Raw genomic sequence first — 119337 nt, forward strand, 5'->3', positions numbered from 1 at the left:
GCAGTAGGACATGGAATAATATGATGATTGCGTCGACATTGGACACCAAACTGTTGGAAAGATTTTAAATTAGCACAAGGTTCGGACACCCTCCCCTTGCCAAAATATCGTAAACAAACAGACACAAGCGTGGACACAGTAAAATGATTATTTTCCTCAGGAACAGATCTCCCACTCCACAGGTGAAGACTGCAGCAAAGGAGACGAGGGAGCGACAGATACTGCAGGAACATCACCATCACACCAGAATTGTACAAATACTTACCTCCCGAATGTACCCAACCTTTCTCCGACACATTTTCTTCCTTATCTTTTCCTCCCTCTAGCTTTTATCTGACTCGGTTTTTGAGGAAAGGTGCGTGCGGCTTCCTCAGTAATGTGACATTTAGACAAATTCACTCGGCACACTGGCGGGACGCTGCCTCCACTGTGCACGACGGTGAGAAAGTCCTCAAATACGCCTCTGTGAGAGTGTGTGTGTGTGTGTTTTTCATATGCATACGTGCGTGTGCTTAAAAAAGGGTTGACAATCTGTCTGGCTGTGAGCAGTGCGGGTTCTGCTATAGGTGCACACACACACACACACACACACACACATGCTCACACACATGCACACGAGCACAGATGCGGCTTTAGCGTTTGGCAGACAAGCCGCAGCCTCTTTAATGTTTGTGTTCCCGGTGTTGCTCCACAGTCATAAGGCAGAGCAGGAGGCCTCTGATATTGTTGAAACAGAACATCTCCCTCTGAAAACCTACAGGACACAGCTGTGTTACCGGACCTGCAGCCATTATCTCCCTTTTTTGATGCTTTTGCCTCCATCTTACTTCCACTTCCATGTGTCTTCCTCTCCGCGTCTCGCCCATCACTTCCCGCTGTCACCACCAAACTCCATCATCAGATCTGACTGGCTGTGAACGCTGAGACAGACAGTCATGGGGAAACGGTTCCATGAGTCACAGCTGAGAACATGGAAACATGACAGCCAGGTTTTTTTTCCCATGCAGTTCAAGAATTTTTTTTTTTTTTTTTTCAAAGATGTAAGAATAGACACAAGCTGTTTTCAGACATGCACCGACATTTTCCTGAGATTTTAAGGAGGGGCTAAGTGTGAAAGCAACTGTGCGAGTCCAGGAACTGAAAAAATAGTTCAAATATCTCAGAATGATGAAAAAGGAGGCGACGGAGATGCAGACTTGGAAAGACACAAGATCTGAGAGCTTTTGGTGCTATGAACAAAAAAATTGGGATTTCTGCCTGCTGCAGGACCCAATTTCCCTCACATTTCCCAGAGCAGCACCACAGAAAGTCACACACAGATACACAATGAAAGCCAACCACAATGCAGTGTTTAGATTGTGTGGACGTGGGAAGACGCTGAGCAAAGGAACAAAATTCTGATATTTGGACACAAGAAAGAGGTAATGCAATGAAATTGCTATCGAGAGACAACTAAAGAGGGCAACTTAACCCCAGAGAGAGGAGGGAGAAACTGAAAAAGGGAAAATTTAGTGGAAATGAGTGTGTGTGTGTCTGTGTGTGTGAGGGGTGGCCGCGCATGCAAAATCAAGGTGCTCGCACCTCAATCAGTGTGAGTTCAGATGGAGGGTGACGGAGTGTAGCACAGGGGCCGATAATGAGAACCGTTTAAAAGGGAGGAAGGAAATTAGACGAATCATTGGAGGCGTCTCTCAGGTTATTTTTCAGTTTTTGGGTGTCAGTTCGATTCCATTACAGTTCTTCCTCAATCTCTCCGTTTTTTAACATCTTTCCAAGCTGAACAAAAGAGGGAAGAAAATGATTATGGCAAATTTAATTTCTCAACCTCCAAATTGATTTAGTGGAACCTGGCGGCGGCTACGGGCTGACCCCTGGATTCAGCTTATCGTGCTTCTGCTGTGCGCCGTCAAACAGACGGGATTTCCGATCAGCTCAGAGTTATGACCTGACTACGCTAAGATGATAAGATGATTAAATATCTAATTCACTTTAGATCATTAACTTTAATCTGCTTATACTTAGGGAGGCAGAAGAGGCGGAGGGGGAGCAGAGGGAGGGAGCGGGAGAGAGGGGAGGAGCTCAGTGCTCTGGCTTCCATCTTTCAATATTCATCATCAGGATCAGATTTATCTTCACCGTCCATCTGAGTGAAGGCAGAGAAACAAACAGAGTAGAACAAATCACTGTGGACGAGGAGGAAACACAGTGCTCAGTGCGGATGCCTGTTATTATCCCATCATCCATCTGCTGCTTTATTTCCTGTGTGGCTGACGTCAAACCAAACCAATTCCTCAAGTATGTCAAAGCTTTTAACATCGATGAGACTGTGTGTCATACTTTCCAACATGTGTTGCTGCGCAGAAGCATAAAACCTGTTGATAGGTGATGCATAAATGATAACATTTTATTACTATATTTATTAAACCATAAATTACTTTGTAGTTAGTGTTTCAGTCCAATAGGGAAAACTCAAGGGGCGCAGTAGAATCACCTGAGGCTTCGGTCCTTTGCAGCGGCAGCAAGTCTTATTCCGGCTCATGGCTCTTTCCTGTGGGAAACCCCCCCCCCCCCCCTCTCCTCCCCTTTCACAATTAAATGTCCAATCAAAATAAAGGCAATAATGCCCAAACCCTAATGACCCTAATCCTTACCCCTAAGTGTGTGTAAATAGGTCCCTCACCTGTTAGCCCACATGAGGAGGCCTATAAGACCTCTAGCGGCTGCAGGTTCAGTTCTGGCTCTTTGCTGCATGTTGTCTCACATTCTCTTTCCCATTCTACTCGCAACATCCACTGTCCTTTTAAAAAATTAAGATGAAAAATGCCCCCCCAAAAAAGAATACCTGGAGCCACACCAAAATGTAATGGGTTCTTTCTTGGCCCGTGTTCCGTCCTTCCTAAAAGTTTCTTGGTTATCTGTTTGAAAAGTTTTTTGTAATCATGCGGACAAACCAACCAACAGGGTGAAAACACAACCACCTTGGTGGAACTGACGATCCAATTTCTGAACCGGACTGTATGCTGCAAAAATGTAAATTAGAGAAAAGCTCAAATGTTCTGTTAGAAGCCTAGTTTCATGTTTTCAAGCTTTTCTTTTCCTGCTCCAACAATTCACACATCGCTTGAGCTGTCGTGACATAGTCGGAGTTGTTGGAAGCTTTGGATGATGTGGACTGGTCATCAGGGAATATACTAAACTCAAAACATAAGCTCCTCAAAATACTACAAATGTCATCATTTTGTATGTACAAAGTAAAGTTTGAATCTTCATATTCAATCTGAATTATCTTTTGGTTCAGTGCAGGATTCCTCTGATTATTATTGGCTACAAAACTCTACTCATTATCTCAGGAGCAGCCAGCTTGGGGGATATTTGTGGCTTCCTGTGAGATGAACATTCTTTATATTTAACATTTTGTAGCATTTTTGGCAATATTGTAAAATATATGAGCATAAATTATTTTAATTCTAGTCATTATTTTTTCTTTATTACAACTTATTATTATTTAATTGTACATAGTCATTTTTATTTAGTAGGTATTTTCAGGATTTGTGATATTTTAATTTGCTGGAAAATGCTCATGTTGCATTATAGTTCCTCACTTTATTTAATTAATATGGTGCCACACTTTTAAATGTGTCCTTTTATTAAATCTACGGCTTTGTACAAGGCCACAGCTGTTGAGCAGAATGTTACACTTAGCCGTTATGTAATTTCCACTGATTATGTGTTTGTCAGACCTTGATGAAAACTTACAGTCAATAAGCGTCTGCTTGCTTGTTTGCCGTTATGCCTGAGGAATAAATGTAATAATATTATCCTACCTGAAGACAGAGTGCCTTAGCCCTTTATTTCTTTCCACGGCTGTCTGCGCTGCTCAATATCTAAACACACCTGGAATCTTATTTTCAGGGAAAATAAACAGTCCTCTACTTTCTCTGGGTTTAACGTGGCATGGACACATCGGACAGACCTCAAATTAAGGGACTGCATGTTGGCAGTGATCCCACTGGAATCAACTGTACCCACAGTGATACGGCAGAGAGGCAGACGTTTGTTTTCATGTCCTGAGAAGATACCTTGGCAGGTCCATAGCAGGACAGAAACAGAGCTTTGGTTACAATCTGCAATCTGCTCATGGCACCGAGACAACGCTGAGGCCAGACTCTGTTTCTATCTTTGGAACAATATTGTATTTGCCAATCAGTCATGCCAATAACGTGTAATTGACATAAGTTGGAGGTTGTGTAAGAAGGCAGAGGGGGAGATGAGGCTCCGACGGAAGCGCAGACACAGATGAGAGGAGGGAACGTGGGACTCTGAGGTGAAAACCACCAACAGCCCAGTAATTATTGTCCATTTATTTCAAGGGAGATAAGTGGTGTGACAGAGGATCGTGTGGATTTCTCTGTGTGAGAACCCGATGCCATGTGGCTTTCAATGAAAAGAAGGAGCGACACGGCGAGGTGGCGCGAGGGAGGAACAGAAAGTGGTAGAAGGAAGAAAAGAGAGAAATAAAGAGAGGGGGAAGAGGGTGAGACAGTGTGAGGTTACGTGGCTTCCATTAGCCGTCCGTTGTGTTCCAAGAACTGGAGCAGCAGCTAGATCAGATTGCACGACACTCAAACAAAGACATCGGTTATCTGAGTCCTCCGCCATTGTACCCGCTAAATTTCCCCAGGCAAATGTTGACAAAGAAAATTGATATTGAGCGCAATATTATTCTCCACTGATCACAAGGTATTTCCTCCACCAAAGGTCGGGATCTGTGATGTGTGGCGTTCTTCTGAACTCACAGGAAACTGAGCCTCTGTCTGGTGAAAGAAGATTTTGAATAGTTTCTCCCATGTGCACAAAATTAAACTTATATAACGGAAGTTTTACCGACATATTTCTAATTACAGATTTGCAGCTTCGATGATCGTGTTTTACCTGATGCAACAAAATAAGTAAATTCCCCGCTTGTTTGCCACTCATCAGCTATTGAGCCCACGTAATCTCCACCAATTAATACATGTCCAGTTGCCAGTAAACAGTAGACAGTGGTCATGTTTAGCATTTTAAATAAACCCCTAATCATTAACAACCGCCTTCGAACCATGAGATAATCCAATTCTCTGCAGGCAGGCGCCTATGGACTCTAATCCCTCCTGTCTGTGAGAGAGAATTAAGCGTTAAACCCAACACGCGCATACAAAACATATGACATATGACCCTTGGAAAAGTTCAAGGGTCAACTCGTCACTATAGGAAATAACAACCCTGTAGGGAAGGGAAAAGTACGACACACAGACAAACAAACACACACACACACACACAATCAGAAATGTAAACACTCACACAGGAATGTTTGTGCAGTGTGACAGTGATGACATGTGGCAGGTTAATGCTGGACTATGTTTCATGCAATCTACAATCAGACGCAATGCACACATTTACTCTCCAGTCAGAGGCATTCATGCTGTGACATTGTTTGTGCTTATTAGCAAATGATAGAATGTAGAATTTTACCTTTTTGAAATGTCCTCGAACAATATTCAAATGTTAACTTATAACATTTCCAGAGGCTTTATCTTATAGTTAGTGCTAATTAGCTACATAGACAGTACATTAAGATGGATGCTGCCATCTTTCTTCATTTGAAGTATGAACAGTATCAAGGTCTTGCTGATAAACACACTCAACCAATCACAAGTCAGTCTGTCATCATGTCATGTCACCCTGTTTTTATAGCATCAAATAACAAATTAAAACCAAACTTACCGCAAAAATGAACGCTTTTATTTTTCAGTGTGATAACAACCTAAAAAGACAATGAAATGATTTAACGGTTTATCACCTATTCTGCAGCCAGCCACCAGGGGGTAATCAAGATGATTTGGCTTCACCTTTGGAAGCATGTTGGCATTGTACTTACCATTTAGCACAACACAGCTGCTAGTGTGAACAGTTTGTGCCTTGTTACATATTCACCAAGTTGGAAAAATGTTCTTAAAGAGCATAACAATTTTAAAGATCATATGCAGTGTAATGTTCCGTTGTAAAGCATAACAAAAAGTCAAGTTTATTTCATTATCATATAATCAAGACCTCAATGTTTTCCTACCCTGAACCAAAGTTATTCTGTGGAGCCTACATGTGGGACTGTGGATGTGAACCCCGGTCTCCTGTGTCAAAGTCCACTAACAAAAACAGCCCTGTCTGCGCTGACTGTGGATTTAACCCGGGCAGCAATTACATTTCCATTTGAACATAATTAACCAAACAAATGAATAATATATGAGCATAATGTCTCGGAGACAGGGTTCAGAGAAGCGCACTGACATCTAACAGCGTTCACACTTCTCTTGATTCACACTGACGATACAATGACATGTAATGCACTTCACACATTCACAGCAATTAACAGACGTACACACACACACGGGCTGCGACCTTACATCGTGTATAAACCCGCACAAACATGCACACTCTCAAACTCCCTATATGAACTCTCTCTCTCTCTCTCTAACACACACACACACTGTGGAATGTAGGAAATACACGCTGCCCAGTTTTGTTTTCTTTCTACAGTGTGCACTTCCCCCGTAGGCACATCCAAAGAAAATATTTGTGTCTGAAACACTCCGAAGGTTCAGACTATAATTCATTTCGGGGGCTCCGTGATGAAAATAGATTACTAATTCGTTGGGTTTAATTTGTGCTCGTGTGTTTTACAAAAGAACAAACAAACATGCTGCAGCGTTTAGAAAATATGCAAGTTGGGAAAAGTTGCTTGTGGGTGCGTGTGTGTTAATGCCCTATTGGCTATAATTTCAGTTTTTCTTTCTGCGGTATTCAGTCCTGACCGCTGGCTGAATGAAAAAACAAAGCCAAAACAGACCGAGCATGTCTGAGCACGATATGTGTGCAAGTGTGCGTGTGTTTGTTTGTGTTTGTCTGTCTGATGGACATTTAGAGGCCTGAGCGGAGATTCCCTCAAAAGTCCCACAAATTAACCATGTTTAGCTTGTGTCAACACAAGAGTCGACTCTAATCCTTGGACCACTTATTATTTTATTAAAGCACGGGGGAACATATTTTAATTGGGGGCATTTCATGGGTCTCTTACATTTGTAAATATTTGCATGTGTGTGTAGGCATGCATTTGTTGTCTCTCTCTCCCTGTAAAGACATTGTATGCGACTACTGTGTATTTATCACAAGACAAACTTCATTAACACAATGTGTCCGTGATACTTTCCCAGCACAAGAGAGACAAAGCGACACTATGCGTGCGTACGAGACACGGAGGCAGGACGTAATACACTCCTCAAAGCCTCTGGAAACAGTGTGAAAATATCCATCTAAACCGGATCATTATGCAGAGGCAACAATAAACTGGTTTTGATGATAAACAGACTGTCATATCTCTATACCCGAGCCAGAGGGCAACACACTCTGTGACATCCATCTTCTTTAAGTAACACCGCTCATAATGACACTGTGCATGGCGGGAGCAACACACACACACAAACACACACACAAATATACAAGTTAACACCCCCAAACACACAGTATTAATATTCTCAGTCGCTTTCTCTCTGTCTTACAAACACAGCAAGACACACACACACACACACACACATACACATGCACACTCACAGAAAATCTCTCAGTATTTAATACAACTTGGTAATGCCAGAGGCAAGGCAGAAGTCATAATCATGAGTATGTTTAACAGCAGTGTGACAGGCGGCTGCTGCTTCAGTGTAAGTAAAGAACATGTAAATAAGCAGGGTGAATTATTCAAGACTGAGCCCGGCTCACACATGCTGGCTGCCCGCACCCCTTCAGCTGCAGTCATGCTGGTATAATCTCAGGATTCAGGAAGTGAGGGAGCGGGAGCATAACAAAAATAAAAAAATCCATCAAGGTGCCAACAGTCCAAACCCAGACTGGCCCAAGCCGGATCTTTTTAATGTTTCGCCATAATGTAGTTTATTCACGTGGGATGATTTGTAAATTCAGGATTTGGTGATGCACATGTGGTGTCCACCCGGCTGTGGTGAGCTCAGAGGACATGTGTGTGTGTGGGAGGACAGAGGAGCTTATAGTGTCAGATGTGACCAGATGTAGAAGAAAGGAAACGGAGGGGCGTAACAATATGTCCATTAACTGATTGATGGAAAACCCTTTTAAATTAACGATTCATCTTTTTTTCAGTGTTCGGCAAATCAAATGACAAACGTTCAATTGGATCAAACTTCTATCATGTGATATTTGTTGCTTCATAAGATCTCTCATGTGGCAAATGGCATCTGTCCCAATTTCCACACATTTTATGGTCCGAATCATCAGTTTATTTGACCTCATAATCTTGGCTTTGGCTACGAAGGGGCCCTGGGGCAAATCGTTTGAACTGGGCTCCTAGTAAACACTAAGATTGGTTATGTGTCTATTAAACTCAATTCCAGAAAACAAACTTGTAACAGCTGTGTAACATTGAGGCAACGAGAAACAATAAAATTAAATACAATAACAACAGAAAGAACGGAAACTTAAAGAAGGCTGTGTGATACTGATGCATATTCCCCAAACAAGTTTTCAGTTGAAGCTGCATAAACCAGTTGATGCACAGAAACAGCCTGAAGGGTCTGAGTCCCCTGGAGCTCCGGGGCCATGAGGCAGTTCACTGCTTCGCTCAGGTGATCATCTCGACTTGGCTGTAGAATATCCACTATATAAGCAAAATCCCCCAAATAATATCTTTTCTGATTAACTGTCTGATCTCCACAGTCCCAGAAATGAGTAGAGAATCAGTGGTTCCAGAAAGTCTCAAACAAGTGTCTTACTCATTTCTTGTTTTGTTGGACCAACAGTAACAAAATCTTTAATCCATTTATAAAAGCAACGCGAACAGAGAACAGCAGCGACTCCTCACCTCTGAGAAGCTGTGATAAAGGAGCATAAGAAACATGAAGCCCACACAACACATACTGGAGAACACCACCAGTGAAAAGAGGAATCCCAACACGCTGAAGCCAACTCACTAATGTTTTAAAAAATACTCTTTGATCTCCGCCTGATCTTCTGTAGACAAACACAAAGAGGAACACAACTGAGATAAAAGCGTCTATTTAAAGCAACGTGTTGTTTGTGTGCATCCCTTTGCTCTTTTTTTTCAGGAAGTTGAGTCGATTTGCTAAATAAATTACTCACATGTTAAGCGGAGGATTAAATTGGTTGACACTTTCTAATGTCTCAACCTTTATTATGATTTCTTCTTACTAATCGCTTCATTAGTGTTCAATGAATCACTTACCAATGCCTTATAGATCAATTATCCTTTGAGTCATAGATAAGAACTATTAACACGTAGCACTAATTCATAACACATTACAATAATAGATTTACTCACGTTGTTTCTCACAATTTTGAGGTACTTCTAATTTGCATTTATACAATACTGGGTGGATATTTTACTTTTAAATTGTATTATTGCTTTTCACTTAATCATTTCTTAGCAGTTTCAATACGTCACATGCTGCAAAATCTGTGATGATTACACAGTAATGCATCAATAATCATAATCCAGCAGGGGCGTCGTTAGGCCTGTTTTAGGGGGGCTTCAGCCCCCCTAAAAAGTTCTTCAGCCCCCCCAAATAATTATTGGGATTTTTTTTAAATTTGTTTTTTTTTATTTATTTTTTTAAATTTAACTATTGTTTTACACGTTATTTATAACTCTAACATGCTACATATGTGAGTGCGTTTCTGGTTTGTATGTTTTCTCCCCCTTCAAATTACAATCCAATAGCCTCTCATCATACTTAACAATAAAAGACCGGGCACTAGGACCTTGGGGAGTCTGCATCGCTGCTGCGCTGGCTTTCTCACTCTGCCAAGTAACGTCTCTCATCAAGACAGCAGGATTACAGCCAAGGAGTTTAGCTCATAGTAAATGATGCACAGAGTGAAATTGTAGGTACAGGTAGTTACAGAATGTGGCAATCTGTAGTTGTTAACGATTGTTACCTGCTTAAATTGAGGTTTACTTGAGGCAAATGAAAGGGAATATTGTAATGAGCTATGTTAACACTAAGCTAGCTAGCGTCGGCTGCACTGGCTGCGGAAAACAATGGGGCAGAAAAGGCTTCACAGTCTTGCAGCCATGTCAATAGAAAGTGACATACTAGGTGGACTGAGTCACAACAGACTGATAGACCGATTTGCCACATTTAAAAACAGTAGGCATTCTTTGACGCTTCCTCCCACTAAATATAGTCATTAACCTGTTCTTCCAAAGTATGACTATGGCCATGGAAACATGATTACATTTTCTTAAATCTCCTGAGCATTAGATTCTATTTTTGAAATAATTTGAATGTATTTTTGTGTATTGTGTATCTTATTCCCTTCTGCTCATAATACAACAAATAAACAACTCAGAAGTTGACACTGGCAGGTCCATTCTCCATCCATTGTGTGTGGTCCCTTTAAGAAGTAGGATTTGGGAGTGACGCGGATATGAAAACTAGTATATCTGTCTTTCCTTTACAAGCAGGAAAATTATTTCTCTCTATTTGAGAAAAGTTCATATTTGTGTTGTCAAATTTCACAATGACCCTGAAATTCTGTCTCTTCTGTCATCTTATACTAAATGACTGCAAGCAAAGATACAGAGAAAAATCACAGTTTTTCTGATTGAACCAATCTATGAACTGTCTGAAACAATGGATATCCGCAGCCCCAAATTAGCGCGCAAACATTCAGCATCCTTAGGGGCTAAGCCCCCCCTTTCTTTCAATCCTAGAAACGCCCCTGTAATCCAGTGATATTAAATACATTATACATCAAATCGAGTTATTTTACTTTTGGTACTTTAATTATATCATTATTGTGAATACAGGCGTTGACCGAATAATTTAGACTGCGGTATTTGTAATTATCAATGCCATAACTTACAGGTCTTTTGTCGTTTATTTCATTAATTTTTATTATTTCATAAATTTTTATTATTTCAAACATGTAAATTAAAAAAAGAGAAATTTACTCATCCAAATTTATTGTTAACTATTTTTTTCTTTAAACCACATCTTACTACTCGTGATTGAGTGAACTGTACAGAAGGTATTGGTATATTTAGAAGAGTGGTTTTAGCCTAACTGATATCTGCCCGACATGAAATATAAGTTATGACAGGTGGTTTCAGGTGGAGGACGAGCGCAGGTCCTCAGAGATCCACGTCCACCTGGGGAAATCAAGATCATGGAAAAGCACACAGGCAATTCCAGGCAGACTAAACACACATCACATCATCAGCCCAAAACCACTCAAAGGGAAAATATACAAGCCTCATTCCTTATCAACCTCATTTACCATCAGCCAATGCTGGGTTCCCACCCGGGGGCCTGCTGATTGGACTGATCTCCCTGACTGAGCTTCGTTTGAAAAGAAACAGAATTTGAACTGGTCATTTTTCTCTGACACATTATCACAAGAAAAATCTGCAAAAACAAATGCATGAGTTTTACAGCTGAACATCTGGGATGCTGGTGGAAGGGGGAAAAGAAAATTTAGAGTCAGCTGTTTTTGGTGGAGCCACTGGGATGTGATCCACACCCAGCAGTGGAAACACCCCTTCCACTTGTAGATGTGATTAGTCAAAACATGCTCCAGCCATAATGACCTGTGGGAATCACACACAAATGCCTGACAAGGAGTTTGGGTTGCATTGGAAGGACCCGAGCAGGACTCAGTGCTGGCCACTAGCGGTAGTAACGGGAGAAGCAGCGTGAACCACCAGCGGTTGATCTGATGGTTGTCAGACACTCCTGCTTTCTCACAAGTGACTCAGTGTGGAGTCTTGCACAACTCAAACCGTTGGTGACTAAAATGTTATTGCTTGTGGCTGGAATGTGGGAGTAGCACTCATAAATAAGATGAGGAAATCCTTTTATTGATTTCACAATAGTTAAAAACAGGTTCAGCATGAATTGAATTGCACATTGAATTCTGGAGAACGATTCTGTTTGCAGGATTTATGTCCATGTTTTTGTACAATAGACTGTAAATAAAGAGAAATGACAAAAGTGGAGCCAAAGCGTCTCCATTGCCCCTTGCTGGCTGGCTGCAGTTTAGATCATAAAACATCCTCAATGTTAATGACTGGGATGGCGCTGAATTGTCCACTTATTTGGGTTTCAAGCTGTTTTAATTTAATTTGATGCTATAAAAAGGGTGAAATTTCCCAATTGATAGCTGAGACTGACTTGTGAAAGGACCTCGCTGCCATCCACCTGTTCACTACGTGTGCAAACTCTAGCTTTCTGTCTTTCTGGAGCTAATTATACAATTTCCGTGTTTGTTTTGTAAGTAAAGATAAAAGACAAATGTTTTATAGTGAAAAGTGCAAAAAGGCAAAAGATGTTGTACTTTATATTGTTTTGTACCCAAATTTGTACAATTCATAAGACCATAACACTATACAAATACACGTTTTAAGAAGTAGAGATGGGAATATGTTGAAGTTCTCAGTCATCCAGGTCCAAAATATCTTCAGAGGTTCTACATGGACTTACTGGTATCAACAGTCATTCTCACCTTTACTCAGGTGACCCACCTTGATCAGGGCGATCAACGACCTGCATGTTTAACATAACAACTCTCAAGATAAGTAACAACCCACAGAGGTTAAATACCTGAAACCTCCCACTGTAGTACATTAGAAGCCTCTTGGATGAGAAAATAAATGTCTTCAAGAAACACTTGCTCAAATGACTCCAAAAAACCTTAATGTGATGTCAGTAGGGATATAACAATACATTTTCACATTTAATACCAGGAAAACAAAATTATTTCATAAATCATTTTATAATTTAAAGATTCTCATTAGACTGAGAGGTAACTTTAAATAGTTACGTGTCAACTCCAGTTTGTCATAAATACCACCGACCAAAGCGTTTCAAGATTTGGGTAAAAATGCTGGAGCCACTTAAAAGTTCTCTCATTTCAGTTTTTGTTGTTTGAAATCACTGAACACATTTATGAATGATGAAATCACCACAAAGTAAATGCTAGGCAGAGCCTTCTGGGCCACAGATGGTTTGGGGCAGCATGGTGATCCATCCTCGCCTGAAGCAGTGTATTGTTTATACGCTTTAATAAGTTTTGTAAAGACTCAAAATTAATCTGCAAATTAAGTAGCTACAGCTCTTAGATAAATGTAGCTGGAAAGTATTGACCTACACCTGGATAGTAGGAGGAGGTGGAGACGTGTTGTCCATCTCTATGGAACGTAACAGTGATTAAATTAACAGTATCCATTGAAGCTTCAGAAGGAGGGCTTTTAGCGTTGAACCAGGTGGACCAGCTATCAGATGAGAATACTTTTCATATAGTGTGTAGTATCGCAATCTGGTGTAGTAGCAGCGCTAGTGTTGTCAGCGATTATGGGAAATCATGGTTTCTCAGTTGTAACGCTGAATGATCTTAGAGGGTCATAACGGACATGATTTATGATACCTACCTACCTACTCACCTACCTAGTTACCTACCTTCTTACCTATATACTTTCTAACCTACCTATCTATCTATCTATCTATCAATCTATCTATCTATCTATCTATCTATCTATCTATCTATCTATCTATCTATCTATCTATCTATCTATCTATCTATCTATCTATCTATCTATCTATCTATCTATCTATCTATCTATCTATCTATCTATCTATCTATCTATCTATCTATCTATCTATCTATCTATCCATCTATCTATCTATCTATCTATCTATCTATCTATCTATCTATCTATCTATCTATCTATCTATCTATCTATCTATCTATCTATCTATCTATCTATCTATCTATCTATCTATCTATCTATCTATCTATACCTAAATGACTACCTACCTACCTTCTTACATTCCTACCTACATACTGACCTTCTTACCTTCCTACCTACTTACCTACATACCTACTTGACTACCTACCTACCTATGAAAGATAGGTAGGTAACTACCTACCTTTTTACACACCTAGCTACTTACCTACCTACCTTATTATAGGAAGGTAGGTTATTGTTGGTTGGGACAATAAAGTCACTAAATAAAATAGCTTACATATCTATCTATCGATCGATCGATCTATCTATCTATCTATCTATCTATCTATCTATCTATCTATCTATCTATCTATCTATCTATCTATCTATCTATCTATCTATCTATCTATCTATCTATCTATCTATCTATCTATCTATCTATCTATCTATCTATTATCTATCTATCCATCTATCTATCCATCTATCTATTAATCTTTCTATCGCCACTTTCTATTGGCTGTGTGCGGATGACGCGGTCGTTACGTGTGAACCAGTAAATTAAAGCGACTCTCCCTTTCACCGTGTTTTCATAGAGAGAGAGAGAGAGAGAGAGAGAGAGAGAGAGAGAGAGAGAGAGAGAGAGAGAGGTTGGTAGAAAGGTAGATCTCTTCTTCTCCTTCTCCTTCTTCTTCTTCTTCTTCACGCTTCATCCGGGGATCGCAGCTCCATGGAGACGCAGTGAGTCTGTGCGACCGGAGCCCAGGAACAACCACAGTAAAGTAACCGGGTGGGGGTGGTCGTCCACTGGAGGAGGAGGAGGGGGGGGTGTCTCAGCTCAGCTCAGCGAGTCACAATGCGTCCTTCACGGTGCTGAGCGGTCCTCCTGGTGGACGATGAGACAACTTCTCCGGTCCAGACACTCTTCTTGAGCCCCCGAAGAAGAAGAAGCAGAAGAAGCACCCAGCCAGCGAGTCCCTCCTGTCGGCGGGAGGAGAGCGAGCATGGAGCAGCCGAGCACCGCGGTCCCTGCTGGGGGCTCGACTGGGAAATGGTAGCGTGCTGTGGGGGACCGCACTGGGAAGGACCATGGTCGAGAGGAGCAGCAAATTCTTGTTGATCGTCGTCGGGTCCGTGTGTTTCATGCTGATCCTCTATCAGTACGTGGCTCCCGGGGTGATCAATTTCGGCTCCCCGCACGGGTACTTCACGGAGGAGGACGAGGGGGACATCTTCCCCACGCCGGACCCCCACTACGTCAAGAAATACTACTTCCCCGTGCGGGACCTGGAGAGGACGATCGACTTCGAAATCAAAGGCGAGGACGTGATCGTGTTTTTGCACATCCAGAAGACCGGGGGGACTACGTTCGGCCGGCACCTGGTGCAGAATGTCCGCCTGGAGGTGCCGTGCGACTGCAGACCGGGCCAGAAGAAGTGTACCTGCTACCGGCCGAACCGCAAGGAGACCTGGCTCTTCTCCCGGTTCTCCACCGGCTGGAGCTGCGGCTTGCACGCCGACTGGACCGAGCTCACCAACTGTGTGCCGGGGGTCCTCAACAAGAAGGAGAACAAGCTGATGAAGCTGAGGTAAGAAGTGTGCTCCCTTTGGATTTGGCTTCTTATCGGGAGGAAGATGAAGTGTGTGTGTGGAAGTAACCTGTGGTCACAAAGTGGGAATCTGTCATGATTACATCACTTTAACTTTAAAACTTCAGTCCCTTCTTATCAAATCTCATTTTTTAGATAAGCATTCCAGGGATGCCACAGTGTAGAAAACACACCTGGAGGTCAATACACTCTAAAAACGCAAGCAGCATTTCTGTAAAAATGAGTCTAATCATATTAAACAACACAAAAAAAATCAAGTTTAACAAGTGTAAAATTGCTATGTTATCATGATTCTCTGACCTACACAGCCTTTAATGCAGGCTCCTTCCTCTGAAGAGATCATTATAATACATCAGATGGTAAAATATTAAAGGGTTTCTTCTCACAAAATTTCAAAACTTTTACACAAGTGTGCAATAGATTTTGTGTCAAATTTAAACCAAAGGAATGTGGCAGGGACACAAGAGAGTACGCAGCCTAACAGGAGGCAATAGAATGGAGATAAAACCTCATGTCTGAACACATTCAAGTCCCACTATGTGGTTAATTGGTAATGTCACATTTGGTTTTTCCTAAATCACAGGGTTCTCTCTCCATCGGGTCATTATTGTGTTGTGGTGCTTAGGAAGGTTTTGTGTGCGGCTTTCTGGAAATAGCCGGGTTGATAATACGCGTTGAGAGACAAATGTTGATTGACAATTCAGCCCTGTGCTGTCCCAAATGCCACAGGAACTCACCAGTGGCTCTGACAACTGTTGATGGGAGCCAGTGTCGGGTTTGCCCCCCCCCATCGAGTCCCACACTGAGGATTTGGCTGAATTTATTTTGCAGGCGGTGCATCCAGGAAACATGCACTTCAGAAACAATCCCCTCTGCAAGGTATCCAGACACAATGTGCGTCGTTATTAAGTTATAACACATTTTCCCCTCTCCGCCCCCCCCCCCCCCCATTGTTGTGGGCAACACATTGCGTCCCTCACACAGACATATTGACGGCTGTATCACCTTCCATCTCACTGCACCCTTGTGGTGTAGGAGTACGCTGGCTGAATGGGGTGTAGTGTGTGTGTCTTTGTCTTGCCTGAGCTTGTTCAATATTTAATTCCGGCGGTTGGATGATCAATAGGAACAAAAAAGAGGGTTAGGGGGAAAAATGTGGGGGAGAAAAGAAAGAAAGAAAGAAAGAAGGGTTTTCCAGCGCTGTGCCTGTATCTGTCTGGCAGCCAGGGGCGGTGGTGGTGGTGGAGGTGTGGGGCCGGCTGCTCTGCTTCCCATGGCAGCTCCAACTGGGGGGGGGGGGATCAGGGGCTGCAGGCTGGGCAGGGCAGGGCCGGTAGGAGGGGGGGAGAATAGATGGGGGGGGGGGGGGTGGGGACCCTGCGGGGGTTTGGCTCCGCTCTAATCCGGGTGATTATTACCGCTGGGACACACACACACACACACGTACACACACAGGCGCTGGTATTTGCTGCTGGCGTCAGTCCTGGTTCCCGTGGCCCCCCTCACCCCCCCGCCCGGTCATAGGTGATAACGCGTCCGGCTCCTCTGCATGGCGCTGAGATATCACAGTGGACGCAGGATAAACGGCCTTTCATCACTTTTGTGCGCACTTTTTCAAAGCCCAGATGTGTGTGTGTGTCTTTGTGTGTGTGTGTGTCTTTGTGTTTGTGTGCACCTGAAGAGGCCAGGGGAACAGAAAGAGACAGCCAGGCAGAGTGGATGAGAGCGATCCTCCGTGAGCGCAGCAGAGAGAGAGAGAGAGAGGATCTTGCCTCCCGGTGTAATCGACTCTCCTCTCACTCCTGACAGAAGAAACAAGGGACTGTAAGCTTAATAGCACCCTGAAGAGAAACAATGCTGCTCCTCCGCGTTACACGCAGCTCCACTTCCACTGGGACGAGAAGGGAATCGCTGCGGCAATGAACTATGAAGAGAAGCTGAAAAACCCCACTCTGCGTCTCTCCTCCCTATTTTTGTTTATTTTTCTGACTCATCGCACGCTCCTCTCCGTGTCTCCTCCTGTCTGAGGACGTTAGAGGACCTCGGCTCCCTCTCTGCTTGGCTCTCCGGTGCTGCGGTGCTTGTTTAGGGGACATTTGTCTCGAGGGCAGTAGCAGTATGGTGAAGAGGCCGGGGAAAGAAAGTGTGAAAGAGATCATCTGTGTTTACTGAGCAGTGGTGAGGGATTCCTTTGGCACGGTGTTGTGTGCGTAGCCTTCGAATCGGCCGTGCGTATTACCGGTGTGGTGGAGATAAACAGTCTGTTGCTCCAGTGGATTTCGGTGGCTCACACTCCACACATACCTGACCACATAAGAGGAGGAAATGGTTTGGAGCTGGGTCTTGAACTTTTCAGGAAAAGGAGGGGTGGGGGACCAAGCTGACAATCTTGAAATCTCTGACCACGGCAGCAGCAGCCGCACTGAGCTGAGATCCGTGGTTTCTCTCTCTCTCTGCAGCTGTGTTCTCATCCAACTGTCAAGTGCATTTTACACAAACGTCTCAAACACTGCAAAAATAAAACATGAATTAAGAACATTTCCTAACTGGATTCCAGCACATAAATTCCACCTATTCTGAATAACAAGAAAAACACACGCGTCCACAGGGGAAAAATGGGAAAACAAATTCAAGGCTTTTTAATATCTATAATAAGAATTGACGAAAACCAAGAGATGAGTTTAGGTTTCAGGCTGTAAATGATTGTTTTCATTATCAATCACCTGTTTCTGGAGCTCAGGTTGAACGTGCTCACATTGATTTTTTTTTTTTTGTCCAAACATCAACACATTTATTCCATTTCCTGACATAGAAAGAAGCAGAAGAAATCCTGCAAAATATGTGTGCTTGCCAACCTGGAACTTGTGTGTAAATTGTAAAGCACAGTATAATGGGAGTGTAATCCTGACAATTTCCCCCTTTCCATGCATGAGAGCGACAGTTGTTCTGGTATTTCTGAGCTTTCTGAATCTGCACAGCTTCTATTGATGTGTTTTGTGTTGATACTGTAACGTTCACACGGCTTGTTGTCGGCTGTATTGTGTCTTGAATCTGTACGATAGCACAATTTCTGCAAAATGCCTCTGCCTCACAAGAGCATTAAAGCATTTTTTCACACAAATTCCATTTATCATAAATTGTGGGAGAGGAAAAAAGAATTCTTCAGTTTGGTCCGGTGACAAATGTCTCAGCTTTAGAGGAAGGAGCATTAAGAAGGGGCGAGCGGCACTGGGATGAATGGTCGGTAAGAGGAGAGAGAGGTTTGATTTGTGAGGAGGTGAGATGGAGATGAACTGTTGCATTGTGGGAGAATAGAGCGCCTCTCCGATTTTATTTGTCATTTGCCACCTTTTACATCAATTTTTATGTTTTCCACTCATCCCACAGGACCCCCCCCCCACCCCTTCACCTACACACACACATTAATGAGTGTGTAAAACAAACACTCAGACCCTAATGCATGGCCTTAGAAATGAGGCCTCTAATTGGTTAAGGAGGTTCCTATCACTTTGCTCAAATTAGAGCCACACTCTCAGATGGGGAATACCATCTGTCCTGTGTGAGAGTGTGTGTGTGTGTGTGTGTTCACATCTCGAGTGTGTGTGTTTGTTTTTAATCCTAGTGTGTCATAGAGCGTCTTGGTAGGCGAAGTGATGGGGCTAATTTTACTGCCTCTATCTCGGTCCTCTCTCAAATCGCTCCCTGCTTTTTTCTCTCTATCTCCAGCTCTCTCTCTCTCTCCTGCCTCCTCCTCATCCCCTCTGCTTCCCCTCTAAAACACTTTCCCTCCTTCTCCTTCCATCCTTCCCTCCCTCCCGCCAACCCTCCGTGATGGTGTCACTCTCTAATCAAACAGCAGGCTTGCTTTCTGCTTGGTGGCTTTATGGCCGGGGGCTCGCACTCTCTCTCTCTCTCTCCTTCACTTTACCCCCCCCCCCTCTCGATTTTCTCCTCTCTCCATCTCTACCCCCTCTGTCTTTCTTTCTCTCCTCTTGCCATCTTTCTCTCCCTTCCCCTCCGAGCGTGACTACTGCATTAGAGGAAATGTCTTTTCATGGAAGATTTGCTGCAATTTCCAAAATGGCCGCTTTGCCTAATGGACAACTTGCCTTGGTTCTAATGAATGATTACATGTAGGAGTATGAGGAGGGGGGCTGGGGGGTTGCAGGACGATGGGGGCAAGGAGAGGGGGACAGAGGAGTAGATGGAGGCGATGAAGAGTAATATGGGGAAGATGATGGGATGAGTGTGGGACAAGAGGCAAGCTGTCAGGGAATGATTGAAAAGATAAAAGATGGAGGGGTGAAAACGTTTCATTGCTGGGGAGGGGGCTAGTCAATTAGTACGGTTGTCAGGCAATGGGCATTACTCTGCTTTCAATGGGTCTGTTTTAAATTCACAGCACAAAACACTGCACTCTGAGATGGTGTGTGTCTGTGTGTTAGTGTGTGTGTGTCTGTGTGTGTGGGTGTGTGTGGCATGAGATTGGATGCGTGTGCATGTGGTCGCCCAGCATGGTGCCATCAGCCAAACAGCACAACTCAGAATCCAGATGAACTCCAGGAAGCCGCAGATGCAGCCCGTGCTGATTGGCATATAGCACCAATGTTTGTGTGTGAGATTCTGTGAGTGAGTTGTGTGAATGCGACCGTGTCTATACAAGTGCGTGCGTGTGTGTGCGCGCCCATGTGTAGCCAGGCAGGTCGGTGTTAATCCAATCAGATTAGCCGGGTTTAAGCGCTGGCGGCCAGGCGCTCCAAAGCTGGTTACGTCCGCTCATCCTGCAACTGCGGCTGCACCGCGGTCCAGCAGCATTCCCAACAAACATTCCCACATCCCTCCAGCCACTCAGTCCTCGCCTGTTTACCCGGCTCAAACAGAATAAGTCTGCCTCTCTGACTGGAAACCTGGCTCGAGCTGGGATTACTTGTGATGGTTTAACACCAGCAACACGTGTATGTTGGGTATGTGAATGGCCAGTGCAGAGGCAGTTAAGTGCAGAAAATGTGACGCTTTCTGGAATGTTCGCCTCCTATTAACTGGATTTTTTAGTGTGCTCAACATGAAGCAATATAATTTTAATCTAATTTGGTAAAATAATAAGCAAAAGATGGTCACAGAGTCCACATTGTTGACTGGTGTGTCTGTCTCAAATTGGTCTTTTGGCCTCTGATTACACTTAACTAGCATTTGCTGTCAACACGGGCAGTCGAGGCATGTTGACGTCCACATAGGGATCTATGAATAGACTATGAATTGTCTTTAATACGTAAAATTACCCAAAAAGTCTTGAAACGGTTTCTAATTTCCAAACTTGCTAATCATCCCATCTCTTGTTAAAATCACATTATGTCCCTTTGGTGGTTTCCTGACCCACAGGTTGGAAATCATCTTCGGTTACAGCTCTGCTCAGTTTGCTTATAACGACAATCACCTCATCGACAACACCCGTAAGGTGTTACTATATAATGTTTTCTGTTATAGGCTTAGATGTTATGTTGTCTGCGAGCTAAAATAAATGATCATAATTATTCCTCGATGGTGGATCACTAATTATAGCCTTAATTCAGCACCGGATCAGCTCACCAACTGCTGATGATGTGGGTGAGTAAGTGGCTCTTTGTGTTTTATGCTCTGCCCTTCACAATGCAGTGAAACGCTGGTCGACTCACACACAACCTCACACATAAAAGGGTGAGATATGGCCCCTATGTGTTTTCCTCTTCAGTAGCTTGAGGCGGGCGTTGACAGGGCTCTCTTACCTACACCACCGCTTCCTCTCCACTACAAGAGTTCAGCTGAGGTTCAGCCTCAGGTCACCATAACTTACCAACCTCGCCGGGCAGAGCTGAGACACTCCAGCTCCGGAGGGGTACGTGGTCACACACGGGGCGGTGGTTTGCCTCGCTGCCATTCCCAGCGTCTGGAATCGCAGATTGACTGAACGGCCCCGATTAAAGTCAAAGTGTTGCTTAAAGTCTGTGGTGTTCTTGTATTCATTGTAGGATCACACACTCAACATCAAACTGAAACTGTCCAGAATCCCAACCGGCACGGTCAAGTTGAGTTAAGGCCGATGTCGCTATTGATTTGGCCCCGGCTGTCTCACCTCAGTGCATCTTAAAGACAGAACAAGGAGAGGGATTCGCCCGACCGCCCGCTGACGACTGTCTCGGCTGCTTCTCCCGTGAAGGGTTATCTCGGCTCTGCCTTGCAAGCCTTCATTATTGATTAGCCATTATGGATTGGCAAGGGTTCTTCATTGATTGATAAAACTTTGAACGACGCTGACACAGAGCGGAGACTTTCTGGCTGTACAAAGACGGCAGACAGGGAGGGAGAGAGAGAGAGAGAGTAGTAAAGAAAAGCCATGCTGATGCATTTCCTAATCATTACACAGCCTCCGCGGCTCCGTGTGTCACTCTCTCTCTTCCACGCTCAGCTGCCAACTGTCAAATGTCACCCCCCCCCCCATCCGCCTCCTCCCACCACCACCACCACCACCACCACCACCAGACGGATTCCGCGGCCCCGTGGACAAATAGCCGTGCGGAGAATGATTAGCAGACATTTCTATGGCTGGTAATGAGGGGTGCTACGCCGCAGCAGCTCCACCAACAGGATTACCGCCCGTTGATTAGCCTAGCCTAGCATTAGCCGTGCTAGCCCCGAAGCGACGTGACTGATTAGTGGACATTTCTGTGGCCGTTAATGAGCGGTGCTGCGGAATGCTAGAACGAGAATGGGATTACAGGCCATTAATCAGACAAGAGGCGAGCTGCAGTCATTAGCCGGCCCAGCGGCAATGTCAGCGCGTCCAGAGCTGATCTCAGATCCTGGTTTCTGAGTCAGGGGTTTGGCCTCGTCTCTCGTCTGATCGTCCTGCCACGTTATCGACCCTGAGTGTCTGTCTCTCTTTTACCACCCACACCCCACGGTGCCTTATTGTTTGATGGCCCTCCTCCCTCAATCCTTTTCCCTCCTTCCCGCTGAGATGGAGAAGGACAGAGGAGAGAAAGACATCCCCGGGGACCGCTCTGTGCGTTCATTAACCGCACTGTCCTCTCATGTCCCCTTGGATGTGACAAGTCCAGACAGGATGTGACCCGGCAGCTTCTCACCATGCCTCCCTCTGACGTCCATGGATTGCTCTATAAACAAACACATAAATGCATCTATTTTCTGCATGCATGTGTTTATGAATAAATGCATCTATTCATGAAGCTGGTGTGTTGCTGTGGGAGAGTGTTTGTGTTTGTGTATGTGTGTGTGAGAGAGAGATGGCCAAAGGAGGCATGTGAACGGAGAGAAGAGGCTGACAAGCGTGTTAATTGAATTGTGGGAAAAATGCAAATCCCGTACTGCCTCTTTGAATTAGGGGGAGGAGTTTTTACTGATTTGGACTGTCTCCTCTTTAGGCGCACACACAGACACAGTAGGTTAACTTTTACTAATTCTCAAAAAAGGGGAATGAATGCTAGCGTTGTGTCTGCATCCCTCCACGCCTCGTCGTGTTGTTTTCCCATCAGGTCTCTCCATTTTTCTGACCGGGATGCCATCCCAAGACCTCAGTGTCTTTTGTCTGTGTGAGTGTGTGTGTGTGTGTGTGTGTGTGTGTGTGTGTGTGTGTGTGTGTGTGTGTGTGTGTGTGTGCATGTAACGGTCCCACCAGAACAGCTAAAGTGCTGATACCATTCATGGAAAGACGGAGTGAAAGGAGAAAAGAAAAATACAGAGATTCCTCGTTCTGCTACACTTGGCCTGTCTGTTTCACTCCAGGGCCGAGCTGGGGATCGCCACAGTTGCTCCTTTTTGAAGCTGCAAACGTTTTTGTGTGTGTGTGTCTGCTTGCCCGTGTGTGTGTCTGCTTGTTCATGTGTGTGTGTGTGTCTCCTCTGCCTTCGTTTGTGCATTCAAGCGAGGATTGCATGTGTCCGGGTGCATGCCGTGTGAATGTGTGGTTTGTGGGATCGGTGTTCACTCGTCAGTCCGGTGATTTGATGTGTGTTCTGTCTGTTCTCGTACCCGAAGCTAAATCAAATGAGCAACATCTTAAATCACAAACTTCTAAAACCCATGTTGGTATTGTGTTTATTTGTCTATTTTCTTTACTGAAATCAGGGCAGTACTTGGTGATCTACATTACATAAGGGTCTGTTTGTATCAGGCATTACTCTTCACAAAAAGCACGAGGGTATGTGAATGCAGTTTCTTTCTATAGAGCTTTAAGCTACATCTCACTTTGACTTGTGACAATTACTGCAGCTTTAGATGAGGCTAAAGAAAGTAAGACTGATTTTACCCTATATATAATAAAACCAATTATATGAATTAATACAAAAGCTGTCATGACTGGAAATCAGCACTCTTTAGCATTTCTTTCTTTTATTTCTGTGAAGGAATGTTGCTGGGGTTTACTTTGATATTTAAACACATTTGAAACCTTGAAACCTTCTGTCATTTATCAAAGTTTGTTTCACTGCCCTCTTACTATTTTCCATATGTACAATTCTCACCATCACTCTCCTCTATTGTATTCGCTGCTTTCTGAAAACACAGTTTTAATCCTCTCTTACATTTCAGACCTGTCTGAACTGGTTGTGTTTTTCTCAGCTCGCCAATAGACTGGCTGCTTTTGTCGCACCATGACGGTGTTAACTCTGCAATGACGTAGGGCCTGTGGGAAATTATGTTTGTCAAAGGCTGCTGAAAACACAAATATTAAGCCTTTATATTAGGTAATTTATCCCAAAACTACATAGCATATGGAGTGATCTCTTCAATAAAGTGTTGAGGAATGCTCAATGCATCGGATGAGTAATCTTTTTACATTATTACAAATTTCGGTGTTACTTTTGCCGTGAAGGAAGTGGAGGAGCTTGTACCGCAGCAACAGATCCTCGAAGCTCTGCTTTCACTTCAGCTCGCTGTATGACTCACAGGGATGCTTCTCCTTTTCGGGAAAACATCTTCAGTTGAGCAATGTGCACCAGTTCAGACTTGAATGTGCAGTAAGGAGGGTCACCAGTCGGCAAACAACCAAAGTAACCCCTCCTCATATACAAACTATTTTCCCTAAGAAACAGAAACAACGTCACCTCATCTGTAAATTTCAAAACTAATCGTTGAGGAGTCAAGTGAGAACTGTGAGAAAGTAGGACAGGTCTGTAGCTGCTGTAAAAAGCAATTGAGACAGTGAGGTGGTGTCATCCTGCTGAATAAAGGTCAGTGTTAAAGCTAATCCAGTTATACTATTCTTAGTGTCTCTTCACCTCTTTGTCTCTCGCTGCGCTCTCTCTTCTCCTCCTCCTCTTCTCCATGTGTGACACCGTCGATCTGGGCCACGAGTATTTAGGTTTCACCCCTCTCTCTCTTTCTCTCTTTCTCTCTCTCGCTCTATCTCTCTATCTCTCTATCTCTCTATCTCTCTATCTCTCTCTCTCTCTCTCTCTCTCATCCACCTTCAACAGCTGTTTCCCCCCCTTCATACCCCGTTGCTTCCCTGGATTCCGTCTCTGTCTTTTGTCAAAAAAAACTTTCACCTCTTCATCCTCCCTGCCAGCGCGCTGTCGTTTTGGGTTCCCAACGCGTGTCAGCTTCCTCCAGAGAGAGGAAGTGATGCGTCAGGAAGTGCTTTTATCCGCCAGTGATCTGATCTGATGTGATATCGAGATAAACACAGGAGCAGTGCAGTGCTCACTCTGGGGAGCTGTATGATGGAGAAGCCCTATATAATTATATATCTACATATATTTCTGTCGGTGCTAACTTGCCTCTTGTGAACAGATTAAATTACAAAGGGGAAACTAGAGTGTGGGCCTTTTTATAGCCAGTCAGCTTCTCAACTAATTTAAAAACCTGCTGTGAAACCTAATAAGAACACGTTAAGAAAAAGTCTTGTAAGAATGAAATTGCCAGTTTGATCCCTCAAAATATGTAAAATGTCCACTGACAACCTCATGTAGTCTGTCAGTGTCTTTGAAAGAATCAAAGAATCAAAACCTCCACCTGCTCCAATTTCCTTTTTACTTTATGTTAGGCTGGCACATAAAGGATGGAAATCTATTGGTTCACTTCCAGGAGCTGTGGCGCATGCAAAGCACACTGTTGTGACATTCAGAGGATTAGTACACGGAAAAAAAGATACCGAATATATCAATATTTCAGAATTTGCCTTGGGTTGTCCTAACACGCACACAGACTGGCTTTTAAGAGTTTAATAGGAAGGGAAAAGCCAGTCCCACTGAGGCCAGACTATTTTGAGTAGGATCTTGAATTTAGAAAGCCTCTGTGTGTTAAAGTAGATACAAATAGAGAGAAAAGGCTTCAAATCATTTTAGATAGTTTGTCGATTTTTTTGGTGTCTTTTCCAGATTGTTGGAGGAAATGGAGACATGTTGTCCATCTTGATAAAACCTCCTGAGCTACAGCCACTGTTATGTGATGTAAGATAAGACAAACTTACGGTTCAAAATCACTTTCCAACTGCTGACAGGAGAATGTGTCTTTAGTGGATTACTCAGTGGGCACCAGGCACCAGACTGGCTGATGGCAGCCTGAGATGTTTGAATCACTTACAGTTCCTCTTTGGTTTCTGCTTGCTGTCAAAATTTGACTTGGCTGAGCATCTCCCTCTCTTATTACATATAATGGACAAATCAGGCCAAAACAATAACTATCAAACAGCTTTTTGACTGGCTGCCTGTCACTACGCTGTCATCTAAATGTCATATTCCCTTCAGCAAATGGGCATAGACGCTGGTGTCAAACCTTATTGAAAGCCAAGAAATTGTTGGTGGTAGCTCAAAAGGTTTTGAACAAATGTTCCCCTCACTACCGAGGAGCCTTTAAGTGCCGAGCACCGAAAAGCTTTTAGAAGGAACAGTGTCACTGCGAAGAAGGTTGTACTCAGAGAAGCGTCCGTTAGTCAACTAGGTATTATGTTTACTCTAATTTAGGCTTTACTTAACTAGGGAAGTAAGTGTAACAATCCCGTTTGTACACTGACATCCTTGTGAAGGTAAAAATGAAGGGTTTCTGGGAGGGTTTCTATTAGTTATCCAGGCCAAACCCTTTTTCACAGTCTTCAAATTCTACACCCAAAACACCGATATGCATCAACAGCTACATATTAATGCAGATACATTTATTAAATCTTGTCCCTCGCCTACAGATACTGCACATTCACATACAGAATCTGTTTGTAGGAGATTAGTAATAAAGAAGTTCATTAAAACAAAGACAAATATAAAGGATATGAGACTGAAAGGATTTTCATTGGCAGAAAGCACTTGTAAAACCTCCCAAAAGGTGTAATGGTATAAATAAAAGTGTGGTAGCACTGTTAGGTGTATTGTTTCAAAAGATTTATCCCCCATGCTTGAGCGAGTGGAGGCATCTGAGGCTCATGAAAACCCAGAGACCTGCAGGCAGTGCAGTGGAGTCCAGAGAGTGTGTTCCAGAAACATGACTCTTCATCAGGTCTTGGGTTATTTCCCATTTGCGTGATTCTGGCCCTTTTGCATGTCGAGCTCCACAATGCAAACACTCAGAGGCACTCATGCAAAAAATGCAGAGCATGCTCTCTCTCACACACTCTCCCTTTCTGCCACAGACATTCTGCTTCCGTCCCTCACCGACTTTATGGATCCTCACTGTTTGACGTTTTCCCTTGTTGAATTACCCCCCCTCCTCCTCACCAGTTTTTCTTTTCCTCTCCTCCCTTCCTTTCTCCCATCTCTCTCTGCCGTTTTTTTTTTTTTTTTGTCCGACATCTCTTCATGCTTGACCAGCCTTGCTGTGACTCTTGACTTCAAAGAGCTACTTCATTCATCAGTCACTCATCAGAGAGTGGGGGCCATTCAGCGCCCGGGCTAAAAGAGAGGGAGGGAACGAGGAGTGAGTGTATAAAAAAAAAAGAGGGGGAATGAGTGTATGAAAAGAGGGCACGAGAGAGAAAGAGGATCCGCTCTTGACCGCGGGGAACCTCGGGGAGTCACAAAAGGCAAAAAGGGGGTCGCACTCCCACACACATCCACACAGCCATACAAAGTCACACTCAACACTTAAACACACACACTCACACACACACTTTTTTGTTTTTGTCCTGTTTGGGTGTGTGCACTTGCAGCATATACGATCCCTTCCTCTCTTTTCTGTCTGTCTATCTCGTCTTTCGCTCTTTCTTTTCACTTGAGCCGGCAGTACAAAGGTTTGTCGGGGCCTGTGCCTTCCCATAATTCTTCGCTGCACCTGTGAGTGTGTGTGTGTGTGTCTTTTCTACGCAGGGGCCACTCTGCGGTATTTCTAAATCTCGCCCTCTGTATTTTCATCGCCTTCGTGCCCACTGACATTCTCCCTCTTTTTTTCCCCTTGCCTCAGTATTTTGAGGTGGCTGGCAAGCTAGTTTTCAGGTCAGTGGGAATTGCTATTGCTTCCCCTCTCAGCTGGAGTCTGGCTCACACTCAACTGCACACAAACACACACCCACACAGAAATATGCATGCTTTTTTTTGTTGTTGATCGCTCTCTTTGTGCGAGTGGTTTCTGCAGACGTGTGGTTGTGTGGTCCTCTACATGCATGGTTGGCTGACTTGAAAAGATGTGGCGGCTCATAGGTGTGGCAGGTTTCTCCTCATTCGTCTTTTGTCTCTTCATTATTTCACAGTTTATTTGTTTTGCTCCCCCCCCAAGTAATAAGTCATAGCTGAAAGTCTGCCACGCTCCGTATGCCGCTCGCCTCGGCCTGTGTTTGGGCTTGATGATGTTCCGTATGAGTGGAGAGGAGGTTTCCTTTGTGACTCACCTTGTTTGTGTGTGGGTGTGAATGTGACCTCATATCCCCATTAGCCTGTCCTGAACAGAGAAAAGGGAAAAAATGTGTTTATGTAAGAACACTTGTCATTAGGTGTGTTTGAGTCGGAAACTGAGGTTTCGTATTATTCAGATTGACGATGTTCCTCAGTTTTTCACAGGGGCGGAGGATAATAGGAAGTTGCTCTTTCATTTTTGTACAACTCAGGACTTTCAGAAACATTTATTTGATTAAGAAGGTGAACATTTGCCCTGACAACTCTCCAGTCTCTGTCTTTCTTAATCGTTTCCTCTATTAAATGTTGGAAATGATTTTAAAAACCCATCATGATCTAAAAAGCAATTTGACATTATTAGATTTCTTAAGGGCACTTTAGAGAGTGAATTTCTTTTCCAAGTCTGATTGGCCACTTGAATAAACATGCAAAAAACATTTAAACAAACGGACAGGATTGCAAACATTATCTCCTGGGTGCACGTAACAACCAAAAAGATCAGTTTATATTCACATATGACACAGAGGCAGCAGTTTAGAGTTTGTAAATAGATGCTTGGTATTTTGGCAGGAAAAGTAGGATGATAAACACTTAATTTATATTTAAATAGTTGACGTTAAGTCTTCTGTTGATCTGCTTAAGCTACATGTTGAGTTTTCTTGTAAACAAAGTTTCTGTTTGCACTCTTGTGTTGAGATGAAATAAATCCTAAATTACTTCCTCAAGGTAATATATAAGCTACATAAACTATTTCTTTAAATCTCTGCATTATTTGCATACATGTTAGTAGTCTTCTTCTGCTCTGCCTTCCCTGGCCACATCCTGTTTCCTCAGTTAAATGATGTGAAAGCCATCGGCAGGAAGGAACAAACATAACAGGGACCCACTTGGCTTCAGAACGCCATGAAGTGGTGGTGAGAAACTCCACAGGGTACCTTTTAATCAACTTCGCTGTTTGAGCTCAGCTCTAAGTCAGTTTGAATAAGAATAAGAAGAAGTAGATATAATTTAATGTCAGATGGCAAATAATAAAATGGATTTGACCTGACATTTACCTTTTTATACGACCTCAAGTCAGTTAAGAAGAGAGAATTCAGCAAACATTAATGAGGAGTGACCGTCAGACTTTCATTATATACACCAGTGCAAACTTATATAATCAAGCAAAGAAGCCTATTGACAATTTCTACTCCTGTTGAGCTCCTACTGTTTACTTTGTTCTTTAAAGTATCAGACGTGTTAATTAAACTGGCAATGTTCGAATTGTGGGTAATGGTCGTGTCTCATTGGACTGCTTTCAATTATAAAGTGTTTCTCATATGCTCTCATCCTTATACGTGAACACATTTATGGCATTGAGCAACACAGAACTCTGTGAAAACTGTTCAACTAATTAAACACCTGAATGCATCATATTTTCTTTTGTCGCTGCATTTTTTAAAGAGCAAGGGATTTAAATTTAAAATGGAGAAATTGCGGCCAACTGGGAATCCATCAAAAATTTGGCAAAGGGACTGACGTGTTCCAAAAACCACAGTGTTTGGATTAGGGAGTCAAATGCCACACACACACACACACACACACACACACACACACACACACACACACACACACACACACACACACACACACACGCACATGATCTTTATTGGGCAAAGCTTCACCATCGCGAACACCCACAAGTTTGGCCGGTGCACACCAACAGAGCAAATGTGGAGGCATCACAAGTCACAGGACTCGAGGAAGCAGAGGTGTGGAATAGTTAATGCGACACTTAATTGTGTTTTAGATTTTGTTATACTTGTTACCAGAATGAGAGTGTGTATTTACCTATGTTTTAAAGGTTCAGTGTGCACGATTTATTGATATCTAGTAGCGAAGTTGCAGCTGATCACTCTTCACCTCACCCTCCCTTTCCAAACATGAGAGAACATGTGGAAGCCTTCCATTGTCCTCAAAACTCAAAAGGGGATTAGTTTGTCCAGTTTGGGTTACTGTAAAAAACAGGGCAGCCTCCATAAAGAGGACCCGCTCCCAATTTGAATATTAAGTATTTAAATATAAAGGGTCCATTCTCTGGTAAAGAAAACAACCTTTAGTAGAATACATGTTTTGTTGTTCACGTGTTCATCAGTAGAAATCCGAGTGTGAAATACATGAACGCACCCGATCCAAGGTGGTGAGTCAGTCAAGTTCCTGTAAGTTGAGTAGAGTAACATGCCTGCCCTGACATGCCTGAACAACACACACTCACACACACATACTTGCATGCACTGACACTTTAACCTTAAAAATGGCGAAAGTGGAGATGGAGGTAGAAACGACAGACAGATCCTACTAAAAGTGCCGCGGAGCAGTAGATTGGAAGGGAGGGAGAGATAATTGAAGTCAAGTTGGCAAACAAAAAAGCGGCCGGGGAGAAAAGGGAGATGGAGTGAGCAGCTGGAGGGACACGGGGCAAAGAGAAAGCAAAGATGGAGTAGAAAAAAAACTAGAGGAAAATGAGGGCAAGAAGGTGAGGGAAAGTATCTCTTCGCCCCCCCCCCTTCTCCTCCCCCGATGGAATGTTAATCAGCGTAAAGAGGTCAGCCCTCAGAGAGTGTGTATTATGTGTGTCTGTGATGGGGTGAAAAGGTTGGATGTGGTGTTCTGGCCTTTTGGAGCCTTGTCTGAAGTGGTTGAAATGAACAACTGCACGCAGGGGTCCATTACAATGCCCTTTACAACTTCTTTCTTTACAACACACTCCCAGTCACGAAAATTCCGAGAAACAGTTCTTTGATTAATCAGTTTTGACAGCATTATCATGATAATGAAGCCGCATAAAGAGTCTCTTTAGTGAGTATAAGTATCTAGTTTTGAAGATTCAAAAAAATTGTTTTCCTTCTATAAAATACAAAGTCTTTTGTTTCCAAGTTGTTGTTGTTTTTCTGTTAATGGTTCAACATCTGGACTTGTCTTTTTATTTCACAATGTACATCTGCGACAGTGGGTTATGTTTGGTTGGGAAACATAGAGGGTTACAGGTTACGAAACAGCCACAGAATGAATGTGTCACAGATGGCAATGCTTTCAAATGTAATGCACTTCTAAGATGTATTTATTTTTTTATTTTTTATCAAAGATGTCTGTCAGGTTATTTCAGGATAGCTGGAGCCCAACGGCAAGACAAAAGGATTCGTACGATATTGAAATAACATCATAGATTTTCTTAATTGAGCAAATTAGCATGAGTTGCATCACACATTGACTTCCAGCATCTGAACAAAAATTTCACTGCTTAAAACTAATACACAAAATGCAGCCACGAGCGGAGGGGCTTTGGGATTCAGCAGTTTTTAATGAACCGAAGGATTTTCTCCAGCTTGTATCTTTGTTTATTGGCCAGAAGATTCTTCACAGCGCCAAATTACGATGTGTAGGAAGCTGGCTGAAGCTTCCCTCCCCCCCCCCCTTTTTAATATAAAAAAAAGATTACAGCCTCAGGTGATTTGGAAATAGCAGCAGTCAGTATTGCATTGCCTTCCCTTTTTATAAGATTTATTGTGCAGTGCCAGAACAGAGGAAGCTTTGAGACCTGAAGGTTGCATTTATGAGAAATCATAAAATATAAACAAGTCAAAGTCGTCCAAAAGTTGTCTGTTCAGTTCTGTGTTGAACACGATGGTCAACCGCTGCAGGAAGGCAGCGACACACTCAACCCACCTAAATAGTTTATCAAAACTGCAATAGTCATTCATTTTTATTTTGAGCAATCAGTCAAAAGGGTTTGTGACAAACCTGCGAATAACTTTCACTCATTTCTGCAGTTTGCCTAATTTCTGTGGCGTATTTAAGCGTCTGGCAGCTCTTTGTGTCGGTTGTCTCACCTGCAAGTTCACTGGTGTGGTTGGATAGCAACTGCTTGCAAGCTCCTTCACCATATCATTAAAACAAAGTCATATGCTTATTTTTAAGTGCGGAGATTGTTTTTGGTCCCAGGTGGTCATGAAGAGAATAATTACGCCCGTGTTTGAATACATTGTGAGAGCCAAGCCATTTCCCATGAATACAAGATTTTTAGTGTCATGATTCAAGATACTGTTTGGCATGACCATCGTGACATGAAGCAACACCGAGCTCTATCATAGAGGGTCAGCTATAGCTATATAAACCCTCACAGATAACACGTAGTACCAGCACACGACAGGTTGGACCTTCTTTACCCAAACAAAGTAATTGTTTTCCTGCTGTGATCGGCAGTAAAGGGAAGAGCTGAAGATGAAAAATAACCTCTTTGTCCTGCATTTTATATTGTAGGCTGAATTTCCCTGGTCTGTCTTCTCCCACCAACTTATTTTTACACATTTCACACTGATAGCCCTATTTCCTGGGTCACTAGTCCAATGTGAAGAATGCCTCTGTGTGTTGCTCTCCTCAGCTGAGGTCATTTTTACAGCTAAATCAGTTGGAACAGCGTTTTCAACTAGAAGCTCTTTCCCGTTTATTTCAGTTTATTGGGCCGAATAAGAAATTGGGACGTGTAAATTTCACTTGGGACTAAAACAGTTGGACTGGGACCCTGTCAGGGGGGGGTGTTCTCGGTACGTCTCACTGCACCTCCTTAAGTGAGAGTTGTTTGGAGTAACGGGGGGGGGATCAGACCACTATACATTTCGACTACACAACCACTCAATAGTATGGATTAAACAGAAGGAAATGTTTTCAGAAAAGTCACAGTAGTTTAATTTGTAATCTGAAATTGAACAAAGAGGGATAAGTTAATTATTCAGCCTCATTTTATAAATAGCGCGATCATCCTTTGTTGTACATTAGGATGACAACAGGCCCGATCACTAAAGGGACTGTGGTAATCAGTGCAATGATCCACATCCGCAGCAGATGCTGATGCTTCATGATTGTTTAGCTGTTAAGGAAATCCTCCCCAGCTCCAAACGTCTGACTAATGAAGAAGCGAGGATCACGGGGTCGAGGCGGTTCCACTCAGTCATCATAAAAGTTTAAAGAATTCCACAGAAAGTACCAGTAAGCATAAAATAATGAGTAAAATCAATCCATCGCAATGGAGGTTAAAGTTTGAAATGATCGTGATATTAAAAACAGAACCTCCTTCGCGGAAATAATTATTATACCACATTTTTTAGAGGTTATCAGACGGCATTTGTTTTTGAAAAGTTCTTAACTGCTTATTTTCAAGCTATGAATTCAAATCATTTTCTAGTTTCACGCCTCTCAGTCGTACATTTTTTCTTTGTCGTAGAAGGTTTGGATTTAGGTTTTGAAGTGTTGTCTGGGAAAGCGAGTAATTTGACGGCATGATGAGTGGTTTTTGGTTTTGGTTTTGCAAAAATAGCATACAATTTAGTGACTGTCTACAACTGTCAATTAGAAACACTCATCACAGTTTGTAGACAAACTTCAGAATAACAAACCAGAAAACATGAGAGAAACCTGTTTTTAATGAGAAGCTTCAAACTGTCTTCTTCCTGAGCTTGAGTGCATGAGTGTGAGTGTGCATGGGTGTGTATGTTGGTTTTTTAGTTATGCGTTAATACATATGTATGACCATACACACGTTAGCTGTCAGCTGTGCAACATCTCCCTTTGATTAATGTAACTTTGAGGTGAAAGTAAAGTGACTCTGACGCATTTTCACCTACCGCCACACACACACACACACACACACACACACACACACACACACACACACACACACACACACACACACACACACACACACACACACACACACTTGGTTGCTGACAGTGTTGACTGCTGTAGATATCTAGAATGGGATGTTGTCCCTGTGGAATAAGCGATGCCATCTCCTCTCCGCTGGCATCTTTCTGTCCCTCCCTCCCTCAGTGTTTCTCTATGTCTCTCACCCCATCTCTCCATTTCTTAGCCATGCTCTCTCACTGTCATCTCTACATCTCTCTCCGTCCCTCTCCGCATCTCTCTCTCTCCCTCCTCGTCTTCTTCTCCCTTCCATCAGATAGAAGCCGACAGCTGCCATCAGGCTTATTTCAGGCACTGACACAAACACACACACAAACACACGCAGGCCCGCTCTCCCTCCTTCTTCACACTTTCTCGGTGTCTCGTAATTTCTCAATCCTTCTATCCACCTGCTTGTGATCATGCATGTGTGCGTGTGCGTGTGTGCGTGTGTGCGTGTGTGCGTGTGCATGTGTGTCTATATCTTGGATTGGTTGGCTGAAGCCTGATTCGCACGAACAGAAGATCTGGAGGTAGACGAAAGCAAATCTGGTTATCGCTCATCTGCTGCCTCTTCCCTTCTCCCCCGCCTCTACCTGTCCATCTGGTGGCCTACCTCAGGGATGGGGTTTCTCAGTGTGTGTGTGTGAGCGTCGGTCTCCTTGAGCACACGTCTCTCATTCATTTATAATGAGGTGTCAAGACTTCCTGTCCGCCCTGCTTTAACAAATTCCCGGAATTTCGGCACACAGGCTCTGTCGTACCCCAACATGTCTGCATGTCCGCTAGTCCCACTCTCACTCTCTCTTCTCAGTTTATACATCTGTCTACCTGTCTGTTTGCCAACGGGCCTGTCACTCTATCGACTGAATAAATAGGTCATCCACCTCTCAGTCTGTCCTTCTGACTGGCCTTCCTCTTTTTATGCCAGTCTGTCCTTCTTTCTTGCTCATTTTCCCTCCCGCCGGTCAAATGAATTCTTACGTGTCCTATTAAATGAGCCGATGAGTGACACTTTGAGCTATTGATCTCAACCGCTGTGATTGCTTTGGGATTTTATACGGTTGCCCAATGTTTACACAGTGTCACTCTTTTGTGAGGAGAGGCCGCGGTGCCCTCGTGTCAGTGCAACTCATTATTTACCTTCCCATGTCTTTTTCATTGCCACCCCATCATTCTGCTCTACGTGGGCTCGTCACGCAAGCGCAATCTCTTGTCCCTGACACACACATACACACACTCACACACACGCACACACTCTCTCACACAACCACACACACGGAGGCCTTCACAGGTGCTTTTCTAGGCTTGGCTCCGCTGCAAACAAGAGATAAGGGACTAGAGGAAGAGGATGGCAGAGGAAAAAAAAACAGAAGAAGGAAGGATGGCGAGAATACAGAATGATGTGAAATTAGAGAAGAGGAGAGTTGCATCTAAGGCGAGAGGGATCACAAGAGACAGCTCAGGGAAAACAACATCCTGTAGGTGATCACACACACACACACACACGCATACACATACACACACTGTTCCCACTTATAAAGAAATCACACAAATACAACATAGTCTCACAGGCGGCATGAATTGGAGAAAGGAAAAAGCCAATCCCATCTGGAATAGCTGAAATGTCCCAACAGAGAGACACACACACGTTTGCATACACACACACACACGTGCACACAGGCAAACGCATTGTGAAAGAGAACGAGCACAGACACAAAGACCTTCAGACCCTCAAAGTCAAGTTAACATTTAACTAGTTTAGTAAATCAGCAGCTGTGTGTGTGTTTGTGTCGCAGTGCACTCTGGTAAAGTCCGGAAATGTGTTTCTCCATATTCCACCAACCAACCACCTGTTTAATCCATTCTTTAATTTTTAACCTCCTTTTACATTCTTCTTATCCAACTAACTAACTCTCTCTCTCTCTCTCTCTCTCTCTCTCTCTCTCTCTCTCTCTCTCTCTCTCTCTCCCTCACCCCTTCCCTTCCTCCCTCTTACTCCCCTGAGTGGTCTTCAATTTTACAATCTGTTGAAAATCTGTGTTTCCAGTCCAGCGCCCTGCTTCCTCCTGCAAGTGTGTGTATATTCAGCTGCGTGAATACAGTGTGTGTGTGTGTGTGTGTGTGTGTGTGTGCGTGTGTGCGTGTGTGTGTGTGCGTGTGTGTGTGTCGGTGGTCTCCCGTGCATTGGGCCCCACTGCGGTGCGTTCTTGTTCAGTCCACTGATGTCGACATGAAAGCGCAGAGCCCGATTCGTCTTCTCCTTTATCATCGTCCTTTTCCATTTTTTTTAAGTTTTGTCTTTAACGAACCAGAAGGCCAACACAACACCAACAGGAGCCAAAACAATCTAGTTTCCATCACCAGCGCCCCAGCCAGAGTCGGATGCTCCGCCCCCCCCGGCTGGCATCCAGAACACAGACGCTCAGATGTATAATTGTCTGCGTGAGGAGTTGGTGAAAGAACTGTTGGTGATGGGCGCCGTGGAGACTTTTGGGTGCTTGACTCTCCACGGATAGTTTGTCAGAAGCTCTTCCCCCCCCCCACGCCCCCCCCACCCCACCCCTCTCTCTTTCTTAATTTTTTTGTTCTCGCCTTGTTCCCTACCTACTGTAACCCCTCAGGGAAACAGAAGAAAGGATGACCCAGATTGGGTGGAGAACGAATGTGAGACGAAGGGGGCTTTAAGGTAAAAAAGCGCCAAATAAAGTGCAGGGGGAGGAGGAAGAGGAGGAGGAGGAGGGAGGATGGCAGTCGGAGAAATTTACTGGCGACACCTGCTTCATGTCAACGCTCCGTCGAAACAGACACATTCTTTCCTCTCCCTCGTCTCTCGCTCTCTCCCCAATCTGTCTTTTCTTCCTTGTGTCGCTTGTGAAACGAAAGGACGAGGGAATAGGAGGGGCCAGACAAGAACATGTCGCACACAGAGGAAGGGAGGCAGAGTCCCACGTTGTGCCCCATTGTGCGTGCGTGTGTGCACACCAGTGTGTGTGAGAATGCTATTGCCTGTGTCTGAGACTGTGTGTGTGTGTGTTTGAAGAGGGATTCTCAAACAGCATTATTAACTCATCTGGGTTTTGCATGAGTCGCCTCCTATTCGCAGACGATTAACACGCAAACGCACACTTTTAGCACACGCACACACACACACACACAAAGAGAGAGAGTGTGCGGTACAGTGTGTCTTGACAGCTCCCCAGGCTCCTATCCTGGAAAGGCGAGACAGGAGAGCAGTGGAGCATGCTGGGATAGTAGAGGACCCGGACGTTCATCTCTGAGCCCCCAGCTCAGTTAATACTTAATGTTCCATCACACACACACACACACACACACACTCACACACACACTCACGCACAAGCAGACAGTTGTATGAACACTTGCATACTCACAAACACACGTGCACACCGATGCACAAAGCCAGACAAAAGACACACACACACACACACACACACACACACACACACACACACTGTGTACATAAAACATTCAGGAGTCCATTAAATAATGATGAACATTGATGGAATAAAACTTGCTAATTTAACTGGGACCCTTTCCTTTGTTAGAGAAAGATGATAGACCATGAATGGAGACTTGGACATGCACAAAGATACACACACATATACACACACACACTCACATACACACACACACATACACACAAACTCACACACCTTCACAGAACTGATCGCAGCAGGAGAACAGAAGTGACAGCTTTGGGCACCACTGGGAGAGTTTCTGAGTGTTTTTATTTTTTCGCAGCATCTGTTCCAAACCGGAATGGAGGCACGTCGGTGCACCGTGCGTGTGTGTGGGCGTGCGCACGTTCACTTAGTTCATATCATAGTAGGTGCACTTGAATTTTACAGTGGTTTGATTGTAAGTACATGTGGTGTGTAAGTAGGGCAGCTGTCCTGTTTCCTTCAGCGCAGCAGCAGCAGCCCTGGCAGTGAGTGGGAAGAGCAGCAGTATTCCTATAAAGATTAATAATGCTGGCTGCCGTTTGTAGCATTGAGATAGAAGTTTTGTAATCAGTTAATTAAATCAGCTAATTAAATCAGTGTTTGGAGGCGAGCGTGTTTTTCGCACTTTGCTTTTCTGAATGGTGGGAAACAGTGGGAGGGAGATGCGGAGAGAAAGCACGGGGATCCGGGCGAGAGACGGGGGCAGAATATGAGGTCCTGTTGAAAGCTGAGCTTCTTAAGTGAGACGGACACGGGACGAAGCCGTGTCCGGGCCAGTCACGCATGTGTCCCTGCACGTGTGTTTGCTTGAATGGAGTTCACAAGGTGTACGTGTGGTCAGGAGTATTTGTGAGTAATGTGCGTAGTTTCAGGGCACATTATTAACTCATCTGGATTTCGTTCTCCGCTCTGTGTGTTTAACTTAAACACTTTCCAACACCAGCAACCTCACATTCCCCAAGTGGCAAACTGTGCGTGTGCTTGTGTGTTTGTGGCGCACATTTTCCACTGATGTCAGCGTTTGGAGGCAGACTCACCTTATAGTGAAAGTTGTTACAATGAGGTGCTTTCCCTGTATAACGAGCAGTGTTTACATTGTGCGATCCAGCACTGATTGCGCTCTTGGCTGCTCTCAGCAGCGGAGGCAAAATAAAAAGTTTCCTCCCGCATTCATGAACTCCAATTTAGACAATTACGTTGGCTGCAGGACGAGAATTACTGTCGACTCCACATTTATAGCAGTTTTCAAAACACAGTGAGGAGCATTACGAAACAGTGAGTCATTGAGACTAATGGTGCCATGACATGAAACTGCTAGACGTGAATTAAAACATGGCTGCAGGTGAATAATATGTGAGAGCACAGGCGGAATCGGACCAAAACTGAATAATGTGAGGGCTTCCCTGTGAAACACCGTCTTAACAAGTGAATCTAAAGGAGGAACTAATTTTTTCTCCGTGCCTGAGCTCCTCGGGCAGTGGGTTCACCAGCCTCGGAGCACAGACACCGCATCCCGGGCCCAAGGCTTATTACTTGCTGCAGTGGCTTCAAACTACAACGCATTAAAGCTCCGATAGCAGAGGTTGAATCAGCATTACTTGGTGATTCTATTCGTCATGACTCAGGGCTGTTTTGCAGAGCGGTCAGGCTCGGACGTTGCTGAAAGGAAGAGGTCGATTTTAATGACACCTCTAACTTGCAATTTTTCCAGGCACTCATTTAAGCGTGTGTGTGTGTGTGTTTGTATATACCTGACTGTTGTGGCTCAGTTTGTATATGTGTGTGTACACCTGCCTGTTGGGGCCAAGTTTGTGTGCACTCTAAAAGCGGAGGATCCCCCGCTGCTCGGCAGATTGGCACTCCAGATCTCTGTTTGTGTCACCCTTTAATCCGTGCCCCCCTGCATCACGCCATAATCCCTCCCCCGCCAACCTGCGCTGACAGGTGGACGTTTCGAGGGGGTGTCCTTGACCTCCGTTGCGCGGTGGGCTGGCGTGGGACTGGATCAGACCGGATCAGACCCCGACTCCCTCTGTGCTTGCGTGTGTCTGCAAGGCGGAAAGAGCTGCGGGTATCAGAGAGGCTTTTTGGGGGATTTTTATTTTTCTGACAGTAAGTGCAGCGAATCCCACCGCACCTTATTTGATGTCCCAACATTGTCAAGCAGGGAGGTACGAAGTGATTCAGGTATATTTAGCTGGAGGAAATTCGAGCGCTGCTGGGAGAAAAAAACACCATAAACTCAATTTGTATCCTTATAATCCAGGTTCAAATGTTCAAATTCAGATGAAAGTGACACTCTGCAGTGTTCTTTTACGTGTGTGCTTTAACATTCAGCTTAAAGTATTGCCTTGCTTCATTGTCCAAAATATGGACATTATTGTGTAGGGATGGAGGAAAAAATCGATTCAGTTACAAATCGCGATTTTGTGAATGACTATTTAAAATTTTTTTTTTTTTTTTAAAACATATTTATTGGTTTATACGGGGGGGATATATGAGGGGAGCAACATCACCCCAGAGCATGTTGACCAGCTCTTGTTTTTGCACAAGAATCTAAACATACCCAAGCACTAGCTTTGTATCGCCTACATGCAAACAACAATAGCCTACTTTTTGTTTATTTCAAAGTTTATATTTTAAGTGTACTCTTATTCATTCTATTTAATTTACCTTTTATTTATTGTTTAAAAGTAGCCTAGGTGGATTACATTTCTTAATCTGTCAGTTTGTGTGCAGTTGACAGGGGCTATACAATAATAGGGCACATTTTTATTTATTTTCTCTATTGGCTGCCCGGCAGTCTTTAAGTTATTGTTAATATTTGAAATAAAACTTGTAAAGCTCTAAGTGAATTTGACTGTGTTGTATTTATAGGTATGATTTAACATTTTTCCATGGTCCAGTACTTAAAAAAAAAAAAAAAAAAAAGAAATCCCAGGAAATCGTAATATCGAATCGCAATACTTACAAAATCGCAATACCCACAGAATCGCAATACATATCGTATCGCCACCTAAGTATCGTGATAGTATCGTATCGGGAGGTCCCTGCCGATTCCCGTCCCTATTATTGTGTCACATCCATTTTTGCATTCACCCCAGATAAGAAAACTTGGATTTGATGCTCTGTGAGCTGCTGGCGTGTTTTTGCAGGAATCTTTCCAGGCAGAGACGTGTGGTCCTGTGAATGTCAGCTGATTGACAGTGGGCAGAGAGACACAACACAGCAGTCATCCAACAACACATGGCACAAGCACAGCAATATAACTATACCACAGTGAAGTCAAATCAGGACTTTTGTGTTTTTGCAGACCATCTTGCTTATACAAGTCTGTGGAGGCAGTTTTTCATACTGTATGAATGTAAATGGCAGCTAATGGTTTCCCCTTGGGGGTGTAAGAAATGAGCCTGGATATTTTCATTTGCACTGAATGTGTTAAGATACCAGCGGGAAGAATATAAAGCAGCAGTGGAACATGAAGGATTGGCTCAAACTTAAAGATCACCAGCATTATCGTTCTACTGGGCGCCCTGCAGGTCAGAACAGATAAATCCATTTGTCAGAGGTCTTATGCACGTAGCCATTAGACATATATATATATATTCATGTTATGTAGTAATATTGTTCCAATGCTAAAGAGCAGAGAGGGAAAACAATAGCAAGAATAGAGTAATAATCTGCAAATGTTATTTCCAGTAAGTCCTCAGTAAGTTTTGCAATATTTCACAACTTTTTATCCTGAACTCTCACAATTCCTCCTCCGGTGTCTGATTGTCTTGTTTCCAGCTCACAGCAATGACCTGTGAGGCACTTCAACTGTTTCATATACATGTGGGAGTTTAGCTTCAGGGTGGGACGCAGCTAAAATAATAAACAGTACAGAATAACACCATGATACACGTATCTGTCAAATAAATCAAACCAACAATACCATTGCTTATAGAGTTGGCTAAACTGTTTACTAGCCTCTACTGTTACTGTTAACAAGTTGTGTCGGAGACATAGGGATTGCCACAACACACAGCACTGCATAAAGAATATCTTTATTTTGCATTGGCTTTTAAATCTCTCTCCCGTTTTGTTTAAGCTCATTATCTTCCTCCTCTTACAGAGTTATGCAGCAGTATTAAGACCCTGCCATCACTGCTAGTCTTACACATACAAGTAATTATTGGATCACAACAACTTTGAACAGTTAATCACTCAAAGGCATAGTAACACAGCACAGTGCAATCAAAAAACACAGAATGTAGATAAACCTGCTAATAATTTTTTCAGGGAAAAAAATGTATTTCCTTTATAAATCCACCCAGATATCACTGAGACAAAAATGACTTCTTCAAAAGGACTATTTGTTCAGTCAGTTGTCCAAGCCCAAAGAATTTAATTATACTCTCCCAAAGGACAAAGACCAAGCAACAAATTCTCACAATGGAGAAGCTGGAACTCGTTGGTGTTTTGGCATCAGTAGTTTAAGGGTATAAATCTATTAAAGTAAAACTGCACCAACTATTCACAGGTCTCTTGAGAGCACTGCCACAGACTATATATGGATAAACTTTGGATAAAGCATCTTGTGGGGCTGAAGACAAAAACAGATTTGAGGGTGTGGAGGTAAAATAAAGTGTGATTACCAGATATCTGTGGTCAGCTTTGCCTTTCTGCTTCAGGCTAACGGCTCCAGGCTCAATGAGTCCCTTCTATAGCAATCTCTATAGCAATCATTGGGTTTAATTGTGGGTAATGCACCAAGTATTGATAAAAAAGATAATGCATGGATGCATCAGTTTTGTCTCACAATATGATAGAGGCATAATTCTGTGTAGTACTTATTTACCTTTCTATCAAATGAGTAATCAATGAATCAACTAATATGGCAGCTTTAATCTGCATAAGGAAAAATAATTATCCATATTCTTCAGGTTATTTCTACACTAAACTCGAATTACAACAAAAGAAGACCGTAAATAGATCAAGGCATGTCAAATATATATGTTGCCGGATAATAAATCACAATTGTTATAATAAATTGAAGAAATTACCTTCAGCTTAATGCCCCCAGCAAGTCAGGAATCCACCCGGAGGAGACACAATGCAGCCTGCGACCCTCAGATAGATATCTTACAACACAAAGTCTGAGCTCAAGGCCTTGGGCCGTAGCTGACAGCCTCAGAGACAGACCCACGCTGCCCCTGGAGATCTGCGAATACCCTCATAATCACATAATGGATGCTGGCGGCTCAAAAGCTTCGGGCTGCATGATAGGTTCGATCTGTGTGAATGTCTCCTGCAGTAGTGGTTATTACTGTGGTCACCCAGTAGAGACAAGGGAGCCTGAATTCTCAGACTACATGTCTGCTGGTGTGGGGGAGCTAGACGAGGTGTCCTTGTAGCTATTTCTTAATTTCCTCTCTCCAGATTGATGGCTTCTACTTTAATAATCATTTATCAACACTTTCTAAGGCAAGATAAGGATTAGATTTATTTAGTTTTATGCAACTCAAATTTGGCTTGTCGTGTCCTTAGATGTAGGAGTGGAAATGGGGAATGTTTGGGTCTTTGAGCCAAACCAGGACGGCCTTATCTGTTACACCCTGCGTCCGTCAGCCATAATATTTATTATGTTGTCTTTGGATTATATTGTTGGGTTTCTCAATGTCCTCTTAGAACACACGCTCTTTGGCCTTCACACTGTGCAAACACAAGCCTGAACCCTGCTGTAAAGCTGAATTTGGGACTGTGTCACCACAGTCGATGCAGGAAACCCTGTAAAATCCATTATGATCATCATCATCACCGAATCCCCCCGGCGCCTAGAAGATGCTGTACATCACGGTCCCCCCATTTATTTTTCCAGCTGGCCCTTTTTCCCCCTACAGGCCAGTTCCAGTCCAGTGGTTATGGATCTGTTGAGCTGTAGTCAATAGCATCCTGTAGTTTTGTATCTGTGGTCGCTTCTTTTTCAACCCCTGCGGTCAGACTGTTCACCGTATAGACCTCCAGCTATCACGTTGTGAGGGTTGGAAATTGAATCGATTCCATCACTGATAGCCCTTTTTCTCTGCAAATGTGTGGAAAAGGAAATGTCTCAGACTGTATGCCATAGCCACATATGTGAGCAATAATTAGAGATGGATTTCAAAGCCTGCAGCACAGATTGTTTTAGAGTTGATGAGAAATCCATGACTTTGTTTCTTAAGCCGGAGTTGGAAACATTTTGAGCCTTCTCGAAGACTACCATGTAATCTGTTATAGTTCTATTTGGGACCCATTCTGCCTCTGGGGATGCTAGTTATGAAGCATACTAAAACTTACATTGAATAAAATCAAAATCAAGTTCAAAACACTTTTAAAATGAATAAAATTTTCCATCTGACCTCAGAATTTTGTCCATGATTGCCAAGTATGTGGTAAAATTCTTCCACTGCGTCTCTTGTTAATTGTAGTTGCAAAAAACAATGGTGAACAATATTAAAAGTTCACAATGGTTTATCCAGAGAGTGTCCTCAGGAATCTCACCTCAAGGTCCATAGCTGTTCTTAAGCTTTCACTCATATGAGCTTGTCTGGATTGGATTGTTGTATTGCTTTGAGTTATAAAGAATTTTGTTCCATTTCTCTGTGTTATTTGCTCTTCAGACTGAATGAATTTTCTGTATTGGATCATAAAATAAAAATCCATTGGCTTCTGATTTTAACCCCACGAACCATATCAGCAGATGGGTTTTGTCAAGTTGACATTGAATCATACTATTATTTCTAAGTAACTAAAACTTAAGTAAGTTCAGCCTTGACCTTGTAAACAGCTGCTGACTTAACAGAACAAACAGAAACTAAGAACTCCATGCATCAAGGAGGTGATGTTTCCAAGATCTAGAATAAACTTTGAACCTCAATCTATAATACTAGCTCCAGGGGTTGTTATGCCAGGCTTCAAAACAGTCTTACCATGGTGTGTGGTCTGATATCTGCAAGTTTGTTTACAGTGAATGTCCGTGTGTGACTCCTGTCTGTATCTGTCCAACTTCTGTATCCAGTCACGTTATTTTCTTTATCCTGCTGCCAAGCGCTGATTGAACGCGGGGCAGAATGGAATGGAACAGATTAGAAATCTACAGTAGATTTCTAATTCTTCTCTTCTAATGGCCTACAGTAGAGTCGGAGTAATGTGAAAAGGATTAACGCTGGGACGGATGTACGCAAGGAGAGAGAGAGAGTCTGAGATTACAATGAGAGCTTTGTTTCTCCAACTATCGAGCCGAGGTTTCTGCAAGGATCCATTATTCTTGCTTTGATGCTGCTGTCTCAATGAAAAGTGGTTGGCGGCGATGCATTGTTTCAACAGCAAAAGGGGGATATCACTGCAGTGCTATTCAGCATAATTTAGCCTAACCTCTCTTCCTCTCTTCCCACACTCGTAGCTCGCTCCCTGCCTGCTTAGTTTTGACTCTGCGCAATTACCTGCGGTGCTAAATCAGAGTTTGACAGCAGTGGCTAAATATGGAGCTCCATGCCCACCTTCACCTTATCAAACTTTCAGGAGTTTGCCATGCAGAAACCACTCCGCTTTGGAATGGAGGACCCTGATAAACGCCCTGGTTACCCAGGACGACGTTTGTCGAGGGCACCGTTTGTCAGTTATATGGCCTGGTTCTCAAGGAACAGATTGTCAGAGACCAGGGAAGTCGGGGACAATTAGAAGATGGGAGATTTATGGCGTGTGATAAAGGACAGAGCTGCTCCTGTGTTCTGTGGGTGTCGGCGTGTCTGAGCACCGCCATTCTCAGCCCCTGCGTGCTTTTGTGTGCGTGCATTCGGACGCGTTGATATGTCGGAGGGTGACCGATTTCCCTGGCTTCGCACTTGCAACATAATTTCCCGTCGCTTCTCTCGGCACAGATGTTTGCCTGATCACACTCCCAGCCACACACGTACACGCACATAATGGGCGCCTGCATCCCAGCTCCAGCTGTTGCAGCAGTGAGTGGGACATGGTGGATGCCGCTATTAGAGAGTCGCAAATCCCTGCAGAGGTAGAGAAAAGAGATGGAGGGAGCAATGGGTGAGGAATGAACAATGACCCCGGGTTCTGCAGGGAGGGAGGGAGGGAGGGAGGGAGGAAAGGATTGCACTCTGGCTCTGGTAAGTCTCACAGCAGACATTCTGGACATTTCTGGATTCAGCTGCAGAGATTTTCAGTGGAGGGGGGAGAGGTACACGCAACAGGGGCCTGGGGGTCTGGGGAAGGGTCTTGGAGCGGGTGATGAATGCTGCCGGAATGCTCCAGGAATGTCGGACAGGGCTTTTCTTTTTTTTTTTAGAGGCGGGCCACTCAAAGAGGGCAGATGTGGCCCCAGGGGAAATCACAGGATCATCATTCCAACACTGCTTACCTTTTTCCTTCCAACATCATACACAGATCCACACACACACACATTCCACTGGAACACTCTCCGCTGTACGAGCATCCAGGGGAGGAAAAGTTTAAAAGGGGGAACTTAACCCCCAGTGAGGGAGCTGGCTTTACGTCCAAACTTCAACCTTTACAGATGGTTTTATTTACTTTTTTTACATGGACTGATGTTTGCCAGTGTGAAGCTCCTGCCAGCGGCTGGAAGGTTAAACGCTACAAAATAAAGTACAGAACAGGAAAAAATCCATCTGTTGAAGCAGCGTCTCTCTGATACACCTTCTCAGCGTTGACTCATGCCTGACCTCTTCAGAAGTCTATATTTTACACCACCCATACCTCCTGTTTCTTGCTCATCCCTCTGTCCCACCACGGTTCCCCTGGGGCCAGGTTGTGAACTCGCGGGGTCGCTGCCCAGAGCCGTGTGTCGGAACACCGGCCCGACTGAGAGGCGAAGACGAGCAGCGTAGGCTAGATGAACAGACTCGTCCTGGGGGCTTTTGGACGATTAGCTCTCTCTACGTGTCTTGAGGTTGATCTTTTCTCAGCTTTTAATAATGTTTCCCGTTACACTGGGATGAACCAATGTGGGTGGATTAACAGATAATAGGCAGCTGGAAGACATGGGGGGGAAAGGCACCGGGAGCCTTCAGCACGGTGACCCAGAGTGGGAGGTATGCAGGCAGGCTCTGATAAGGGCCAGGCTGCTAACCGTTTCCTCCAGTTCCCACTGAATGCTAATCCGCTGGAGCCCTATTGGCGGGTTGCTCTTATTTCCTCTGTTGAGCATCTGCCTCTTCCCTCTCAACTCATCTCCTCTTTTTCTGTTGTCCTCCCGCTCGCTCCCTCCTTCCTTAGTCATAGACTGAGTGGAGATAGCTGTTACGAGGCTTTGTGATTTTTTTGTTTGACTGGAGCCATATGGAGACACTTAATTTGCATACTGTGTTGTTCCTCTGGCACATGGTCCCCTTTGAGTTTTGTCCAAAATATACTCTAGTCGCCCCACACACACTCTGACCTATGACCCTTGGGCACACAATCCGCCATCCCATCACCCAGTCAGCCCTCTCTTCCTTTCCCTCCCACTCCCCCTACCTTAGTTCTTGATCCAAGGATTTGTTTTTTTATTCTCTGGGATTCACCCTGATTCTCCCCTTTATCAGTGTGTTGTCGAGTGTCTGCATGCGTGTGTTCGTCTGTGTGTGTTTCTTCTGGCCGGGCACATGAATTTAATTACATATCAGCCTCCACCCACACAGACTTTGATGTCCTCCAAGGAGACTAAATCTTGTATTGTAAGCCCTGTCGAGGGCAGCAACATGAAGGTTTTTCCTGAAGGGGGACCATAAGTTAAGACCATTAAAAACACAACACAGGTTGTTTTTCACAATCCACTCAGACATTTGCAAGAAGAAGAGTGAAATACGCTCGCAGAGGAAGTGAGCTCTGTATAAGTCATCGTTCGCATTTCCGTGTGTGACCGTACTGTGCCCCCAACAAAATAACATTGGCAAATCCAGATTTAGAGTAAGTAGATTTGATCTGCAATTTGTTCACCCTTCGATAACCATTAGACAACGAAACACTAATTGGCTGCTCACCAGAATGTCTCTTCGGTTGTACGTCTGTAGGCATACTCATTAAAGGCAAAAGTCAAAAAGGCTTACTGGCCAAGCAACAATACGGGCCAGTACACAACAGGGGAGTGATGAGTAAACAACACATTATTAATCATATTAAACCTGTGTGCTCTCATGTTATATTATTATATCTATCAGTATTTATAAATAATAAACATGTTTTTTCCAGCAAACACGGAATACCCACACGGTTCAACAGGGCATGAAATCAGAAAACACTTGACAGATTGTAAACAGGCATTTCTTATCTGATCTAATTTATTCGGAAGTAAAATCGCTGAAAATATTGCAGGAAATTCCCTTCACAAAGAAATTTGAAAACTGTTCTGTCTGTTAACAATGGACAATGGACCATGATCGTTGCATTACACATTGAACATGATGGATTTGCTTTGTGATTTAGCATCATTGCTTGTTTTCCTAGAAAATAATAAGCCTGATATATTTTTTTCATAAAAATGTAATCATTCCCTGAGATGTTGGTGGAGGAACACTATTTCAGGACAGGCAGGGGGCCTCCACTTTAAAACGTTGTTGCCACGTTCCCTGATCTCAGTAGTTGACTTGAGTAAAATGCAATATTATATTAATATATAATTTGGAATGATTCCCAAACAAAGATACAAAATGTTCCCACAACTTGTATATCAGTACTTATGACTCATCTCCTGCACATGACCATTTTAGGGAATATTCATTGACTTTATTTGTGATATTTCTTGCGTGTCTTGCAGGAGCACTCTGGCTTTGACCCTTGTCCTTTTGTATACTTTCGTTTTAGTGGATCGAATAAACATGTCAGCTGTGATGTATAATTGTTTCCCATCAGCCTTTTTTTTTACTTGTTAGTTTTCCATTTAATTCCTCTTCCATTTTGAGAGGATCTCGAAAGCTCAGTTTGTGGTGGAGGAACGGCTGCTTCGTGCCAGTTTAGTTCTATAAGACAAATGAGCAGATTTCCTGCCAAATCCAACCAGGTGGCATAAATTGTGAAAAGGCACTGACGATGCCAAGCTCCAAAATTAATTTAGCGCTGATTTATTGATCTTAAAATGGTCCAAATTCCAGCATTTCCACGAATTCTGCTTTTGAATTCTGACTCAATCTTTCTGGGCGGGAACTCCATACTTAATGTTAACTGACAACCTGAAAGGTTATTGAATCTGACACCTTCACAGACACACCCTGCATGCACACGGTCCTCTGCTGTGTTAAATGTTGGGCTGTAGATGCTTGGTAGGTTCGTGTCCCGCTTGGTCGGCGAGGAGCGTTGCCAGGCTGACAGCTGCTCCAACTCCACATTCCCCCTCATGTGATCGGGAACTGGAAACTCTGCACATCAGCGCACACACACACACACACACAGTGAAAAACACTTGTACTTACAGAGACACACATGTACCAGCTTAGAGTCGCACACACCCACACACATATATAGGGAGGAGGCTAAAGAGCTGGAGAGGCTAGATGTCACAGGCCTTATAATAGAGGGATGCCCTCTTAAGCTGCTTCACACCATCGCCCAGGAAATCAAACTGTCGTATCAATGAGCAGCTCGTCCGAAAAAGAAAATATCTCCCCTCTCCTCCTCACTTTCTCCTCCAGCCTCTCCTCTTGTCTCCCGCCCTCCTCTCTACCATTCCTTTCTTGAAAAGCACAGTAGAATTGTTGTGACGGGATGAGCAGGCTATTCAGCTATTTTCTGTGTCATTGGTAGTGGCTGAAAAAGAAGAAGAAGAAGAGAGAGATGAGAGAAAAGGGGGGAGCGAGGGTGGAGGAGAACATGGGTGCTGGCGGAGCAGGGCTGTTTTGTGGTGGGCTAAATGGAGATCTAATTCAATTTTGGCTATGACCAAGGGCCAGGTTGCTTTTAGTAAGCGGCTGGGTTGCTTCAAATGCAAACACAACATGATTTTTAATTCCTTTCTTCCTTTCAGCTTAAGAGAGCAGCATCAAGAGGGCAGAGACTTTGCATCCACCTGTCAAACGCCCGCCCTTCCTCTTCTTCTTTTGCTTTTTCTAGCCGTTAGTAAAAGGCTGTTTGATAAACGCGTCTCTTCCTTCGCCCTCAACGTTGGGTTTTGTGCAGAATTAACAGCCTTTTGAATTTCTGAATACACACAGTCAATATGCACCCAACAGATGGTGCAGGGCTTCACCGCTTTTCTTCTTCCTTTTTTTTTTTTTTCACCTCTCTTTTTTTTCCCCTCTCCACTAGCCAGTAACAATTTTTCTGTTCGGTGTATGTGAGCTGCACGTTACACCACGTTTGTTTGTTCTGCTCCCTTTTCTCTCTCTGTCACAGATGCAGCCTGAAATCACGTCTGCCACACTGGCCTTAATCTCGGGGTCAGCAGCTGCCGGTTGATTGTGTGTCTTCTTGTGTGAGTGTGTATTTGTGTGTGCGTGTTCTTGTGTGAAAAAATCAAATGAGCAATTAAATTCACCTCGCTGCTCTGGTCACCTGAAGGGGTTTGTTCAAAGTCATTGGTCAGTTGATGGTTAAAGGAATAGTTTGACATTCTGGGAGTTACCCTTTATGGAAATAAAGGGGAAACAAAATCCACATGTGTAAAGCTCAAACATATCTTTTTGTTTAAGCTGCTTAAAAAACAAGTGTTTTTGCAGATTTATTTGGTTAGATTTGTGTTGGATTATTATAATTATCATTGTTTTTTTTAAGATACTAGTGCATTACCAGTTTGAAACGTGTCTGTTGAAATGGGATTTGCTTAGCCTATGCTAATGCTGGTTGCAGCTTTCCTTATATGTTAAGCTAAGCTAATCAGCTGGTGGCAGTAGCTTCATATTTACTGGAATAGACATTAGACAGGTGTAAGTTTCTCATCTAACTCTGGGTAAGGAAGTGAATAAGCTCATTTCCCTCAGTGTCGAGACAAAAAAGGGAGACTGCTTAAATGGGGTGAAAGTGAGGAAGGAGTAAAGGACAGAAGGAAGGAAGGAAGCATGGAAGGAGAGCTGCCACAGCCTCACAGCTCATTTGAGGCGAAGCCTGTGAGCTTGAGTTATGCTGCGCAGACAATGGGCTTCTTTCACCCGAGCTCCCCAACACTCGCACAGACACACACACACACACACACACAACACAGAGGCATTCTGTCTCAAAGTGTTGTTGCAGCAGTTGCACAATATTTTCTCTTATTATTTCATCATGACCCCCACTTTCTGCTCCACCCTGGTATCTGGTTTTAATGTTCTCGGCTGCATGTTGTTTTTGTGTTTTGAGTGACTGACTTGAAGCTTTGGGCCCCTGTGTCACTATCAGGATCTGGACTTTTACTTTATGATTGCATATGATAACAAAGGTTAATTTGAGCTGCGAAAACCCTCTGACATTGTTTCTCCCGGTTGCGGCTGCATAATGAGAGAGAAGGCAGGGGGGGGGGAGAAAACTGGGGAATGTCATCCTTATTCTTTAAAAACCTGGAATTTTCTTTCCCACTTTCCTCTCTGTCTTTTCTCATGCTATTCCCTCCCTCCAGGCAGTGCTCATTAGCCCCTTGGTCCCGCTCTAAACAGGTGGAGCATGTTTGGCACAGCCCTCCGACATGCAGTCAGGCTTAATTGGGCTTGGTGGACCCCCACACACACACACACATCACTCATATACACCCCTCCCCTCACACTTTTCCCTCCATTCAAACGAGCCAATTGTCCCCTTCCTATTCCCCAGGGTGAGGTTGAGGTTCCGGGGCAGAACAGTGTAAATCCAGCCCCAGGCCTCTCTCCAGGCCTGAGTGACTGACTGGCCTCCTGGCTGCCTCCTCCTCCTTCTCCTCCTCCTCCTCCTCCTCCTCTTCCTCCATCATCTCTCCTCTTCTTCTTTCTCAAAAGATAACAACAACCACAACCCATACATGCTCCATTGATATGCAGACTTATCCTCCAAATGTCACCGGGCCGCTCTCGGTGCCGGCTCCTCCGTCTCCTTGTTCGCCTTTTCCCCCAGCTCTCCACCTTTACCTCTGCACCACCTCCCTATCTTTCTCTCTTTTTATTCTCTCCCTCTCTCTCTGGCTCCAACTAGACGCTTTGCTCTTCTTTGTGTCTTTTGTTGCTCGAGAATTTTTTAGCCCACTGAGAGGATTTTTTTCTCCTCTTTCTCTCTCTCTCTCTCCTCCTTTCTTGCGTATACTTTTCAAGGATGCCCAGAGCCTGAGAGCTATCCTCATGTGACTCGGCTGTTTTGTGTTTGTTTGTGCTGTGTGTGTGCATCCGCCGAGCGCTCTTCAGGTGAAGCATCGCCATACTTGTCTACGTCTGTGTAATTACAGCCACATCAGCCTCTATTTTGTTTTTCTTTCCTGGGCAAACACTTGACACCACCTTGACAGAGTCTTTCTTAAATAAAAAGAAATTATGCTTGCATCTTTTTTCCATCTTACACACACACACACACACTCTCTCACACACACACACGTATAATACGCACCACCGCTACTGGATCAGCGATGTCTCATTATCCTCTTTATTCACACAACAAATACCCACTTTTCACACACACAAATATAGCTGTAGCACTGGAGTTGAGAGGGAATGAAGCATGTGTGTGTGTGTGTGTGTCAGTGTGGGGTTGCACAGGGCAGGTGGGGAGGTTTGAATGTTAACTGCCTTATCACTCCAATTTCACACTCTCGCCTCCAGTCGCACACTCACGCACACACACAAGCACAAAGCAGGCACACAAAAACACCCTGTTGCCTCCAATCTCGTATGTGACGACTGATTAACGGGCAAGCCGGGGTCTCACACACACACTCGCACACACACTAATCCCAGCCAGAGGGGAGGTGTTGTGTGTCCTAATGAGTGAGTGTGTGTGTGTGTGTGGGTGCGTGCGTGCGTGCCTGCTTCAGTAATGGGGCCACCTGTCTTCTCATTAGCCTCGTTACCCAGCCCTTTTAATTGCCCCCAAACTCTGGATCATGTCTCCTCCTTCTCCTCTTCCTCCTCCTCCTCCTCCCTCACTCCTTCTCTCCTGGTGATTTCTCCTCAACATGTTAAGTGAGCTACTGGGACGTATCAATAACCTGACCTCATCGCATACAGTACAGATTATGTCATAACAGGCAGGTGTGTGTGGGTGTGCGTGTGTTGAGATTGGGGGGAGTAGTGTGAGTGCTACATGCCCATATGTCAGCGTATTAGCAAAGTGATTGCTTTGACCTCGGTGTCAGGAGGCGTATGAACATGACGACAGTTGGAAGGGAATTGGCACTTGCACACAGTCTCACACACACACACACACACACGTACATGTGGTTATCATGTTGAATTGAGTTACCTTGAACAACCCTCAGCTCCATCACCACCTGTCTGTCTCACATCCTCTCTCCTCTACGGCTCCATGATTATGAAAAGGACACTGATACAGTGTTTTTCTTATCTCTGTGGAAGGTTCCACACACATAATTGTGGTTATTTGTCTTAGCTACAGGAAACTGCTGCGGATTATTTTATTCAATAGTTTTCAGCTTACCATACATTTCCCCCTTATTTGGTTCACAGCAGTATTTCTCAGAGTTGCTGAGAGTCTGTTTTTTATCACACAGAAGTCTTTATGAACAAAGTTCAGCCAATAATCACATCTTTATTACTTTGGGATGCAGCTACAACCCAGAGGCAAACTTAGTCATGAGCTGGCTTCAAACCAAATATAGGTATTGAGGTTTTGGGGAGAGAGGAATTTTCTCTTTCTAAAACTGAGCCAATCTACTTGGTTTTAACAGAACTTTGATTTAACTTTAAAATAAAGTGGGTGATTTGGATAAAGATCTATTTTATATCATGATATAGTAAATGTATATATCAGTGAATATGGCTGTTTTTTCCACGTCCAGCTAATTATTTACCTGGCAAATTGGAATGGGTTCTGATGTCTCCTTCAATGTCGGATGCAGTGTTGGGTCCAAGTCCTTCATTGACAACTTCTCTTAAGCCCATTTTCCACTGGTCAAAAAGCAGACTAGCAAGTTTTTGTCTGTGGGAGTCCAATGGGAATGGACACAATCGGCATTCACTCCCTGGTCAAGTGACTCTGCTGTGGACACAGGTTTTAATCAGCTCCGGCTCCGATTGGCAGCGATCAACACCCGGCTGAACGTACAAGCTTGGCAAGACAGCGAGACGAGACTCTGTTTCTGGTGAGCACGGGGTAGTAGACAGTCTTTTGATTTGGAAAAGGATTCAGATAAATGCTGTCGAACATCAAGGTTCTTAATCACATTGATGCAAAGATTCTAAACGGCACTTAGATGATAACTTTGGCCTTTGGGCATATTGTGTTGTCGTTACTCCTAGGCCTACAGGGTACATTGCTTTAAATTGTGAAACATGAAAAATGGTCTGTGATTACTTGCGAAACCCTTCTTATCCTCCACCCATCTCCCTCTCACCCAATCCATCTTTTTCTCTCCCTCCCTCCCTCTGTCCCAGCTCTGCTCTCCTCTCTGCGTCTCTGTCCGACAGCTTTCTGGGCTGTTGCCAGTCAAGTTACATGAGAGAACAGGCGGCAGCGCATTCCTGCAGAGCATAGCTTTGCACTCAGGGGATTCCCTCCCCTGTCTCTCTTTCTCACTCTCCCTCCCTCTCTTTGTTTTTGTCCATTCCTGTATTCTAACGTCCGAAATGGAGCCGTGAGCAACACTCGCACCCGAGGCATTCCTCCTCATTTGCTGCTTGTCTTTGTCCCGTACGATCACGTACAGAATGTTTGTTTTTGTGCTGAAACGCGGTGATTCGTGATTTACACCCATGGTATACGCTACATTGTCACATGCTCCCGTAGTTAAGGTCGCACAGCAACTGTCTCTTGTGTTGTTGTTGTATGGAACACCTTGCATGCAGAGAGAGACTTGCATGAATAGTTTGTCAGTGGCTGCCGGGGCTCTGAAACATTCTCAGTGTTGGACCCAAATTTATTGTCTTGCTGCACTGGGGACTGAAGAACTCGTACTGTACACAAACCCCCATGAGAAGGCTGCCTCTTTGTTCTTAATCTAATAAAACACTTTGTTTGATGCGGCTTGAATCCAGACCTGACGCTTTTATATTCACTTTCTTGTTCCAGCTTCTCAAATGTAAGGATTCTTGTGTAGTACAGAGCCGTTGTGTAACAAAGTAAGACATTTACAGATGTTGGTATTTTCCCATTGATAAAGACCCAGGGTTGAAAAGTTTCCATTCTGCTTTGGAAGCAATAATCAATCAGTTTGCTTTCTGGTGTTTTAATTAACACATTTGTCCGAACTATTATGACTCATAATAATTACATTTTCATGCAGTCTAGTTAAAGTAATAACCCCAACCCAATGCAGCTTGAGTCTGTTTGAGATTGCCAGGATTCATTATCAATCGGAAATGATCATATAATCATAAACCAGTAATGGCCAACATTAAATGCTTTCAACTTATTGAGATTTGAGATTATTAACCAGTATAAAACATACATACTTATATGTTTGCACACAAGATTTAAACCCTGACGATTTGGAGTGATCGAACAGTGGAGCAGCAGCCAAAAATTGTTTTCATCATTGAGTAATATGATAATTTATGTTCCTATAATTAATTTAATTTGACTGATGCAATTACTCTGAATCCAGAAGATGTCTTGCGAAAATGATGAGTGATGAGAATTTCTTGTTTTGTTCGAAAGTTAATTTAGATCAATAACTTTATTTAATTGACAATGCTTTGCAATAATATTGAAAATGAAAAACAAAAAGCAGTAAATTACACTTTAACAGCTGAAGCAAATTAATGTTTTATATGTTTTTCTGATAAATGACTCAAACCGTTCATCAATAATCAAAATTGTTCCATAATAAGCTGTCAGTCAACTAATCAGTTAACGAGACATTTCAACATTTCTGTATTAAATTGGATACATTTCTTCTGTTGAATAAAGTACTTTAATTACAATGAGATAAATTAATGGGAAGTGGTTCAATATAATAAAGTATGACAAATAGTTTTAAACCAACTCTCAATGTTTCTTGCATTAGAGCTGAAACAATTGGTCAATTAGATCTTTAAAGATATTAATGGTACACTATTGATTTTCTCGAGAAAAAAAAGCATAACGGTTTTCCGGCCCTTTCTTGAACTAAAAACGCGCTTTCTTTTCTTATTCAACTTTGTAATTCAAATATCATCTGATTGGAGGTTTTTACATTTTATAAACATAATTGACTGATGTATAAGTAAATAGATCATCGATTTACAGCTCATGAAGACTAAGATTTCTAAGATTCTTATCCCAGTCACTTTGGTTCGGCCACATCCGCACACAGCAGATCACATTGCATCCAGAAGTCTGCGAGTCTCAGTCCGGATGCTATAATATATAGAAAAATGTGGACGGCTTGAATGGAAAATACAGAGGAACCATTACTTCTTGGCACAATTCGATTTTTCTCGTTGCTGCGTGAGAACAAAGAATTTCCATCAGTGTCCGCATATTCAAACCCAATCTCCAGATGTCGGCTTCACTCCAGCGTGTCCCCTCTCTCTCCCCAGGGCTGTCACCGCTGCCTTCTCTTACTCTCCCCTTCTCTGTTTTTTTTCCTACTCTGTCTCTTGTTCGTCTTCTGTGTTTAAAGTACAAACTACCAAGGCAGGCTGTCTGAGTCTCCAGGCTGTTATTGATCGACTAACAAAAAGAGAGAGCGAGGAAGAAGAGAGAGAGAGAGAGAGAGAGAGGCAGTGAGTGGTATCAGGAGCAGGAGTGAGCCAAGGCCGGCAGAAAAGACGCCTTGAGAGCTTGTTTGAGCCGGGGGGGTCTATTTCTGTCTGTCTCAGTGCGTCATTATTGACCAGGAGACATGCAGGACACATGGGATGAGATGACGGAGGGTGAGCAGAGGAAAGGGAAACAGACGGAGGAAGGAGGGGGAAGGGTGAAGGGTGAAGTTCAGCCTCGGGAGGTCAAGAGGCCGTTAATGTGGTGCTGCAGATGGAGGGATTTATATGAAGACAAGATGTTTTCAGTCTGATCCGGTCGTCTGGAGCCCGGAGCCCGTCAGCGCCCGGCCACGTCTGATTGTTAGATGCATGAAGAAGATACATCGCTGACCTGACAACTAATTTTTTAAGGGCTGTGTGTGTCTGTGTGTGTCTGTGTGTGTGTATCTACGCAGTCAAGTGTCTGCACAATGTTACAGCAAGAAGGAAACAGGAAGGACTCACTGAAAGTCTGCAGAGAGTCAAGTCCTGACGTGTTGTTCCTCACTCTCCCCTCCTATAAACACACGAACACACACACACACACACACACACACACACACACACACACACACACACACACACACACACACACACACACACACACACACACACACACACACACACACACACAATAACCTGGCTGATATCATCTGCATTTACAGCCAGCACACATTCCTCTGGACCATTCCTCTAAAAGCAAAGGGGAGTGGAGACACAAACCATGGCGGCCCCTGCAACACACACACACACACACACACACAAACACACACACACACACACACTGAGGATCAGGTTGGGTCTTGGTCAGAGTTAATTTTCCTTATCGACTCTATTTAGTTATTTCACATTATAAGAAAATCTAAGTTTTAGTAGGAACTCTGTTTATAAACCCTGTGTTCTCACACCTGATCTTCCTCCGGAGGTTCTTCCTGGGAACTTAGTGAACTGGACACTGATTCGATACCTGGAATATAGTGATAAATAATGCAATTTAATGTACTGAGTCAGGATTGCGCTTTGTGGGATTTTCCCTCTGGGTTAAAAACTTGTGACAGCACCAGTGCTATCAATTACACTGGATATTTTACAAATGGGTGCTTTCGGGGGTTTTCCTTCCACTACCAATATCTGAATAATAAGAATAAAATGCACTTACAATTATATATATTATTAATGTTATCAAGGTTATAATCAATCCACATAGGCCTGATGTTTTCATCCGTCCTTGTCTCTTCAGTGGAGCGGAGTCTTAAGTGGACACTAAGGTCACATGATTCATGAACCTACTGACTTGTTAAATATGGAAACAAGTAAAATATTGCAGGTGATGGATTGTTTGCAGATCGCAGCATCCAGCAGAGATTTATTTTTTCTAACCAAAGCCAAGAAAGGTGGAAAACACTTTTTTACTTCTTCTGTGGTGTGATTTTTCTCAGTTCTTTGAATTCAGGTCCATTTTTAGAGGTGCAAGATCCATGTTGTTAAGAGGAACTGGCTCCAACAAACATCCCTGGACTATTAATAAATCATGGTCGCCCTGTGCAGTGGGAAGCTGCTGGCGTCACCGTGTTTGTGCGTCTGGGTGCTCATACGTGCACATGCGCGTGCCTGTGCATTTGTAAATCATTCTCTTTATATGTAAACAAGGCCTCTTAACTTTTTCACGCTCTCTGGAGAACAAATAAAGACTTTGTAGCGGCCACAAACCACCTCTAGTATTTCCTATGCTCCTAAAAGTCCATGAAAACAACTGGCACAAAGCCCTCACTAGCAAATGTTAACCAACATGTAACCCTCGTTAATTATTTTCCCTTTTCCTGAAACCATTTATTGACCCAAACCCAACTGGCGCTGAAAAATACTTTGAACCTCACCATTCTTCAATTGTGCTGCACCTCCCAGGACATGACTGGAGACTCCTGCTCTGAGATTATAACAAAACAGAAGTCTCGGAAGGGAGAACACACTGTAATCAACTGCAGAGGAGGGGCGGGGGGGAAGAATAAGAGATGGTCTGAAAGTCGACGGCTGACAGAAAGGGAAAGATTTAAAGAGAAGGGGAAGCGAGGTTAAACGGAGAAGGTGGAAGTTCTAGAAGTGGTGATTTGTGACCCACAGGAAACAGGCAAAGGGCTTATTTTCCCCGGGCGCTCGGAGACCATAACAGGCCCAGGCGCTGTGTGTTTCCTCTTGATAACGCTCGGCAAGCACACATGTACCCACATTGACTCACTAATGCGCTGGATCTGCAGTGTGGCTCTTGTCCGGGTTTCTTACATAGTCTAAAATTGAATCATCCCATTTAGAGGCCTTAAAATGTCTTAAATCAGTTCAAATATTTAATCTCATAACATGTCTTAATACTTCTAGTTAAGTCTTAATTATGTTAATATTCTTTTACACTACTTTTGTCACTTTATAAATAGAAATATTTTGCATGTGTGACGCACTTGACGCGTGTCTTGCATTTCACACATTTTGTTCTTAAAAATGTCTTTAATATTAGTCAAATTAAACCAGTTAAAACCTGAAGAAACCCTGCATCACATGTGCTAGTTTGAACATTGTTACACCAAAAATGGCAAAATATTCAGTGTTTTGATTATTCTGCTCTTTGCCAAAAAAAAAAGGCTTACGACATTCTCATTCTGACTCATTTACAGCACATGTAAACACACAGCCGTGCACACGGAGACGGTGAGAAAAGGAGGATTAAAAGTCCGTAGGCACTTGAAAAGGTGTTTGTATTTTCTTTTACTCCTCTCATCCATCCTGCACTGTCTGCTCGGCTAAATGTTCAGATTTACTGATCAGAGAGAGAGAGAGAACGTGAGAGAGGGAAAAACCAAACTGTGATTTGTTTTCAGTCCGGATCCCACGGCGGTCCAGACAAAAGCTCCATCACACCTCTGCCTGGCAAGCTCCCACTTCCTTCTACCGGCCTGATAGAATAAATCAATACGAGGACAAAGCGCTCGCCGATTAGTCCACATGTTTGATACCTGATGAATGAAGGCCAGGGTGTTTTCCTGTTTTTTTGGGGGTAGGGTGGGGGGCTAACTTTGAAACCTGTATTGCACGTGAGTGTGGTCTGCACCAGTACCCCCTGGAGCTGCTGTTCTCAGAGGAGGCTCTGCTGAAGTCTGCACTGTGAGAGATGGCAGCGCCGCGTATTAGCTTTGAAGTCGGTTTGACAAGTGCTTCAACTATAAGCAGTTTCACCTGGAAAAAAACAGATTCTGCTGTAACGCGCTGTCACCTCGGTGTGTGCGTTAGAAGTGTGTACAGGGAGTGGACTTGCAGGTGATTGAGCGTGTGTGTGTGTGTGTGTGTGTGTGTGTGTGTGTGTGTGTGTGTGTGTGTGTGTGTGTGTGTGTGTGTGTGTGTGTGTGTGTGTGTGTGTGTGTGTGTGTGTGTGTGTGTGTGTGTGTGTGTGTGTGTGTGTGTGTGTGTGTGTGTGTGTGTGTTGAAACATCATTACCTGGAGATTTGAGTACACGGCCAGACATCATTAGGCTTTAAGGCGAGAAAGTCTCCAGGCACCAGTTTTTTTTTGCAGTCGGCCTGACCCAGCAGACACGACAGGAGGCAGCCACTCCGTTTAAGATCATTTATTTGCGTCTGTATGTGGCTCCGTGTTTGGATTACGATGTGTGTTGCATCCTGTGTGTGTTTGCGCCCATGTTATTTATTTATTTTGCCTGGTAATATGCCTGAGCCTTCATTATAGCCGGAGCCATAACTTTGATAAATCACTTGGGCTCAGGGCCCTCACTGCTTTCACAGTATTAGAAAACTAATTGAAATTCTCTTCCGCCCCCTCCGCTCTCTCTCTCTCTCTCTCTCTCTCTCTCTCTCTTTCCCTCTCCCGCTCCCGCTCTCTTTCTTTTTCTCTCTCTCAGTTTTTCACCCTCTCCCTCGTTCTCTCTTTCCGTCTCTGTAGCGGGGGCCAAACAGCACCGTGTTTTTCAGCGGAATAGAAGCCAAGAGGGGGAAAATGTCATCACTGATTTAATAGGCATAGTCTCAGAAACACACACAGCGCGCTCACAAACACACAAACACACACTGTACTCTGGGGAGTGTTAGGAATCCTGATAATGTCATCATAGGAATCTCCATAATGTACCTCTCTCTCTCCTGCAGGCTCCACTTGGACTGTGCCTCACCGCTCCCTCGGCTTTTGATTAGATCGGGGAGGATGAGATTTTAGGTTTAGGTTGATGGGATTTAGAGTTTAGATACTTGTTTCTATGGCTGTGATCCCCCCGCTGTCCTCGGATTGAGGGTCTGTTTGGTTCGTTGCCTGGGATCTCCCAGCTGCCTCTGGATTTAGGGTTTAGTCGTCTCATTGTCCATGATCCCCCTGCTGCTACTAGATTTGTTTCATTTATAGGGATCTCTCTCTTTCTCTCTCGCTCCGTCTCTCTGTCTGTGCTGCAGATACATTCAGGGTGTGGTTGCTTAGTTGTGCAGGATCTCCCTGATGAAATTTGTTTTTTTTATAGCCGTTGTATTCAGTGCAGCATCGTCTCGCAGCTGCTGGATTTAGGGTTCGGTTGTTCTATTATGCACCAGCGCTCAGCTGTTGCTAGATTTAGAGTTTTTGGTGGTGTTTTTGTGCAGGATCCCCCTGGTGCCACTGGATTTCGGGGGGCTTAGCAATTTCTTTTTTTAATATCTAGACACTGCTTCTGTTCGTGCGACACTTGGGGCTTTGTGTCCACCCAGCAACCCCCCCCCCCCCTCCTCCTCTCTCCTGGGGTGAGCTTTGTACTGGGGAGCGAAAGGTTTAGAGATGGAAGCAGAGACTCTGTGTGTATGTGTGTGTGTGTGTGTGTCTATGTCTGTCTGTGTGTGTGATGCAACTTGTGTGAAGTTGTCGATTTCGTGGAGTCCTGTCAGCACACAAGATTTCTCTCTGCAAACATTCCTCTGACGTGATGCAAGCCCAGTAGAGGAGGGCAGTGTTCGTGCCTGTGTGTGTTTTCTCCACCGGCGGCGTGCGGCTGTTGACCAGACAAATCCATACCATCGCTTCCAGACACACTGCAGGCACATAGCCACACACACCGGTTGAGTGTGTGTGTGTGTGGGGGTGTGGTTAATGAGGATGTGTTGATTGATTAGACTGCAGTAATTAGCTGGAGTGTGAAGGCCTGGAAAGGTCTCTGCTCTGGTGGGAGTGTCGCCTCTGGAGAGACATTGAACTGTGCTATGCACCATTGCATCGCACGCACACACACACACACACGCATCACACACAGTCCCATCCAAAATCTCAGATGCGTTATGAGTCATCTCTTGGAGGCAGACCTAATGCATTGTGCGAGTGTGAGGGAAGAGGAAGGATGTTGTGTGTGTGTGTGTGTGTGTGTGTCTCTGAGACACAAGGATGTTTGCAGCATGGAGATGTGTGTGGTGGGGAGTGAGATGTGCTTGTGCCAGCACTTTCTCTTCCTGCTGAGCACTGACCTGAGCTGACAAATCAACTCTCTGTAGTTTCACTTCTTATCTGCAGCCCAGTTCCCCTATGTGCATCACAGGGCCACTTCTAGTTAATGCAAATAATACTGGGTTGAGCGTGACAACCCCAGTCTGTCCCCTTCCTTCCACTGAGTTACGAGGATGAACTTCTGCAGGAAAGCGTTGTGACTAGTGCCATCACATGGATGACTGGGGTATTACACCTGATGCATTGCCAATTTTGTCTTAAGAATTATCTGTTTTGCTTCACTTGATCTGAACAGTCAAGAAGTTACGCCCAGGAGAGAAAGTCAATAAAATTCAGTTAGAGGGTGAAACACTAATACATGAAGTTGTTTTCACAGGTTGTGATGCGGTTGGGTTTATTTCAGTCTCCTTAATGCAGCGTTTTTTACTCTTATTGATCGACAGAGCTTAAATCAAAGACAATTTTCTGTGCCAGTAAGGGAATCATTTGTTAATGTATTTTTTTTTCTTCTTAACCCCTGACAGGAAGTTCTACTACATCACTCTGCTGAGGGATCCTGTGTCTCGATACCTCAGCGAGTGGAGGCACGTGCAGCGGGGCGCCACATGGAAAACCTCCCTCCACATGTGTGATGGACGGACCCCGACGCCCGAGGAGCTGCCCTCCTGCTACGAGGGATCGGACTGGTCGGGCTGCACCCTGCAGCAGTTCATGGACTGTCCGTACAACCTGGCCAACAACAGACAGGTAGGAAGAAGAAAGAGAGAAAGGATGGATGGGATATCTCAGTCCATTGTCACATTGACCGTGACAGCTACAATCCCCGGAGCTGAAGCCTGTGAAATAATTTAAACGTCAGGGAGAAAGAAAGGGCTCACAAACTGTTCACATGTCCACTTTGAGTCTGAACGCTCAAAGCTCTGTGCCTGACCATTTACCTGCAGTTATCTCCAAGTGAAATCTGGACCAACCCGGACCCATTACCACGACGCCACCTGACCCATCCCACTGATTTAACTGTTACAAATAATGCACAATCACTTCAATTTCTGATTTATCCAGAAAAATTTTAAAACTTAAATATTTAAGTTACCATTCGCATTTAGTTAATTTCTACTCGTACCTGAGAATTTATGTTAAATCTTTGAGTTACCCTCCTTTTTGTTGGGTTAGAACTCTGCCATCAACCATTCACTTTTGCTGCAATCTCCAAAAGCTGCAGCTGATTTCAGTCTTGATGGTCCCATATATCACTCCCACCTAGTCAACCTGCATCACTGAACCTGACATGACATCTCTCCAGTCTGCTGGACTCCTCTGTTTTGTTCCCTAATACGACTATTGTCCTGATATTGTCAGCTGGTCCCATTAATCCAATTAATCCAGTCTACTGGAAAACGCCAATTGAGGGATTTAATTTCTGCAGAAAACTAGATAAAATAGTTGGGTGAATTTCCTTTCCATTCATTTTCTCTGGCTTCCAGTCAAGTCCTGCAGCATTTGCAAAATCCTCTTCGCCTGTAAATCCCTCCATGTCCCATGACTCCCCAGCACCTGTCTGACCTCCTCCACCCTTATACTCTTCCCAGAAACGTAACAGTCCTCGGACACGGGTCTGCTCGCCAGCCTCCACCCTCTGGAATTCTCTCGTGGCAGAGATCTGTAATCTATAATGTTCCATCTCTGGACACTTTCAATAAACAAATCTCACAGCCCACCTGTTCACAAAGAATTTAGACCAATAGATTTTTTATCTCCTTGGGTACCTTGACAGGCCCTGTATAAACCCAGGTTATTATGAGTTATTTATAATTGTTATTGATTTCAATTTACAAAGATGAACCGATATTGATTTCTTAACAAAAGGGGAATAACTTTCTATTTGAGTTCTTACTTCCAGACTCATGGAGAATCTAAATGATGTGAAAATTATAAGTGTGTATGAGGTGCACAGGTACACACACAAACACACACATATATATATATATATCCTTGCACAGTCAGGTTTTCTCATTCTTGCAATAAACACCTCAGATTCACACCTTCTTTTCTCATGCTATCTCAGTCTCCCACCTAAATGTGTTGGCCAGCTGCGCTCGGGGCTGTTATTACTCAGGGTCCCATGACTTATAAATGTGACACACGTGCACACACTGAAACACACTGAAACACACATACTCGAGGTATCCTGGTGGACCGGGAGGCCGAGGTGCACACTCTACTCTTGTGAGTCTTAAGTCTTGGGTCCCTTTTCCTGTGCTGTAACACAACGGCTCACACAGTTGTGTAGTGATTTCTTATCTTTGCAAACCTGCTGACAGACAACAAAGTTCACCTGGGGATGAAAGAAAGAATGGAGTAAATATCATATACTGCCTTAGATAGTTATTCAATAATGTATTTTCTCCTGACCCATAGGTGCGTATGCTGGCAGACCTGAGCCTAGTCGGCTGCTACAACATGTCCACAGTTCCAGAGAAGAAACGGGCCCAACTTCTCCTGGAGTCGGCCAAGAAGAACCTGAGAGACATGGCCTTCTTCGGCCTGACGGAGTACCAGAGGAAAACCCAGTTCCTGTTTGAACGCACCTTCAGGTTGCGCTTCATCAGGCCCTTCATGCAATACAACAGCACCCGGGCAGCAGGGGTGGACCTGGATAATACTACGGTTAGTTCAGCTCAGCATGGATCATATATATTTGTGGGGACAGATCCTGATACAGATATTGGTAATATCTTCTATAAATAGGCCATAAACTTTTGAATAACTATAAATAAAAAACACAAATAGCAAAAAGCAAAACTCTGTATGTTTAGTGTCTATATGTGTTTCTTTAGAATTGAAGAGTTACATTTCATTATTGTCGATTAGTCCTGATATGATAAATACATTTCTCCTTAAAAAAAAAAGTAAACTAAGTGAAAGGTAATCTGAGAGCTGAAAATGAGACAAACCAAGACTTGACGGCTGAGGGTTTTATTTTCCCTGTGAAAAGATTTTGGATGACAGTCGCCATTAAAACAAAAAAAAACAGCAGCTTCAAACTTGTTCTTCACACTTTGGTCCAATGTGGGAGTTCTTAGGCTCGTTTCCCAGCAAAAACATCCAGTAAACAGCAGACTGGTGGTTTATACATCAAAACCCAGAAGGGAGGAGAGAAAATAAAATGTCCCCCGGCTGACAGAGGCTGTGGTGGACCAACGGGTATTATTTCAAAAAAGAGGAAATATCATGTGGTGGTTTGTAGTCTGACAGGTCGGTCTCTGTGTGTGTGTGACATTTTGAATAAAAACTAGTTTCTTAAATTAACTTTTAATTTAAATACCCGTGTGAAATTGAGACACTGTTTAATTCATTCTTTAAAAGTCAAATAAATGACATCAGCAGGTGATGATGAGAAGATTTACTGTCTCCTCGGCTTTGTGCTGGTGTGCCCCGTGCTGCAGATCAAACATCTCTTATTTCCTAACGTCAATGCGCCGCTTCACTTCCCTCTGTTGTCGCACACATTGCTCACAAATGATATTCCGCACACAGCCGCAGATTTCAAAGGGATTCTGTTAATTAAACGTGTTTCCTGCTCCGTGTTGTAGTCACACGCAGCAGATGAGACGCGCCAATAAAGCCAGCTGCACTGCCCGAGCTGACATCAAACACGTTTCAGTTGTCTTGCTCCACATATTGCCAGCAGTTCCCTCTCAGTTCCCTCTCTCTGTAGAAACCCTATTAAAGCATTTGTATAAATGTCGTGTAATAGGGAAACTTTTCCAGAGGGACCAAGAACCTTTTGAGGAACTCGTGGACTTTACTATAGTTTCCTGCTCTGGGAATATTCAGCTTCAGAGGTTGATCAACTACAACTTGTTCCAAAAATAATGACGCTGTTGTCCGGACATAATGTTTATGTGAGTAGTAATCCTGTAACATATTAACAGGAATATTAATTGTTTTATTAGCCACTCATGTAATCATCATAAATTAGATAACGTGTTATTCAGAATAAGGTCAATAAGGGGGATGGGGAGGTTGTAAGTATAACCAGCCTGTACAGCCCCCCCCACCCCCAATCATACTGTTACACTTAATGAAAATATTTCAAAACGTGATAACATTTTTGCTTTTCTCGAATCAACAAAAACAAAGTAGAGAATAAATAGAACAACTTTTTCAACCCCAATCTTTTTGTAGCTACTTCGTCTCCTGAACAGTGAATATTTATATATATCAAGCATTTATTCATGATATAATAAATGTTTAATTATCCAGAGATGACCATGCCATCTGACCTCAACCCCCCCAATTTTGTCAATGTTCCGACAGGGAAAGGCAACTACATAGAAGTTTTTTTAATGTTAAAAGAACCGTATTGTTTCATCGTCAGTGCCCGAAATAGGTTTGAAAAAGATCTTGATAAAATTGGAGAGAGCGGCAGCGGGGATGGGAAACAAAGCGGATAAACTCAATCATCCATCATCAGTCTAATTTGCTTAATCTTCAGGGTGATTCAGATGCGGTGGGAACGCGATGCACAAACAAGACATATGCTTCCATGGGTTGTGGGATGATTTGGTTGATGAAGAATAGAGTTTCACACTCTGTTCTCACACCTTTTCTATCTGTTCCTTTTGTTTCCTTCTCTGTTTCTCTATCTCTTCCTGTCTTCAGTCTCCTCTCCTCCATTCTCTTAATCTCATTATGAAAAAAGCCTAAGTGTTTGATCTGCTCCCCCCCCCGCTAGGTCCAGCGCATTGAGGAGTTGAACGAGCTGGACATGGAGCTGTACGACTACGCCAGGGACCTGTTCCAGCAGCGCTACCAGTACACCCGGCAGCAGGAGCGGCGGCAGCAGCGCATCAAGCTCCACATGCAGCAGAGCCACCAGGGCCTGGGCCTGGGCGTCAGCCTGTGGCCCTCCCGCAGCCGGCAGAGCTCGGTGTCAACACTGGAGGACGGCGAGAGGGAGAGGGAGGAGCGGGAGGAGGGCGAGGAGGGAGGGCGAACGGAGGAGGCCGGCAGCAGGCTCCCCACTGAGGACTACATGAACCAGATCATCAACCGCTGGTAGCAGCAGAAGAATGAGAACAAACACACAGACATGCATATGTAATGTGAAATGCATACACATAAACACACACACGTACACTGACACACACGGAAGGTGGCGCCGGCATCAAAGACCCAAATGAATGGAAAAGACTTTACCGAGAGTTGGGCTGCAGGGATGAGAGTGGTTGCTATGGAGACCAGGGCTTGGTCGATTGCATCAGCTCATGTTACTGAGGTTTGCCCAGTTGTTATTAGCACCTGCTTACCCTGTCCCCCCCCCCTCTGAGTCACTCTGTCGCTCTCATCATCATTAGTGACTGAGCGGTTGAGAGATATTTTTAAGAGCTGCTGACAACCGAGTATCTCGTTCACCTCTCCAGCTTCCTCCTCCTCCTCCTCCCACCGTGTCCCCTCTCGTTCTCTGTGGTCTGATAATGGAGCATGAGAAAAATAAAAATTTTAAATCTGTGAATTCCCGCTAATCCTCGCTAAGGACCGGTCTACTTCCTGGATGCTCCAGTTTCAAAGGAACCCGTGGAAAAGCTATGAAAGCGCGAGTAGCTGAGCTGAACATTGCAAACGGTGGGAGTACATGAGAGACTGTGCCGCAAAGAGAAGAAGTTGTACTGAGTTGTGTAATAAAGCTTTTCTGCTTCAAAAAAATCTGCCATTTCAACCATGAACAGTCATGAAATAGTGACTCTCATTCTCGGATGATTTCATTTGTATTTTAACTTTTTGTGTTTTGTTTTTTTGTTGTTTTTTTTGCTTTCTTAAAAGCAAAATTGTAATAACACTGAGACCAATATTGCTGCCTAAAGAAAAGTGATTCCTTTGTTTCTTTATTTTTGTTTTTGTAAGAATAATGGATCGGATTTGACGTACAAACGGACCATAGCCATTACTGAAGCCTTGTAATCTTGGGGGCAAAAAAGACAAAAAGTGGCCTGTTTCTCTGTTAAAGCTTCCCAAAGCTCCTGTCGCTTAACAAGTTCATTATTTCTCCTTTTCTTTTTTGTGTGTGCGTCTCAGTGCTGCACAGAACGAAAGCCAATTACAGACCCCGATCTCACATATAGGTGTGAAGAAATCAAAGGGAGCGGGGGGCGGGGGGGTGGAGACGGCCTGCTGCAGGTTGTCGCCAGGACCCCGTGCTGTGCGAGCGTCAAGCGCTTTGGAAGCCTTAACTCAGACAAACGCTCAAGATGGGAGTTGCGGAACCACTGGTCACCATGGCAATGTGAGCCCTTAATGCAGTGGGTGGCATTTTCAGTTTCTCTCTTCTTCTTCTACTTCTTTTTTCCTGTGACCAAGAGCTGCATTGTGAAAGCGGCTGCTGTCTCGACACAAGCCTCCATCCCACCTGCTGAAAGGGCGCGCACGGCGCTGGTGACCCCTGGCTCATTAGCGTGACCGTTCATTTCAGCTGGATTCAGCCTGAAGAATGCACGGGGCGAGGTAGCAGTGCCTCTATGTACTGGGATCATAGTAGACATAATCATTGTCAGATATTGTATCTGCATTATACTACAGTAATTTCTCTGACTACTTGTGTGTGCGTTTGTGTGTGTGTGTGTGTGTGTGCGTGTGTGTAAATAGTATGTACAGTATGCCTTTGATTGGCGTATGTGTATGCCTTTGTAAATAGTGTGCCTGACAGTGAGAGGATGTCCAATGAGTTTTGTGAATGACTGATTTCATGACCAATTATCTCGCCTTTTTTCTTTTGGGGTGGCGGAGGCAACCAACAGCGTGTGACAGCGATGCAAGCCAGTAATACTCCCCTCTGCCCTTTCCTCCACTGTTTTCTTTCCTCCTCTCTTTTATTTTCTCCTCCTCATCACTTGATCCCCCATGTTTTGTTTTGTTTTTTACTTTGAAAACCTGACATCTAAAATCATGTCACATGAACAAGAAGGGTTGGGTCACGACAACTCTGTAACCAAGTTGGTTTATCGGCGTCCAAATGTAATGATACGATTCAGTTCCTCACACAAAGACGGGAAGTCAAAGTATTCCGAGTTTTCAGGTCACAGATTATACGATAAATTATATTTTCATAATGGCTCAAATTAAACTTTGACTGTTTGTCTGCCAACCAGCGTCTGCACTCGGCCAAAGATGGTTTGTTCGTGAACAGGAACAAATCACTTTGTAAACGCCACGTCACGTCTGCAAGGGAACTGTGAGGTCTTCAAAAAGACCAACACAGTGTCAACACTTCTCTACAGATATCATCAGTGTGGTTAGCTGAATGCATCTGTGTCATTGTAGAGGATCTCTGTAGTCTTTCTGTTTCAGCAGCCTCAGCCAACAAAAGGTGGATACAGCTTAATTTACAAATATTAAAATCCAAGCCTAGTTAGATTTGACGCTGAATTCTGATTCGATAAAAATGCTTTCAACCCCCCCACCCCCCCAATCCTATTTACAAAGATATAATCTAAGCAATAACAGAAACAACAAAGGAGAAGGTGACAGACAGAGGTTTCAAAAGTGTGAAACACTGAAAGACGTGTTGTAGAGCAATTAATCAAACTGAATGTAGTCCAGATTCCGTGTCATCCATGGAGCAATGTGAGGATGCATGCAGGCAAACTGCTTCCTTGGTGTCACCATAAATAACATGTTGCATCCTGTTGTTAACAATAGTGTTTTGGGGGTTTTTTTTGTGAAAAAGGAGGAGAAACTAACAGTTTAACCATTTACCACTGCCCTCGTTTCATTTCAACTAATCACCCGGATGCTCTTGTTTTCCTTTTAACGGGGATGATTCATGAAGGGAAGAGAAGAATAAAAGTGGGGATGATGAAAGGTATTGGGACGCATCCAGACTCAATACGCTGCTTTTTGTGTAACCTTCAAAGTAATACAATAGGGATGGAGAGAATGGATATGGAAGGAGAGGTTCCCCCCACCATCCCCCCCTTTTTTTTGTTTCACATTAACTTCCTCCTGTCATTGTGGTCTTGAAACTGGAGACTCGAAAAACACTGCAGCTCCAGGCATTCTGCCCACAGCTTCTTTTCTCACTGTCGGACTCGTATTAGACCACGTTTGAGCTCCAAACCAATAATCTGGCTCCTCATTAGAGTCTAACTGCAGAAAGCAAAACGGATTCTTCATCCAGAGAGTGCTTTATTTTTGTCAGCGTTCCAGTTTCAAGCGACCATGAGATTTCAAAAGCAATCCTCAGAAATACTCACCTGAAGAGAGTGTGAAAGAAAGAAAGAGAAGAAGAAAAAAAACTCCCTCTTGCTGACATTATTCCAGAGATTGATGCTGTAAAGCTATACTCAAATATTTTATGTCTCATCACTATGTATATCTGATGTCTTAACAGCGTTTCGTCGTGACAATGAAGCAACCCAGGTGTCACTGTCATCTTTTTTATTTCTTATTTCCTTTACGTGTTAAAAGAGAGTGTGATAGAGACTTTGTTTTTATTTTATTTTTGGATTGGTGTGCAGTCTGTCTCCGGCTCTTTCTGTATGCATAATGTCTGGGTTTGTTTTCTTATGATTGCAAAAATGGATCATCAAGCCACCAATTAAAATATTTCATTTTTACAGCTCTGACTGTGTCGTGGTTGTCACTGGTTATCGTTTATCATTACTCTTATTACCAAGTTCACACTGCACGGAACACCATGTCCCCATTGACTCTGTTTTTAGATTCATAGAACATCTAAGGTTCTGAACTTGAAATGTAGCCAGTTCGTTTGAGACTCACTCATTTAGCGATATTATTTCTGACAACTCATGTGGGAGCTTTGCCCTCCAAGTTTCTGCACTTCCATCCACAGGCCAATCTATAACTGTAGGACATTTCCACTCCTCGCCCACACTAACCACAGGACTGTGACCCCCATAAAGCAGCCTGTTCCCCCTCCTAATGATAGCCTCAGCCCTGTCAACGCTGATCTACAGCCTAATTCAATCTGCAAACACTCTGGGTCTGTCGAATGCACGTACATGCACAAAAAAATAAGCTTCCTCTGCTGTGGGAGGTGGGCGTTTGACGAAGGGAGGAGGAGGAGGGGGGGTAAATATTATTCCCTGTCCTTGGCTGCAAAGGAGATGGAGCGGAGCGCAGGCCTTCGACCCCTTCTCATCAACCGTCCGTTGAGCTTCAACTTTGACATCCTCAAAGCGGAGCAGAGGAATCATTTCTCCAGGATGCTGATGAGCGGAGGCAATTGGCTGGAGGGAGATCAAAGCGCAACAAGAGCAGGAGTGCAAACGATAGGAGGAAACAGAGGGGGTGTTTATGTAAGACGGGAGGAAAGAGAGAGGATGTTTTTTTTTCTGTTGTCTGACAAATGAACAGAGAAGGAATGAGAGGGAATAAGGGGGGGGGGAGGGAGAGGGAGGCTGTGCAGGGTCTGTGGCAGCTGTGGTGCATTGGACTGAATGTTCAGGGTGATTTAATCCTGCCCATAGTTCTGGGTCACTGTCATTTCAAGTGCAGCTGGACTCAACACACAGTCATGGCCGTGCTACTGCAGAGGGCCCGACAGCTTTTGTTTTGCTGAACATATGCATGCGAGTGTTTGAGAGAAAGTGCCTCACTGCTGCTGCTGCAGTGGGAATCCGGCTCTGAGTGATTGTACGGGCTCTGGCCACAATCCATTAATACGAGGTCAAACTGGCTGCAGCTCCTCATTGCTGGTCCCATGCTTCTTTCCTGCGAACAAAGAAGCTCTGGCATTATTATCGCTTATTTTCAGCATGGAATTCTGCAGATAAGTTCATACTGAGTGCCTCCCTTACACGCATCCGAGCCAGGCTATTGTAGTTCTGGAGGATTGCCCTGTTGGCTCTGGCACCGGTCACGACGGAGTTTCTGTCTTTTGTCTGCGGTTGAGTCTTTTCCAGCAGTGGCATGGTTTAGACCGTCATCGTCAAATGTACAATGTGGACGAATCTCTATACACAAACAATTTGCAGGGCTTCAATACCCTGTTTTGTCAAAAAAGTAAATTCGGAGGGCAATGAGAGAGTGCAATCCAGCGTGGGAGTACACTTTTTTCTTTCAGCAATAGAAATAGAAATATGATTAGATCAGACATCTGTGCCGTTATCTGACCTTCCATTCGGGGGTTTGGCTAATCTCTCAGGTCAAGACCAAATCATCGCTCACGATATTAAAGGATTGAGCAGAAGAATCCAACCTCCCAGGCAGACAGGACTCTGGCTTCTGTGGAGCTCTCACAGAATAAAACCAGTGGGAATCACACAGCAATCCCATTATAGTCTCAATGCTGTTTATTGTGTGTGTGTGTGTGTGCATGCGTGTGTGTGTGTGTGGAGCTGTGGCTCAGGAGCTCATAAAGAGCTGATCTGCTGCAAACTTATTAACCTCTCCATAAAAATATGATAAACGTTGATGTGGGAGAAATGAAGCAGGATACAAACTCTGGGTCAAAGCCAAACACAGGATCTGAGGTTGTTAAAGGGATAATATCCTCCCTTTATACACATGAAGTAATATTGTAAGGTCTTGACCTTACAATGAAATGTGCCTGGAGATGATGGATGCTGTGGTTTGGCGCTACACAAATAAAACCGACTTGAAATGAATGGAATTTAATGGATTTTAAATGGCTAATGCACACACAAGGTAATTATACAAATGTTGCAGCACAAAAAATGCCTGTTTCCAATTTAAAAGTTCTTCTTTTGTTTGCTTTGGGCCCTCGAGCTTTTCAGATTGTCCAAACCAAAATAAAAGATGTGGAAGGTGCCTTGGACCACGATCCGGACCAAGTCTGAAGCAAAGAGATGGCCTCAGTCTGGATAAAACTGGATCATATTGGTTTATTTGTGGAAAAAAAGGTTTGGGATAATTCAACAAGCTGCAACGTCTTTACACATGTTTACTCTCTAGGGGTCTTGACACATTTGCCTTTAAAAACATGATAAAGTGTATTTTGAATAATGTGGGACTTTTATCTGAAGAGGACAATCATTTTGCTGGTATTAATATGATAATGATATTTCATTGGCAATAAAATAATGCAAAGTCAAATGCAAACTCATCTACAAACCAATCAATGTCAAGTTTAGATAGACACGTGTCGTACAAAAGACATGCACGTTTGTTTGGACCATGTTCTGGACTTTCAGGTGGGCAAATGTCCTGACACTGTCGATGTATAGTATGTACAGTGGCCTTGAGGGTCAAAACACCACGCCATTAGCAGAAAACATTTTTTTTTTTTGTGAGGTATTGCTGGGTTTTCTTTAAGTTCTGTTGTGTTTTGTGCAAATGCATCTATGTTTTGACCCTCAGGGCCTCTGTGTTTAGCTTTTACAAACAGTTTCCCCTCCCCTCCATCTGTACTTAAGACTGTCGCCCAGACCGGCCCCATTGTTTGGGGGCTGTAATGTGGTGAATTAGCTTCATGTGGGAGACCCCAGCTGACCCCCATTATACAGTCAGGGACACATATAATTAGAGGCAACTCACGTGAAACGACAAAATGTATTAATATTAATGGGGGTTTAATTGAGGTCGTTGTGGTCCCCCGTCGAGGCTTTCAACCTCTAAAATGGCTGACGTGCGATAGTGTGAGGAGAGAGAGCCCGCAGCCCGCGCCCGCCATTTCTTATGTGACCCCAGAGAAGATGACAGCCGTCTCCCATAATTCATCTGAAGATGTCACTTCCCTGTCAGATCAACAGGCCCAGTGGGCAGCCTGTGTGAAGCTATGTTTAGTTATACTTGTCGGGACTTTTTGTAAGGACGTTTTGGCATTTCCTCGTGGGGATGAAACAGATTTTTGTGTGACATTGTGTGCATGTGTGTGTGTGTGTGTGTGTGTGTGTGTGTGTGTGTGTGTGTGTGTACGTGCGTGGGTGGGTGTGTGTGCGCCTGCGTCTGCATGGGCGAGGTGTTCACACGTGCACATCAAAGTGAAGGTCAAATCCAACAGGATAATTAATGTCGCTGCTTTTTATACAATGTTAAATCAAATCCTGGAACTGCTGCCTCTAGGAGGATCAGCTGTCCAATTTAATTTGGACCGCAGAGCGAGTAAATGAAAACGCAAGACCCATGTCTCCACACCCTGGGACAGTGACTCCGTACCTTTCATTTTCTTTTCGTGAGGAACACACAACAGGTAGACGGCGAGCCGGGGCACATTTAACAACCTGCCCCAAAGGGAGCGTGACTTCAATGGATAGGGACTATCACACAGACTCAAGGTAAAGATTTAGAAACCGGAACCCCAGAGTGTCAGGTGACTCATAAAAATGAGAGGGATATCAGTTCCTCTACTTTTTTCATAACAACATAACAAATACTGTTAGGCAAAGGGACGATTCGGCTTATTCTAAATAGAGGATTTATTTCCCTCGGCTCTCACGCAGAGCAAGCAGCAAACCTCATTTCCATGAGCTGCTTTTCAATTGAATGTGTACAGTTTTTCACATCGAGCCCCAAATATATATGATCACCTTCACTTATTTAGGTACTGATACATGCACAGGTATAAAAATCTATTCTTACTCTTCTTCCTTTTAAATAGAAAATCCCTCATACAATGTCTTCAAAAGTCAGATTTAGTTTTTATATATCATTATTTCATTGATTTTGCAATAGTTTTGAATACAAATCATATTACAAAATATCCACCTTATAAAAGAACATGATGCTTACGTATATACACAAATAGGTGCAAACTTATAAATGTAATTTTAAGATCTCCACTTCCTCCCACTATCCAGAAATGAAGCCAAAATATCCAGGATAAGCATTTTGCACATTTGGAGCCAGAGTCTGTGCAGAAGTGTTTGGGAGAAACAGACTCGGCTGTTTCAACACTTTTTATATTGCATTAAATAAATAATAATTAAAACCAACTTAACTCTTTAACAAACGTTAGTGTGATGAGAACTACCTAAAATGACAGAAATCATCTTCAAGACAAATTTATATGACGTGTACTTTGCCTTTATTTTGCCCCATGTCCCATTTGCTAACGTGGAGGAGGCTTGGTTCATGATCTATACTGCAGCCAGCCACCAGATGGCGATCAAGACCCTTTGGCTTCACTTTGGGGGAGCTGCTATGTCACCGGCTTTATATAAAGTCTTTGATCACACACATACCTGCATAAAAGACATTTTAATTACATTATATATTGGACAGGTGTCATACATTGCATTTTTCTACTTTTACTTTCCAGCTTTTCACACTAGTGTGAGTTTATACAAGTCTCCAGTGGTGTTGTCATGACTCTATGTAATGTGATTGGACAGAACAACTTGGAGACATTTTCTTTTTCACAGTTGTAAGCACTACTTCATTCCACACATGTTTATACAACTATATGCAGGCCTAATTATGTGTCAATGTGACTTCTCTATAAAAGTGATTTATATTTGTTTTACTGAGTTACATACAGCTGCGGCAATTCTTTGTTATATATTTTTTTGGTTGCCTACATTGTATTGTTTTAAGAACAGCAAGGAAAATATTGGCATGAGGTCTGTTCCCTTTATTTAAATGCTCCGTGCCAGTATAAGTAGTATTACCTTCAAATAAATAAATCAATTAGGAATCTTTAATTGAGGAAAATGTAAAGGAAAACGGAAAATATAATTGCTTTTTTTTTGCTTAGTTAGAAAAGCATTTTCTTTGTTTTATTTCGTTTTAAATCATTCATTAATTTCTTATACAAACAATTGGGGAAAGAAAACGCAAAAATATTATTTACAAACAGATAAAGAAAGATTAAACATGGGTTATTCTGTAAAACGAATTGCTTGAATCCTCTGTTTCCTCCTGTGTGAGGTTTAGATTCATGCTCATTGTGATGAGCTGCTTTTTTGTTTAATAAATCACGTTTCATTGTTTGTTTAAATGTAATTTTGACGCTCGGAGAGAGTTTCAAGTCATTGCGAACAGGCGACATCTGCGGTCACCTCAGGCAGCGGCTGTCAGGACCCACCCACTCCCAGCGGAACATGGATGCAGGAAGCAGCGGAGCCGGCGTCGGTGAGAATAAATCTTTCATTTCTCCGGTGTTGAAGCTGTTACTCAACACATGTAACACCTGCTTCGGCAGCTGGTGCAGAGACTCGTCCGGAGCCGGAAGGGATTCACCGGAAGCGAGTGAACTCAGGCGGGTTCCTGCTCGGGAAAGAGGAGTTAGCTAGCTAATCATTAGCTTAGCTGGGTTTTTAAACAAGCGTCACTTTTGATTCTTCTTGACAGCTCAGAGTTCACACACTGCCGAGGAGCTGCGTGTGTGTTAATATTACAGATGTTCTAGATATGTTCAGAGTGATAAGACACGCCATGCTGTGCAGTTAGCCATTAGCTTCCTGCTGTCAGAGCCAGAGCTGTGTCAGTGAAAGTGTCCGGATGTTCAGACAGAGGAGACACGCTGAAGATTCCCATTGGTCAGGATTCAGGAAACATCCAACTGTTTGTTTACACCTGTTCAAAACCTCATGTCCTGCTGGGCTGTAATAAAACAATCACTGGTGATAAAGGCGTTTTCCAACCTTTCACCATTCTGAGTCTATGTGCCTAACATCAAATCTTTCATCTTATATCAGAATACAGACTTTACCCAGGTGGTTTTAGTGCAGAAGTGGAGGGACAAACTTCATCAGCTACACTTACGACGAACAGAAATCCTGCAATAAACCCTAAACCTCCATGAATGATATTTGTGTGGATACATGAGCAGTGGCAGGTTAATACATTAAGTCTGCGGTTATACCAACATGATAAAGAAAGTAATGTATACCGGGAAATACTTACTTCAACATAAGGCACTGTACAAACGTGTGAGGCATTTCAGCAGGATCTGAGCAAATCAATGTATGGAATACAGCTGGAACAGTAAAAATGGAAATTCATCAAGTGTTGGTGAGTGTTGATATTGTGGCAGGTCACAGGTTTGGGAAACACAGATATATAAACATGCACTTTGAGATGCTCGTCAAGAGGAGAACATTTAGCTCCTTGTTTCAGGCTTAAAAGATGTGTTTGAGTTGATTAGTAAATTAACAGGATCCTCCCGTGTTTGGGAATTTCTGTTTGGAGAAAATGTGACGAGGTCACATAGAAAATAATGTCACTGAAGAATACTTGCCAGAAACAAAAACTTAAGTCACATATTTTGTTCGTTTTAATAACCTTTCTTGTCTGAAGTTATTGTTATAGACAACCATAATATGAAGAATGATAACATGATCATATAATGATTTGATTCTGCTTAAAGTTGAAGGGTTTATCTCTCAGTATGGAGACACAACATCTGTCACATACAGACTGACTTGCTTCCCTCAATGTGTTGAGGGTACACCTGTTTTCTATATGTTCATGTCACAACTTGGTAACTTTAGGTGCCATTTACAAACAGGTCTGAGCTGTTTATTTGTGTCCTTTGCTTCTCCCTCGCTTCTTATGTGGCCTACTACTGTTTTTTCAGACACAGGCCTGAGGATGTGGCTTCTGTGGTTCCTGCTGCCATCACTGCTGTCTGCAGTGTCGGGGGGGACGGACTCCAAAGCTGTCACCACCACCCTCACAACCAAATGGGCTGATACTCCTCTGCTCCTGGAGGCCAGGTACAACACTGCACGGCTCAGCAGTACTGTAGTAACCACACCACATTATGCATTACGTATGACATTACACTACTCAAGCAGATAATGGATCAATCAATGTCCTGACAGATGGCGAGGCTGTCCTCTAAACCAGTTTCAGCCTCTGTCACTCTGAGCTGTTTATTTTTAATCCAAATGTAGCATTTAACACTATGTACAGTACATACAAAGTGTGTCGTATTTACATGCACATCTTATGAAACTGTCACCTTCATCCTCTTCTTCCTCAGCGAGTTCCTGGCAGAGGAGAGCCAGGACATGTTCTGGGACTTTGTTGAGGCCAATCAAAACATAGAAGGAGAGCATGATGGTAAAGTAATACTTCGTCACCCTCTCTAGACCAGTTTTCACTTTTAGTCTCTGTGCTGTGAGCAGCGGAATTTGTGATGTGTATGCAAACCTCTTGGCGGCAAATGCAGTGTCAGTGTTTTGTCCAAACACTTGTGCAGGCAATAACATGATAGAAAAGATCTGCAAACTATATCTTCCTCCTGTTTATTTGTGTCCTTGCCCGTGTTAAAAAGTGGTAAAAATAACAGCATTGTCATGTGTCTTCACACAGACACAGATCAGGCCTACTATGACCTGATCTTGAAGAAAGCCAGTGCCTTGCTAAGCTCCGTCCAGATGAAGATGCTGAAGTTTGCGCTCTCCCTGAGGGCCTACTCTGCGACAGTACACTCCTTCCAACAGGTACAAAGACGATGACTTAAGGGAGACATGCTCATATTCAGGCTCATCATTTTAATTTGGGTTATTTGCTTTTATTTTATTATGTTTACATGCTTTAAATTTCAGAAATTGCATCACTCTCCTCATACTGTCCATTGCTGCAGCTCCTCTTTTTGGCTCGTGTCTAAAACGCTCCTGTCTTTTTAAGGCCCTCCTCCCCATAACACCCAGTCTGCTCTGATTGGTCAGCTGGCCCACTCTGTTGTCATTGGTCACCTGCTTCCAGCTTATGCAGAAAGAATTGGCCTCTGCTCTCACCTCACCTGACTTTGTTAAAGGGCGTACCCGACTAGCCACTGGGGTTACATTATGCAAATGTGGGACATTGTGATGTTACATTACAAGTGACAAGGTGCCTTAGAAGCTTCAGGAGCAAAGTTTTCTGTTTGGCTTCCTTTACCACTGACTTTGGGCTTTTCAAATTTGCAGAACTTTTACAAAGGATAATATGTCTCCTTTAATTTTGTTGTCCAAGTCTATTACATGCATGAGAAGCGGTGTCATATTCCTGTAAATGTGTTTGCATGTGTTGAGCGATCCCACTGTTCTTCACATTGTTAGATTGCGTCCAATGAGCCTCCTCCGCCTGGCTGCTCAGCTTTTTTCAACATCCATGGAGAGAAGACGTGTGAAGATGAAAGCTTGGAACAACTTCTGAAAACAGCATCCGAGCGGTAATTAAGAGATTCTTACGATGCAGATCTGATGGTCATATATCAGTCAAATATATTATATGATATTATTGGCGGCTTCAATCTCCTCACTCTTTCAGACCAAAGCCATTCCTGTTCAAGGGCGACCACAAATATCCAGGATCAAACCCAGATGGTCCTGTCGTCATCCTCTATGCTGAGTTGGGAGAACCAAATTTCCAGAGGCTTCACCAAATCATATCATCCAAAGTCAGAGAGGGGCTGGTGACTTACGTGCTCCGCCATTACCAGGCTGTAAGTGTCACATTCATAATAACACAATCAGTTTGATGAATGAAAGATGAATACAAAACACATAGTAACACCTGCATAAGGACAAAATCATTTCACAAGCTGTTTAACAGCTATTAACATAAACCCATATACGGTACACTTTGTCACGTGTATATTTTATACATCACAATATCTTTCTCTGTTGAGTGTGTGTAAGTAGCAGGCTTTCAAGAGTAAATAATGAGATTATACCAGATAGACTGAGATTACTGTTGGGGATGATTACTGGATTAATTAATTAGTTGATTAATTAATCCAACTAATTTATTGTCAGACAATAAATAAATTAATTTCAGAATATTTTGATGATTTTCTTCGTCAACTATGACAGAAAACTGAATATTTAGAGTTTTTCTGAATTTCTCCAAACAAAACAAGAAATTTAGCAACTAAACTTAAAAAAAAGTGTTTCCCCTATTTTTATGTATCAGCCAATTAATTGATTCAGCAAATGAGTTCAGTATGGTATGACCATTGGAAAAAAACATTTCTAAGAATGAAAGTGGCTAGTGTATTTTTCTCATATGTACATTGCATTTAAAATGCAATTAATTTTATACATTGATATAAAGTTATTGATCCCACAATTTAGGCTGGAAATTGACATTAGTCTAAATATGGCCAAAGCTATACTATAAAAACATTACAAATCCAACGTTTACCATTTAAGGAAACATTTTATCATTATAAGAATAGGGTCCTCTGGCGAATTCCAAGTAATGTAAAATACACAGATGTGGTCATCTCCCTTTACAATGGCTGTCATTACGTTTTGGCCTCGAGACCCTCAACCCCTCTTTACTACAGTAGAGATGCACATTGTTCATAAAATAATTACATAGAGATATTGGGAAGCCCCCACATACATATATACCGTATTCACCTCTGTGTGAACACGAGCTAAGATAATGATTTTAAAAACTCTGCGGCTTCTCAAATTTATCATTTTTTCTTCCTTGCAATTATGCTGCATTATTCCCACCATCTATCTGTGAAGAACAAAGTCCTGGACACAGGAGAGGCTGTAACATCTATCACTGTTTTTGTTCTACTTCTAAGCACGAGGTCCAATCGGGGGACACTCTTTGTCTTCGGCACTTAGCGGACGACAGCTGGCTGTCTGTGTTTGAAAGCTTGCTTAGTCAGAACCCATATGAGTTTGTAGCTGTTTCTGTACTAAGTGAGATTCATTTTTACAGCAGAGATGAAGATGAATAGAAAGATGTAAAAATCTTCCAAGCCACATGGGCAAAAAAAAATTCAGCTTTCTTAGTTGAATATGGATTAGAAATATTGTTCAATTTCCCATCAGTGCAGCTGAAGAGAAATTAAGTAGACGGCCTGATTGCTGTCAAACTGACTCAACTCCTGTCAGTGCCCTTTGAATACATTTACACATGCATTTAAACTCTCGCTGAATACATCCTCAAGTGGTGTGCCAAGGTGCATCCAAGGATACAACACACTAATGTTCAGCACAAGGGTTCAGTTTCCTTCTCATCTTTTTACAATGTTTTCCATTCGCCTCTAGAATCCCAGTGGAAAGAAAGTGTATCTGTCTGGGTACGGAGTGGAGCTGGCAATCAAAAACCAGGAGTACAAGGCAAAGGACGACACACAAGTCCAAGGTGGCCACGCATACAAGAACACGTGCTGTTGATAGACACACAGATGCCCATGATTGTGTAGTCCCAGAGGACTCCTGATGTGAATAATGAGTTAATTGATTGTATTTGCAGGAACGGGGCTGAACGCTACAATGATGGGAGAGAAGGATCCAGTGGACGAGGTCCAGGGATTCCTATTTGGCAAACTCAAGTGAGTGTTTGTGTGTCAGGCCATGATAAAAATTCAAAGCTTGGATTCGCTCCAGGAGCTGCGCCAGGCTCAGACTGGCCAAGATTTTCTTTTCTTCCCTCAAAGCACTGACTATATAACCTTCTATCTCGGATAAACTTACCCGAAAATAAATCAATCTGTCTGTGAAGACGTGTACTCTCTCTTAATTAGCAATTTGCTACTTAGGCATTTAGCAGACACACTTTAAATCCCTCTGTCTTTTTCTCAACAGGACGCTCTACCCAGAGCTCAAAGAACAGCTGAAGGAGTTGAGGAAACATTTAGTCGAAAGCACGAATGAAATGGCTCCTCTGAAAGTCTGGCAAATGCAAGGTAAACATCTGCCCAGATTTAATTCGCTGTCTTGAATTTTCAGTTTTTCTGTTTCCAACTGTAACATGATTGAATTTGTTTACACTAACAAGCTTCACAGTAAGTCTGTGTTAATGCATATTTATATATAACATTCTGTCAAATAACTTAATCGACTGTTGACTGCAGAGCAAAGCAAATATTTTAAATTAGCAGAGCCAAGACCATGACAGGTTAACAAAAGTAAACTGCAAAGCCCAGGGATCCTGCACCAAATCTAAACACTTCCTCAACTCACTGTTAACACCTGCAGGCATTATTTCTGTCACTTAAATTCTGAGGAATCGATTTTATGATCCTGTAAATATGCCCTCAGGACTCAAACCAAGCCCTCTGCACATTAGTTTCATCGCTTCACCTAACAAAAGATAATTATCTTACGACATAAATCCGATATTCTCGTTCCCATCCAAAAATAATCACTTGTTTCTTGACACAAAGAATTTTTTCTGTCCTTGAGCAAACTAATGAAAAGGAGCAGAAACATTATCTCCTTCAGCTGCATTTCAGATTTAATTGTAGCCTTGTTATTTCCCACCTCCTTTGTTTGGTTCTGTTCAAATGAACTCAGGTGCACTTTCCTGTTAAAAAAGTTGTGGCAAAAGCTGTCCTTCAAACTCTTGTGTGGACGAAACAACCAAACTAAAACAGCTTGGAAAGATGGCTCTTGGTCCATTTTAAAGCAGACCCATATCTTATCATAGCAGACATTTCGTTTTGAGCATTTATCTGCTGGTTGTGAACAGAGAGCATTCTTACAAGCAATCTTCAGAAGAACTTATATATTATCTCAAGATCCAAAACATATATTGAGCTTCCCCTACATTTATTTTGTGGCACATAATAGCCTCATCTGTTTGTCACTATTCACTCACAGTTTCAGTCTGAGAGGAAAAAATAAACACAATGTTCAGTTAAATACTTCTGATATCCTACAAGTCAACACAATTTGATTTTCCAATGTGGGTTGAAGCAGCATAATGCTCCCACTTGTTGTCACTTTGTAAAACAGCATGATTATAGCTATTGGTTTGTTTGTCAAAACTCAGTGTGAACTGGCACCAGAGCAGAAGTAAAATCGAAAAATCATATCTTGTGTGGGGTTCTGACCGATTCAACCAAACTAAATGTGTGAAAATGACATGAAACAGCACGTCAGATCTTTTACTGTACGTGTTTAGCTCTGATTTCTGTTTTGCTGAAACAAATTAAAACATTTTCTTGTAATCAGTCCCCCAAGTCACACTAGGTACACTGACAGCTTCAGCTTTTTTAATTGACTTATACCGGTGGGAGAATCTACATCCCCCTTGATGTTGATTTAGTGGTTTGATAAGTTTCTTTATTTTCCTTATCCAGGGATGATGGAAAATAAAAGGAAATGCATTCAGAGAGATGTTACACCTGCAGGCTAAAATATTCAGTGTTTTAACAGTGAGATCATTCCATCAGTGAAATGTTTTATGCCTAGTTCTGCAATCAATGCCTGGGATCGATCAGTGTCGTTTTAACACACGAGTCATAATGTCAGAGCGGTCTCTGCTGCAACATAAAAGCACTATTGATTAAGGTTGCATCATCTGATGAATCACCGACTCATTTGTATTCACTTTTTGAAATCTGTCCGTTTTGCTTGCATCACACAAACCTTGAGCTACTTTGTGTTAACGCCCCTGGTTTATTTCCGCCTGATACTTTCGCCTCTGCGATCATTTTCGATATCTATGTGGCGATATCAAGGGGCCGCAGACCAGAATGCCTCTGGACACAATGGGCGAGACCTGCAACCTTCTTAGTTCCGCCATTTGTTCTTCTCTGTCCACCTTGTTAATAAGTACTGTGGCAAAATAGTGGATTTAGAAGATGTCTCCAAATGAGCAGCAGCCGCCTTTCAGCTGCACTCGTCTGTCAGATCTGTTACATCTGAGAAATGGTCCTGATTGGCCAGAGCTGATCCACGATGTATGGAAATCACTCCATAGACGTCCAAACCTGCCTGTCTCGAGCGAATACACATGAGCTCACTGATTTGTTGGCAGTTCAGGCTCAGATTATATGTGTTTTTGTAAAACACACACACACACAGAGACTTATTTCTTTTCACTAGATACGGCCAGGATGCAAGCATGAGGCGGCTTTGATTGTGTTGAATAAAGGATGTGAGGGGATGAGAGATTGGGGCTAAGCTTGACTGTCTGACTGTCTTGTGGGCGTCTGTCTTTATCTTCTACCCCACTGGGGCTCATTATCTCAGTTTGTTTATAAAGACAGGGAGACCTCCAGGGGCTAATAATCACACAGGCTACAACACCATTACAAAGATGCTCGCTGCATTGAAATTATCCCCACTGAAATAATCCGCACTTTTCTCGCCGTTTCCTTGCAAAGAAAAGCTCCCATACAACGTTATCACATATAAAGTCACATATTATAACATTCTAGTCTATATTCTTAATCCTGCCTTAAACGCTTCAATGCTTGAAGATGGATTTAATTAATTCCTTAGATGTGAAGACAAGCATGTTAACGTGAAATTATTTCCTAATTAATACATCAATTGGCTTAACTGATTACTTTTTTTAACCCCGCTAGCAGAGTAGCTCTTGGGATGACGATGTCTCTGAGTCGGTCGATGGAGACTATCCAGCATGAAATTTCTCATCAGGTGGCTTGCCGTGAAATTCTGTGCATCGAATCCTAATGACTGTGGTGATCTCTTGACTTTTTTCCTGTCGAGTGCCACCAGCAGATTCACTTCTGTGCTTTTGGTGAAATGTCTTAACTATAAGACAAATTGCTGTGCTTGCCCCCCCTTGACGTTTAAGCGCTTATCAGGTCAAAGTTAAAATTTGACCAAAATGAAGTGTATGCCCACATCAGCTTGGCACATGATTGCACATTAACACACTTTCTCATTCCTTTTCCCTTCTTGTCTCCCTCCCGTCCTCCAACTATTTCTTGGACAGATCTTAGTTTCCAGACAGCAGCTCGTATTCTTGCTGCTCCTGCTGTTGAGGCCCTCAGTGTTATGAGAGACCTCAGTCAGAACTTCCCAACCAAAGCCAGGTAAAGGAGAGAAACACACAAGAAGTAGACAGTGTCTGAAGGTTTGTTATACAGAGATGTTAATTTGTCTGCAGTTATTAAATTCAGTCTGTCCTCTTACCCTCACAGGTCCATCACTAAAACAGTGGTCAACTCCGAGATCCGTAAAGAGATTGGTGAGAATCAGAAGGTACGTGTTTGTTCTTCCATTCATCGCTCACACCTATAACACTTATAAGTAGGATGTATATCAGTCAAAACAGATATATACTTTCCAAAATCTTTATTATGAATAACTATAAATACAAAGGAAACACAAATACAGCCCATTCTATGAATCTATCTGCAAACATAAGAGGTGAAAGACTCATATTGGCCAACCCATAAATTGGTCGGGTCTAATACATACTCACCTTATTTTTGCTTTATCTGTTTATTTAACCATTACTTTTGTGATTCGTTTTTAATATAGTATTTCTGTTTATTATAACTATTTCTATTCACTGTCATTACTGTCATGTTTTTATCGTGAGAATTTTCTTCTTCTATTTGATAATGATGGCAGAGAGCTGAAAATAAGGGAGGGAGGGAGAGAGCGGACGTTAGTGTCTTAAATTCATCAAATCACCAGGACACCATGTTACTGCCTCGTTGCTTTGGTTTTGTTGACAAAAATAAAATATTGAGCTTGAGTGCAAATGTTGGAGATCATTTACAAAAACAGAGTGTTTTTATGTTTATTTAAATATTCGCATTGGTCTAAAAATGCTCAAATGTTCCTTTCATCCCAGCTGCTCGGCTTCTTCCTCCTCTCTCATCCCGCTCTCTTTTCCCTCTGCAGCGTGCCACTGTTCTTACCTTCCTGCTGACTGTGTTTTTGAGTTGTCAGGGATAATTTAGGTTTAGCTGTTTACCTATCCGATCCAATAAGATAGAAAAATAAAGAAAAACAGATCGCATTATTGCGTACAGCCACAACCGCATTCCCTCGGCCCCTCAACCTGCGTCTGCGGGGAAATATCTCAAAATGAGAACTGCCCTTCCTGTTTTTGTTTTGCTCCTCTCACCTTTTTATTACGTGATAAATCGTAAACAACATCGGATTGGAAAAGCATTTAGTTCCTGACAATGTCTTTGGGTTTGCCCTGCTAATGGAATAGGTAATCACCACTTTTTCCTCACAAATGTTTTTTCCCTCCCCCTCTCTCTCTCTATCCTGCCTCCCCCTTTCTCCTCAAGCTGTGCTCACATTATCTTGGTGTGCAGACAGGAGTTTGGGTGGGTGGTGGGGGTGAGCAGCAAACGTCCTAATTACTGAATCGGTGATTCATTCAGCAGGCGCACTGAGTCCTGCAGCGAGGAAGGATTATTGATTGAAGTAGTTTGGACACTTGCACACAGACATTTCCCTCTGTATCCCACACACACACACAAACACACACTCACATCCTCATGCTGTTTAAGTGGGATGAACAATATTTGTGTTAATCATGTCTTGTTGTAATTGCAGCGTCTGGAGTATGATTAATCTGATGTCTTTGTCTTTCTGTAATGAGATTTGACTGCGCCAGAACGACTTTCAGCTTCTCTTTTGCCTCTGCTGACACACAAACACACGCAGCCTCTCACAGCCGTGAACACACACACACACACACACTCTTTCGCTAATAATTAGATGTGTTTAGTGTGTGGTTTGATTGCTCTAAACAGACTTGCTTTAGACAGGGCTGTCAGTGCTCGTTTGGAGATGTCGACTTAACTCGATACAGCTTTTTGCTGAATATTGCCTCAAGTTTTACAACGTAATTGAAAACACAATGGTCAGTTTTGACGTGATGTTCTACACAATGTGACGGTTTGTTCCGCTGGAGTTAAATGGAAAGTTATAGGGTTTGATGTAAACAGGGTATGTTGATTTCTCCACAGTTTTTCAAAGGGACTCTGGGCCTGCAGCCTGGGGATTCAGCTCTGTTCATCAATGGGCTTCACATCGATCTGGACACACAAGACATCTTCAGGTACACACACACACACACACACACACACACACACACACAATAAACTGTATCATTGATCAGTTACTAAGCTGTGAAAAATCTCATTTGTTCTATTTTCACCACTGATAAACATTTGTGTCACTCTAATCATTTGTAACCTTTATAATCAAACGATTATTTTCAGTCTAGAGCTGCAATGATTAGATAGAAAATCCATTTGCAATTCCTTTAGTAAACAATTAAATTCCCAAGTCAGTTTTCAAGCTCAAATATAGAATAATTGATTATCCAATAAATTTACAGGCTAATATTATATTAAACTGAATATCTTTGGGTTTTAGTGTTGGTGAGACAAAATGAGACCTTGGGTTCTTGTGTGATCAATATTTTTCACAATGCTGATTATTATATAATAGACAATATGATTGAATAATCTGCAGATAAATCTCTAATGACAATTATCCCATTAATTGATCAATATTTAAATAAGTTGCTGATTAATTACATTAACTTACTAATATTTCACATGGTTAATTATTTGAGCTCTGAAATATTTTTTTACTACAGGCACTATAATTTAATTTGAAACCAGATTTGTATGTATTTCAATTTACATCAGAGTTTCTTTAATATTCAAAATCCTAAATTAGGTTTTTAGAAAAATGGGAATCAGTTCAGTCGCACACAATCTGCTTTTAACAGTCGTGTTGGTAGTTTCCAGCTCTTACTCACACCGACTGTAGACGATCAAACACTGACCTCTGTCTGCTCTCACCTGCAGTGTGTTTGAGATGCTGCGCAGTGAAGCCAGGGTGATGGAGGGTCTGCGCTCGCTGCACATCGAGACGCTCTACATCCACGACATCCTGAAGCTCAACGTTCAGCCGTCCGACTCGGACTACGCCGTGGACATCCGCAACCCGGCCATCAGTGTAAGAAATCAAGTGTTCAGCCATCGAAGCCTCCTCTTACAGATCATAACCCCCCATCCTGCTGAAAGACAACTGACCTTTTCTGACCTTTTAGATATTACTTTGATTTATAAATTCAAATTCTATCAACAAAAAAACTATTAACTATTTTGTTTTTTGGGAGAAAGAAGTCAACTGCGGAAGGAACAAAAAACTGTTTGATTAATTTAAAAAAAAAAATCAAGAATGATAAACAAACAGTGAAGTTCTTTTTTTTTCAGCCCACTGCTGCCAAAAGTAATCTCTTGTTGTCACTGATCTGCTCTTGAGCTCAGGCGGTCATTCCCTCCTCAATTCCCTCTTCTCTCTTTTTAGTGGATTAACAACCTGGAGACTGACCACAGGTACAGCTCGTGGCCCTACAACGTCCAGGAGCTGCTCAGACCAACCTTCCCCGGAGTCATCAGACAGATCCGCAAGAACTTTCACAATCTGGTACGTCCGTGCCTGATAAATCCGCCCTTTGTGAATTAAAACGGGTCTAAATCTTTGAGAGATATACCACCGTGTGTGTGTTTGTGTTGCAGGTGATTATTCTGGAACCCACCCACGAGAGTTCTGCTGAGCTGCTGAGTGTTGCAGAGATGTTTTATGCGAACAACATACCACTTAGGTTTGTGCTTGCATCGTCCAGGAAGTGAACTTATTAGAATACATTCTTTATGCTTGGATTGGAAGTTTTATGTATTTTCTGGTGAATATTTCAATAAAACGGCAACATAATGATTTTTATTGCACCACAGTTACTGCAAAAACATCAAAATATTAAACAAATCTAATAGGAGCTGCAGCCTCAGTCTGCTGGAAGTGAGTGTGTGGTTAAAAGTTAAAATCTATTTAAATTGCAGAGTTTGTCAGGCAGGTTCAGAGACCTTTGATACTTCTCTGCATGAGGCATCTTTGGGTGGTCGGGTTGTTTGAATACTGATGTAGCAGACGTCTCACACTCTGCATTTAAGCTGTTCAATACATATGAGATGTTGTTTTGGAAGCTTATATGCTCTCTGCTTGTGTTTTAGGATCGGATTAGTGTTCGTGGTGTCAGATGAAGATGACATCGACGGGATGCAGGATGCGGGCGTGGCGCTGGTGCGTGCGTACAACTACATCAAAGATGAAGTGGATAGTCAGAGCGCGTTCGAAGCCGTCCTTTCGGTGAGTCGACCTTTAACCATCCTTGATTAGAGCATTACAAGCATCCGGTTGTTTTCCTTTATTGTCCTCTTTTAACAAATGAATTATACCCTCTTCTTCCTCCTCCTCCTTCTCCCTGTCAGATGTTTAGCCACGTGCCCATCAGCGGAGAGCTGAGTGTTGGGGACGTGGTGAAGGTGCTGGAGAAGAAGTTCCCCTACGTGGAAGTCAGCAGCGTCCTGGGAGCCGACTCCAGCTACGACAGCAACAGGAAGGTGAGTCGGGTTTAATGTGGCGTCACTTTGCTGGATGCTACAATCATTTTGTGGGCATCATCAGTCAAAGCTGACATTGGTGCATTTTCATTATTAAAAGTAACAGGCGTCCAACTCTCAACAAGAAAGGGAATACATGTATTTTCTGAAATGGATCTTTTCAAAATGAAAGTCATGAATAATGAGATTAAAATGTAGACAGATATTAAATTATGTGCAACAGTGACCAAGTATGTTTTAGATTTAAAAACGGTTTTAAACAGAGTTGGACAGAGATGTTTATTCCATGTTTGTGTATTTTCTTGAGCCCAACTGTTTTATCCAATGGGCCATGTTTTCTTTATATTCATAGTTATTAAATTTATGGTTAAACTTTAAAGTACAGAGCCTCCATTATCGTCCTTTTATAATCGTCTTAAGGTTTTTATAACAACATCTTGTGAATCTTTGCCAAATTTTTTTCAAAATACAAAAAGTACATGTCCTCAGCTGTATTTTTGAGATGGTAAAAAACTCATAATTAAAACTCATAGCTCTGATTGTCTCCTATCAGGATGGCCGGGCGTACTACAAGCAGACCGGAGTGGGCCCGTTGCCTGTGGTCATGTACAACGGTGTACCTTACCAGCGTGAACAGCTGGACCCCGACGAGCTGGAGACGGTCACCATGCAAAAGATCCTGGAGACAACCTCGTTCTACCAGAGAGCCGTCTACTTGGTCAGTCAGCAAGCGCACACACACACACACACGTATACACACACCCACACACACTTTGATATACAGTCACTGTGAGACAGTCAGATTTTATGATCAGTATTGTTTTATTGTGGTTTAATAAAAAAGAGATAGTCATTAGTGTTTTTATTTGATGTTCGTTTTATTTCTCTTCAAAGCAAAATCAATTTTTATTGCAGATGAGTCAAAATCAAAAAATAACTAATTGCATAAATGCTTCTGCAGACTTGTGTTTGATGAGAGATTCCCGATGTGCTCACATGAACATACAGTCTATGGAAAGCTGTTTTCTTCATCATCCTTCAAGTAATTGAAGATCAATTCTAACTGCTCTTATTTTTAACAACAAAAAAAAAGACTTAATCAGATAATTCCAACATTCACCAGAGGTTTCTTTGCTTCTGCCGACACAATGATAAAACCAGTCAGGTTATTTATATGTGTTGTTTTTTAATTACCTCTCTCAATTACAAAGTCTGATTTAAATAAAACAAAATAATTGAAAGAAAAATAGCAGAAGTACTCAAGTGATTTTTTTTTTTTTAAACAGAGCTGTTGGAACAAATGGTGCATTTCTTGTGAGTTTACTGTCAAGGATTGTTGTGATGAAATGGATCGTCTCTCAGGCAGGATCTTTGTGAGCGGCTCCATCTGTCATTCTCCCCGTTTTAATGTTGTTCCAGCTCTCAAATGAGCCAACTCTTTAAATTGGTTCTTTCAAAGGTGTTCTAAGGCATTTAAGAACCTCGGAGAGTTTTTTTAATTTGGTTGTAATACTAGTGTTGGTGCTGAACACAGTGTTAGTCATCACTCTTGTTTTCTACCTTTTAATGTTTAATCCAAACTTGTCGGTGGAAAACTTTTCAGTCGATACGCGAGAATCAGTAACCGCGGTGGAAAAGCTATTAAATCTTGAAAGGGATTTCTTGGCTGTGACTGTGGGGATGAAAAGGCCGGCGAACAATGACCTCCTGCAGTAACATCAGTAACATAACAATGTGCGCTGTAAATTTGTCTTTCAACCTCATGAGTCTGTTTGTTTGGATCGCAGGGGGAACTGGCCACAGATCACGACGTGGTGGACTACATCATGAACCAGGCCAACGTTGTCCCTCGCATCAACCCCAGAGTGCTGTCCACCAGCAGGACACACTTGGACCTTTCTGATACCAGTAAGTCCACAGTGGGGATGTAGAGGAATAAGAAAACGTTATCTGAAAACAAACTAGAGAGGCATCTGTAGAGCACACACCTCCGCCAAGGGCCAACAGCCCCCTTATGGAACCACATTGAAATCTGATAGATCCAGATTTTGTTCTTGGATCGGCACCAAATTGCACCCACTCACCCGGCTCTGCTCCAAATTTTAATGGGTTCTTTCTTGGCTGATATCCCATCCTTCCACTAAGTTTCATGGAAATCTGTTCAGTCATTTTTGTGTAATCCTGCTGACAATCAAACAAAGGGATGGGGGTGACAGCCTAACCTGACGTGTTACAAGTGTTATTTCAAATGATCCAACATTGAAGCCTGACTCCTTGAAGACTTCAATCTGAAGTTTTGGACCTCAGAAGTGTATGAAAAAGTCCACAGAGCTTTTTTAAGATTTCTGTATTAACCAAATTGTTTAGGTAATGAACTCATTACCTTCATCCGAGTCTTCTTCCACTGCGTGTAGGAGCTTGCCAGTGTTGACTACTCCTATGGATATAGAAATGTTTCTGTCATTTACAGATACAGATGGTAGCTTTTTGTACTTACTGAACATTCAGGTATACATATCTGCAGTTTACATCATTCACATTTGCTACATCTCCATTTTCTCTTCTTCTTTTTGTTTCAGATAACTTCTTCGTAGACGATTATGCCCGTTTCTCGACTCTGGACGTTAAACAGAAGAGCACCGCTGTGGCCAACAGCCTGAATTACATGACTAAGAAAGGTACGAGTGTGCAGACGAGTCTTGTCTTGTGTGATATCCTGTCACATACAAACAAACGCTGAATGAAAGGGGATGTTGGTGGAGTTTTCTAGTGGAGGAACTTTGTCGTGTTTGAGACCAAACTTTCCTCATGTATTCTCCTTCTGTCCTCTCCTTCTCCTCTTCTTATTCATGTATTTTATAAATGTCCCTGCATCAGGGATGACCTCTACCAACAGGCATGGTAATCACCCTTTTCCTCCGTGTTATTTCCTCTCCTCCTCACTTGCTCTTTTTTTTCTGTTTTCTGTGAAAAACATTGCTGGCAGTGTTTGAGATGTGTTTGTGAATCCACCACCCTCATTGCTCCATCTGTGTTGTATTTCTCAGAGGACATAAATGACTAATTCATGCATGCAGTGATTGTGTATTAAGGTTTGAAGTATAACTACTAAAAAACCCACTCTTTAGTGAGTTCTAACGCTGTTTTTTCCATCTTTCCGAAGGAGAGCATGACCGTTTATTAGGCATCACTTCTCGTAGCTGCATGAAGAACGAAATGCCAAAAGTGTGCTAAAAAATTGGATGTTTAAAATTTTCTTGAAAGGTTCTGAAAGACGAGCAAGATTTGGAGTGGAATAAGATTAAATCTACTTTTTACATATGATTTTTGTTTCCAAGCTTATTTTCCCTAAATAAGTTTCCCTCAAACAGCCTCACCTCAGTAACGTCTCCTGACGACCACCTCTCATCCTCTTCTTTGGTTTTCAGATGATGGCTACATCCGTCCTGTGACCTTCTGGGTGGTGGGAGACTTCGACAAACCCTCCGGACGACAGCTCCTTTACGATGCCATCAGACACATGGTACAAAAAAATAACCATCCTTTTGGACTTCAAAACATTGACTCCTGTGATAATTGATTCAGAAAAAACTTAAATGAACTAAAAAACTAAATGACGAACCATACATTTTATTTTAATTGTGATATATGGTTCAAATCAATCCAGAAATATTAGTATACAAACATTTCTTCATCTTCTTAAAACTGAATGATACAAGTTATGACCATATAACATCTAAAAGAAAAAAGCTAACATGATTAAAATTCACTCCTTTTTCCCTCTGTCCCTTATGAATTATGTAAGATTATCTCTTTGAGTAATTTAACCTTCTCACCTGCTGCACAACAGAAAACCAGCAACAACGTCCGACTGGGGATGATCAACAACCCATCGGTCGCTCTGTCTGCCGAGACGAGCCACGTGGCCCGAGCGATCTGGGCAGCCATGCAGACACAATCTGCCAACAACGCCAAGAACTTCATCACCAAGATGGCCAAAGAAGAGACGGCCACCGCCCTGCAGACGGGCGTGGATATCGGAGACTTCGCTGTCGGGGTCAGATTCACTGGATCATGACTCACAATTATTATGTTTCCTTCTGTTGTTTTTAATCCATGTAGCTTTCCATTTGATCAACTCCCTACAAGTTAACTGTTTGTCCTTCAGGGTATGGATTTGTCGTTGTTCAAGAGTGCGTACGACAGTGAGAAATTCGACTTCCTGCTGTCCCACGCTGCTTACTGTCGAGATGTCCTCAAGCTGAAGAAGGGACAGAGAGCAGTCATCAGCAACGGAAGAGTGAGGAAACTTTAAACCTGCACGAAAACAGGAAGAAATCATCCACAAATAAATATAATTTTTATTAAATACCTATGTTTCATGTTTGCAGATCATTGGTCCACTGGAGGAAGACGAGGTGTTCAACCAGGACGACTTCCTGCTTTTGGAGAGCATCATCCTGAAGACGTCCGGAGAGAGAATCAAAAGCAAAGTCGAGCAGTTTGGAGTTGAGGAGGACAGGTATTTCAATTCAGTTTCACAAGTTTAGATTCTCTCAAGCTCCTTCAGGGACCTCACGATATAATATTTTCAGATTGTGTTGAGTTTTGTGAGTTAATACAGGTTTTCTTCTCAGGGCCAGCGACCTCGTGATGAAGGTCGACGCTCTGCTCTCCTCTCAGCCCAAAGGAGAAGCCCGGGTAGAGTATGACTTTGCTGAGGACCGCTACAGGTAAAGTTTTAAAACTTGCACATAATTATTTACACAAGCAGGTTCTTAAATTTCCTCAGAGAGTCTGTGCAGTGAAAAGTCTGTTTTCCTCCAGGGGGTTGTCGCTGTATTTTTTATTCTTCTGAATATTTTGAGAAATATGAAATCCATTTTCACATTAAAATTGATTTGAAATACTAAATGAAGCGTTAAAGTCAATGTATCTTCTGCAGACAGAGAGAAAAAGTTGGGGGCAAAATGGTGTTTACTCAACTTTATCATTTATTAGCTGATTTTTTCCCCCCGCAGTGCTGTGAAGATTCGCCCTAGAGAGGGAGAGGTGTACTTCGATGTTGTTGCCGTCGTGGATCCAGCCACAAGGGACGCACAGAAGCTCGCTCCTCTCCTACTGGTAGGATGAATGTGTGAATTATCCATTTTATCCTGATCGATTCTGGTCCTTCCTCTGACCTTTTCTCATATTTTCCTCCCTTCTCGACAACTCCAGGTTCTTAAGCAGCTGGTAAACGTCAACTTGCGGGTTTTCATGAACTGTCAATCCAAACTGTCGGAAATGCCGCTGAAGAGGTGAGGACGCAAACGTCATCGTAAATCCGTGTTACACCAGGACACCCACCCCAACTGTCCAGGGCATTGGTTAAAAAGTCATTTAAAACTGGTCATTAAGTGTATTTCCTTTTATTTCTCTATAATTATTATTGTAAACTAAGTCTCTATTAATACAATACAAATAAGGTTGTTTTTTGTTATGAAAAACTTTAACATTTAACTTTATTTCTTTATTATTGTAAATCTATCTGAACTTTAGATTTTAAATATATCAAAGACTCTACTAGAACTTAAGTTGAAATGATTTTTTCATAGAAGTACTAGAAGCTCATTTACAATTTTTCCCCCATAAGATAAGACGTTGTTTACATCAAACAGTGGTGATTAGTTTCCTCTTGTAGCAGGAAACATAACATGAAGATGTTTAGGAACATTTATATAATTTTAAAATTTAATTTCGATTTTTCCTCTGAATAAATTATTTTCTTGTTGGATTGAGTTTGTCTGTTGGTCGTGGACTCGGATTTATAGAAATACAAACTCGGCAGCTGTGATTGTTTATCAATAGCACTTTAATTAGTGTGATAATAATGATAAGTTCTTATATCATTGTCATGAAAAAGACATAAATACTCCTTCACCTGCACAAAAGGGAAAAGTAGTTTCTCTTTGTGTGTTAATTGTTTTGCTTGTGTTGGGTTCCAGTATCTACCGTTACGTGTTGGAGCCGGAGGTGACGTTTCAGAGCGACAGCAGCTACTCCCCCGGTCCCATGGCCCGGTTCCTGGACATGCCTCAGTCTCCGCTCTTCACCCTGAACATCAACACGCCCGACAGCTGGATGGTCGAGTCGGTGCACACGCGATACGACCTGGACAACATCTACCTGGAGGAGGTAGATGCAGGTTCAAAAAACCTGGACCTGTTTTTATATCTTTCCAAGTCATTTCACTGGATTTATTTTAATTCTATATGTTTAAAAGACCAGGAAACTATTTAAGGAGAAGACTGGGAGGGTTTAGTCATTTTTCTCCTTTACTGGAGGCTTTTTTTCAGGTTTAGTTTGCATTAAACAAGATTAAATAAATGTTACTTTATCATATTATTTCATCTTTTAAGGTTAGTGCAGTGCCTACTTATTATAAACCTGATATTAAACTCTATCTGAAATCATTTAAAAAAGTGTTTTCCATTATCTCTGCTTCGTCTTCTGTTGAGGTTTAATCATACTTCTGAGATTTCTTCCATTTTTATTATTTTGCTAAGATTTATTTTGTTTTTTGTTTTTCCTCTTTATGAAATCATAAAACTTAAGTATCAAATCAACAAAGTGATAAAAGAATAAGCATCTGCTGAATTTGTTTTTCTCTTGTCTTGACAACTTCATGTAAACTCAGGAACCATTTGTCCATATATGTCTGTAAATCCATTGACATGACTTGTCCCACAGGTGGAGAATATTGTGGCAGCAGAGTACGAGCTGGAGCATCTTCTGTTGGAAGGCCATTGTTTCGACGTCAGCTCTGGTCAGCCCCCCCGTGGGCTGCAGTTCACCCTGGGAACCGCCTCTGAACCCGTCATCATGGACACGATTGTCATGGCTAACCTGGTGAGTTCCAAGTTGTAGTTGTTTTTGCACCTCGGAGCAGAAAAGCTGTTGAAGTTGCTGAAACAGAAAAAAGTTGGCAACTTATTCTTTTGTAAAGCTGTAGTGTTTCTCAGGGATTTCTATGATTTATGAATAGTTTATTCTTCATTATTTGTGAGTATTTCTTTTATTTCCTTTCTTCACTAACCCTGAACGCCCCGTGCTCTGCTCTGTAGGGCTACTTTCAGCTCAAGGCCAACCCGGGCGCCTGGATCCTGAAGATGAGGAAAGGACGCTCCGACGACATCTACAAGATTTACAGGTAAGAGCTCTGACAATCGTCTGCATTGTGTCAGAAAGAGTCTGCGACTGGTTCGATCAGTTTTTAAATTCAGCTCATGCCCTCACTCTTGGATTTACACATCAGTTGTAAACCTTCTGTTATAATGTAATTTTTTTTTTTCTTATCCTTTCCATCTTCGCGTTTGCAGCCACGACGGCACCGACTCCCCGGCAGACTCAGACGACATTATAGTCGTGCTGAACAACTTCAAGAGCAGGATCATTAAAGTCAAGGTCGGTTCACCTCTGATGAAATGACGCCTGTCTGGCACCACAGCGAGTGACAGGAGGCCTATAGACGCCCTTCATCACATTCAGCTGATTTCATTTTTATCCCCAAATAAATAAAACCAAATCCAGGACAGTGAAGACATTTTAAGTCTCCGCAATCTCTAAGCTCATAAATTTTAATGTGTAGAAGAGACTCCAGTGTGTTGAGCCTCTTACGTAACAGCAGAACATATATATTAGGTGCATAAATTACACGGGTAACATTAAACATCACATATCACTGCTTTGCTCTTTTATTTTTGCATTTTTTATGTCGTATAGGGAGGAACAAATCTGACTCATTTGGAAATTTAGTGAACGGGGAAATATATTATTCAAAATGAGCTAAATAATAAATAAAGAACAAATATATGCAGGAGTCTAAATATAGACGTAAAGTCCCAGTTCCATGGTTTCAGGAAACGATTTTACTTATTTTTCTGTCACTCAATTTCTGTTAATATATGTAGAATATTTATATGATTATATCCTCTAACGTTGCTGTTTACCACTTTGGACTTTTGACACTATCACTGAGAATTGCTCAAACTTTCTAGGACAACTCAATGAACTTTAAAATGTCGTTCTTATAAATTATTAGTATGATACAGAATCATGTGGGTGGATCTGTATAAACTGTTTACGATGACAAAGATCACACAAAGTAAGCGAATTTTCAAACGAGTCCGATTTCTTTTCATCCTTGTTTACTCAAAGTTAACTTCTTTCTTCAATGATATCCAAACAACACATCCACATACATGTTGTTAAAGCAACAGTCACTCCATACTAAAACAGAAACGACTCAAATTTCTCAGTCCACCAAAACCCAACAGCCTCCTTATGAAATCACTGTTAAATTCACTAGATCCGCGTTTGGATCTGCACCAAATCTCATATAACTAATTTATATGAAAACTTAAAACAACTGTGACAAAGAAATCTTTAACTTGTACATAAACCGGATGACTTTCCTTAAAGTTTTTCTATTTGTTGTTTCACTCATCAATTTGAAATATACTTGTCGATCAGGTCCAGAAGAAACCAGACAAGTTCAATGAGGAGCTGCTCAGTGACGGGACCGAGGAGAACGACGCTGGCTTCTGGAAATCTCTCACCAGGTACAAGTCAACTTCATTCCACACAATCCAACATGTATATTTCTCTTAAGTCAAAGATGTCTGATGATTTTATCTTTTATTTTGAAATGTGTAAACTGTCATATAACCTGTTTTTATCTTGTCTTTTGTGTCTCAGAGGTTTCACAGGTGGAGGAAAGATGGAGGAGACGAAGGTGGAGAAAGACGACGTGATCAACATCTTCTCCGTGGCCTCGGGGCATCTGTACGAGAGGTTCCTCAGGTCAGTGTCCGACACAGAGAAGACGACTGTCACATCAACACGGAGCCAAGCGATTGTTTCTGTTTGGTTTTCCAAGCTCTGTTGTCATTAGTCCTTTTTATTCCTTTTCACTTTTCAGGATCATGATGTTGTCGGTTCTGAAAAACACCAAAACTCCCGTCAAGTTCTGGTTCCTCAAGAACTACCTGTCCCCGACTTTCAAGGTATTTCATTTTTTCCAGGGTTGTTATTTTCAAAAAATCGTCTAGCACCTCATCTGTGATTCGCAGATCTTTTTGTGATGGAGGCAGCTTTCTCACTTCAAACACTTCTTCTGAAAATAAGGGTGAAATGTGCCGCAGCGCTGAGAGTTTTTATGCTTTGCTAGAAGAAAATATCCACAAACCAAATCCTGGGACTCTTACTTTTCATTGTTGTTTCTGTATTTAAGCATCAACCTGCAAAGTAGACAATCTGCTTCCTGTTTACACCGACATGCACACGCCCAGTGTATGAGAACGGACTCAATTTGAGCTCAATACACAAAATATCATGATGTGAAAACGCTGGAAGCTCTAATTGGTTAAAAATGCATAAAACATGCACAAGTGTAGTAAACACACTGACAGCCGTGTTTTTGATTGTGACCGTCTCGCAGGAGTTCATCCCCGACATGGCGAAGGAATATGGTTTCCAGTACGAGCTGGTGCAGTACAAGTGGCCGCGCTGGTTACACCAACAGACGGAGAAGCAGCGGATCATCTGGGGTTACAAGATCCTGTTCCTGGACGTGTTGTTTCCTCTCGCTGTCGACAAGATCCTGTTTGTGGACGCTGACCAGGCGCGTACAAACACTGCTGCTGAAATATACTAACAGTTCACACATTGACAAAAAGCTGGTGATTCAAAGAGGAAACATTTAGAAACTTGACATTTTATAGCAAATTTTCTTACATGTAATGATAAATTTCGTTATTATTCGCATGTTTTAATGATCTAATCCTGATATGAACAATCTGGCAGTAAGAATTGATCTACATTTTAAATAAGTAATCAGTAGAAAAGAAAGAAGCAACAATTTACATAATTTATCAATCAGTTTTTGTGTCAGGTATCAATTTTTTTAAATCAAATATGAATATTAGATTTTTTTTCTACATGTTCCCTGATTTATTTATACACCTTCGCCTTTTGGACTTAGTTTCACATAAACTTATATTTTAAAAACATGATCTTTGGATCTAGGAACATGCGATTTTTAATATTCAATATGTTGTCACTTTATAGACCAACATTTGGTAAAAGAACAAGTATTATCTTGTGTATCCTCCTGTGTTGTTAACGGCTCATCCTCTGGTGCAGATCGTGCGAGCGGACCTGAAGGATCTGCGTGACTTCGACCTGGAGGGAGCTCCGTACGGTTACACTCCGTTCTGCGAGAGCCGGAGAGAGATGGACGGCTACCGCTTCTGGAAGTCGGGCTACTGGGCGAGTCACCTCGCCGGCCGCAGATATCACATCAGGTAGGAACACACAGCGGGAGCTCTGACTCATCCTAACACTCATCTCAGCCTCTGTGTTAACAGCACTTTAAGTCTGTCGCCCTCACACACACACTGTGAGCATCTTTTTCTATCCATTTTTCATACTTTCATGCATCTTTGATTTCTCCCCTGTTTGTTATCCCACGCAGCGCCCTGTACGTGGTCGACCTGAAGAAATTCAGGAAAATAGCAGCAGGAGATCGACTGCGAGGACAGTACCAGGGTCTCAGCCAAGACCCCAACAGCCTCTCCAACCTGGACCAGGTCTGTCTTCTCATTGCCTGTCTGTATTTGTGCAGCGAGGATCTGGTTCTTAAAACTGAGGTCAAAAGTTCTTTTATGTAGAGATGATCTGACACCAGCTTAAGAAATGCCTCAAATTCTCTTGAAAATTCAAGGTTGTGCATCGGCAAGTACGCAAATGTTTGCCTCCTAACACTAGAGCCCTGATGCCCTTCAACACAAACCCTGATTGTAACAACACAACAGATAAAAACATAAAGGCAGCAGATTGAGACGCCGCTGAGTGGGAAGTGTTCGTAAAGCAGACGCCTCTTCTCATGCTTTTATACTAGAATGCTCCAGATTCACGTCCTGGTGAACGAGGCGTTTTAAAAAGCTGTTAAAACGCCTTTCAGTGTAAAACAAATCTTAGTCTCAGCCTCTGGTCTGACTGTGGATTGTTTTTTCAGGATCTGCCCAACAACATGATCCACCAGGTTCCTATCAAGTCTCTCCCTCAGGAGTGGCTGTGGTGTGAGACCTGGTGTGACGACAGCACCAAGAAGAGCGCCAAGACGATAGACCTGGTAAGAAAAGCTTGTGTGTGTCGGTGTCAGGAAGAAACGCACAACAATTACAAGTCAATAAGATTTGTGTAATGTCTCTGAACAGCCACTAGAGGGCAGCAAGTGGTTAGGGAATTATTGACTTACTGTAGAATCATGTGTGTTTGATTTAACACAATTCTATAAACATATGTTTAAATTCTTTAGGAAAGATAGTTATATTTATTATATATTTGATTATTTATATGAAAGAGAATCAGATTTTAGAAACATAATTAAGGGCTGGAATTTGGATGAATAGTGTTTGATACTTTTTCAAATGTTCTATAGAGTAACATGTATTTTAAATATAATTCATAAAAACAGCTTATTTAATCTGCCTTAAACAAAACCCTGAAATATGCAATGCTTTCTTAATTAAAAAGATAACAATCAGTTATTATTAAATTGTTGGTACTGGAGTAATGTGTCTCCTAATTATTGCAACTTAGTCGTGTCACTCCAGGATCATATGACAACACACATACACAAAAAGCTAGATAAATACTTGAAACAGATGTTAAACGCACATTTATCTCCATAGACAGCAGCTCAGTCTAAAGAGTTTTTAAAATGTCTCTCTAGTGGGAAACGAGCTGTAGATCAGTAGAAGTGGAAACTTTGCCTACACGCTGCTTCCTGTTCTCATCACCTGTCGACAGAATTAGATGAAGGAGCATGAAGAGTGTTGGAATGTTTCCACTCTTCTCCATCACAGCTGATTGTTTGATCTGCTCCTTCCTGGTTTCAGTGTAACAACCCCCGGACCAAGGAGCCCAAGCTGCAGGCGGCGGTGAGGATCGTGGCCGAGTGGAGCGACTACGACCAAGAGGTCAAACGTCTGCAGAGCAAAGTCCAAGGGGGAAAAATCCACAGAGCACAGCAGCAGGACACAGGTACACAACACAACACAACACACACAGACATACACAACACACACACACAGCTTTAATTAACGGATAAGTGTTTGTGTGCAAAGTGCATAAATAAGGTTCTTTTCTCTTCCTTTGTCGTCTCCCTGTCAGACTCTCACACGGAGCTGTGAGGAAGCAGCTGTGAACTGGACTCTGTTTAAAGAGTCTGCTTCATGAAGAGAAGCTCCTCCCACTCTGACCACAGACGGAGCTCAACGGTTAAAACTTTTGTTTGTTTGTTGTTTTGTTTTTTTATCATGTGTGAAGGGGGTTTTCAGTGGTCGGGTTCCAGAGGAGTTTCTGTATGCGAGTGTGCAAGTGGTGAGAATGTGAATCCTTTGTTTTTCTTCTTCTTTTCCCTGTGGTAGACGTCCGTTTGTAAGTTTGCACTGATTTGGATTGTGAATGTGGTCGAAGCACAAAAAAAGACGTGAACGCTGAATCTCACCGCCGGTGGATTCGGAGTTTCCGACAAACCAAACATCTGGTGGTGGGAAGGATCTCTGCTCGCTCACTGGGTTAGAACACAGCTGTTGAGCCGTCCTCTGGATTTTTAAATGGTACAGGTAGTTTATAACTCAGCTTATAATGTTCTTACAAAGGTCTGGGAAATATCATGATTTTATAGTTTTTTCCAATAGTAAGACTTGAGATCAATACGATGAGATTTTTCGTAATCAACATTCAAAATAATGCAAAACAATAAAGTGTCTGTGCAGTGATTTATGATCATGGAACAATCGACGGACCTTCAGGCGCCAGAACCTGATCACAGGTGGATCCACTCTCCTGAAGCTTTGGGGGATTATTCGGTCTCAATCTGAAACCCGACATCACTTTAAACTTCTGTGAATGTAATTTCAGAAATGAGCTGTGACGCTGTTTGTTTTTTCTTTCCTCATCATTGTCCAATTCGGCAGGAAAGTCAACAACATCCTCAGCAGACATGATTGAGGAGTTTCTCGTGGAATATTAATGTCTCTGTAAATCTCAGGGAAGCATGATTGGGTTCTAACATTTAGAAGAAAAGGGAGCGTTTGTTATCGGGTGGAGTTTATGGTTCTGTCAGAGGAGCCGTGATCTTTGAGTTTGGTCGAAAAAATTATGATTCTCTGTTTCTTGGTGATATTTCATCCTGTTTTTGGCTGCTTGATCCTTTTGTTGAGTAAAAGTCCCAAATAAAGACTTGGTCCAGTTCCACCGTTTTGTGTCTGTTTTTCATGTTTTTACTGAGTTCTTCTCTGATGACAGAGCCGAGTTGCTGACATCACAGAAAGTTCATAGTGCAAAAAAATGATTAATGACAAATACTGAAGTTAGAATTAAACTACCACACCTCAACCCTGTTTTAATATTTAGTTCAACTTTCTTGTCAGCAAGTGGAGAAGTTGAAATTGACAAAACTAATTGTTGAGTTATCAGCTGAAAGTCAAGGCTAAAACTGATTGATAAGATAACTAGATGAATTATTCGGCTAATGAGTGGTAACTTGAAGTACACTTATGTATCACATGTTGTACTAAAAGTAAATGATACATAAGCCAGGAATAAACTATTAAATTTGCTGGTTAAAATGACTCGTTTGTTAAAATACCAGAGGAAACAATTATCTAAAAGGGAATTGATATAAATGATAATTTAGCAGATATTCAAATTGTTTGCTAAATATAATGTAAAGAAAGATTAGTTTGTTAAAGCTGAAATGATTAGCTTCATTTGATGGAAATAAAGTTAGAATGATTTGCTAAAGCATGAAGGATAAAACCTTACATTGTTGGTTAAAAGGTAGATGGTTGAAATGTAAAACAGACCTCGGCTCAGGAGAACCTGCCAGCGTCAAGGTTTCAGACTTTTATTGTGATCCATTTGAAAAAAATGTTTTACAAAAGGTAACATTCAATTTTTACACCAATTCTTTAAAAAAATCACTTAAAATAAGGTTTTGATACATCAAATTCCGTTAACTAGGTAATGGCTTCTATAAACAATGTGAAAATAAGATAATATACATGTAAATGAATGCTACAAACAGAGGAAGGGATTACATCAAATAAAATAAAAGAAAGAAACACAGACAATGGCATGATTGTTTTCCTTTTGAGTGACATCTGGCATCCAACTGGAATGTTCGATGGCAATAGCGCCCCCTACAGGGCTTAATGATTTGTTGCATCCGTTTCTCAGTTTTCTTCACGTGGCGACACTGGTACACGTTCTCCTCCCGTGGCCACGTGCAGGGGGCGATGACATGAACGAGCCCTGCAGGAACTCAGAGGTGACCCCCCCCCACCCGTCACGACCTGTGATCTCCGCCGTGTGGCTTTGATCCAGACGACACCCATATTGGCGAGGAAATTCATTAAAAGATTGACATACAATGCAAATTTACAACAAAAAAAGGAATTATGCAAAAGGGAACAAAAATAAAAAGGTGTTTAGATGTGGACGAGCACAGTGGACGTCATGCTCATGAGGGACAGATGAGACATTCTGTTCAGACTGACCGGATGCTGGAAGAAGTTGCTCTTTTGTCAGAGCGGCTTGCATCTATCCCCCCCCACCCACATCCCCTGGAGGTGGGAAAACCTCAGATCAGTAACAGTGGCACTGTCGTCCTTCTCCGACCGACCGCTCTCTTTGAAACAGCGACACATCGGAGTGACTGTCCTGCCGGTCGTCAGTGATTGGGTGACGGCAGTTTCACGAGAGACGCCTTTTCACTGAGAGTCAGGCGAGAAACTAGATAAAAACCTGGTCGCCTGGCTCTGGTCCCGGGAAACAACATCCACCAACCAGCTCCTCTGAAACTCACTAACTAACATGAGCCATCTTAAAAATAAGGTGTAAAAACATGAATCTGACATTTTTAAAAGAGGGTTGTGTGCCTGGTTATTTCTCGGCTGGGAGCAGCAACACCCTCCACCGGCTGTGAGAATAATCAGGAACATAAACCTCCAGAAAACAACCAATTGGTTTGTGTCGCACCATGTTAGTTAATAACTTTCAGAGGTGGCTGCTGCGATGCCTGCACAGAGCCAGGGAAGCCGTTTCCAGTCAGGCTTCATATTAACTGTATTTCCTAATATGTCGAAACATCATCGTTAAAAACCCGGAAGGCGGTTTGTTCTCCGGCAGCAGCGAGGAAACGGTTCAGCGCCGATGCTGCGCTGCTTCAAGCGGAGAAGTCGGTTTTGTCCCGGAGAGGCTCACTCCTTCGTTCTCTCTCTCTCTCTCTCTCTTTCAAATGAAACGCCCGCTCGTCTCCATTTCACAAACAGTTACGTCATCTGCAAAGCTTAAAAAACACATGCACCTCCAGCATTTTATACAAGAGTATGATACAAAATAAGGCATTTCATTGTGTTAAGTATTCATGTTGTGTTTGAGTGTTTTCTGCATGTTTGTGTGTGTGTGTGTGTGTACATAGCAACCACATTTAAATGTCGTTTCTTGCCCGCCTATAAAAAGACTGCAAAAAACAAACATAAAGTCATGATAACTCTTACTTAAAATATATATATTTGTCATATATATTTACGTATATATTCATATGTAAAAAAAACAAACAAAAAAAAGGTAGGAGGGGAGGAGAAGAGCCCAAGAGGTCCCTGTGACGGGCCAGTTCTCAAAAACCCACCTCGCCCCCGTTCAACCCCCTCATTCCATCACCTCGCCGGGCGCCACGGTGACCAGCTGCAAGGGGATCTCCTGATTGGCTATGAGGTCGTGGGCGGTGGCGGTCTGGAGGATGAGCGTGGTGCCGTCGGCGGTGATGACGGTGTCGGTGGTGGACGGGGACGTGGCGGACGGAACCCCGCCTTTTTTATTCTGGTGAGTCTTTATGTGCTTGGCCAGGTGGTCGCTCCTCATGAACCTCTTGGAGCACTCGGTGCACACGAACTTCTTCTCTCCTGCGACATCAGACAGAGAGAGAGAGAAAAACAAAGCAGCCGATTAACGAGCTGGACATATTAAGTTCAATCCTCCCCAGACTATTGATGCTGACACGAACATGTCGGCCAATCAGTAAGAAGCCTGCAGCTAGAGGCCAAAAATCTGTTTCAGATCATTTACAGTCATGACACAGTTTGTCCAGCAGAGGGCGCTGTTGAGTTAGGGTTAGGCTCCTGCAGTGTTCCACATGATAATGGAACATGATTTAAAAATACCACATTAAATATAATTGCCTTTTTTCCAAAGAAATTTGAAGGTAGAATAATGAAAAAAACAGAGAGATCAAAAATACCTCTGATTGAGAACATGGAGTGATCAACATTTAACATCACATCACTCTGAGAGAAAGTGAAACTAAGAGTAGAACATTTCCTGAAGGCTCCATTACACACCAGATATTTGTGTGAGGGTCTAGTTTTTACTGCCGTCTGAATGCTACAGGATTGTGACAAAACTACTGAACCAATTTTCTTAAAACTTTGGAGCAGATTCGAGAAAAGGGGGTGGATCCACTATTATGTTTCTAAACACTTTCTGGTGATTCTCACAAAAAATTGCAGAGCTTTTAATCAAATGAATCAATGATGAATCTCAATAAATTTATAGTCAATACGATGATAAAGCTGCCAATCAGCTGTGGGACCTTCTACTCTGAGGAAACTGCTTTTAAGACTTTTCCATATCTGCAGCTAATGTGAGTTTTACAGACAAATCTGTCCACTCACTAGTTCACACAGGACATGTTGTCAATCACTTCTGCTTGCTTTAGTTACTTAGTGTCCGTCCTCCAATCTTTATTGAGTAAAGGTCAGCTCATGATTAGCCCCTGGTGATTATTAGCAGCAGAAGGTTTCACTCTCTCACTTCTGAGATACTGTTTCTCAGCTACAGACAAATATCGACATTAATAACAACAGGACCTAAAAATTAAAGTATTTCTTATAAATTTGTATCATTGGACAGGAATCAGCAATAATGTCCCTTGGTCAATGCTTTCAACATGAATTGTAGAACTTTGACTCTTATGGTTCTGAACAGTGACGAGAGGAGTGCGGGGGTGCTCTCACCTGTGTGTGTCCTCCTGTGTCTCTGCAGCTCGTCGCTCCTGGTGAACCTCTTCCCACAGAACATCCAGTTGCAGACGAACGGCCTCTCTCCGCTGTGCCAGCGCAGGTGAGCTCGGAGATGAGACGTCTTCCCGTAAACCTTCCCGCAGCCGACGATGTGGCAGATGTGCTGCTTCTTCTTCCCCATGCCCGAACCTCTGTGACACAGGAAGAAAGACGTGGTATGAGCAGAAATTCAATAAGGATAGAAAAGTAATAATCTTACATCTTTACGCTTATAAACAACTAAGCACAAGATTTGCTTTCTCACTCAACTAGATCATGTTGATTTGCACGTGAATGGGATATATTGCTGAGGTTTAACAACATGAACGTGTTGAACAGATTATCTTCAGGGTGATAAAATGCATAAAGACATCCGTCACCAATACAACCAACATATTCTTCATATTACTGTTAACATGATGATTAGGGAAGTTTTAGGATGTTGTTTAGTTCTTCTGACCCTTTTAACCCTCGGATGTTAACCCTCGGAGCTTTACATCTCAAGCTGATATATCTGTGGGTTTTACTTGATTATCTGTGTGTGTGTTGCATCTTCCTCACCTTCCTCCGGACTCTTTGCAGTTGGGGCAGGTGCAGGCGACCCTGCGCAGCCGCTTGCCCTCCCCGCTCTGCGCATCCATGTCGTCGTCTGCCATCTGAACACGCAGGTTGTTCAGGTCACTGGGGTTCAGAGTGGAGTCTCCGCTCAGCTGCCACTCCTCAGAGTCGGGCTCCTCTTTTATCTGGATACCTGAAACAGGGGAAGGAATGTGTGGATGTAGTAGGTCCTTCAGAGATTATTGGTTGGTACATCACAATGTATAATGATGTGTGTGAGCGTGCAGGCGTCTCGTACCTATCGGACTGTTTGCATCATCTCCGTGCGTGTACTGAATTCCGCCTTGTGTGATGGAGTTGACTGTGACGGTCTGGAGGTTGGGGAGGTTCATTTGTCCTGCTTGGCCCAGAGGGAGGGTCTGAACCGGGGCTAAGGTCAACTGCTGGGCCTGACCCTGGCCCTGCGGCAACTGGAGCCCCTGGAGTGACTGGACACCCTGAACCTAGAGACAGACCAGATTTATTTTAGTATTGAAACTATTCACAGCACAAAAACACATTTCCTTTGTGTAAGTAACCTTAAGTAACGTCCTGCAGACTTCTTGCAGCTCACCTGGAACGTCTGCCACTGAATCTGTCCCGTAGCAGTAACTGTCTGGGCCTGGATGAGGAAGGTCCCGGGGTTGACCAGCTGCACGCTCTGCAGAGTCTGACCCGACAGGTCCTGGCCCTGAGCCACCTGGGCTACCTGGGCCTGGCCGTCCCCAGACAGATGCAGGATGGGCTGGGACATCGTGGTGGCGTTCGACGACGACACCTTCAGGGAAGAAAAAACTGAAAATTGAACTACACACAAAAGGCTGTTTAACAGATTTTTACAAAGGAGGAGCTGGTTTTACACGTCAGTGGAGATTCAAGTTTAAATCACAGAAATGAACTGAAGGTTTGACCATTTTCCCACAGACGCAGAATTTATTTTTGGTTGAAATTTGAAACTTATGAGACAATCTGACGTCTGATCTCATGAATGTATCACTTGAACAAAGGAAAATGTTTATAAATGGGTTTGTAAAATAAATTGCATCAGACAGCAAGTGTAACAATCAAAGACTAATCACCTTACTGAAGTGTTTTTGTCTCATTGCGGTTAAAACAAATCCAAATCAGTGTGGTTCCAACCTGTGTTGACCACTGCTGGATATTATTAAATATTTAGATACAACTAGTGATGTTATACCTGAGTTATAACAATGGATCCATTCCAGCAAACCCTTTTCTCTTTTAACCACAAAATCTGCACACTGATGTACATGAAGGTTTCCGAACTAAAACATGTTCAGATGAAAACTTCAGGATGATTCCCTCAACATGTTTTGTGTTTTCTGCACCACGTGTAACCAACACATTTTGGAAAGTACCAAAATGTAATGATGAAGTATTAAATAATTACTACATTATCCTTCAGATTTATCCCAGGACAACTTCCGGTGGTCCTCACCTCCAGGCAGGAAACCACAGCGTTAGAGCCTGCAGGTCACATGACACTAAACGTATCCCCTCACCTGGATGTGTTGCATGTGGTTGTGGGAGTTGAAGTTCTCCGAGGAGGAGGGGTCAGACACCCCCGCGGACACGGCGGTTGCTTGGGTCAGGACCCCGGTGCCGTCGATGGTCTCGATGAGGTGGGAGGAGTTGGAAGAGGTGGTGGTGGTGGTTGGCACGTAGAGCTCGTGGTTGGCGTGGCTCACCGTCACCAGCGAGTGTTTGCTGCCGGTGTCCTGCGTCTGACTCTCCAGCGCCTGGCTGCTCATGATCAGCTGGCCCTCAGGGGTCACCGCGGTTGCTATGGGGACCGTGTGCGCCCCCGTGAGCCCTAGCGACTCCAGGTCCACACTGTTGATGGGGACGAACGTGATGTTGCCGGGGAGGCCTACCGAGCTGGTGTACGTGGCCCCTTGGATGGACTGCACCTGCCCGGCCTGAGTGAGGAGGTCTGTGGTGGACGTGGTCCCGATGCTGACCTGCGTGCCGTCCTGCAGGAGGTGGATCTGCCCCGTGCCGTCGTCCATCCCGTGGGACGAGAACCCTGAGAGGGTCCCGTCTGCATTTTGGATCTGGGGGATGACCTGAGGAAGGGAGACACAATTTAGGACAAAGCCATCACCTGGGCAGGAAATCTACGGTAATTAAAAACATGTGTCCGGCACTTTCTTACCTGATACTGAATGCCTGACACTCCATTGGCTGAGACGTCATTCCCGGATGCTGTGACATAGATGGGCTGGTTGGAGAGACCCCCGAGCACGTACTGCCCGTTGGACGTGACGATGCCCGAGTTCTGGATGTGAACAACTCCCTGGTCCTCCTTCCCGGAGGAGACAGGAGTCAGCACCTCCCATCGGTCGCCCGTCAGCTGGATGGCTGACATGTCTGTCGTCTGGGCGCAGAAAGGAAACACACTGGTTAACAGGGACACGTCAACAGATCACATAGGGGGGGGGGGGGGGTAGTTATAGATGCAGGTAGCATGGAGGAGATAGTAAAACGAGGATCACTTAGAAGACGGGAGATACAATCTGCAGCTCATGGAGGAGATAACAGGCTCAGCAATGGTGGCGAGCCGGGAGTGGGGGATGGGTGGCGGTTACAACACTACTCAACGCTACTGTTTTGATTCTGGTGGTTTCTCCTGCACTGGGAACCACATCCTCCCAGTAGCCTCCCAGCACAAGGAGGCTATCTCCCGGCGAGCCGACCCAAGCCACTGACTCCAGTGTCCTACCCACTATGGGCGGGTTCTACAGGGGTAAAGTGGGTGGCCGTTATTGAGGGGATCACAGGAAGTGTACGGCTTTCACCCCATGCCATCAAAACTGTAAAACGTGTGAACTCCAGGAAGGAGGAAAAACAAAAGCAAAGGGAGAGAGAGAGAGACCCGAGCAATGTGGGCTACCTGTGTGTCCGCAGCGCCGCCGGGTTGCAGGAACTCGCTTTGACTGCTGTCCACGTCCGCGGACGCCATTTCTCCTTGTTTCCGCGGCTGCTCGGGCGCTAGCAGGGAGCGAGGGGGGAACTCGGAGAAACTCGGTACTCTTCCACTCCTGTTCGCCGGAGAAACCCGAACAGCATCCCCGAACCCCGGTCCGGAGGGGGCAGGGGGGGGACTGGCAAGTCTGCGGCGGAGGCTCCGGGGAGAATCGGGCCCAGATCGACTGTTTACTTTGTGAACTCCGGGGCTAGCCTGCTAGCTGCGCGGCTAGCTAGCTAACCACATCCAGCTAGTTAGCCGCGGAGCAGGAGAGAAAAAGACGCGGGCAGTCGTCGCTGTTTTCCGGATAAACTCACCGAGTGGTCCCGCTGCTCGACGGGCGGGTCATAGCGGGGCGGGCGGCACGCTGCGGGCGGCTCGGGTCTACTGAACTCCGAACATGATTGTTTTATCAAAGGCGGGCTAGTGTTGATCGGTGAATTCGGGTCGATTTTTTTTTTCTATTTTGATTGACGGTGCGGGAAACACAAAGAGGCGGGACCAACGCGCCGGACCGTCCAATTTGCATCGCATTACAGGACGTCCCGCCCTTCTTCTCTGAGCCCATTGGCTGGGCGGCAGGCGAGGTGGCTCCTCATTGGTTAAGGGGAACGTCGGTCGTCATAGGGTTTTTTTTTTACGGGCCTTGTGTTTCCTGTTTGTTGTCGAGAAGGAATTCAGTCGCTTGAGCGTAAACGGAGACAAATGGAGACCAGAGGGCGACTGAGTGCAAATCAAACACTTTATCTGACCGTTCCGTGAGAAATAAAGTTATTTACCACTTTGTGATTGTTGCTTTGTCTGCTTCCTGTGGAGTTTCCTGTAGTAATAACTCGCTAAAGTGTGTTACTGTATGTTCGTCAGCTGGCATCCATTATACTACGATCAATAAGTAGCACCAACTTCTACACAAAAATGTCTAGTACATAAGTAACAATCAGGAAAAAAAGAATAGTACTCTCATTACAACTCATTATATTCACAAATGAAAATACACCACATTATAGTTATTAAACAGTAGTATGAAAAACTGTCCTTACAAAACTTAAAATTTACCTCCATATAAAATCTATGCCCTAGTTAATATTTAAAATGAAAATATACTAGATTTGTTTATATATTTGGTATACAGTAGTATGAAAACTTTCCCACTACATACTGGCAGACTTCAAATTTGCCTCCATGTAAAATCTAAGCACCAATTAATATTCAAAATGAAAATCAGAGCCCTACTCTCTTTTCTTTATCTTCTGAACACTATCTCACACTATCATTTCATTTTGCATTTATTTGTTTATTATACAGGGACAATGCCCATTCGCTCATTCTCATCTTTTGTACCTGGGCATTTTTGAAAAGGGAACCTACAATTAAATCACACGAGCAATATGCTTATATTCACAGACACAGGTAGACTGGGTAACAATAAGTCTTAATACAACATAAGAGACCAAGCTCATACACCAGATTAGTTAGGCTCAGAAAAAGACAGAGTTTGAACACAGAACAGCGACATGTGACTTCATGGTGACGACAGTGTGAGACGGTACAAGTAGCTTAAGTCGACCCTGAGAGAGGATCTCAGAGGATTTGTCAGGAGCTGTTGTACTTTGCTGTTACACCATTGATTTTTGATCATTGAAGCAAAGGGAAACACCAAAGGTTTGATCCACAATAAGAAGCCGGAAGGTTTGAAAGTATTTTTAAAAGCCTCAGAATGGTTCAATCACTTTCTGTCTGGAGCTTAGGTCACTCGACTGATCACAGAGCTTTGGAATCAATAAGTTGATGCATTAAAAACCTGTTTTTATTAGTAAATGTGGAGACTATCTTTCAGGGAAAGTCATAGCTACATTATAAATGATAACGTGTTAATAAATGTAGGAACATGTTCCGATTCAAACTGACCTAGTTGGGGAAAAGAAGATTTCAAAATAATAAAAGAAACATTGAATTCCCATTTCTAACACAAAATCAAAGTTCAAAGACTGTTTTTTCAAATTAAAACTAAAATATTTACAAAATTGAGAGGCGAGAAATGAAAAAAACTTTAAAGAACAACCCTCAGATGAAACAAAAAAGATGCTCTTCAAAAATTGCATGTGATGCAATATTGATTACAGATAAATATAATTTTCTCTGACCTTAAACATTGGGTTTGCATTTTTTGAACGCGGTTAAATTATTCCAATGATGCTCTGAATGACATTTCCTTATTTACACCAAGTTCTGGGTGTTCCATCTCATGCAGGTCTTGGCCGCCACCTCCAGAGCTGCTCATCCAAACCTCCACAATCATCATTCATTCCAGGAGCCTGAACCAGGCATTACATGACAAGTCTGTTCCATCTTGAGCTTAGAGCATGAAAAATGTAACAACTCTTAAATGCCCATCGGAACCATATTATTCATCTCTATATTATTCAGGAAATGCCCTTAAGCTCAAATGAACACGTTATTTGTTTAGTTTCTTCTAATTGCCCTAAACCAAACTGCCTTCCGAATGAATATTTGATTTCTACTATATTATTTATGTTGTGTGTTGAACTTCGACACAAGTAAGAATTAGAAATACACAAAGCGATGAGAGGTTTGTTTCCTTTTATTGACACATGCATATTGATGAGTGTGACATTTATTTGACCTTTGCTCCTTTTGAATTAACATCCTTAATCACCCCCGTGTCCCCATCTCCTCCTCAGCACAAACAGGGCTGAGTTTCCATGTCCACAATTCGGCAGGATGTCTGGTCAGAGGATGGTCAATAAAGCGATTCACACAGTGGAGGCAGTGAGGAGAGGCAAAGCAAAACGTAATCCAGATAATGTTCCTGCAGCCGTCCAGATTCACAATGAAGCATTGTCTCGTTACGCAGGGTGGAGTTCAAAATGTGAAGTCGGTTTTTTCTTCTTTTCTTTATTTTACAAGCCAAACTTAAGTCAATAAAAGCAGCGTGAATAACAACATCCTCTGTGATGCCTGCTTCTAAAATAACAATAACGCTCCCGCTCAGAATACAGCACAGCACCGACCTGGAGGTGAACACCAGGATGGATTTCATTCTCTCTTTAAAGTGAACACACCGGCTGTCACATGACTACAGACTATGTCTAGTTCAGGTATTATGACTTTGGTGTTGATTGTATAAAACTACGAAAGTTCAACTCAAGGTAAAGACGAGAAGGAAGTGAGAAAAGTTCACTTTCTTTTGAATGCTTAAAGTAATAACCAATTAAGAAAATGTTTTTTAATATAGATGAGGCACTTGCAACAGAAGCTATACAACATACCAAGTCTTCACAGCACTGTTTATTAACCACCCTGAAAGCTGGTCAATTCATCAGCAGTCATCACAGCAGTAAGTGTCAAACATTTTCTTAAAGATAAAAAGGGAAAATAGCAAAACACAAATTAAACCTTTTAAATATCTTTGAGTTGTGTGGCTTGAATGAGTCTCAATTTAAAGTTGTTAGATGTTCCCCATTAGACTTTTTCCTTTCAAATAAAAAAGTTATAATGATTTTATTTCAGTTCAGATGAGTGAATATTTCTGACTGACCAGGACGTGTGTTGATCAAGAGAGAAGAATGACAACCAGCGGACAGTGAAGCCCTCACAGGCCTGACAGAACAGTGCTGAACTCTGAGCTCTCCCTCTGGTGATTGTGTCGTATTTATTTCTTTTTGTCTTTGGGGGCGTTGGGTGTGTTGAATTTGAAAAAGATAATGTCCCCATCCTCCACGACATAGTTCCTGCCCAGTTGTCTGTATTTTCCAGCACTCTGAGAGAGAAAGGGAGAGCATCACATTTAAAGCACATTCACTCATGCCGAGATACAACAGTGGTGCAGCTCTAGCATGAAATAAGCATCTGTGTACAGATACAAACCTTGGCTGCATTTTCACTGCCCTCCTCTTTGAAGTCGACGAACTTCATCACCTCGGCCATGATGAAGCCTTTCTCAAAGTCAGTGTGGATCTTTCCTGCAGCCTGAGGAGCCTTGGAACCTTTCTGTTGACGCAGGACAGCATCGAAAACCTCAACACACAGCTCCTTCAGTATTTGAGCAAACACGCATAAGATATATAGCATGATGTAGGATATAATTGCAATATTCTTTCTTTGAAGATCGTGTAATAACTATGATACTGAAGCATAGTCCAGTAGCCCAAAAGGCCAAAATACACTCAAGAAAGAAATAATATACATTAAAAAGAAATGTGCTGCAGATATTCTAAAAACAAGGAAGATAAAGAAATTCAAAAGCTTTAAAAATCCAAACACTAATAGAATAATTCCACACGTTTTAATTGTAGTTTTTATGTCAGTTAGCATTTTCCAATCCCAAATGAAGAACATTTACAAATCCTTGTCTCAGATGTATATCTCTCAGTTATAACCCTAACCCTTCAGGTCGCTTATACACACTATTTAGCGTAAGATTGTTTGAAGAATCATCAATTTAGCAGGTATAAAATCTTCATGCATCAAGAGTTATTCCATGAGAAGTGAAGGTGATAATAAACTGATGAAGAGGTGCTTTTCAGATCCAATCACTCACCCTGACGGTCCATGCTCGCACCTCATCCACCCCCGCTGTGAAGAAGTATTCCAGCTGTAGCGCTGAATACCCGGTCTTTATAATTTTGGTCAGGACACTAATAAAACATTTAAAAAGAGGAGCAATGAAGAAACAGTTCAAGAAAAAATGACTTGACAGGGACAAAACATTATTTAACTGCAACATTGATTATCTATTTATCATTTGAGAAGGTCAGCAGGCATTTCTCGCTAATTTCCTGATTGTAAGACACATCACCTTAGGATGTGGATATTATGGAAGGTATCTCGTATCATTGATAGACTCAATATGTAATTGTAAAATGATTTGAAAAACGAATCAATAAATACTATCAGCCATGTCAAGCATTGCTGAACCTAATAAAATGGATTTGAGCTATACGTCTCACCTCTGCGTCTTCAGCTCCTCACATAATTTCTTCTTCTCCTCCTCATCCTCTATGTCCAGAAGTTTGGATTCCAGAGCTCCACTCACGGGAATGACCATAGCACCAGGGTCATTAGCATCGACCCACTCCTTGATCTTTGCCAACCTGGGAAAGAAGAAAAAAGTTAAACATCCTAATACTCAACAGCTAAATGTACGGACAGAACATGTTCTGGACATGTATGTACAAAAGCTGAAAGCAAATGAAACTAAACCTACCACTTGTTCTTTTTTCTGATGTAATCCTTCTCTGAGAGATTCACCAGGTAGATCATGGGCTTCGATGTCAGAAACAGGTATTTGTTCAACACCTCAATCTGTGGAGAGACATAAACAACTGAGTTTAAAAACTGTTTTGCATCCAGAAAGACGATGTGGATCCTGTCGCAGGTTTGACAGATGCAGTAATGATAAATCAGAAGGAAATCCCTTTAAAAACAAGCTGAATAAAGGGAAACCAACTACCAAAGTCCAGGTCTCGTGACATCAGTCCTATCAGTGTTTTAACAAAAGCAGCAAATAACCAAAATATTAAAAAATTGAATGAATGAGAGATATTACAAACGAAAAAATGTATTTACACTGACCCATACATTGTATAGGTACTACCACAACTAGTGGTGGGGGAAAAAATCGATTCTGTTCAGTAGCGCGATATTTTGTGCCCGCGATTATATTGATACTGTAAAACAAAGTATTGCAATTTTTTTCTTACAATTAATTATCATTGCAAAGCATGACGAGGAGAGTTTCAGAGTTTAAAAGATACAGAGTGAGTATGCGGAAAGGATGTTCTCCACTGCAGGAGATATAGTAACAGCCCAGAGGAGCACTTTAACATCTGAGCATGTTGACCAACTCCTTTTTCTGAACAAAAATGCCGATAGTCCCAAATGAATTTAACGTTTTGGGTCATGACCTTGCAGCCAACTGGACTGGACTCTAGCAGTAAACATTGCTTTATTTTTCTCAATATGATAGAAGCTCTAAGTTACTCTTATTTATATGATTATTCTCAGGTTTATGTTACTCTATTATGTCTGCTTTATGTTACTGTATTGTATTTAAATAATTGTAAGTTATGTGCTGGGAGCTCAGCGTTCATGTGAGAGGTCTCCTATTCAGAAAATAATTACAAAGGTCCTGTGTCCTGAATGTTCAAGGAAAACGTTTTTGCACTACCCCCTCTTAGTTTTTGCACTTCAGTTAATGTGTAGAAGACAATGTTGTTCACAGAATTAAATGTGACATTTTAAGTTAGTTGAGCAGTCTTATTTTCCTCATTTTTTGTAATGCCTTTGAATAATATAGGGGACATGAATCGCAATATATCGCAGAATCGAATCGCAATACTTGCAGTATCGCAATATATCGCAGAATCGCAATACTATTGAATCGTCACATTTTTACCAATTCCCACCCCTAACCCTAACACACACACACGTACCTCTTTCTCGTTCCATTCACCGTAAAATCTGACGGCTTTCTTCTGTTCCACCACCCAGTTCTTCACCTTCACCATGATGTCCTGGAGCAACAAGCAGGAGCAGCAGGTGAGGGGACATTACACCACAGACAACAGATGCACAGCAACTGCTCCCACCAACACACATTACTTACATATTCAGGTTTTAGTTTTTTGTCGCTTCCTCTGATTGCCATTTTCTCCAGTTTGTCGAGAATTGGATCAATCATTTCCTCATCTTTTAGTCGCAGCTCTTCGTGGATGATCTCGATGTCCCTCACCGGGTCAACGTTGCCCTCCACGTGGATAATGTCCTCATCGTCAAACGCACCTACAAAGCACAAACAATAACAGATGAAACCAGCGTGTCAAAAATATTAACACATGTTGAAATCCGAGGGCTAAAGGTAAATTCCACTCATTAACTAAATCTGCCTTTTCGTTCTGCATGACCTGTGAAGCCTGGACTATAACTTGCCGCCTAACACCTGTCCAGTCTGCTCAGTTGCTGCCACGCAGCAGCTGCAGCCGGCAGTAGCAGTGACAACTCACGGGTCATGTGGAAGATCCCGTCACAGGCACTGATGTGGGAGAGAAAGGCATTTCCAAGTCCCTGTCCAGCGTGAGCTCCCTTCACCAGACCAGCAATGTCCACAACATTCAGGAAGGCGGGGACCTTACTGCACACACATGAAAACACAGATCATGTCAGTGAGACGTGATGTGTCCAAACACAGTGTAGACGGTGACAATTATATGGTGGAAGGAAGATGTGGAGATTGTATAATAGTCTTGAGAGTTCGGTGAGAGAGATCTATTGGCAGAAATTGAGTATAAAATAATTATTGTGATGTTTTCACTTATGTGTGATTGTGGTATATTTTAGCTAATAACTCTTTTTAACATGGTCATAAACCACGATGACATGTTATCATCTTCGGTGTGTTTATTCTCAAATTCTCACACTTGTTAAACACTATCCCAGATGGTATGGAATGTATGTGTTAACCCTCCCCCAAAGAGAATACTTTTGACCTGTACAATGAAGACGTCTTACACTACAAGATACTAAACATGCCCTTATTTAGGCTGAAGCCCTGTTGTGTGATGTCATGTTATCTCTAGGTTTGGGGTCCCACCTATAAAACTTCTTGCCCTGCCCTTCACCGTTTGGCTGTGTGATTTCTCCGGGTCTCTAGAGCTCGTCCTGACCTGTACTACTTTGTGTAATAAACATTATTATACTTGTAAGTACTGGGTTCGCATTCCTTTCCTTCACCATCAACTTCTACAACAAACATCAACATCTCGGCTAACCAGTATATACATCATGATCATTTCAAAAGTACAAGTTGTTGTTTTCTTTAGCTTAGAATGAGCCCTTTATATTTAAATACTTTATATTTACACCGGGAGTGGGTCCTCTCTACAAAGGCCGTCATGTTTTTTTTACAGTAGCCTAGATTGAACCTTACACCTTTTGAGTTTCTATGACAGCTGAAGTCTGCCACTGGTTCACTTTCATTTTTGGAACGGGAGGGTGAGGGGTATTCAGCTGCAACATGAAACTTCAGCTGCAACATGAAACGTCACCACTAGATGTCACTAAAGTCTACACACTGAACCTTTAAGATGCATGTGTGTTGTAAGTGATGTTGTGTTTTTTAAAAAGCTGAGTGTGGTGTTGTACTGGCACACACCTGAGGGGTTTGTGGTACTGGCAGAGGAAATCGTAGCGCTCATCAGGAACAGGTACTCTGCTCTCGTTTGGGTCAATGGTGCAGAATGGGAAGTTCTCTGCAGACGCTTGACTTTTGGTGAGCACGTTGAAGAAGGTGGATTTCCTGTAGAGGAGGAAATTAGATCATGATCATCTGCAGCCCCAGCGTGTGTTTGGTGTCTCACTTGTATCTCCACTGCAGGTGTCATGGACGTACCCCACGTTAGGCAATCCCACGATTCCAATTTTCAAAGAGGTGCCAAACCGTCCGATTAATGGAGCCTGCTTCGGGGCTTCTCCCTTCTTTGGGGCCATCTGCAGGAGTCACAAGAATTCGGTTACACCCTGACAGCCATGAGGAAATGCCACCACCACAGCCATGTTAGCTATCCCAACACCAGTCTGAGCTCTTCAACCAGTAAGTGGCTTCCCTGAAAAACGTGTCCAGTCCTATGCTCATTCAAACACACCATGCTAACGCTAGCAAGTGGCTAACTGGTACCAGTTCGATCTGTTCAGACAGAATATCTCAGCGAACACAGAGGCCAGTGCGTGTTTCTAAAGAAATACAAACAACCAGGGGGGGCGATAATCAGTGTGGACCAGTGGTCAAGTGGTACCTTTCAGTCGGGATCGAGCCTGTGGACAACGTGTGGTTCAGGGTTCGGAGCTGAGCGCACACACACGGCCGCTCCACTGGAAAGACGAGCTGATGGCACAGCGGAAGTGTTTGGACGGGGACGGCTTTCTGATTGGTCGGCCGGTGACCTGGAGAGCCACGTCACAGCTGCGTTCAAAGGTTTTTTTTTAAATATGTTTATAGTTTCATTATAAGTATTATTATTATTATTATTTTGAGTTGTAACATTTGTGAACTCACCAAAACACATTTATTTATTTTTCACGGGTTATTTTTCCACGTGTCTGTTGCTGGGCGTTGACATGTGTAATAGTAGTAATAGTATTGTGTAATAATAGTAATACATTACGTAATATTTTACAATATTTATTATCCATTTTAATACTCATTCAATGGCTAATGTGCAATGTGTTCCAATGTATATTCGGTTTCAATTGTATATCATTTCTATTATATTTATATTCATACCTCTTTATAGCATGTTTACTTATTTATCACTTTTACCAATGTGTATTTATTGACTATCCCTTTTACAAACTGCTACCCAGCAAATGTCCTTCTTTTTAGTCTTATTTGGAGTAATTGATCATCAAAATCATTGCCGAGAAAATATTTTAAAGTACATAATGTAAGATGGTTGTGAAATTGTTGAATAATTCAAAACCTTAAAGACAACTTTAATGCTGGGCTCAGTGAAGTTTTTTTGTAAACCTTTAAGCCAGGCCTGAGCCAGTGGAACTAAAATGAGCGTGTATTTGAAAATAAGGTCTATCTATCTTTCTATCACCTAAAAACACAGTATACACATATATTGTATACAGAGAGGCAACATAATGCAAAGTATTGAGTGTCATAAATATCTAATGACTAGAGTTTGAATATGTTGATTAATGTGTGTTACTTATCCTTACAAAAGAGTATTTGTGACATTTTACGTGGATGACAACCACAGAAAACCAACTTCCGCTGCAGCATCATATTGTTTCAAGTCTCGTACGGAGATGTCTACTGCGCATGCGTTTGCGGAGGACACAGGTCCGCCACCTTGTCTGC

The 119337-nt window shown here is 42.8% G+C and overlaps 4 protein-coding genes across 4 annotated transcripts; 2 read left to right on the top strand and 2 right to left on the bottom strand.

Moving 5' to 3' along the window:
* Positions 1-14705: 14705 nt before the first annotated feature.
* Positions 14706-67564, top strand: hs6st1a (heparan sulfate 6-O-sulfotransferase 1a). The gene is made up of 4 exons (XM_061082121.1): positions 14706-15393; positions 62188-62410; positions 64082-64330; positions 66402-67564. The coding sequence occupies exons 1-4, from the start codon at positions 14894-14896 to the stop codon at positions 66726-66728; spliced, it is 1299 nt and encodes a 432-aa protein (XP_060938104.1). The 5' UTR covers positions 14706-14893; the 3' UTR covers positions 66729-67564.
* An 8108-nt stretch (positions 67565-75672) lies between these two features.
* uggt1 (UDP-glucose glycoprotein glucosyltransferase 1) lies at positions 75673-101996 on the top strand. The gene is made up of 40 exons (XM_061082436.1): positions 75673-75715; positions 77163-77301; positions 77571-77650; positions 77903-78033; positions 78634-78746; positions 78845-79019; positions 80590-80686; positions 80798-80876; positions 81130-81230; positions 84236-84335; positions 84444-84504; positions 86241-86332; positions 87093-87243; positions 87598-87717; positions 87810-87895; positions 88302-88437; positions 88560-88691; positions 89245-89409; positions 90479-90599; positions 91271-91369; positions 92120-92214; positions 92542-92748; positions 92860-92991; positions 93083-93213; positions 93329-93424; positions 93713-93815; positions 93912-93991; positions 94679-94868; positions 95424-95582; positions 95798-95883; positions 96053-96137; positions 97206-97294; positions 97431-97535; positions 97654-97738; positions 98173-98355; positions 98877-99037; positions 99208-99322; positions 99751-99867; positions 100637-100781; positions 100911-101996. Exons 1-40 carry the CDS (start codon positions 75685-75687, stop codon positions 100928-100930), a joined length of 4593 nt encoding a protein of 1530 aa, XP_060938419.1. The 5' UTR covers positions 75673-75684; the 3' UTR covers positions 100931-101996.
* A 641-nt stretch (positions 101997-102637) lies between these two features.
* Positions 102638-109653, bottom strand: LOC133015592 (transcription factor Sp3-like). Its single transcript, XM_061082824.1, has 8 exons — positions 109377-109653; positions 108639-108860; positions 107986-108549; positions 107037-107240; positions 106722-106926; positions 106427-106616; positions 105821-106017; positions 102638-104710 (listed from the first exon to the last, which is right to left on the bottom strand). The coding sequence occupies exons 1-8, from the start codon at positions 109443-109445 to the stop codon at positions 104457-104459; spliced, it is 1905 nt and encodes a 634-aa protein (XP_060938807.1). The 5' UTR covers positions 109446-109653; the 3' UTR covers positions 102638-104456.
* A 2382-nt stretch (positions 109654-112035) lies between these two features.
* LOC133015170 (obg-like ATPase 1) lies at positions 112036-118355 on the bottom strand. Its single transcript, XM_061082301.1, has 11 exons — positions 118265-118355; positions 117862-117959; positions 117625-117768; positions 116477-116604; positions 116080-116255; positions 115907-115987; positions 114679-114776; positions 114422-114565; positions 114013-114109; positions 113340-113462; positions 112036-113232 (listed from the first exon to the last, which is right to left on the bottom strand). Exons 2-11 carry the CDS (start codon positions 117957-117959, stop codon positions 113125-113127), a joined length of 1197 nt encoding a protein of 398 aa, XP_060938284.1. The 5' UTR covers positions 118265-118355; the 3' UTR covers positions 112036-113124.
* Between the last annotated feature and the right edge of the window lie 982 nt (positions 118356-119337).

The sequence above is a fragment of the Limanda limanda genome, chromosome 12, assembly GCF_963576545.1.
Source record: "Limanda limanda chromosome 12, fLimLim1.1, whole genome shotgun sequence".
NCBI lineage: Eukaryota > Metazoa > Chordata > Actinopteri > Pleuronectiformes > Pleuronectidae > Limanda > Limanda limanda.

Bases quoted from the DNA above. Each gene is read 5' to 3' on its own strand.
- uggt1 (XM_061082436.1), top strand. From the start codon at position 75,685: ATGGATGCAGGAAGCAGCGGAGCCGGCGTCG. The intron at 79,020-80,589 runs GTAAGTGTCACA...ATTCGCCTCTAG, and splicing joins TGCTCCGCCATTACCAGGCT to AATCCCAGTGGAAAGAAAGT. The intron at 96,138-97,205 runs GTCGGTTCACCT...CTTGTCGATCAG, and splicing joins GCAGGATCATTAAAGTCAAG to GTCCAGAAGAAACCAGACAA.
- LOC133015592 (XM_061082824.1), bottom strand. From the start codon at position 109,445: ATGGCGTCCGCGGACGTGGACAGCAGTCAAAGCGAGTTCCTGCAACCC. The intron at 108,861-109,376 runs GTAGCCCACATT...TTCTGCGCCCAG, and splicing joins GCGGCGCTGCGGACACACAG to ACGACAGACATGTCAGCCAT. The intron at 106,927-107,036 runs GTGAGCTGCAAG...GTCTGTCTCTAG, and splicing joins TTCAGTGGCAGACGTTCCAG to GTTCAGGGTGTCCAGTCACT.
- hs6st1a (XM_061082121.1), top strand. From the start codon at position 14,894: ATGGTCGAGAGGAGCAGCAAATTCTTGTTGATCGTCGTCGGGTCCGTG. The intron at 15,394-62,187 runs GTAAGAAGTGTG...AACCCCTGACAG, and splicing joins AACAAGCTGATGAAGCTGAG to GAAGTTCTACTACATCACTC. The intron at 64,331-66,401 runs GTTAGTTCAGCT...CCCCCCCGCTAG, and splicing joins TGGACCTGGATAATACTACG to GTCCAGCGCATTGAGGAGTT.
- LOC133015170 (XM_061082301.1), bottom strand. From the start codon at position 117,959: ATGGCCCCAAAGAAGGGAGAAGCCCCGAAGCAGGCTCCATTAATCGGA. The intron at 116,256-116,476 runs GTGAGTTGTCAC...TGTGCTTTGTAG, and splicing joins CGGGATCTTCCACATGACCC to GTGCGTTTGACGATGAGGAC. The intron at 114,566-114,678 runs GTAGGTTTAGTT...CTTCTTTCCCAG, and splicing joins ATCAGAAAAAAGAACAAGTG to GTTGGCAAAGATCAAGGAGT.